This window comes from Lygodium microphyllum, chromosome 11 (genome assembly GCF_053477565.2).
Source record: "Lygodium microphyllum isolate KBCC chromosome 11, Lygodium_microphyllum_v1.1.10, whole genome shotgun sequence".
Taxonomy (NCBI): Eukaryota; Viridiplantae; Streptophyta; class Polypodiopsida; order Schizaeales; family Lygodiaceae; genus Lygodium; species Lygodium microphyllum.
This window is the reverse complement of record NC_141145.1, coordinates 145,931,099-146,075,277: the sequence shown is the minus strand read 5'-3', so window position 1 is coordinate 146,075,277 and position 144,179 is coordinate 145,931,099. Positions and strand designations below refer to the sequence as shown.

The 144,179-nt window shown below is 39.8% G+C and overlaps 1 protein-coding gene across 1 annotated transcript; it reads left to right on the top strand.

Moving 5' to 3' along the window:
- Positions 1–49,846: 49,846 nt before the first annotated feature.
- LOC148029484 (uncharacterized) lies at positions 49,847–117,112 on the top strand. The gene is made up of 15 exons (XM_087688323.1): positions 49,847–50,003; positions 50,725–51,386; positions 51,480–51,792; positions 80,981–81,127; positions 81,205–81,293; positions 81,382–81,474; positions 81,597–81,723; positions 81,820–81,884; positions 94,284–94,458; positions 94,540–94,737; positions 94,864–94,911; positions 95,584–95,721; positions 115,578–115,660; positions 116,184–116,299; positions 116,397–117,112. The coding sequence occupies exons 2-15, from the start codon at positions 50,785–50,787 to the stop codon at positions 116,474–116,476; spliced, it is 2,274 nt and encodes a 757-aa protein (XP_087544449.1). The 5' UTR covers positions 49,847–50,003; positions 50,725–50,784; the 3' UTR covers positions 116,477–117,112.
- The last annotated feature ends 27,067 nt before the right edge of the window (positions 117,113–144,179 follow it).

Genomic DNA, 144,179 nt, shown 5'->3' with positions numbered 1-144,179 from the left:
ACCGTTTGCCCTTATTCTTGGTTTTACACTTCTTTCATATGAACGGTCCGGACCCTACATTCACCAGAATCCCAATTCAACCTTACAGCCCTATTCATCCCTTTGAATTACATATTTTTCCTTTTTGCCAACCCCTGTTCCGATAGACGGTTCTTCAATTATTAATTTTTGAAACAATTCCCATAAATGGGACGATTTTCCATGTGAATGCGTCTTTATTGCTTTGGAACCCTGATCTGATGTGTCAAGCCTATCCTACCCCTTCCCGCTGACATTTTTCATTTTTACTCCCTGTCATTCCGATACATGGTTCATCCGTTATTAATTTTTATGGGTTTTGGGATTTTTTTGTGCATATTTTTCACATTTTTCCATATGAATTTGCCCTATTTTCACCAGAATTCTAGTTTAATTTGACAGCCATGTCCTGCAGCCTTTCCCCCACTTTTTCTTTTTTCCTCTCCCCTCTTTCGACTGCCAAATTTTTAGTTATTAATTTTTCCAGCGTTTTCGGACGTATTTTTCATGTTTTTTCCACATTAACCCCTCCTAATTTCCCCCCAAGTGAGTTTTGATGTGCCAGCCCTATGAATCCCTTTCTTTTGAACATTTTTCCTTTTGATGTACGATTTTTCCCGTATTAGTTTCTCTGATTTTGCCCCGAAACCCGTGTTGCATGTTTCCAACATTTTCCACTCGTCTCCTGGCACATTTTTCCTTTTTACGGATTTTTGATCCGGCGAACGGTTTGGCTTTTATTAATTTTTCTTCCTTTTTTCTGTGTGATCGTGTTTCTCATATCGCGTGTGAACGCCCCTGTTTTTGGTTTTACACACCTCGGGACGCCCTGTGGTGTCCATGGCTTGTGCGTCACCGTCCCTGCCCGTTTGATCTCGTCAATGCAAATTTTTCTACCCTTGCCCGCGCATGCGTACGAGCCGGGAGTATGTTTATATATTACACACACACACACACACACACACACACACACAAAAGAATTTTTTTTAAAAAAAGAAAAATTTTAAAATCTGAAAATTCGTTCAAAATTACATGAAAAATGAGTAAATTTCATTTAAAAGTAGTAAAATTTCAAAAATAAATGTAGAAAAAACCAAAAAATTTCCATAAACCCCTTTTGCCTCTTTTTTCACTAAATTCTCAATTAAAAAAATATTTTCATAAAGGGAAAAAATATTATTTGAGGCCAAAAACCCTAATTTGAATATTACACTTCATAAAAATTCATTTTAAATCCTAAAAATCAGCTGAAAATCATGGCTAAATTAATATACATTGTGGACACTTGCTAGATATCTGAAAATTCATTCTTACACTTCATAACATATCCATGTGTTATATATCTTGATTTAATTATTTAAAAAATAAAACACAAAAAAAACCAAACCAAATAATATATATAAAACAAACACACTTAAAATACAAAACAAACAAAATATAAAATAAAAGAAATAAAAATAAAACAAAAACACTAAGGTGCTTTATTTTTTTCAATCACTGGTCTTTGTTTTTGTTTAACTGGATTCATTACTTTTGGGGAACTACTCCGTGTGCCTTCAGTCCATTGCATACACACCCCTACCAGGTATTTATTTTGTGAGCTTTATTCATTTTCATTATCCCCTTAACCACAATTAAATGCTAAAATAAAATTTATTTACCCACTTTTTCGCGCATTCGCGCTAAACACACAGTTTCTAATAATAAAAATCAACCAGCCGTTCACTTTGCACGCGCTACATGCGCTTAAGAGGCACCTTAATTTGTAATAAAAATGAATCAACCGTCACAAAAAAGCACACGCTGATAAAAAAGTACTCCACATCACCATTAATTTCTAATTAATGAATTTGCATTTAGAGACCCAGTCTGGGAATTGTAGTCCGAGTTTCGATAAAGCACCATTTCATCTTAATAAATTGTAATTAAAATTTTGAGAAGGAATCGCCGTTTTCTTATTAAGGTTTATAACCTAATAAAATGTCACCCATTATTAATAATTTCTTAAAATGAACCCTTCATTAAAACAATTTCCCCTCCCTTTTTTAATAAACACGCTTCGTGGGATAGGTGCGTAAAGTCTTCTAAGTTGAAACTAATGGTCAAGGTTATGGGCCTGTCTTAAGGTACATTTTAATGGTATTATGGTTTGTCTATGTGTTACTATTACGTGAACAGTGTGTAGTTCTTTCTTTTTTGCCTGATACAGGGATTTGGATGCTTGTTTGTTGCATCGCATGAAGTTTTTGGTCACATATGTGTAGAGGTCATGCCGAATTTTTTCTAGGATGTGGATTGTTCGGGATGGTAAATGGTTTAGTTACGTCTATGTATATGTGTCCTTCTTTGGATTGGTTTCTTTTTTATAGCCCTTTGGTTGTTTTGAAGGCATTCTTTGTGATTGTTTATGTTGTGGTGTGTGTGTCTTCCATCTGAATGGCGCCTCACGCTCCTCCTCCTATCCAGTATGTCCCGCTGGTCAGTAGGGATTATTCTTCCCTACTGGCTTTTGAGCCTATAGCGAAAGCAGGACTTGCAACTTTCGTGGCTGCTTCATTCCCCTTGATTCTAGATGATCCATCCTTGTGTGATGAGTTCCTTGCCTCATACAGCAAGAAGTCGGGACTGGTTCATGGTGCTTCCATGACATTGACACCCTGAGGGTTAGGGAAGGCTCTGCCTCTTCCCTACAAAGGAGAGCCCTTTGTTATAGCTAGACAATTATTCTCCAATGATGAGATTTTCAAGCTGTTACATAAGCAGACCAAGGAAATTCTCGATGTCAAAAAAGTGATCAACACTTCAGGAGTCTCTTTTTCCATGGTCACTGATCCTGTGTGGAAGTTGGTCTGCCAGTTTCTCCAAGACAGGTTTATGCCTGCCAAAAAACCATCCTATTACTTGTCCAAAGAGCTCTTTACAACTTCCAGTATGGTGTTAAAAGGAGTGGCCATTGATTGGAGCACTTACCTACTTACAAAGATGGATCAACATTTCGTCAAAGTAACCAAGGGGAATGTTACAAACGTCACATATGGATCCTACCCGTATGCTTTCTTGACATACTCAAGCTTAAAGAACGGCGTGCTACCACCTCCTCCATCTGATCCAGTACCTCCTTCTCCACCTTCAGAAGAGTCAAAACCTATTGATATAGAGGATCTTGATTCTCCTCCTCCACTGGTCATTCAACGAAAACGCTTGAAGCATGTGGCAAATAAAGCTCCTTCAATTCTTCCTTCAGTCACAATTCCTGCTACCTCTGGCAGTGACCTCCCTGCTTACCTCACATGTAATAATTTGTTCAGAGCACATAGAGAGGGTTCCTTGGACATATCAGTCCCTTCATTGAACAGTCTAGTGTCGAGAGATACCATTCCATTCCTCTGTAAAGATATCCAAAGTTTGATTGAACTTTCAGTGACAGCCTGTGTTCAACAGCTGTATGCTTCCTTTTACGAAGAACTGATGCAGTCCAAAGACCAGTTGCATAAGGCAAATCAGAGTTAGCCTTTGCTAAAGACACACTTGCAGATCTCTTTAAGAAGATGGAGTAACAAACCCAAATGATTGAGGCTCAGAGAGAAGAGATATCTTCTTTGAAGATTCAGTTAATAGAAGCTCAGTTAGAGATACCTTGTGTCCATTACCCATATAAAGTGGAAAGATTGTAGTCCAGGATGGATTTGTTATGGTCGACATTTGAGCATTTCCAGGAATATGTTCCTCCAGACCATTCTTTCCTTGTCCACTATCAATTGCAAAAGTTGGCCTTTTACATGAAGCTTTCAACGATGGATCTTCCTCTTCCATAGGATAGTTGGAGTGGGGCTTGGTCTCCTAAGTTACTGACAGAAGTGGTCCGTATGGTGTTTGAAGATTCTGTGATGATGGATACCATGTTGCTATCTTACATGTATCTACGAGGTGATCTGTTGATTCCAGATAAAGTAGATATGGCCTGGTATGTGGGGGATGTGGCTTTACAAGCTGTCTTGTATGTCAACTATTTGGAGTTGCGGATAGATGACATGTTCCAGTGTTACTCCTCAAAAGTGGCTACTTGCCTTGATAATTCCTGGCACTCAAAGATTGATTCTGTGGTCCTGAATCAACGTCAGAATATAGCTTCTACCTATGTACAGAGCACTAACCAACTGAGGGTGGATCTCTTAGCTCACCTTTCCAAAAACCATCCATTTGATTCAACCTTTTTTGACGCCTACCAAAGAAGATCTGTCTTAGGTCCCTCTGTTTCTAGCTTATTGTACTACCAACAAATGGCTCATCGCTATGATACCTATTTTTCCCTTTATCGAACCAATTCAACAGCAATCTTATCCCTTTTCCAACCTCAATCTTTTCCTCAAATTTCCATATTTACATATTGCTCTTTTATCGAAGATAGAGTATTTTCCCCTTCTCCACCATGCCCTTCTCCGTCCATCCATATACCTTTTACTTTTCCCATTTATCAATTAATACTCTTCCTAACTTACTCCCTAAAATTTTCAGCCACTCCTTCTTTAACTTATTTCTCCTTTTATGATTTTTCCTACCCATCTCTTTATCCTCTTTTACTTATTCCACTTCCATCTCCTACCACTTCTATTTCTCAACCCCCTCAGTTGGTTAGTGAATACGAAGGGTTTGATCAGCAGATTCCCAGAAGAAGAGGATGGAGCTTGACTGATTCTCTTACAGGACCTCAAATAAACTAGTCAAGTATACTAGAACTACCTTCATTTTGCTCACCAATATTCACAATCTCTAGATCCTTCAGTGAGATTGATAGCTCGTTTTGCTTGGTATCTAGTATACATGCATAGGCATTCCCATAATGATCAAAAGGCCATTCGAAAACTTTGTATGAATGTCAATGTGAACATTGACTCCCACCAATTGGATGTCCTATATTTTCATGCCCTATGTCTACCTAGTAGATACCTTGTTTTGCTAGAAAGGATGTGCTACCTGCAGTTCTCTCAAAATCCTAAGACATTTGTAGATGAATCCTTCTCCATAGATCGTTTTCGAAACCACCAAGCCTTCAAAAGGGATCATCTTCATTGATGCCTTTGTAATGTATTTTGGATGATTCTTAATTATATATATATCTCTTTTTGGAGGTGTCATTCAGATGGTTGTTTTAATGCTTGTGTATGTGTTGTAATAATTGTATGTGATGAGATCATGCTGATTGAGAATAATTTGTTCCAGAGCTCTTTTCAAACGATTGATGGTGGATGAAAGCCTATGGTGGAAAGCTGAAGACAAACCTCTCATATTCTTTACAAATTTGTTATGAATTTTTAAATGATTAATCAGATGAGTTAATAAATAACAAAGTTTTCCTTTAGTAGTATTTTTCTATCAGATATAGGTTATAAGTTGGGGTCGTGGTTTGGAAAGATTATTGAAGATCCGATGGAAGATCAAAATTGAGCTCTTTAGTGAACTTATATTCTTCTTTTCCTTAGGTCGCGAGGACGCTTCCTTTTATATTCTTCTTTTCCTTAGGTCGCGAGGACACTTCCTTTCTAAGTGTGGGGATATGTTGAGAGTGGAAAAAGACTGAATTTTTGACTGATTTTTGTTGATTTTGAGGTCTGAATGATTGATTTTTGATGGATTTAGAGTGATGTATGGTTGTTAATGGAAGTGTTTGAGAGTGTTTTGGATGATATTGATTATGTTTTGGAAGTTCGTGATGATTCTCAGTGGAGATATGAAGCTCTATGATGTTCTGTTAAGGTTTTGATTGGTTATGTATACCTTCTGTATAGCTTCTGTTTTGTTCTGATTGTCTTCTGTATGAAGCATGGATTGATGATTGATGAAGATTGAGATCTTTTGGAAGCCTATTGAATAATTTTTGATAGTATGGAATGGTTTGAGTATGAGTTATGAGGTTTTGATGACCTTCTGTAACCCTCTATACACCTTCTATAGAGCCTCTGTCTCTGTGCTGTAACTGTACTGTAGCTACTCTAGTGCTGTACTGTAACTATTCTGTAGACCTTCTGTAAGTGTTCTGTAGAATGTATGTGTGACTTTGGTGGGAAAGTTTTCTAACCTTTGAAAAGGATGAATCTAAGTTCAAAAGAGCTAAAACAAATGGAAGAAGCAGCTGTGACAGTGACAGTAGTGAACTGTGAAAAGACAACGTAGTGGCTCTGGTGACTCTTCATATCAGACATACCTCTTGGGAGGTGCATCCACGACCTAAGAAGGATTATTGAGAGTTATTATGAGAGTATTGTAGTGAGGAGATGATGTACTATTGAGAGAGAGAGAGAGAGAGAGAGAGAGAGAGAGAGAGAGAGAGAGAGAGAGTCAAATCTATCAAAACAATGTAACTATATATGAGAGATTGAGAGAGAGAACTATGAAGACATTGAAGATGAATAATATGTGATTGATTTTCATTCAAAAATGGTGTATTCTTTTTTGTTCATTGTTCTATTGGTGGATTCTATGAAGATGTTGAAGATTATGGTTAATTCTATCAAATCCATAAGAGATATCTACTATGATGCTGCGTGAAGAATTGCTGTTTTCTTTGTTTTGGTTATCAAAAGAATGAAATAAAAGCTTGTTGATGTTACAAGATGGATTTTCTTGCAAGAGAATTCCCTTTTCCTTGGTGTTCCTCTTGGGGCTCCAATATCCTATTTGCATGTAGTGGTAAGCTAAATCAATTTGACTTGGAATGATACTTCAATCTATTGGATTCCTATCTTGTGGGCAAACTCAACACTAGCATATGTGTTTGGTAAATCTTATTGTTTCAGAGTCTAGATTCCAATGCTTTTAGGATCAAAGGGAAGGAAGTTTGCTAAAAATGGTAGGTCTTCTCTTGTTTCTTTGAGCTTTTTTTGCTATGTACATGTTTGAGCCTTTTGATATCCTTGCTGATTGTAAGCACAAAATGCATCTAGGGACAACGTTGTTGGTGAAGTAGCAAGGATCTGCATTTCATAAAAAAGGAAGGGAGGCTTAGGAAGAGCTAACAAGACTTAATGTTTTTAATGGTGGAGCAGATCCAAAGAGGATGACAACTCTAGACCTACCTTAGGTGCTGTAGAACATGGTGAAGTAGAGAGAATATAGTATTCAAGACAAAACTTTTTTAGTGGATTCAATCACAATTCTATTGCTAATAATACAACATTGTGAAAAAATCATGATTAGTTTTCTTAACATGATATATTAGTGTGATAATAGCTTGTATTAATGGTTCCGACTAGTTTTCTTGTATAGGAAAATTTTACTATATCTATGATTTCAACTACTTTTCTTATCTAGGAATATTTTACTAGATCATCAACTAGGAATTTCAAAAATGTTCTATATAGAAATATTTTACTAGATCATTAACTTGTAAAGTCTTCCACTTTTACTAGTTGAGACTTTTTCTAGATACTTTGATAAGTATCTAGAAAATCTCTCTTTTTTTACCATATGGAAAAGTGTTTAAAGTTCCTTCTACTGCAGCTTGCATGCATGTGAAGATGCTGAAGCATCTAGAAGTGCTAGAGATTTCCATCGTCGCCCATGGGTATCTAGAACTTGGTCTTGAAGGAACTCTATGTATCGTATAGCTTCACCGAGGCTCTGTCAGTATGTAGATGGGTACCAAAGAATAATAGGACAAGCTAGTGAAGCATAATTAGATAGATATGTATGCTTCTGGCCAGGCAGATCATTATCAGGATAGAATCGTGACTCATTTGATATAATTATGCAATAAAATTGGACCTTGCCAAATGGAGATACAAGCTATTGCAACGTTGCAATGTGATCCCTTACCTTCTCTTTGCATACAGTTTGATGGGACAAGTATAAGAAGAATATGCAAAGTAGTAGAAATTCGTAGATGGCATAGATCAATCATTGGTTATCATTAAGATGATGTTGATGCCAACTTAATTCTCTAACAATAAAGCTGTTGTTCTATGAGGAATAATATGATGATGATGAAATAAGATCATTGTCAAACAACATAAAGCAGATTATGAAGATGAGAGAATGCTCATTGTCAAATAAAATCATGCAGATTATGTAGATGATGATGAGATAATGATTATCATACCAAATAATGCAGATTATGATGATGAGATAATGATCATTGTAAGAGCAAATCATGTAGATTGTGATAATGATGATAATGAGATAATGATCATTGTCAGGTAAAATCATGCAGAATGTGCAAAATATTGATAATTATGGGTCAGTACCTTAAATGGGCCTGAATTTGGTGCTGATCTAGCAGGTGCTTGATGTGGGTGATGATCACCTGCAGTACAAGCTGGCGATGTCTTTTCAGCTGCTGGGTGTATACTACATTGCTGCCTTGCAATTCAACAACATGATGATGATGATGATGAGTACTCTCATCAAAATTAGCCATAGTTGCTCCTGCGGTGATGTGAGTGTTACTACGAGCCTTATGATCTTGAAGATCTGATGTTACAGCATGTACAGCAGTTCACCATCACAAATATTAATCGACCAAGGTCCCTACCATCACAAGGTCTCTAATATTTTCCCATGTGGGAAAAGGGGCTCTTTTCCCTTGTCTTTCCTTATAGTGTTCAATATCATGAGATTCTTCTCAAGAGGCACTACACACCTAGCTAGGTGTTTTTGGGGGCAGGGGACTGCTGGCTTTCACCTCAGGTTGACCTATGGTCCCTCCCTTGTAGAAGCTTATGATATTGTAGTAATTCACAATGTGGGAATTATAGTGGGAATTTGTCTAAAACTCCATGTGCATCAGATAGTGTATACATTATAGAGATCCTTACTCCAAGCCAATTATTGCCTTCATGTATATGAACTACTACACATAGAACTAACCTTCTGAGAGTCAAGGTGATGCATCAAGCCTACAGTGACACGATGATCAAGAGGAGTACATGATCATTGCTTGTGGCCTATAGATTGCTTCAATTGCACGATTTGATGTTTCCTTATCATCTGAGCTTGCTTCAAATTGCTGTTAATTAAACTTATCTGATCAACCAGGTGCTGCAACTGCCTTAATGTGGTAGCAGCTAGTCCAGCTCCAACTGATCTCACATTGTGATTTTGATGCATTGTGAAGACTCATTTGATATAATTATGCTTCTAGCCAGTCTGTGATCACTAAGAGCACTGATATTCATCAATGGATTCAGAGGATTATGCATCTTGATTTGATGTTGATCAAGCTTTGGAGGTCACAATGTACCACTTTTTTTTGGACCTCAGAGTTCAACCATATCCCTGTACCCTGTTGAAGTATATTCCCTGCCATAACCAAGAAGTACCAATTAGGATAATCATCACTTAGTTATCCAAAGATTGTGCTAAGTGATACAATAGGTGTTGGTTAAAAACAGTCACATTACTTAGTTATTGAAGATTGTGCTAATTGATGCATGCCAAACACTTCTCCATTACTTTAGACCATTAGTATGTACATCTATAACGTATGAACACATTATGATATCAGATGGAAGTGTCTATACATCTTGAAAAAGTAATTCAAACATTTCATACTTGACTTTATGCTTGCCATAGTCTCCACCAAAATAGATAATGCCGTTGGCTTTCTTGACTTTATGCAAGTTGGTCTTCATGTATTATGATACATATCTGTGAGTCCCCTTTTCCCCAAGCATTCCTTCTTACACACAAGTCTAAACCAATATATCCTCTACTTTCTTAAAATTGATGTCTACTAATAACACCTCTCTCTCACATTCTATGGAGTTGACATTTGCACCCTAGATAAAGGTCAATAACCAAGATTTTTCAAGGTCATCTCCAGCAGTAGAAAACCCACGTAGGGAGATGACCACGTAGTCCTAGTTGCATGCAACACAATTGTACCAAGCTCATATATTATAGTATCATTTATTGCCATGCCAAAGATAATTCAAAAGTAGCCAGTTTCTATAGTTCTATTGCCATGCTAGAGTTAATTCAACATCTACATTCTAGATCATCTATCTATAGTAGGTTTTATAGCAACAACATAGTAGAAGAAGGAATACCTATTCAGATTTGAAGCTCTTGAAAATCTACATTCTGGATCATCTATCTCTAGTAGATTACTATCCAAAGAGAGTCCACCAATACATGGACAAGACATGTCTAATCCTAGGCATGAGAATCTACGTCAAAAATGCACAAAGGTAGAGATTTAGTTGAAAAAGCGGGTAGGTAGGTTGGTCTAACTTGGGGTCAATTATGAGGAGGTAGTTGTACTTTTCTACCCAACTACCCAAAGTTTTTATTTGCCTTTTATGGGAGAGGACTATCACCAATACCCTCAACCTCTTCTACACCATAGGAGAAATATCCAAGCACGCCTCACCTCTATAAGCACGCTCATCATCACCAAATCTGCCTACATTGAAGTGTTCATATGTGTTGTTGCGTGCGATTCTTATAATTCATTTAGCTTTGATGATCATTGGTGGACCAATACAAACATGAAGTCAATTCACATAAGCATACTAACAAATGATAAGGCTCATCTAGCTAATGATAATTTATCTTGTGTATGATTTACTTGCTAAATTTAGCTCAAAATCCACCAGTCTCTCCTTGTTCATCCTTGTATTCAGGAGCATTGGTCTTCATGATTTTGAGGGAGAGCAAGACCTCGCGTCAAACAATTGGGAATGTTGTCGAAGGCATGGTTGCTAGATTTTGGAAGCGTATTCCTTGGTGGGGGGGGACTTGTTGCGATCAAGAAGCCTTCAAGTCAGAGACCATGCTACTACAAAGGCCCACCCCAGACAGACAATAGACGACTGCCCTTCAAGAAAGACGATAGGTGGAAGAAGACGGATGGCTACCCTTCAAAAGGGTGTTACCATTAGCGAATTTTTCGTAAGGGTTTTTAAAGATATTTTGGCCCATGTAGTTTCATTTTTTCTACTGTTTGGTCATCCTATGGGAATCCTTTGGAAATGAGCCCATGATGGGCTTCCTTCTCCATGCTCATGATCATAGCAGATGCCATGGCACGGATGTTAAGCATGATGCATGAGCATATTTTTCCCAAATTTCATGGTAGATTTAAAAAAGTGATAAATAAAGATTGTAGAGATGTCTACCTAAAATGCAAATTTTGAAGCATTTTCAACTAAAAGTATTTAAGATTTCTAATCTTGAATTTCTACTTTTAAGTATAGAGAACATCTTTTTGTCTAACCCCTCCAAGGATTATAATACAATTTGATTTAAATTTTTTATAATAGTGATTTATGACAAGTGCAATTATTTTGAACTTATCACATAACATTTCTCTTGACCATTTTGGAAACAATCGTTTCCAACATTAACATTACAGATAAAACATCTACTCACAAAATTGAATGATGATTGTGTGAATTATAGATGGGGTTGTTGATACATGGAAGAGTTCTGATGACTTTAATTTCTTGTAAATCATGGCTGATGGGTAAATTAAAGGGCCACATTAATGACATCTATCCCCCACCCCCCCCCCCCCCCTCCACCCCCCTCCAATCTCACTTTCTTGGATGCTATATTGAACACTTGTGAACTAACGAGACCCAATGACTTAGCTAGTGGATAATGTCCTAGAATTGGAGAGATGCTTAACTCCTTGCCCACTTGAGAGCTTTGGCATCAAAATTTTCCCATTGGCACCACTGCTAACCCTACTACATTTGAGAAAAAGACAGTACAAAGTGAGAAACTGTCCCTTGTTTGGAGATAACAAGGAAAGTAAAGGCCCCATGAAAAATACACATAAAATAGTTTTCCAAAAGTGTCATTGGTGCTCATGTGAATCCATCAATTGAAGAATTCCATAAGTCATGAGGAATGATTGCAAACATGTCCATATGATGCATAAAATAATTAAGGCTTATATTGATTTAGTTTTAGTTCTTTTAATATGATATGATGATATAGAGATTTGATATATTCTATCCTCATTTACTACTCTTGTAAATATGGTCATCCTAAACCCGTGCTTTAATGATAGAAGTATTAGAATTTGTAAGAAAATAGTAACAAAGTTAAAATATACATAGGGCCATCTCGAAGCTAAAAATTAATTCTTTTCAAGGACAATCAAGAGAGAAGGTATGTTGGGTGCATTACACATGCAACTAGTTATAAATTCTTGCACCCCTAAACACATGAAAGCATTGCTATGTCCAGTTGGCAATGTCTCCAATGAAAACGAATGTCATTGAGAAATATATAGAAATGTGTTTGCATCCATGAATAGATCAAGGCTTTGGGAAGCTTTGAAAGGAAAAATTTCAGAAGAGTGTACCATCTTCGTAGGGGACTAGAACAAGATGCCAACTGAGGTTGACCACTTCCATGGAAATAGTATCATGATTGCATGTGAGAAGGAAAAATGGCATGACTTGAAGAGTATGTATGATTTGGTAGATGTTTCCCCATGATTATGGATGGAGATGCTCGCATCTTCACTTGGCACAACAAGCATAAAGACTAGTCTTGGCTAGCTATAAGATTAGAGAAGACCTATACCAATCACCGAGAAAGTGGTGGGTTGTACCATAGTTGGGACTCAAGTCTTGGATTCAAGATAAACCAAACATATTAAGGCCCCTCACATTCTAAATGTAATCTACAAAATCATTGCAAAGGTGAAAGCATGAAAAGTGAAGTTCATACAACCAAAGATGCTACATAAGTCTCAATATGGATTCCTCTATGGAAGGGAAATGCATGACACAATCCTCAATTTAGTGGTTGGCATTGAATATCAAAGTGAGAGAAAGAGAGTGTGCACAAGAGAGGGGGATAGAGAGCTCAAGTGCAAGAAGAGAATCTTGCATGATGAGTTGTTTTCAAGTACAACTGGTACACTCTTCTCTACATTGAGAGTGACCTCTAGGCTATCTAAATAGCCTCTGGATGGCTAGGGGACATTTACTAGTAATATAACCTATCTTCTTACATTTTTTGCACTTCATTTTGTTAGAATATTTTTTCCAATAGTTACTGACAAGATGTCCCTTCTTATTGCAAAAGGAGCATTTAATAAAGATAGTATGAACCAACAATTTCTCAAGGGCTCTTAAAGTAGATCCCTGTCTTCTTCTCTCCTCATCTAAACAAGACTGGATGGTGCTTTCCAAGATTGAATTAGGGATATTGGTAAAAGTTGTTGCAAGGTTTGGGAATACCTTCTTTATAGATTTCAAGAGAATTGCAATGGCATCTTCATCATGAATTGAAGCTTGAGCTGAGGATAGATCTGCCATTAGCCCCTTCATGTGAGAAATGAACTTACCTAGGTCTTCTCCTTGCTCATACTTCAGACTAAAAATTTTGATCTTAAGGAAAATTTTAGAGTTCTTTCCTGTAGCACCATAAAGCTTTTCAAGCTCATCCCATTTCTCCTTGATAGTGGAGAGTTGGTCAATGTCATGAATTAGGGATTCATCTACATGAAGCATGATTATGGCTTGGTTTCTTTCATCATCTTCTACATCAAGTGGGTTTGATGGATCAATAACTTTGGCCCCTTTGATGAAGGACTAGTTGCCTCGTTCCAATCATTTTTTATACTTCACTAGTACCTACCATGGATGAAAGTATTTTCCATCAAACTTACAGATTTGAGGTCTAACATCAGCATAAGCAATGGCCATGATAGGAAGGTCTTACTAATTGCTTTAGGCAATGGCAGTGTCTAGTCCTTTACACAATGAACAATAAGTGTGAAAGAAAAAAGAGATGATTAATACATAGCATGCTTAAATTTAATGTGTTACAAGATGAGGTGTTATAATGGTCAATATGTTTATACTAGATTTAACAAATATACAACAAGCAAGTGATTAGAAGGTTAATTAATAGCATTTAGAAACACCAATGTCAAGCTTAGTGAGATGCTTGAGTGAAGACCGGTTGAAAGTCACCTATTCTGTGTCTATTGCCCGCGTAGTTCACTATATGTATACCCTCTATATCACACGTGTTCAAGGTCTATTTATGAATATCCTTATTTGTGAAAATTTTATCAATAAAAGATAACCCTTTTCTATTCAATTTTTAAGTAACCCATTTATATGGGACCCTTTTCTATGTGAAAAATGTGTTAAATTTGTATTTTTAAAATCCCTTATGTTGAACCCACGTGATATATACATATATTTATGACTGACTTCCCCGGGGTCTATTGCAATGCCAGCATGATATGCCTCCAATGTCCAGGTTTGACTCAACAGAAGTTCCCATAAGAAATCAAGAGCTGATACGGCTTCCTTTGCTCACACCAACTCCTCCAATGGAGGTAGGTGTTAGCTAGCTATGGAGGTTGAAAGACCAAGATGGGGAAATGAAGCTTTTCTTGTGCACTTAGGTTGAGATGAGGTTTGGGGAACTTAAAGGGATTAGAGATGGCTCTGATACCATGTTGAAATATCATAGTGAGAGCAAGAGAGTGTGCACAAGAGGGATAGAGAGAGAGCTCAAGTATAAGAAGAAGATATTGCTTAATGAGTTGTTCACAAGTACAACTAATACACTCTCCTCTACATTGAGACACTGCAAGATATAGGCCTTATATCGACGTTAAAAGTGACGAAAATGTTCATAAAGAAATTTGCCCCCGTCGTCACAAAAAGCTTCGTTATTGGTGACGCCATAGAACAATCGGTATCTACGTTGTTATTTGCATTGGTATTTGTGATGCTGATACCGATGCAAATAGCGACGCTGATAACGACGCTTTGTGATGCTAATAGTGACGCCTGCAGTAAATTTGTGACGCTAATAGCGACGGTAACATGGATTTTTTTTTGGGTGCTAGGGTAGCGTGCTTTATTTGGGCCATATAAAATAGTTTCAAAAATGTGTACTATGCTCGTGTAAATAAAGGCAAAGTGTACTTAAATCATAACACTGATACATGAAATAAATACATGATCGCATAATGAAAGTGATCGGTACAATCATGGCAAGATACTACTACTACATAGAAAATGTCTACATAGATCACGTGACCAAAAAAGAAGGGTGTGTGAGCTCCAGGGATCCAAGGGCAAGCTATAGATCATCGCCATCCGAAACCTCATCCCGACACAAAGGAGCATCAAACGGACTCTGCAAAAAAAGAAACAACTACACATCAGTCCACCATACAATAATGCATTCTAATTAAACATGGTAACTACAGACAAGAAATATGAGTGACTTACAGGGTCGCCACATCCATACAATCGGTCGATCAATGCAATGAGACCATGCCTCTTTGCATATCGAGTCTGAAGGCAGACGGGATCGCGATTTGTAATGGAGTGCTGCAAAGAAAACAAAATACAAATGTTAGAAACACGATAGTCAATACAAAGGATAATGCAAAAAAATAAGCAAGCAAAACAAAAGAAAAACTTACAAAGTTCTCCAGATATATCATGTGGCCGCCACTCCCAAGATGATGAACCACTCCGGCCTCTAGTCGTGCCCTCGCCACCTCCGCTGCTGTCTCCAACATCCTGGAGAATCTGTAGCCTCCTCCCTGAGTCGGCACCAATCATTCGCGTCTAGCCACTCAGGCTTTGAAGCCCCACTCTTGAGTACCTTGCATGCGTCCAATTGTCTGTGTGACATATATGCACGCATGTACTTCATCATCCAGCCCGTAGAAAACCTATTGGCTATGGCTGGTACCTAAAACTCCTCATGTAAGGATGCTACTATGTATTCCTTGCTTCCCTCTAATATGTTCTTCCAATGATCCAAGACGTTGTGCTGAAAGACTTATTGGTACAACTCTCTCATGCGAGCCATCACCCTCCTTCCCTCATCATTCGTGATGATGGCTCCTAACCTATAATCTACAAGGTAGGCATACACCTCTGGGGTATGCCTAAGATGGGTCCTCTCCCACTTGTGATGACCACACTCCTGGGCATATCCAAGAGACCCCTATACATCTGGTGTACCTACCAGGGTAGTATCTATAAGAGTAGCACCCATAGGGATGCCCCCTGTGGACGACTAAGCAAAAGCCGGAGTGAGTGGAGTAGACGTCTCCACAGGTGTGACAAATCCCAGAGGTGACGCAACTCCAGCAAAATGACGAGACGGAGACACCGCGTCCGTGCCTCCATAGCAACCACTTGAGCCACGCTCTCCCAAACCACCATGAGAGCGAGGAGTAGCACCTGTATCCTGAGCTGACCGCGGGCTCACTGCATCCAGATCTCTACAGCATCCCCTTGAACCACTCCCTCCATCTAGCCTAAGTCTGGAGCGTCAACCTCGTCTGCTAGAAAGTGAACATCAGATCCACAAATTTCACCTACATAGACAAAAAATGATGTTAGCATAATCAATATAAATCATACAAAGCATGGTAATATAAATCTTTAAAAATGATCTTACTTAAAATGCATATCTTATGTACCTGATAAGTAATTCGTCAGCGAATTGAGTAGGTGGATGCTCCAAGTATGAAGTATCCTATGGTCCCATGTCGATCTCCTGACACAACTCCACATACACTGCAAGGTCGATAGACATGTCACCACAAAAGAATGAGTCCACCTCATTCTCAATTCCTATATTTCCATCATTGTTACCCGATGTTGGCTCCTCTACATGCTCCAAGCTTTTGGTGGCCTCCACCCCTTGCAATATCGACCCCTCTATTTGCATATTGTCCTCATCTATGCTCGGAACATTACTTTGATCATATACTCTCGCACTTCGGAAAGCTGAAGGTATAACATACCACCATCGAGGTTGTCGGGGGTTTGGATAGAAAATTACTTGTTCACAATCACGTACAAGAGAGATTTAACTATTGTGACATGTACCATGTCATAATACAATTAAAAAATACATGAGTTCATGCACTTATTCACAATGGGCCGGCAACACAAATGTGTCGCGCAAATCCGTCCATTTTTTTGGTATCTATTTCAAGAAATCTAGATAGACCTCGTCGAACTGTTGCTCCAGCTCCTTCAAGTACCACTTTGAACCACTGCACATCGAATAGGATCATGGAGAAGCTACAGTAATCCACCGTGACAATAATTTGCAAGTTTCCAAAATACTCCATCTCATCTATAACCATGTTTGGATCTATTGATCGTCGTCGGCTCTCTTGCTGGAACCTTGCCATGATACTGCAATCTGTTGTGAAGTGTATTTTGTCAATACGCTCCACACGAAAATGCCGTCCGTGTGACCACGTTGCACTATATATTTTGTACTGTACATTGAAACACTCAATTAGTTGTCGCATATAAAATATAGATATGACAAATCCTAAACATGTCACCACCTTTGGACTACATCCCCTCAAGAATTCCCACTCCTCGGTTGAGACCTCCTCCCCTTCGCGAGACGCTGCGGTCAAAGCTCCATGCAACCATCGTGTTGACATAAACCACAGCATCTCCTCCATGCCCTCGGGATATCGAATTGGTCGATGGTGCATACTACATCAAAATTCAGATCGCGCTTCATCTCAATCTTTCCTAGCTTATTGGTACCTAGTGAGCCACGTCTCCATAGAGGCATTGTGCAACATACAAAAGCGATTCATTTTCTCCTCCATTGCAACATCCATTCTTTTTTCTACCCCATTTTCAATGACCACATCTTCGGTCAGTCTATCATTGTCCTTCAGCGAGCATAGCATACTGTTGTCTGAATCCATTATTCATAGCCATTGTGAAATATGAACTAGCGCCTCAGACACCAACCAACCTTCAGCCATGCTACCTTCTGGCTGAGCTCATTATCGCACAAAGCCTTTCAAGGTTTTCATGAAGTGCTCCAAGAAGAATATCCATCGTGTATGGACAGGTCTAGCAATCTCCACTTCATCCACAAGATGCACAAGAAGGTGGATCTGTATCATGAGCATGCTAGTAGGCAGGTATTTCTCAAAGAGACAGATCGTCTCCACTGCTTCCCACCTTGCGGATTCAATAGAGGATGTCTTCATCTCCTTGTATGAGATCCATTGCACTAAAGTTGACAACTTGTAAATTTCCTTGCGTATTTTTGGAGTAATGCATCCTGCGATCACGATCGATAGTACAAACTACCACAAATGAGAAAGCATTATGAACAACGACTACACTCCAAATAGCAAAATACCCAGGCCACTTACAATCCATTTGTAGTACAAACCTGACATATCTTATGCCAATCATGGGATTTTAGCCCTAATAATTGGTCATCTTTAGAAAATGCAGACCTGAGAGAACGCATCATACCCATCAGAGTGCAGATAGACTTGACTATTTGCTTCACAATGCGCTCTTCTTTAGTGGAAAAAACCCAAGGAGTGCGAGGTAGCTACAAGTGACCATCAACACATGACTAGGGCCAAAGTGCCTCCATCTTGCCTATCTCCTTCAAATCCATTCGTGCCTTTATAATGTCTCTCTTTCCTGTGTTGTGGTCCCATAGCAAGCTGCCCACGTTCTTGAAAATATGCATGGGATCCAACAAGTGGTTGATTTGTAAGTGAGTTCAATATGGCAACTCGTAGAAAACTGAGAACCGTCGCATTCCATTTGGATGTGACTCCGTGTGGACCATTTTTAGCTCGTACTAGCTTTGGGCATTCATACGTGTTGGAGGTCGTCCAAGAAAACCTTCCCTGAGTTCATGACCCTCTGGCAAGAAAGCGGGGTGTCCTTGATATACTATCTTCTTCATGGTTCGTGACCTTTGGGGGTCTAACTGTGGCTCGCACAATGGACATGCATGATAACTTGAGGTAACCAGACCTATCTCAACACCTCTATCCAGTGAATACAAACTTGAATGAGCTATGATAGATATTACCAACGAGAATGGAAGCCTACTAACCTGAGCACTCTTCGAATCCTGAAAAGTCATGCATCGTCCACATGAGAATGGCTCTAATATTGGCAACCACGCTTGCTCATATCTTGTACGGTGACCCCCTCCTTCCACAAAATCTTAAGCTCATTGACTAATGGACGAAGATACACGTCCATATTTTTGACTTTGTAGTGGCTGAGAATGAGTAAGCTAAGGATGAGATATCCTTTCTTCGTAGAAAGCCATGGAGGGATATTGTAGTTGATAAGGACTATAGGCCACATACTGTAAGAAGTTGAGCGCAGACCAAATGGGTTTACGCCATCCATTGCAAGACCGAGTCGAAGATTCCTTGGCTCTCGAGCAAAGCGTGGGAAGGTAGAGTCAATGTGGCTCCATGCATATGAATCCACTGATATTCGTTGAACTCCATCTGTGGACCTATTCTGCACCGAAACATTGTCAAGCTCGCCATGTCGGACGTACAAAACATGTGGTTTATGTGGGGGATAATCGAAAATTGTCTAAGAACTTTTTGAGGGACGGTTTGCCCTTGCAAGTCCTGTCGATACTTGTGAGCACCACACTTTGGACATGTCTCCATAGTCTCGTATTCTCCTCGAAACAGTATGCAATCGTTGATACATGCATGGATGTTGTTGTTGTCCATGCCAAGCTTTCGTAAAACATGTCATGCATCATCACGATACTTATGCCTGGTATTTGTAAGTGATAATATATGATACTTTAGTAACCTGAAAAAAATCATAAAACACCTTGAAGAAGCACAAATGTTTTTAATGATAGTCCCGAAAAGAAATCAACAAAGTGTATGTACAAGGTACCTGATCAACTCGGTCACACTCACATTGCTCCACCTGTATTTTTCTTGCACACTTAGGAGTGCAAGCAGTGTCTTTAGGCGAGATACTCGACACCCATCATATAATGGTATGGATGCTTCCTCTCTAAGCGGATCAGAAGTCTCGACATCCATGGGCATCAATGCATCAATCATTGCCTCCATCTCAGGCTCTAAGATTATAGGTAAGTCTCGAAGGTTGCCTGTCTCCTCTGGTATTGACGGTATAGATTGGGTAGTACTTTCCAAGTGGTGGATTGGCTCAGGCACTTCATCCATCGCACGCCCATGAACTCTTCTAACTGGCCGCAAAGGGTGCACTCCTCCTTGGATGAGACATCATCTCCTTGGATAGAAAATTTGACAGCCATACCCAATCTTTTTGTATATGGTATTCAATTAGCTTGCAAATACAATGCATGATTGATATAAACTTTTCTTACCATTTGCTCAAAATCTAAGATCGCTTGATTAATGATCTCAGATTGAAACTCGTCAAAGCGTCATACGTGTTCTATAGATAATCGACGTTTTCGTCTAATTGCCAGCTTACATTGAGAGCAAGGACATGGGACACGTTGATTAAGATACGCCTCGCGATCTTGAACATCACAACCTTCATCGTTTTCCATTTTGTCTATGTTACGACAAACAATTTGTTTTTGTTATCATTCTTTTTTTCTTTCTTAAATTGTTTGAGAAGGGATTTCTTCTCTTGTAACTCAGTAAAAATTACCGTATATAAAGTCTCCACCCACCTACAAATTAACGTATATCGGAGTGTTTCCCGTCTCGTGGTATTGCATCGGACCTCACCGGACCTTGCCACCACTCTCTCTTTGTTTTTAATCCATTCATTCTCTCCTCTCCTTCCATCTCTCTCTCTTTTTCTCTTTCTTTATTATGCTATATGTTTATTCCCTCTCTCTCGTTCCTTCTACCTTTTTCTCTTCCTCCCCCTCTCTCATTTCCTTTAATGAAACATATATCTCTCTCTACTAAAAATTTCCTTTAACAAAACATATATATATATCTCTCTCTCTATCACTACCACTACCACTACAATAAATAAGAAAAGAAGAAGAAGAAAAAAAAAAACAACAACAACAAACAAGAAAACTAAACAACAAGAAACAAGAAAAGAAAAAAAACTATACTACTACAACAACAACAAACAAGAAAACTACTATTACTACTACTAGTACTACTACTACAATCACGACTACGACGATTACGACCACGACTATGACTACCACAACAACAACAAACTAGAAGAGAAGAAATTAAACAACAACTACTACTATCACTACCACTACCACTACTACTACTATGACTACCACAACAACAACAAACAAGAAAATAAGAAATTAAACAACTACCATTACTGCTATCGCTACCCCTACCACTACCACTACCACTACCACTACCACTACCACTACCACTACCTCTACTACCACTATGACAACCACAAAAACAACAAACAAGAAAATAAGAAATTAAACAACAACTACCACTACCGCTACCGCTACGACTACCACTACTACGACTACCACAACAACAACAAACAATAAAAAAAGAAAAGAAGAAATAAAACAACAACAATAATAGCAACAACCTCTTCCTCCTTCTCTCTCTCTCTCTCCCTCTTCCTCTCTTTCTCTCTTTTCCTATTATGTTTAATGTTTTCTCCTTCTCTCTCTTGTTCCTTCTTTCTTTTTCTCTCTTCCTCTCCCTCTCTCAATTCCTCTCCCTCCCTCAATACACATGATTTTTAACAAAAACAAGCAAAAGAAAAAGAGAAAAAACAAAAACAAAGCAAGAAGGAACAATGTACTCACCGTAAAGACTTGAGGATGGATTTGGCGGCTCCTCTTCGCGACAGCGGCTCCTCTTCACCCTCCGTACATTTCCTCCTCTTCTTCGTGAACGACAGCGACGGTGGTGAGAAGATTTCCTTCTCCCTCTTTCTCTCTTTCTCTCCCTCTCTCTCTCAAATGCAAGATGGAGTTCGCTCTCCCTTTTGCTCTCTTTTGTTTATTCGCGCAAAATAATGCGCTCGGGTTTTGGCCCGTGTTTTTTCGTCTGAGCATTGTCGCTATGCCTCCGTATCCTTGTAGTGAGAGTGACCTCTTGGCTATTTAAATAGGCTCTAGATGGCTAGGGTTAGGATTTCCCCTTGCCCTCTAGTTCATTCACACCTAGCTACCCTTGTCCACCCTTGCATACATAGGGTTCATATGCCTATGTCTCAACAGTTAGTTCCACAGCTCCTTGGACATTATATATAAAGATAGACATCATAGATATTGTCTATCATAAACATAATGAGCTATTATGTCCCTAGCCAAACATGAGTGACTCGAGCTAATGTCCTTGGCCACAAACATAAGTGATTGAGGAAAAATAGATCACTAGAAGCTAGCAAGGAGAAATTTTCTCTACTCTATTCTAAAGCTACCATAATTAGGATGGTGATAGAGGATTTGCTTCTCAATTTAAAGAAAAATATAATTATTTATTGGTATATCAAATCCAAATAACACAATAAATTTTTTTAAATTCTAAAAATCTTATCGAAGATTCTCAAAACATGGCAAGTTTTGAGACTCGACAGGGGTTGAAAAATACAAGATGAAACTGATTTTGAGATTTTATAAGAGCAGATGGAAATTTGATTGCTAGGTAAAGAATTACGATAAATTCAATTAGACATCTAAATGGAGAATCATTCTGAGTTGAATATACAAGTGGCCTATGCATCATTAAAAACATTTGTACTTTTGTATTTATAGCATTTTAAACAAAGTTTTTTCCCTTACTTTGAGAAAATAGATTGATGTCTTTGATACGCTCACTTTGATATTCTCACTGAAGGTTGCACTATGAATGAAGCTTCTTCGTTCAAGAAAAACTGTTGCTTCAATTGCAGGATGCATGGAAGATCAATTTGTATTGTGTGTGTGAGAGTTTGTTGAGAGATGCCAGGTATTTGGGTAGTCATGACAAGGTTGTGTTGTGTTTTGTTGGATCATGAGACTGACAAAGTAGCTTTCTTGGGAAACATTGGTTCCCACCACACCAACATTTCCCCCACACTAAGATGGAGCTTCTTATTTTAATGTATTTCTTTTTCTAATACTTAGTAAATCTTTATAAAACCAATACCTTTGCAAACCTTTGGTTTTTTCTTTTTTTGAATCGCAAACAAATGTAATGGTGTGCCCGAAACTAAATGAAAGGGATCCAAAGCTATCCAATAGTAAACTCCTGGCCATTCGTGATGCACCAATACACAGTTGCCATCAGTTTAATAAAATTTAAAAATAATTTGTTCAGCAAGTATCTTGTTTTATATTCATCTCATGACGTTAGTTATTTTAAAGAAAAATATTTACCTTTTAAGTATTTTTTTCTTTCAGATTTCCTTATATATGACAAATTGTTGATTATAAAATAAAAGTGATTGTTCTATTTAGTCATTTTATTGTTTTTTCTAGATCATGTATGTAAATTTTTGCTTACATATTACTCGGGCATTTAGAAGAAAGAGGAATATCTAGGGATTTGACAAAACTTTAGTGTGAATTCACACTTCCAATGGCAAATGACTATTGCATCACTATCTTAATATGTTGTTGGATAAGATGCATTAATTTAAAAAAAAGGAAAACAAACTATGGTGCAGAGGCATAGAAGTCTCATATGTTGACTAAAAGGAAAACATCATGGAAAGCACACAAATCCACATAGCTCTTGAAAGAAGATTCATGGACAAGAATAGAACCACTCTTTGTGCATACATCAATGTTATCATCTTTGTCAGCTTAAAGGGAGGCTCTAAACTTATCCTCATGAATAGCAAAGTATTAGCACATAAGGATACCCATTAATGCCATCATATATAGCCTTGGATGAGTGTTAAACAATAGCATTTGAGTCTCTATCTTTATAAAGCTACCTACCTTTGTTGCCAACCCAATGTGTTGTCCACCAGAGCTTGAATCTGAAAATGCTAGACAACTTAGTGTATCTTGGTTTTCCCAAAGGTATGAGATAGCTACTATTAGCATTCTTCACTAGAAAAAAAGGGTTAGGGCATTTTATACGTCAAATTTCCACATCCTTATGAGGGCTTATGGCATTCGTTTAAGGAAAAAGTGGTTATAATCCAAATAGTTTGCATGCTACAAATAGATATGTGTGCCCCTTGTTTGTAAGGGGCCCAAATAACTATTGATTTTGCTCGTGCTCATGTTGATGTATGCTTTAGAGCCATTTTAATCCGAATAGTTTGTATGATGTCAATAGATAGGGACATTTTAAGATTTAGAGACATTGAATTGAATTGGAACTTGTGCAGGGTCTATGGGAATTGAAATTAATCCAAATGCTCATGAAAGAGGCATGAAGTGTATCTTAACTTACATGTGCATTTCAAACATATACATGCATATCCATAATGTCTTTTTTGAAATTGCTCTACATGGATTATGGCTAGGCCTATCCATTATGATGTGTGTTACGTAATTACATAAACATGACTATGTTAGATGTTATACAAAAATTTGTTCTCGCTTGCTATGTACAATTATTTTGCCAGCTATAGTAAGTTTTGTTAATCTACTAAACATGGCTATATTAGATGTTATACAGAAAATCTTCTCACTTTACCATATAGACATGGATTTCACTAGTTATAACTTCATGCTTATCTAGTAAAACTAAAAACCTAGTTTCAACTAAAAATTTCCTAAGTACTAGCTAGAAAAATTTGTGCATTTACTAGATATGGGTGTATTTGCTATCTAGTTTTGTGTCCAAAGGTCCTTGTGTAGGTTGAAGTATCCGCATCCTCGGAATCTTTCTTTTGCACAAATCTTGCCCGCTATAATTATCGGCTACTGCTCTGGGGAAAGAACACTGACAACAGTTGGTCCTTGCCACATAGCAGCTGCAGGTCCCAAGATGTGGTGCACCATGGCCAATAAATGCTGTTGCAGACACAGCCAGCCTCGTCGACTATTTAGCCTTCTTGAGTCTAAGTATGGATTTTCAATTGTAGCTTTTTGTCTTGCTTCATCTCTCATGATATTCCATTGTAGTAGCTGATTAGTGTGGCCTAGGGTTCAGGAAAAGATGGGTTCGCTTCAACCTAGAACTTGTTCACCTTGACAAAAATCCTTCTCAATTCTTTGGAAGAAGGAAATAAATCCTCTTCAAATTTCTCAAAATATAGTTATATTTGTTAAATATATATATAAGATATCGTCTCAATGGGGATACTTCCTTCTTAGATGATAATGAAAAGAATTTACTTCCTCTTCCTAAAAAATTATTTCCCGAACCCTGGTGTGGCCCTTTTAAATGCTTGTGTTTGCAGACACGCCAATTGTGCACAATCGTGCTGTGCAGTCGTTCCTGCTCCGGCCAGGTACTACTTTGGAACTCCACTCTCCTCTCATGATTCTTAATAAAAGTCTATGTTCGTTATCTACATGAAGTGAAGGCTTGTCTCTTAATCAATGCTTGATCATGCTAACTACATGCTCTTGCACATAATGGTGTTCGTTAATTTAATTGCACTTCTCACCATTCAAATTACATGGTTCGACACTATTGACGATGCTCATTTTTGGTAATCTCTTGTTTTCTTGCAATTGATTGAATTGCAGTTTGCGCATGCAGAGCTGGGCATGTTTCACGACAAGTCTGCTTTTTTTTTTTGTTGGGCATTGTCATGGAAGGGTTTCAGAGTGTCGTACATGCATAAACAATGAAATATAATAATTGCATTTGATATCTAGTGGATGTTACAGCTGCATGCTTTCTATTTTCGCAAAAAGGTGGAAATTAGAATTAGGAATCAACATTCAGTTTGCATGAAATTATCAAGTTGTCCTTTTAGTGCACTAAACCTTGAACTAGGTTATTCTTTTAGTGCGCATCAATTAACCATGCATATCTTGTTATAAGTACATGAGAAAGTTTCTATGAAGTACCCTAATTTCCGTGCTAGTTGATATTAAGTACATGGGATAAATGTTTGTGAGTACACGACAACCTGCATGCACATTTGAAGTCCATAGGCATCCCATTAGGTGTTCCATGTTGCATGATAAGTAGCCTAGCTCCTAAGTTTTAAGATCATGGATCCTCAACAATAACACATTGCAACATGGTGGATTCTCTTATTTTGTAGGGTCCTAGCATAAGTAGATATTTATTTGTTTCTTGGGCACTTGTTGGATTCTATGAGGCATCTTTTCATCGAAGAGTTTCAATGTTTGATTTGTTATTCACACTCAGTTGTTAGCATGTTGAATCATTTGCTTTGAATGTTATAATTAACATGGCTGCATCAAAGTGTTAGCATAGAAAACAAATTCTAAGAATGGCATTATCTCTTCTTTTGTAAAGTTTCTATGAGGCATATTTTCATTGAAGAGTTCCAATGTTTGATTTGCTATTCACTCTAAGTTGTTAGCATGTTGAATTGTTTGTTATAAGTGTTACAATTAACACAAGCACATCAAAGTGTTAGCATCAAAAACGAATTCCAAATAGATGAATTACATGTTCTCTCCCTTGTTCTCTCCTAGTGAGCAGGATTGTTTTGTTCCTGTCCAATGTAAGGCACCTCATTCAACTCGGGCACAACGAGCCCATTTTCCACCTCAATCCCATAATCGAGGCCAATGTTGTGAAGTATGCAACACGCAACAATTAAATTGGTCAAAAAAACTTGTTGGCTTTCTTGATAGGGCCATACAAAATCGACCAAGTTTGCTTTAGTCTTCCAAAGCCTCTCATTTGAATTAGCCAAGTTTGCTTTAGTCTTCTAAAACCTCTCGTAGCATGGATCCCAACTTGAAATTGAAGTCCTTTCTTTATGCATCCTTGGGAGAAGGAAATGGGGTGACTAACCATGGAAGGCCAATGTAACTAGCATTTGCACTAATGCACTCTTGAATTCCCAAAATTTTTCAATTAAGTATGGGTGGACCATTCAAGATTTCATCATTCTCAGCTTGTGCAAAGATGGACAATTGCATAGAATGTGCATATCAATATTGTTTCCTCTCCACCTAGCATAGATATTCAAAAACTGTAGGTTGGTGCCAATGATGCCTTGCATACACATTTATTTATGATTCTTATCTCTCCAAGAAGTTTGTGACTTGTTGATAGGTAGCTCTATCTCAATGTGGCAATTATCCAATGCACCACAATAGTTTGGAAAACCTCCAAGTGCCCCTAACCCATTCTTAATTCCTTGGAGTTTTTCGGGGGTGCGAGGCCAAAAAATGAAATGAATGCATCCACAAACTAATGTACAATTTTGGAGACTATGGGAGGAGCCACACCATACAATTTTGATATATCAAATAGCCTCATGTTAGAGACAAGGCGCTAAAAAGAATTAGCCACCTTCATGTCAACAGGAATGACACATGTGGGCATGGTGTTGAAGCCTTGTGGAATGGGTTTCTGTTGGAGTTGTGGGCAGAGTAGGTCACATAGAAAGAAGTATAGGCCATGAGGTATTCTAATGCCTTGAACTTGAGGTCATCATCTTTCATGTAACTCAAGAAGGTGTGCCAATGATGCAAGGACTTGGGCTTGATGTACCATTTGCCAATAGCCGATAGATTGTGCAAGTCCATGTTGCACATAACATCTTTAAGGGCTAACAAAATAAGCATAAGATAATAGTGGTTTGTATTGTCCTCCTCTTGCATGGAGTGAAAAGGTGTAGAGAAGTCATGCAAAAAATGTGGCATGGAATGATTGATGGGGTAATCAAATGAATCACAAATGCAAAAGAGCAATGCTTGATCATCCATCTCCTCATTCTCTACGAACTGCCATATCGCAATGGCAACATATGTCATGATATCAGCAAATATGGTGGATGTTTGGGTGTCTTATAACACAACATCCGTGATTAACCTAAAAATCATCACAATAACAAATCAAACAAGATTCACAAACAAAAGTTGCAAGAATGCATGCAATTACCATGAAGTCAGTGCACAACAAAAACATGTGGAAATGTTGAATGAAATCAAATCATAGAGATTATTATGTGACGACTCATCACACTAGCCCTTGCAAGGTGGAGGACCAATGGTAGCAAGAAGCCATTGCAAGAGAACTGAGCTGCAGTGATAAGTGGCATGTTGAGAAGCCTAAAAATCATGTAGCATTGACACATGTACTACTTGTCACAAGAGGTGGTAGCACAAAGCTAGAAGCCTAGACTTGAAATAGGTAGAGATAGCACGTGGCTTGGACAATAGCACTTGTGCTAAAATGGTCAAGAAATAGCTCTAGGAAAAGCAGCAGTGCCTTGGTGGGGATTGGCAAAAGGTGCCCTATAGGTGCAAAAAAGAAAAAAGTTTAAAATTAAACATTATGGAATGGTGTGATGTTCTAGTAAAGAATGGATACTTTTTATACTTCAAGCAATCCACACATTCCAAGCACGAATTTAATAAAAACTTTTCTTCAAGTACAAGTTCCCTTTATTCATAATTTTTTGCTTTTGAATCTTTTTTGGTTTGAAGTTCTAAAGTTCAAGTCACGATTTCTTTTCCACCATACCCCCCATGCAGGAGTGATGAAAATCCTTCCTAGGATTGGAGGATGAAGGGTTAAGGGCATTGAGCGCATGCTTGCTGTGCTTTACTTCATTATGAGCCAATCATAGAAATTTAGGTTATACTCCAAGTGGGCGTGACGGTCCATGTCATGAGGTCTAATGCCTACGTGTAATGTAGGTCAAGACATTGATTGAGAAGTCTCCAGAGTTCATCCTATTAGCAACACATAGTTCTTTCTTAGTCAAGAGAGCTGATCCAAATAGGGATGGTCCATGGCATGTTCCTTTTAGTTTGTTTGTGCGTGATAGCCAAGACTTTGAATGGGATAGGAGCCACATAGGTAGGGTCATACTCAATGGTTTTGATTCCACATATCTACTCAGCATTGGCCATAATTTGACAACCCTCTACGTATTTGCAAAGGTTGCATTGGTTGACTATTTGTCTCACCACTCCTTCTTTGTTTAGTCGATCCCATGTCCTTCATCTCAAATTTTTTCTTAAGTTAACCTTTCAAGGCATCCAACTCATGATAAGTGCTCCCAATAATCAACATATCATCCACACAAAGTATCAAAATCATAAGGCTACCATCATGGACCTTCTTTATATATAAACACAAATCCATATCACTATGGGTATATCCTTGTGAATATATGAAAGCATGGAACTCGTGACACCATTCCCTAGGTGCCTACTTAAGGCCATAAAGGCTCTTTCTCAACTTGTACACGAAGTGTTCTCTATCTTTTTCCTCAAAGCCCTTAGGCTACTACATATAAACCTCATCCTGAAGGCCCCCATATAAGGAAGCCATCTTGACATCCATTTGATAAAGATCCAAATCTAACTACGCAATGAAAGCCAGTACTAAGCATAGGATAGCCATCTTGACCACAGGATAAAGGACCTCATCAAAGGCAACCCCGTGCTTCTACTTAAAACCCGTTGCAACCAATTTGGCCTTATATATTGCCTTGGGGTTTCTAGGGATACTTTTTAACTTGCACATCCATATGCATGGCAAAGCACACTTTCCATTAGGCAAATGAACCAAATCCATGTATGATTCTTCTATAATGAGACATACTCTAATTGCATGGCCCTCTCCCAAGAGTGAAAATCACCTTTGCGCATGGCCTCATCATAGGTAAGAGGCTCACAAATATTTGTCACCATAACATAGTCTATGCAAGGCACAAATTGATCAAGCTTGCATCTATCTCTAGTAAACTACCACAAAACAAGCTGTGGAGCATATACCTCATGTTTAATATCATGATCCTAGGGCATGGAGTATCAATTGTTATTGTAGGCTATCTAGCTAGCTATATGGTAACACGAGGCTCCTCTTGAAATATCACATTGCGTACCTCAACAACCTGCTCGAGCTGCTTATACATTTTTTCTCATGAAAAATAGTATCATGGCTCTGAATGACTTCCAAGCCTACTGATCCTGTAGGCAATAACCCATCTCACCTGCATCCCCATAACCAAGAAAGATGCATTTCATGAACTTAGGATCCATCTTTTTGTACTTGTCCTTAGGAACATGGCAAAAAGCCTCACAACCAAAGACACACAAATGAGCATATGATGGAGGTTTCCTAGACTATACCTCCTTTGCAACATGATAGTCAAGAGTAATGCATGGGAATAAATTAATCAAACGTATGACAATAGTAACTACCTCAGCCCAAAAGTGATGCAGCAAGTCTACTCAACTAAGCATACTATGGACTCACTCCTAAAGCATCATATTCTTGTCCTCAGCCATACCATTTTGGGTGGGGTATACGAGGCAATCAACTAATGCTTAATATCACTATCATCAGAAAACTTCTCAAAAGCTTAAAATGTAGCCAAGCCTTCCGATTTCTACTTTATGGATATGCCTAATCCTTATGTGAGTAATCATCAATGAAAATAAAAAAGTACTTCATGCCACCTAATGACTTGCAGGGCATAGGTCCATAACCATCAGAATGAACAAGAGCCAAAAGCTCACCCATGTACGTAATGCTAGACTTCTTATGTGAACTACGAGTCTACCAGTCATAAAGACAATGATCACAAGAATCAAAACACTTATAGTTAAGGGATGGAAGATATTGCAAATGAGTAAGCATTTTCATTCTCATGATATGTGGCCAAGGTGATGATGCCACAATGATACATATGGTACTACAACCACTGTCAAAAAATGGTCGATATACCTTGATACAAGTAAGGGATAAAGAGTGCTAGACTTGGCACCTCATACCAAGACAAGATTCCCACGGGTAAGATTACATGAGAAATTACCAAAAAATATAATATAACTTGCATCATCCAACTATCTAGCCAAAAGTAGGCTTTTAGTCAAAGTCAAACTTGCATACAACATGCAAGCATACCGCCTAAAGGAAACTATAGCAATGGATATCTCTAATACCAACAATATCCAATGCCAATTCATTACCCAATCTAACAAGTCCTATCATACTGTGATAGGAGTGGAATCACACTCAATGAGGGGTGACATGATATGAAGCCTCTGAATCAATTAGCCAACACTAAGCATGGAAGGACGAGCAACTACAAAACATTAAGAGAAGAAGTTGCAAGTATATAATCATCATCAGAATCAATCTGCATAACATTAATCTCTTCAATCTTGATGTTGGACTTGTTAAGGACAATACTATGATGATCATTCTTTTCTTGCACCTTACCCTTTCCTTTTTCTTGTCCTTGTCATCACACTTTTTATGGCATAGTGGCCAAATATGACTCTACTTTCCATAATAGTGGCAAGTCACTGTAGGCTTATAGCCATGGGACTTCTTACGAGTCTATCCATATGACTAAGAGAGAGACTTCTGAGAGTCTCTTCCATAGCGGTCACTACCACTCCTACTATTATTGCCCCTGACTATCAAAGCATGAGAGGTGTGAGAAGCATCTACATTCTTTATGTTAACCTCTTCATCCAAAAGTGCACTCTCTACATCCTACAATTTCATTCCATCAACAAGCATAATTGCATACCTAGCAATACGAAATGTGTCCCATGACTTGGACAATGTAACCAACAAGAACAAGAAAGAAAGATTGTCCTTAAATTCAATCCCCTACAAAGATAAGTTGCTCAAAATATAATGAAACTCATTTAAGTGGGCAGACATGGAAGTCCCCCTCCTTCATACAAAGATCCATGAGTTGCCTCTGTCAACACATCTAAGAGGCAAGGCTTACTTATCATAGACATTACAAATCTTATCCCACAACTGCCAAACAATCTACCCATCAAAGACAACACTATAGTAAACCCACTTACAAAGTGACAAAATGATTATAGATTTATATAGCTCATACAGTTCATCCCAATCCTCTACATCAATGCATTTAAGCTTGACATCCTCGTGTCTCAATGGCTTAATCTACAAATTTTGCACTAGAACCTACCAAATTTGTGCCTTTCAATAGCTGTAGTTGGTGCCATCCAACTTGTCAATGTTGAAGATATCGCTATCATTTAATCCACCAACCATAATGGAGTAAATAAAAGCATATTCCAAGACAAGTAGGCTACTATAAATGATAGCAAAACAACCCCAAAAATCACAACCAAATCGAGGACTAAGCAAGAGGATCTGGCAAAATGATGAGTTTTCCACAAGTTGTAATCAAGTAACTATCAAATCCAAGTGACTAACCTTAGAAAGAAAAATAAAGAACCATGAACAATTGGAACTAAAGGCTATCACAACTATAGTGTGTCAATAACTATACATGTGATAGGCATAGACATCGTGCATATAGTAGATCTTAGGGTACAAAGAAGAGAACTGCCAAATGCATAACCCACTAAGCAAAAGCTCAATACATAACCTAGAAGCATATAAATATCACTAACAACACATTGACAGACAAAAGTGCCATGTCCAAAGTAAGTGATCAAATCAACCCACTGTAGGATAACTACATCCAATACATATCATGAGAGCACATACATGGAGTAAGTGTCTTGCAATGTCAGTGAAATTAAGCTTAAGCTCAACTACGAATATCTAAAGCTCTATGTAACATCCAAAATTTTAGGAAAGCTTCCACTAGAACAAAGAGTGAATGCTAGATGAGTGAAAGAAGCTCAACACATCAAAGGTGTAGCATCCAAGATACACATGACATACATTCGAAGGCATGAGACCCAATATCTTGTTCAAGCTCTTATTGTGGCATCCAAAGGGAGTATCCAATAGCATGTAACCATAACCAAGGTGAATGTAACTAATCCCAAATCTTAGCTCAAAAGCATGCCATAACATATCAAGAAGTATACATAATAGCCAACCTAGTGGTACATCTACTAAGTATTCTGTAACACATCAATGAGCATTAGGCATAAAGTGTCTTAGGTAAAACCTTGTTGTCCAACAATAATCAGTGGTAAAATAGTGGTTAAAACTGAGGAAATACAAACTCAAAACATCCCACAAGGCATCCAATACATGTGCTAAGTATCCTACAAGTGTTTAGCATCAAATGAGCATCCTAAGAATCATGTACAAGCTTGCTACCCTCTTATTATAGCACTTAAATGATAGTAAAATCTAAGTTATTTCGTACTCAAATCAATACCAAAGCATGCCAATACAACAACATAACATCCCCCAATGATCCAACATCAATATGTGGGCACTCAAGCATCAATAGGGCTCCAAACAATGAGGTAAGGGCTATCCCTATGTGTATTACAACATACTTGTCTACAATGACCAGCAATGGTTGGCCTTGTTCAACCTAAACAGAGCTCAACGCATCCCAAGTGACATCTAAAAGCATGTCCCAAGCATCTACCAATAGCCCTAGCATCATATCATGAACATGTGAGCATAGAAGAGCTCAAACAATAGAAGAAAAGGCTATTCTTGTGTTATGACAACATGTAGCCCTACTTGAGACAGTCAATATCTAAAGCATTTGAGCTCAAAACTAATGCTCAAGGTGGATTACCAATGTTGGGGAGTGAGAAAAAAAAAGCCCAAGTGCCAAGAAGTGTTGAATGCCACACAGGAGGCAAGCGAGGGACCAAATCTGATCAATAGAGGGGCTAGATCTATGCAAAGTACACCTATTGTCCTAAAATGATTACAACAATAAGAGAACACAATAGAAGCTTAGGCAATGCTCAATAAAAGCCTTGGGGAGGTCCTCTAAAGGGTGGGATAAGTTAGGAGCAAGTAGGAATGTCAAACTTTACCTCTTCAAGCCAAAGCCATGGCTACCTTGAAATGAATGCTATAGGTATTTTCATGTTGAAGCAAAATGAAGTGAAGAGCTTCTCAATCTCAACTTTGATACTAGTTGAAGGGTTCTAGAAGACCTAAGTGGAAGCACACAAATGGAAAAAGCCTTTGTGGAAGAATCTTTGACCCATCCTTTGTAACCACCATCCACTACCTCTGCCTACTCATTATCCTCCTTGAGACCCCATGGACTTGTCTACCAAGACCGATTAGGAACGCAATAGATCATACAAAACTCTCTAGTATACTTAGGATGCTTACATTAGGATTGACCCTCTATCCATGGGGTGATTCTATCTTTAATTACCTTTTTTCACCTTCATTCTTCATTCATCTCTCAAAATATATGAATGAGAGTAGTTTCATAGCCTACTCATACCCCTTTCTACTTAAGTCACCCTTGCACAACCTATTCATGCTTCTTTGCTTGGTGGCTCCACCCCCCTCCATACACCATCTTCAAAGCCTTGTATTCTTTTTTAAAATCAAAGGAAAAAATCTCGTGCACCCATGCTCATTGCACCTAGGGGTCCTCATCTTATTAATTTTGAAAAACCTTAGTTGGCCAACTTAGTCGTTAACCCTCTAACCTTTCCCCCTGCAACTTCTCCAAGGGTAGGGCACCCTCGAACTTGCTCCAAAAACTTGACCCTTGGACATAATGTAATGCATCTCCCTTTTCCTTGATTGGGCCCTTCAGGACTATCACCTTATATAGCATTAGATCTCTCATAATTACACATGTACCCATACAACCACACATATGAGGGAGGCACACCTGCTATAGAGATTATGTTCTTGCAAGTACAAGAATCTCATCTAACCCAACAATAACCATTCATACCCTTGTCTAATTATTTCATTCCTTAGAAAACCCCTTTGTACCCTACTATGTAATGAAGGACCAATACAATCTTGCAAGGAGGTAATGCTTTATGGACATGACACTTAGAGAAGGGGTATGAATGAATAGGAAAGAGCAAAAAAGGAAGCAGCAAACAATACCAAAAATAACAAAGCAAATCAAAGATGAGAAGGACATGTGAGAAGTATTAAAAATAATAGTTATAAAATATGATAGCTACTACACCAAATGGGAGTTGGAAAATATTTAGTGCAAACTTTCAAGTCTATCATTCATAAAATTAAAATATTGCTAAAATAATTTAGATCATGTAAAAAAAACAAGAATTCATGGAAACATAAGTTGATGCAAATATAAAATATAAGAATCTAGTTCAATCTTATGCACTCTATTTATTGCCAAGAAACATTAGCATGGTGTACTTCTCTTGTCTTGACTTTCAAATCATTTTTTTTATTAAAGGAGGACCTCAATAATAGCTAATTAAGGTATCACTAACACCTCTAGCACCATCATTGCTACTTTGACCTCTTTTTACTTTTTTTTCTTTTGGCCTAATATTTCAATACAACAAATCCTTCCACATCTCTCGATATGGACTTTGCTTACAACAACTAGTGGCATGATTTCCTCCCCACCCTTAATACATCCCTCAAGACATTGGTGTATACTTCTACTATAGCATTTACCCTTGCCCTCCCTGCTCCTCTTTTACTAAGGATTGTGCCCCTAGCCCTTTTGTGGGTTTCCCCCAAATGCCAATGTGGTCTGAACACCACATCGAATGTTATTGTAGGGCTACCAACACATTTTGCTTGTGATCCAATCCATTGAATTTCCTAATTGGAGTGGTAGACCTTCCTTTAGAGAACCCTTGATTCTAGGGAGCAACTCAATAACATGGAGTTACTAATGTAATATGTTCAGCCACTTACATTGGCCAGTTGGCCCAAGCCCTAACCATGGCCTCATATATTGTGTAGGCTTATGTTCATGGTTGCTTGGGAAATCTAGTTTAGGCTAGTAGTTTTCTTGGTAGAGTCATTCAAAATATGGAATAGTTTGGAAACCATATCATATCCCTCTACAAGGAAATGAGGAAGAAATGGAATACATGGGTGAGCCATTGATGACGAGGGATTGTCACACACTTTTTCCACCCCCTATTACTTTGTTGCATTACTATGCTTCCCAGTAGGGGCTCTAGCTTTGAGCCCTCTACTTTCAACAAAGGCAAGGCCATCATGGCCAATCCTCCTTCTACCTCTACCTCATAGATCACCCCCTTCAATAAAGCAAGCCTCAATCCCTATGGTGACCACTTAATCATGCTCACGAATAATTCAAATGCTTTGTAAAACTAGGGAGTTGACCTATACTCTCAGCTTGACTTGTCTAAGAAGAGTGGAACACCCTCTCTAAGAGGCTCTATAAAAGTTAGTCACTAGAATAATAATCTCCATGGTGGTTGAAATCAAAATCTGGCTACAAATGGCTACTCAAACCCATGATCTTTTTTCACCCTTATTAACCTCTATGGTGCGTTGACACTAAATTTCTTTCTCTCTCACCATTACTATCATCATAAACAACTCCATCCTCTCATCAATATAAATTTTTTACAACCAACTAGCAATCAACTTTGATGCTGTGCATTCACTCCATTGGCTCCAAGTCATGTAGGGCCAATGCTAATCAAAACATGTTAATTTTGACTCGCCCACCTCACCCCAAATTACTATTGGGGTAAAAGGCCCTTAGGCCTGCCCGTGTACATTGACCGCCCATATTCTTTATTCATATATATGAGATAGTGCAATAAGGTTGTCACATATCATTCTTAACAGCACCTACATTGTGTGTTCTCTTCTCTCCCGCATCTTCCTTTTCTCCTTCTCCACTGCCATTACATCCCCTTCAACTGGTATCATAGCTTTGGATCAGAGCTTGATCGTGGAGCTTGGCCCGATTACTTCAACCCGAATTGAAGACCTGGAGCTTGGAGCTTCAATGCCAGCCATGGCTTCTTCCCCCTGAGGTAAGATTTCATCTCCTACCTCTCCCCAGCCCTCATAGGCTCTTAAAGTGTTCGTTGGCTTCATTGGGCACCTTGTGTGCCCCCATTTTCCCCCTTATCCTCAGGATAACCATCAAGCCCCACTGTAGCAGCTCACATTTTTTTGTGCATGTTTCAAAATCTGGCTCAAAAATCCCATTTTTTCTCATATCTCAGGCATCCGAAACCCAATTTAGGCAAGGTAAGAGTCTAACTTGGGGTCTTGGCATGCTCAAACGCAATGGCGATGCCAGATCTGCCAAATTCTAATCACAAAATTTTCTGCAATAGATCTGAGTTGATTTACAGCAAGAAAATATAATACTCTTAGCTTACGTGATGCTCCCGAGGCTTGGTATTTGATGCCTAGATGCTTTGGGGATGTTTGCCCAATGTTTTGAGATGCTTTGGGAATTGGTTTGAGCTTCCATAGCTCGATTTATGCAAGGATTTGCATAATTCTATTTGTTGACGTTCGAGTATCTTGTTGGATGTATTGATTCTTGGTCATCATGGTTTATGCCCAAATATGCTATTTGAGAGCTATTGAGCCTTGATTTGGATGCGAACACTTCATTGTTGGTTGGGATTTATGTTACCTTGGTTGATAGGTTTTTTTTACCTCCAGTTTGGTTATGCCAATGGTCTACGGGTGCTCCCGACTACTCGGGATGATATGCTAATGTATTTGGATGATGCCACTTTGATGTTTACGCTCCCGGATGCTTCTTGAGCAAAGAGTAGAGCTCAATTCTTGGTTCACTATCATTTTCTTTGTAGTTGGCATTTCACTTGACAAGGTTTATGCCCCGTGCTACCCATTATGGGACTGATGTCTAATGTGGATGCTTTTGGGTTCGCCTACAGTATGGCAGATGTTTGGGCTTGAATCAACTTGCATTTAAGAATTTTGTGGACCAGTTTGCATTTGGTCGGCTTATCACTTATGCAGCTTGGATGCTATTTGGCCCTTAATGCCCCGATTATGGATCTTGGATTTACTTGGATGTAGATACATGTTTGAGCAGTGCTTGCCCCATTGTCTTGGCAGTTGGTTATTGAGCTTTCATTGCTCATTGATGCTTGATTATTTGCGAGTTACTCCTTGATCAATGGACTTCTTGGCAATGATTGGGTTTAGCAGTTATGGCTTTGTTGCTTCTGTGTTGCCTAGCTTCTATGCTAGTTGGGTTGCTTTTGCCCATACAAGTCAGAGAGCAGTTGCTCTTGATGCTTACCCAGTTATGCACTTTGTCTACTGTCATGTACTTTATAGAGCCGCTTATTTGGATGTTGTTGTACTACAGATACTTGGGCTTTTCCTGGAGCTTGACTCTTGTAGGATTTTTTGCATCTTACTGGTCTTGGATTGACTTGGCTTTTCCCAGATGGCATTATGTATTGCAGAGCTATGTTTATGCATATGCTTATGGGCTGATTTTATGGCTGAAATCCATATGCTCTTATGATAGATGTCTTTTGCTTTATGCTACTGTGGTTGGCTATGTCATGCAGTTACCTATGAGGTTTGTTCATGTGGGAGCTTCTGCATCTTTGCTTGATACCTCTATGTTTCCTTTTCCGTCATGGATGGATGAGTCCTTGCAGCAGCATGCTTCTACAAACTGATGTACTTGCAGACGGTTGTCTTGATGAGCAGGTTTCCTCTGTTGGGACATTCCTACACTCCTTGAGATCTTCAGATGTCTTGGATAGCCCTATTGATGAGGCTTCTGATGCTTTGTCTTCTTATTCTTCTACAGATGTATGCTTCCATTGTGGGAAGCTTGTGCATGTTAAAAGAAAATGTTTCAAATGGATTAGAGAGCAACAACGAAGATAGAGACAGACTCGCCATGAGCAGATAGTCAAAGATACATGAGATGCAGCATGTGTTACCACAATTACTAGCGGTGAGGTACATGTTACCCATGATGATGCAGTTGAGCATGTCCTCTTGTCATCTTGTTTCCCTACAACTTACTTGCTCAATGATAAAGCCTATGCCTTTGATTAGCTTTTGGACTTTATGGCATCTTGTCATGTTACCCCTCATAGAGCATGGTTCTCTTCTTACATGGAGGTTGACAGATGTATTGATTTGGGCCTTGAGCAGACTTATACTATTGTTGGTACAGGGGACATACACCTAGCTTTGCCTAATGGGACTTCTCTTATGCTCAGGGATGTTCTACATGTTCCCATGCTCAGTAAGAGCTTGATTTCTATCAGTCAGTTGCATGATGCAGGTTACTCTATTTCTCTTTAGGATAGGTCATGGAAGATCTGTTGTGGTTGCTTGGTTTTGGCCAAAGGTTCTAGAGTTAGTTCTCATTACTCGGTGCATGTCTCTTATGTGGGAGATTCTATGATTGCAATTATCCAGATACCACATGCATTGTTATGGCATTATGGCCTAGGCGATATGCACCATAGAGAGATGGAGATCTTGTCTTGTTCAGACTCATTGTTGCCTCCTATGTCACATGCAGATCTTGATGCTTGCCCTGATTGTTCTCATGGTCCTTGAAGAGCCCCTTTGGCTCATGGTGATCGTGAGAGGCATGATCCTCTAGATCTTGTCCATTGTGCAGTTTATGGACCTATGCCTACCCAGTCACTTGGTGGAGCTTTGCATTTTGTGACCTTCGTGGATCATGCTACCCACCGTGTTTGAGCTTTTCCCTTGATACGGATTGGGGATGTTGCATTTATGCTTGGCACGTTTATGGATTCTTCTGGTTGTAGGCCGAGGTGCTTACAGATGGATTATGAGAGTCATGCTATCTCTCCTAGCAGATGTATCCTCCTTGGTTACGGAGATGGTGACTTTCAGGCTTACAAGTTATGGGATTTGGATGCCCATCAGGTTATACGCCGCTGTCATGCTGTCTTTTATGAGACACAGACATCTCTCAAGCCTCTTGATGCGCATTTAGTACACTTTATGGTTGATGCTATAGCCGTATGTCAGTCTTCCACTTTGCTAAGGCCACATACTATCTTGAGACTCCATCTAACATGTATCCTGACATGTGTCCGGGTTGCTGGCCCTTCTTCTATGATTGACTTTGGAGAGTAAATGTGCTCTCAGCTGTCTCCTATGTGCCACGCTGATGCTATGCACTACTCTGATCCTTATGCATTACAGCCTTGCACTCATTAGTTGTGATTGCTTCGTGAGAAGCATTCTTGGACTGCTCCATTGTATGGAGTTGCGGGATCGCTTATCTCCTGGATGTCATGGACTTGGGGATGCTTGACTCTTCTTTCATAGAGGTTCCCACTTATTGCAGAGCTCGCTTTTTGATTGGGCATTGGGTGAGATGTCATGATTCCTCACCTTGTCTCTTTTCATTTTTTCTTTGTTTTTTCACTCCCTGGCCCATTGGCCTTTTAGTGGGAGGTTGTTGGGGTAAAAGGCCCTTGGGCTTGCCCGTGTACACTGACCACCCATATTCTTTATTCATATATATGAGATAGGGCAATAAGGCTGTCACATATCATTCTTGACATCACCTACATTGTGTGTGCTCTTTTCTCCCGCATCTTCCTCTTCTCCTTCTCCACCGCCATTGCATCCCCTTCAATTACCTCCCTCTAAAATCATGTTGTTGCTTGAAGAGTCCAAACTCACATGGACCTCCATCCCCAAATGAGGCTAGCCCATCAACCTAGACTTTCACATCTATAGAACCTATAGTGGGCTTGATAGTTCTAATCAATGAAGAAAACATGCATCAAAATGGATTCATACAAGAACAAGTGTTGCGTAACAAAAATCCCTTGTCACCAAATAGATTATGAATTTCACCTCCATCATGCATATTCAATGTCCATAAATCCAAGTACCTCTGCTAAAAAGTTTAATATATGGTAGCATTCTTAACAAATAACTGAAGATGTTGGGCATGTGGATGGCCCAATCGCCCCATCCTCTTAAGGACAAGTGGACCCAATTAATCAGGTGGCTTACTATTGAAAGTGAGAATCTTAATCATGCCTACTATTGAGCTAAGCCACTTTTAGCAAGTAATCAACAATGACATTCTTCAAAAGGAAGAGTTAGAGGCTTTGCTAAAGAACCAAGGGTGCATTATCTCACATAAGAGCATTGCCCTTTTCTGAGAGAGAGAGAGAGAGAGAGAGAGAGAGAGAGAGAGAGAGAGAGAGAGAGAGAGAGAGAGAGAGAGAGAGAGAGAGAGAGAGAGAGAGAGAGAGAGAGAGGGTGTGTGTGTGTGCATGAGCACCCATTTTCTTTAATTTTCTAGAATAAACTCTTATTTCTTGAAAAGCAAGATATCCACACATTTCAAGGCTAAGTGGACCACTTAACCAATGTTAATGGCCGGCAAATATTTTGGAACCTACACCACCTTGTCACCACACCATTATATAAGCATATGCCCTAAACAACAACAACCATGAGTAAAGACACAACTAACCAAATAGGAACATAAATAACTTATTGAGCCCTTTCATGATATGACATACTATTGATTATATATATGGAAATAAGCCTACAAACCGAGCCCAAAAAGTAGTCTCTTTACAATCCATCCAAAGCTCCCAATGAAGAATATAAACTAGCTATACATCATCTCAAAAGGGAGCATTCTTATTAAGAATTTGTCATGTATTGTTTAAGAAAAGTGAACCACCTTGAATAGTCATTTTCATAATAGAAGAAGCCCTCAATTGTTATTAGCCATCTGAGAATATGACTGACCCTATAAGTTGAGCAAAAACAATTGTGGATTCAACTAAAGAAACCTTAGTGAAAACATTGTTATATTGAAATGACATTTAGTATGTGTCATGGATTAACTTAGTTACATCAATATGAATCTTTCTATTACTACATTTTCTTACTTGGAATATGAAAACTTTAATAATAGTTAAGCTCAAGACCACTACTCTCATAACGAGATGTTCAGGAGTTATCATCATATGAGTTAAGGAAGATGGTTGTCGATAATTAAACCTTTTCAATTCAAGAGTTGTGATCCCCAAGTAGATGTATTTGGGTTTAAAAAAAACATGACATTATGCATTGTGGATTCTTTGTGGAATATATAATGTCTTTCTCTTTTTGTTTCCTAAGTGATTGTTTTCTATAATAAAGTTTTAGATGATACTATTAATACATGTGCATCAGGATTTCAAGATTTTAGGTGTGCAGTTTTGTTTCCTCAGCACATGATGTCTTCTGTGCAACATATTTTGTGTGGTAAATAACACCATTGCACCCAAAGATCCTATACGCTTATCATGGAAAAACCATCCAATTCAGGCGATCCCTATACTTTTTGGGTAAGAGAAAGGTGGCCTTTTCCATGCAAACACAAGGGGCGTGGCATTCAAATTTGTAATCAAGCGCCACATTCCTTCAATGTATGATAGATGAGAACTTACTCATTACTAGAGTATTGACTAAAGCCATAACAAGAGCATTATGAGAATTGGAGGAGAGAGCACATTAGGAATTTCAAGATGTCTTTTCAAATCATAAAAGTATTGGTACATTTGAGATAAAGAGAAATCACATTGTGTACAACTAATGAGATCCTTCTAAATCAAAAGTGCAGACCTATTATAACTCAATTTAATTGGGTACCTCAGGTTGAGGATGATGAGGAGTAGTAATTTTTGCAAGCCAATCCCACAGTGATTCCAATCTTCAAAATAGATGTGGAAGGTATTATTCAAGGATATGGTGTTCAAACATTAAGAGATGTAGTTTTACCAAATTCAAGAGTTCAGAAGTCTGGAGGTAAAGGCGAGAGTTGAAGAGGTTAGGTACTTATAAATGAGTTGAACAATGCAGAGAAGCAATAAATTCAAGACAAAGTGATGCAATCAAGAATTTAAGAGGTACTTTTGTGACAAAATAAGTGCTAAAATAGGACGATATATACAAGGAGGTGAGGAAGCAAGCTATAATTCAAGTAGTGAACAATGGTATAAGCACATAATGAATCATTTGGCAATGGTGTTTGAAGATGAGATTAAAGAGGCTAAACTCGATATTCAATGGTATCCAGGTTAGTCTTCATGTGGCTAAATTATTTGAGCACAAGCGAGTGGAATTATGTAAGAAATTGCATGATATTTTTGTTTGGGAATACACTTATATGAGGGGATTTGACCCTTTGATCTATCAACATCAAATTAATATACAAAGAAGAATGTAAAGCTAATCATGCAAATGAGGTATCAAATTGATCCAATTTGTGCAAATCAAGTTAATTAGAAGATTGCTAAATTATTAAGAGTGGGCTTTATCGAACTAGTTAATGAGGTGGCATGGCTATCATTGATTGTGGTGGTGAGAATGGTAAGATTAGGGTTTCTGTGGATTATATGAAACTTAATGCAGCTACCATCATAGATTCGTTGCCTTTCCCTTGTATGGCTTTGTTACTAGATGGTGTGGTTGGACATCAAATGTATAGTTTTTTGGATGGGTTTTTAGATTATAATTAGATAAGACTGGCTCTAAATGAGCTTGATAAAACAACATTGATAATGGAATGTGGATATTTTTTCAATATGGTTATGAACTTTGAATTGAAGAATGGACTACTAGAAATCCATGGAGAAGCACAAAATACCTTTGACCCATACTTGACTAGATTCATGAGAGTATTTTTAGATGACTTTTGTGTCATTAGTCTTGTTGTTAAGAGAGGAGTAATGTTGAGACATATGATACCAGAGAAAGGGATAACTATTGATCCAAGAAAGATCATTGCTACTCAGAAGGTCAAAGTAGCAAATAATGTTGATGAAGTAATGAGGATTGTGGGGTATATTAAGTGGCATGGTCAATATCTCAGGTACTTGTCTTACATTTGTGTACCTTTGATTACCTTGACAAAGAAGAGTATGCATTTTACATTGATAGATGATCTCATTAAAGCTTATGTAATGCTGAAAAAGATGTTGGTAGTAACCCCAATATTGCAACCCCCCATAGTGGGACTTGCCATTCCATGTTTTTGAGTATGCCTCATATGAGAGGCTTTGGGCATGGTATATGCTTTACAAAAGTTTGTGCATTATTTAATGTGAAATCAGGTTGTCTTCCATGTGGATCATTAGGCCTTATTATACTTGGTCAATAAGCCTCATTGTGCCAAAAGGCTAGCCTGAGGCATGTTACTTCTATAAGACTTTGCTTATAAGGTTGTTCATACACTAGGAAAGAAGCATGAAACAACATATTTTTTTCCTAAGTAGGCTAAAAGAAGGAGATTCTAGGGAATCTATCAATGATCATCCACTGTGAGGTTGAATTATTTGAGGCCCAAGTTATTGATGCAGACTCTTATTATGCTCAAATGTTACAATTTCTTATGGATAGAGTGATGCTCAATTATCTCACTAAAGATCAGTGCAAGAAGCTAGCCTTGCAAAGTGGGTCTTATCAAATGATATATGGAGTGTTGTATAAGAAAGAAACATATTAAAATACTCAAGAGATGCATACCTTAATTTGAGTCAACAATTCTACAAGAAGCACATGCAAGAAGTTCAAGAGGACACATTTAATGGGACATCACAAGTTATACTTCAACCTACTTTATGATGGCCAACAATGCTAAAGGATGCACATGAATATGCTAAGCTTTGTGTGATATGCTTAAAGGAGGGTCAATTGCAGGAAGATCACCTAGTGTTAGCTTTGGAACCATTTTAGAAATGGGGGATCGATTCAGTAGGACCAATCAAGCTAGCTACTCATAAGCACACAAAGAATAGGTACATTTTGATATGCATCGACTATTGCACCAAGTGGGTGGACACTCGTGCACTATTGGAGAATACAACAAGGAGTATGACTTTTTGAACCATGTGATAGAGGTATTAACAAATACACACATGATCTTACATAAGAAGCCAACTCTATACCACCCTCAAGATAATGGGCAAGTTGAAAGTTCTAGTAGGATCTTATAAAGATTGTGTATAGGGAGAATTGTGATGTTAAATTTGAATCACCACTTCGGGCTTTCAAGACAACCCACAAGGTAACTATACACTTTATTCATTTTAGGTTGGTGTATGGGTCGAAAGCAATAGTTTCAATGAAATTTGTGGTTTTGAGTCTTGAGATAGTAGTGGAGCAAAAATATCTGGAGGATTCCCTTCCAAGTAGGTTTGAGTAGTTGATGCAATTTGAGGCGGATTGTACTATGGCTTCACATTTTTAAGGTATAATTTACAACAAAAGGAATGCTTAGAGGCAATGACATATTAAGAGAAGAGTCTTTGAGGAAGGAGATTTGGTGGTCATGTATAACTTAGAGCTTGGTAAGCATCGAGTCAAACTTAAAATCAAGTATGCACGTCCATATTGGATTATAATAGATATTGGGCATGGAAGCTTTTTATTAGAAGACCTACATAAAGTACCACTCAAGAAGGTAGTAAATGGTTTTAGACTTAAGAAAGTCCTTGAGGATTTGAAGGAGTCTATAAATATACTAATGGTATGTCCTACCAAGGTTGGAGAGGGGAATGATGTGATGGGAAGTAGTCATCATGAGTATAACAAAGGGCTTATTTGTGTGAAAGGTCATATCACAGCAAGTTTCATGATTGATCAAAGCCCTTTTTTTCACTACCTTTACCACTTTCTTGTTTGAACCACCAAGAATAACTCTTGGTTACCATGACAAGGACTATGATTGCTACTTGAAAGCTTTTGATACATCACCACTCTCAAAGAGATTTCCAATTGAAAGACAAAAATGGAGTCAAATTTTCCCTCTATGAAAAGGTCGCTATATTGGTGGAGGCTCTAATGATTCCATTGCCTTCAAAAAAGGGTATGCCATTTCAAGACTCTCATTTAGTTAACCTCGAAAATGTAGAGGGTAAAGCATGGCTTTAGAAACTAGGCATCTAGGAGTTTGTAGGTTTCCCTTTGCACTTGTGAATGGATAATTTATACTCTGGCATGCAACTCAATCTCCTACACTAGTTTGGGAGACATGTTGCAAGTAGGATGGAGCTGGAGCTATCAACCATCTTTTGGCAAAGGTACTTTGGGTACTCTTAAATTATTGGCCAATACATTGGAAATGCAAAGAAAAGGAGATGACAAAGGAGTTTAGTGAATCAATGGTCCATGCAACAACTATATCCTTAAAAATCTACCTTTGCATAGGAAAAACAAGCTATGATGGTATGTGGAAAAGGTGATGCTCTAGTTGGCTAAGCATATAAGCATGCCAATTTGTGCAAGCATCTCATGCAATTGTCTCGTAGCACGGATGTTTGTCACTAGTACTTGGAAATATGGATAGAACTATAGGGCGAAGCCTATGTTGGTTGCTTTGTACCAGCAAGTTAATCTAATCTACATTGATGTGTTTGCCATCTACTCCACAATCCAAACCAGAGGTTGAGCAAAATATTGAGAAGAAGAGAAAATAATGAGAGGTTGTATAAGAAAAATAGGAGGATTTATTACAAGCCTTTGAAGAAGATACCTCAAAGAGGGAAAGCATACTTGTCTTTTTTATCACTCGATTTTGGCACGAGAAGGCTTTGCAAGTAACAAGGGCATCTGAGAGCCATTAGAACATGCTCAATATATTATCCCAAGGTATGCTAGAAAAGGTAGGAAATATTGGAAACACTCATCAAATAAATCAAATTAGAACATGCTCGATATATTATCCCAAGGTATGCTAGAAAAGGTAGGCAATATTGGAACTCATCAAATAAATCAAATTAAGATTGGGAATGCTGAGTTGTCACACAAGAATTGAAGTGTTGAGAAATTAGAGGTGAGGGTCAATGAATGGGGAATTGTGCATGAGGAAATTATGGAAACTAATTGAAAGAAGTATTGGGAATTGCATAGCTCAGTAAATGCTTGGGAGCTTGTTGAGATTTGTCAAAGATCTATAGTGACAAGGCTGTGTTAAATTAGAGGTTGTACATGACCTACAAGAGAAAATATTGGAGCAAAAGTCAAAATTGATAACTCTGAGAAGGTAGTCCAAGTTAAGGCCTAAGAGTTGCACAATTGTGGGGGAAGGTGGATAGGCTATAACAAGATAACACAAAAGTCAATGTGTTAGCTAGGTTGTTTAAGAATGGATAGAGGTTATATCTAACACAATGACAAAAGAAATGGAAATTGTTCTAGAGCAATTGTGTTGTTGAGGGTTGAAAATGAGAAGAAGAAGAAGCATTTGAATCCATTGCTACAAATTGAAGATTAGGTTTGGTAGGACATGGATATAGAAATCGATGGAGCAATCATCATGGATGTCTGATTGAAAAAGCAAAGTGAGAGCCAAAGGATGTGTGCACAAGAGGGAGAGAGAGCTCAAGTATGAGAAGAAATCTTGCTTAATGAGTTGCCCACAAGTACAATTGGTACACCCTTTCTACCTTTGAGGGTGACCTCGAGGCTGTTTATATAGTCTTGATGTGGGCTAGGGTTAGGGTTAGAAATGTTAGTCATTAGGTGTTTTTGAGATATAGTTGGCCTCCAATTCTTTGGGAACTTAAGGAGAGTTGGAACATTTGCTAGTGATATGCCCTGTTTATTTACATTTGTTACATTTCATCTTGTTGGGATATTTTTTCCAACAGTTGCTTACAATATGTCCTTTTTATTACAAAAGGAACATTTAGTCACAGTATAGACTAAGAGTTGGTTTGTCAAGGTAGATGTTGAGCTAGTGTTGCCTTCTGTTTGGTTTCTTTTCTCCTCATCCAAACAAGATTGAATGACACCTTCAAGTGTAGGATTTGGTACATTTGTTAGGGTAGTGACAAAAGTTGAAAATACTTTTCTTATAGCTTTCAAGAGTATTGCAATGGCATCTTCTTCAACAACAATTGGACCTTCAACTGAAGCTAATTGAGCCATCAGCCCCTTCATGGGGAAAATGAACTTTCCCAAGTCTTATCCTTGCTTGTATTCCAAGGTGAAGAACTCTATTTTGAGGAAGTTTTTGGAATTCTTCCCTCTTGCACCATACAATTTCTCAAGCTTATCCCATTTCTCTTTTGCATTTGCACATTGGTAAATATGGTGAATTAAATATTCATCTAGGTGCAACATCATTATGGCTTGGGCTCTTTCATCATCTTCAACATCAATAGGATTGGATGGATCAATGGGTTTTGTCCCTTTGATGAATGGCCAATAACATCTCTCTAGCATTTTATATTTTACTAGCATTTGCCATGGGTGGAAGTCTTTCCCATCAAACTTGCAAATTTGAGGCTTCAGATCAACATAGGCCATGATAGGAAGGTCTTATTGATTGCACAATGGCAATGGTAGTGTCTACTCCTTTATAGATTTGCCACTATAAGCGGAAGCAACAATTGATATGAACTTAGATAAATAGATTAGATGAAGAGAAGAAAATGGCCTATGTGTTTATACTTGACATATAGCATTACAAGGGTCAATAAGAATAATGACAATTGAGCACTTTAATGAATATGCTTAAGGTAAAAACTAATCTTCTTAAGACTGAGATTTAGTATAAAACATATTCCACATACAAATTGGAAACAAGATCATGACAGAGAAATATAGCATCAGTGCTTACAAGCACTCATCTCATACTGTATGTTAGCTTTTTGATGAACTTAATAATATCCACCAAGATTCTTCAACCTTGAGATGTAACTTTTACATTTGCAATAATGAGCTCAAGAGAAGGTTAATCAATGATTAAAATCATTGTTAGAGTTGGAACAATGATTGGGTTTAGGAAAACCCTAGAGCTTGCAATGAAGCTTTCATGGCTACTAGGACCCATAGTTAGTGTTTGGCTCAGTGTGAGCAATAGGGATGGAATTTCCAAAAACCCACTGAGGTGGAGATAGCTCGTTTGGGGGGAAAACAAATGCCCTATGGTGGCTTGGATGTTTGTACCCCTTGTAGCCCAGTGAACCTTGCTGATCTTTGCATTGTTAAAATTGCACCTATTTTTGCATTTCTTATATGTCGGCCTTTGTTGTGGACAATGTCTGGCTTTATCATGTTATATTGGTGCATCCTAAGTAGGAGAAAATATTTCAAAAGAAACCAAGTAGAAATATTACCTCATTTCCTCTCCCCAGGTCCTCCACTGACTAGTGGTTAAGGCTAGCTATGGTGGAGAAGAAGGTAAAGTGAGAAGAATGAGGTCTTCTTGTGCACTTAGGTCAGGATGGAGCTTGTTGGATGAAAGATAGCTCTAATACCATGTTGAAAAAGCATAGTGAGAGTGAAAGGATGTGTGCACAAGAGGGAGAGAGAGCTCAAGTACGAGAAGAAATATTGCTTGATGAGTTGCTCACAAGTACAACTGGTACACTCTCTCTACCTTTGAGAGTAACATTCAAGCTATTTATATAGCCTCAATGTGGGCTACTCTTCAGCTCATTCACACCTTACCTTTCCTTGTGCACCCTTGCTTCCTTAGGGTTCCTATGCTACACTTCCAACATTTCAGAGTGGAAGAAATGAAGCACATGTTGCTTCAAGAAGTGCGTGGTCTAACGTGACAGTTTGGTTGGCCACAATGGTTCAACGCTCTTATGAAATCTTACAAGGCTCTTTTGTCATAAACAATGTGAAGGTTACATTGTAGGACAAGGGTGAAATGGAATTGGAATTGCAAAATAGGCAAGAATATCTAGACTTGGAGAATCAACTATTGTAGATAGTTGAAATGTAGAAAGAGAGGGTGAAGATTGTGAAACTAAAGTGGCGTTGGAATAAAGTACACGTATTGCTGTAGAGGAAGCTGCAAAAATTGTGGATAAGATGTTGCATCAATGTGCAAGAATTCAAACTCTAAAGGTATCACAATTGCAGGAGATGCAAGATGCAAGTAGGTGGACAACAATTAGAAGATTCAATATGCAAGGATTTAGGAATGCAGGTTGTAAAGAAGAGCATTAATTTTGCAAAAGGTGCATCTCACTTATCATGGGCCTTAGTGCCATAGCAAGGTCCCATTCTTCTTTAAGTCTACTATGTCTTTTCATACTTTCAATAATCTGTGTATCATCGTAGTTCCCTACTTCTTCTTGTATTAAGAGGATTGAAGGTGCTCTTGGCATTGCTTTGCTTTCGACTACTCAACATGGCTCATCAACACATTTGTGATTCCCTTTTTGTAGTGCAATTTATTGGCCTTGCACGTTAGAGGATATGCCACTACAATACTAACGATGATAAGGTTATTCCTATTTGAAATATGATCCCTAATTAACTTGGGTTAAATGGCCTACGCTTAAGGCCTTGGGTTCAAACCCGCCGGTCAGGCGCCTCTTAACGTGCCCTTGTGAAGTTTTGACTCTAACGCGCCCGTGTGAATTTTCGCGTTTCAGTAAGCCTCTCCTCGCAGGAAAAGAGACCTTCAAAACCCCAAGAGAGGGACAAGCTCGCTGGAAGTCGTCTCGGATCGTCTGACTGCCTCCGAGGCTTACTTGACGAAGAGGTATCCAGAACACACACACACACACACACACACACACACACACACACACACGAGAAAGGAGAGAGGGAGAGAGGAAGGGAGGGACGGAGGTCTGAATACTGCTGCTTAATCGTACGCATCGAACGTTGGCTGCTGTCGATACAGCATGCCAGCTTATTCACGTGTCCACCATGTAATGAGATTGCTTTGCAAATTAGGATGCCATTTATAATTGTACACGATTGCTGCAGGATTCTTTTTATTAGGTTCATTATTGTACAGTCGGGAGGTTTGATTGTAGGCTGATGTTATCATCTTGTAGCTGTTCAAAGTAGGATGGGATTTAGTATTGTGAGGGTTTAAATGTAGGGTGATGGCTTCATTTTGAATCAAGGGCTGTTTTGAGTCTATAACGAAAACCTTGTCATTAATTTTTGCTCTCTTCAAGGTCCATCACGTCTCATGAAGAGTGCACATGCAAAAAAATGTGTTTATGGCTGTTTAAAGTATGATGCGGTTTGGTATTGTGCATAATTGTTGCAGGGGGTTTCTTGTAGATTCATTATTGTGCAGTCTTAGGGGGGTTCACGGTAGGCTGATGGCCTTATTCGAATCAAGGATGACTCTGAAGACATTGTCATGATTTCTGGCTATCTTTAAGGTCCACCACATCATTGTTTATGAGGGCACTTACAAAGCGTAGATATGTTTCATTGCTGACATTGATTGCTTCCATTTTCAGGTTCCTGAAAGTAGCTGCTTAGGAAAGGGTGATGGTTAAATTTTCATTTGACTTTCAATAATGGCACACCAACACCTTGCAGTTGTTAGAAGGAGGATTTCCAGGCACCTTGCAAAAGGATATTTTGGCAATTCTTGCGAAGGCTTTCATATTTCTGCCAGCTATGCCTTACCAGCACAGGAGAATGAGGCTGCAGGAAAGATTAACAGGTTTAATGCAGGTTTCAGAGGTCACAACGATCAAAGGAACTGTATAGTTCAGGGAACCACGATCTGGAGAGGGCTGCTTCCAGGTGATCACCAGCCTTTGGTTCCAAGAATTTCCAAATCCGGGGCCCAGGGCCAACCAGATCACAGATTCGGCACAGTTTCATATACAGAATGTGGAGTATTTTATCGTCAGTTATCAACAGCAGCTCCTTCTGCATCATCGGCTGTCCATTACCAGGATGATGATACAGATCATAAAGAGGAGAAAGGAGTGAAAAAGCCCGAACCATCTCCAGAAGAATGTGATCAGGCAGTAGTAGGGCTGAGCTCCGCTAAAGCAAAGGCAAAACGAGTTCAAGAGATGCAAAATAAAGGAGTAAGCTTATTGAAGAAACTGTGGAGTTCATTGCTAGGAATTGGGCCTGCTTTGAGAGCTGTTGCTTCTATGAGCAGGTACAAATCTCTTTGCATGTTAGTTTTTGTGAATTTTTTCCTTGTATTATCCTGTGCTGATGCAATTTTTGTCCATGCTTTCCACTCTTTTAGAGAGGACTGGGCCAAAAAGCTAACACACTGGAAGGAGGAGTTCAGAGATATGCTTAAGCATTATTGGTTGGGAACCAAGCTTCTATGGGCAGATATAAGGATCTCTTCTAGACTGCTGCTTAAGCTGGCAGGTGGAAAGAGTCTTACTAGGAGGGAAAGACAACAACTCACCCGGACGACTGCAGACATCTTTCGACTTGTTCCCTTTGCGGTGTTTGTGATTGTTCCATTCATGGAATTCTTACTTCCAGTGGCTCTAAAGCTGTTTCCCAACATGCTGCCTTCAACCTTCCAAGACAAAATGAAGGAACAGGCAAGCTTTAATTTTCTCTTCGTTTTTGGGATTACCAAAACTACCATTTATTGATGTTTATCACTTTACAAATTTCTGATGTAATCAAATGAAGTAGTCTGCTTGGATTGTGCAGGCAACTGAAGCTTAACCTTGAATTTCTTGACCTCAAGTATATAGGATGAAAAAGAATATCATATATAAATGACTAATGTGTGGGTTAGCTTAATGAGCATGACCTTGTAACCTAAGGGTCTATAAATTAGTTTTAGGAGGTTGACTCAATCTTAGGTGAACCTTTTGGTCACTTCGATGAGTTATCTCATAGTTTCTATAAACATGGCATGGCTCGGAAGTACACTAAGCAATTGGTCCACTATAAGATCCTATTCCTAGTTTGGGTGGGCAAGTGAACAATTTCCCTATGAGGACACTTCTCAAGTGGTACCATTGTATTGTGCATGACATTTTGTTTCAACATAACACTCATGTTTAAAATGCTCCCAAGTTGTTGATGCCTTGCCTTGCATAGAAAAGGATGTCCACCATTAAAGTGCATTCCCATTTAGGAAAGTGGTTGCCTTGCGCACTTTTGAATGCTAAAAAAACTGTCCTTAGAATCTGTTGCACCAAATTGCTAAATAAAGGTCAAAGTCTTCAATATATTCCGCACATGATTGAAAGTTTCAATTTGATCATTGCCCTATTTTCTTTGTAGTCTTTGACTTTACACAAAGGTGCTAAGTATATGTTGGTGTCTGCAAAAATGGTGGCCTGGGTGAAGCCATTTTTGCATTTGCATTTAACATATGCCCATAAGGATCCCCCAATTGACCAAGCATTCTGGTTTACATTTTGGTTGCATGCCAATGTTACAACTTACCACACATGCCGTTGTATATTTTGTGCTACAATTCTCCATGATAAATCCCTTGAACATCTAGCATAGATGGCTGAAAACTAGTTGCATATTGCATGACATTGGTGGATGCAGTGGTATTCAGAGCTTGAAAAACTGATCCACCCCCAAAATAACTTGTATGCACAGATGACTTAAGGAATTGTTTGCAGTCCATAAGAGACATGTTGCACATGATTCCCTAATGAATGAACATGTTGTTGAACCAAAGTTCCTTGTACATTTGGTATTATAGGTACTACTATATGCAATACTTTTGATTGAAATATTACACATGAGCCAGTCTTACTTGGCTCTCTAGAATGGGAAATAAACTTCCCCCCTCTTAATTTCGGGAACTCATTGCATAAGCTTAATAAATTGATGTCATGGAATCAAGTGCTCCAAGTTTATAATATCACTCGCCAATTGTGCTCTAAACACTGTATCTACTTCTTGAGCATCTAGTACTTGTGGAATTTATATGTGATTTGAGTTGCATGCTCACCAATCACATTCAATGCTTGCTGTCCTAAAGTGTTTTCAACATTTGTTGGCTCAAAACCATGTACTGAGTGCCTTTCATGAGAGATTCTTGTTCCTTATCCTTGTTACCACTGTTGTGTGACCCCTTGTTGTATGTATTTTTTAGAGTAGAACTCTTTGCAGCATTCTCTCTCTTTTTCTTTGGCCATTTTTCAGCTTTGCTTCAAGTTTTATATCAATCCTACCATTAGAGGTGGAGATTTTGGTGGATCTCTATTGTAAACCCTAATTTACGGCAAATAACCAAAATTTGTAGCAGAAATTAGGGTTTGACAGCCACCTTAGGAAGCGTGCCTGGATTTGAAGGCTTTAGACTTGAATTTTTAGAGCGGAAATTAGTGTATTTCAAGAGGATTCAAGAGACTAGCCAAGGAAGCTTGCCTATATTTGAAAGATTCAAACTTGAATTTGTAGAGCTGAAATGAATGTATTTTAAGAGGATTCAAGAGACCAGCTAGCCAACATTGAATTTGGGGCTAATTTGTTTCCCAAGGAGCATGGGTGAAGGCCAATCCCCTAGCAAATAAAGGGGCAAAGTGATTTGAAAGCTTGCTGGTCATTTATGATAGCAAGAGGCAGTTGGACTTGTGGAGGAGGTTAAAGAATCTTAGATATACTCCATCCATTTGCAATACTAGTCAAAGAAATACTGCACGGGGTGTCAAAATTTGGGCCAACAGGTTGCCCAATGTCCAAGATCAAGTGGTAACATTTGCATTTTTAGTTTATTGAATTTTATACTTGTCGTTTTAATTAGTGCTAAATCAGGTTATTTACTACCTTATCCAAGAAGAAAGATTGGTTTCATAGTTCCATCGTTAGGATAGCATCAAATCCCTTGACTTTGTGAGTTTGAGGCATGCGATTGAAGGTCAAAAGGTTTGCTCAAGTGCTGAAATTGTGTTTGGCTGAGCATTTACAGCAAGTATGTCATCTTATAGTGAGACAGATCAAGTAATGATGATGCAACTCATTTTGAAAATGCACATAATGAAGGGGAAAATGCACATAGTGAAAACTCATTTATAGCAAGTATGCCATCTTATAGTGAGATGGGATTAAGCAGTGATGATGCAACTCATTCTGAAAATGCACATAATGAAGGGGAAAATGCAATGCTTAATCTTGGAACAAGCTTATAGTATGGATAGCAAAGAGAAAATGTGGTTGTTGAATAAGTAGCGGGTCCTTCAAGGCTACAAGATGCAAATGATCGGTAGGAAGATGAAGAATATGATACAACCAGTGCAAGGCCTGGTTAAAGGCAATAGTTGACATCTTTGTTTAATTGGCCAAAGATCGAGAGTTTGAGAGGCACAATGGAGAGAATTAAGAGCTACAAATAAATACTTTGTTTATGAATAGGAGGGTCACATGGCTAAGGACGGCCGCCCCATGCTTCAATAGGTAGGAAGCTGGAAAATAAAAAAATCAAGGAGATCTCAAGGGTAAGAAGCCCAAATCATTAATTAAATTGATGCCGAATGTTCTTAGTGATTAGTCAATGATGATGCTACAAAATTATGTCGAGCATAGAATAAAATCATATACCAATATGCTCAGATTTTCTTTGATAATGGAGTGTGACCCAATTTTATCTCTACGAACTTGGTAGCTTGTCTAGGCATCAAAGATGATGAGAAGGGACCCATGGGAGAAGTTGATATGGCAGCAAGGGCCATGCAAAGCCTGTCACACTGCTCATGGGAAAGCTTTGTTTACACATTCAGGGATATGTGGACAACGAAGAGTTCTTTATTGTTCCTCTTGAGGGTTGTGATGTCTTGGTATACCTTGGTGCCATCATGTGCATATAACGATTGATTTGCATGCTAAAGTGATTACTATTTAGCACAAGGGCAAGAGCCATGCTTTGGACGTAAAGTTGAAAGGGAAATTTGTCCTTGTTGTATCCGCTGCTTCCATTTTCAAAGTAATGAAAAATCGCCTTTCAATGTATTTGGTTTTTAGTAAGGATAAGGTTTATAATGAAAATGTTGCAAATATGTCAAAGTTGGAGAAGGGTTGCATTTCATTTGTGAAAATATATATTGATTGTTTCTCTCAGTCTCTCAAGGTAGCTACCGCTTTTTAAAAGGCTAGAAGATCATGGCATAAATCTTATACTTGGAAGTAGCTAACCTAATAAGTCACATGTTATATCCCTAGACATTCAGATGGGTGCTAGCAATATTGGTCATGGTGGTTATGAAGTGACTTAGTATGAATGCACTTAGGACACTTTGGGATTAGGGTAGCCAAGTCCTATAAATAGGACTCAAGGCCCTATTGTGCACATGCATTGTGTGACTATCACTCTTGGACTCATGGCCTATTGGTGGACGCATCTGTACACTGGGATAGTGTGGGCTGGTGGCATGGAACACCAATCCTTGGGATGTGGTTGGGGCTCGGAGTGTTGCTAGCTCCTAGGCTTGGGGGTGAGCCCATTTGGCTCTATGGTTGGGAGGTAAGTCTGATGCCTAGTTTGTTGTATATTGAGTTTGACTTGCAATGTTTTTCATGTGTAAGTTGGATCCTTGGGGGGACGTTTCATCACCCTACTAGGTAAGTGCAACATAGGAGGAGGAGATAATGAGTCAGGTGAATGAGTTGTGTTGAAAAAAGGGCTAATTTAGTCTAGCTCATCTCCCTTTTGTTCTCTAGTGCTTTTGGTACAGAAAAAGGATGGTTCATGGCATATGTGTATTGACTATTGTGCTTTGAATAAAATCACAATAAGGAATATGTTTTTGATTTCTTGGATTGATGATGTTATGGATAAATTGTAGAGAGAAATCATATTCAGCCGTATAGATTTGAAAAGTGGGTAGTGTCAGATTTGCATTAGAGTGGAGGACGTGGCTAAGAGAGCTTTTGGGATATCTTTTGGGTTGTACGAGTTTCTTGTCAAGCCTTTCGGACTTACGAATGCTCTTGCCACATTTAATTAGATGATGGATTGCATCTTTAGGCCACAAGGGATTTGTGGGCACCTTCTTTGATGACATGATTGTCTATTTGAAGAATGAGGCAAAGCACAGAAAGCATTTGGACATTTTGTTCAATGAGTTGCATAAGCATAGGCGTGTCATTAATGATGAGAAGAGTGGATTTTTTTTGCATGAGATTCACGTTTTGGGACACATACTATTAGCTGGTAGTATTTATATAGACCTTGCAAATGTTGAGGCAATATGTTTGTGGCCACCTTTGAGTCATGTACATGAGATCCATAGCTTTTTAGTTCTACGCTTCGATTATAGGAAGTATGTATGCAATTTTGCTGAAATTGCATCTTCACTTCATGCCTTATAAAAGAAGGGTGTGCCTTTTAAGTGGATAGTAGTGGAAGTTTTAGCATTTGAGAAGTTAAAGGAAAAAACTTCAGATCCAGTGCTTGTGTTGTGAGATCTAAGGAAGTTATTTGTTGTTTAGTGTGATGCATGTGGAAATAACATATGGTCTGTTTCAATGTGAGATGGTGGACTCCAGAGTTGTGGTATATGAGAGTCATGTTTTCCATGGTGTAGAAAAGAATTTGTAGGTTTATGAGATAGAATTGCTTGCTATTTTAATGCACTTTTGACATGGTAACACTATCTTTTAGGGATTGATTTCACAATGTAGACCAATCATTAGATTTTACACACTTTCTTGACTTAGGCTAAGTTGTTTGAGATACATACGGGATGGGTGAACTTGATATCTATGTTTCACTTTTAGATTGTGCACATAAATGAGAAAAGTATGTGGTTGTTGATGCATTGTCACGTAAGCCTCAAATTTTGACTGTTACTATGGTATGTCACACTGAGTTGAAAGATTAGTATGCTGTTGATTTAGACTTTGCGAATGTATACGATGAGCTTTGCAATGGCCAAAGGCATGAGCACTTTGTGCATGGATGATTGTGTGTCACAAATCAATTGAGGCCCAAAGTGATCACCGTGAGTCATGCTCCTCCTTAGGCATGACTTAGAGGGATTGATGCTACAGTTAGAGCAATGGAGCATTTCTTATATTGGCCTTCTTTTAGACACGATGTTAAGGAGTTTGTTAAGACATGCATCGTATGTCAGAAAAAGTGAAGTATGATAGGCAAAAGATGTTGGGTTTATTGCAACCCTTGTTTATTTTAGATAGGCCTTGGTAGAGCATTGCTATGGACTTTACATTGAATAATGGGATATTGACAATTATTTGTAAGTTTAGTAAGCAAGCCCATTTCATTCTGGTGAGAAAGAAGATAAAGGATGATCATATAGCACGGTTATTTTTGCAGCATGTGTTTAAGTATCATGGCATGTTAGGGTCGATCATGAGCGATTGAGACCCTCGGATGACCAGTTTATTTTGGAAGGGGCTGTTAGAAAATATGGGTACTACATTGAAATTCTCTTTACCCTTCCATCCGTAAATAGATGGCTAGTCAAAAGAGGCAATTCTACAGTGCTTGATCTCTTGAGGTTCTATGTATCCGAGCATAAGTCACAGTGGGAGCAATATTTGCCTTTGGTAGAGTTTGCATATACTAATATAGTGCATAGTTGCATTGGCAAAGCTCTATTTGTGGTTGTGGAATGTGGCAAGAAAGTGTCCACTATTTTGCACACGAAGAAAAGATATTTGAAGCTGATTGGTATGTAGAAAACATGGATGTAGCCTATGCAAAGGTTAAATATATTCTTTAGAGGTCTAAAAGAGATGAAAGATAGAGAGAGGTTGTATCCAACTCTGAGTATCAAATACTATGGGTCCTTTTAGGTGTTAGAGAGGATCAACGATGTTGCTTATAGGCTGAAATTGCCTCCATATTGCTAGGGAGATAATGCTTTTCATGTGTGCTTGTTGAGGCTTTTTCATGATGATGTGCCTGAGGATATATTTACTGAAATTTGGCTCGAGGTTTAAGAGTTGGATGATATTTTGGTACCTGAGCAAGTTTTGGTATACAAAGATGGAAAAATCAGAGGTAAAGTTTCTAGAAGGTATTTGGTGAAGTTTAAGAACTATCACCAATGGATACTAAGTGGATGGAAGATGATGACTTGGCAGACTGCCTTATGTTGCTATAGCTTTACCTCCAGGCTTTTTAGTTAGAGTTGACTTTGGATTAGGCTTAGTTAGATTTAGTAGAGCAACGGTCCAGAGCATTACTTGATACTCAATGGGGAGGTAGCGCTTCCACTTCTCTAGTGATGGACAACTCTCGTATATAGTGGATCTTGGATATATTCAACATGTATTTAGGTAATTGTGTTGATAGTATGTGTGCCACGAGGTCACTATTTAGTGTACTATTGACTGTAGCTGCTATGTAGATGGGTATGGTTTTCACTGCAGCTCTGAAGCTATACATTTGCATCGGTATGCATGAATATACATTAGTTTGCATCAGTTTATGATCATCAAAGATTGATTATCGGTTGCGGGTTTTTAGTGATGTTCATCAGTTTTCAGTGGTATTCAGCTAGTTTTATGGACAACAACATGTTTTATGAATGCCATTGACAGTATAGCCATGGTTTGTGCTCAAATTATGCTTTGCTATTGTTGTTTGGCCAGAATAGTTAAGATATGCTAATGGAAAATGCAGTCTATGGGTTTTTGGTAGTAGTATTGGATTCTTTATGGCTCTTATGTTTTATTTATGCTGGCTGGAAATTTTCAGCAAGTCTTCGATATTAGCATGGCTAAGTAGCAGTCGCGAATGTTGTTTTTACTCTGATGCCGTTTGGGAAATTCTAGTACAGTATGTGTGGCTTAGGCACATTGAAGTGCAATCGAGGATGATTGCAAGGATTTCAAGGGGGTGGTTTGTCATAAGGATGTGAAATTTTATTGCTTTGCTTAGCATTTGATCAAAAGTTAATCAAATGTGCAAATGTGACTTGCACATGTGAGGTGCACGTGAATTATTTTATAGTATGGAACCCAAGACCCTTGGATACTAGTTGGTGTCAAAAGCAAAAGTTGTAATAAGTTGTGGTTGACAAATACTAGATGGTACGGAGTGTCAACTTGACTTGGAACATTTAATTAGCCATTAGTGTCAGTTGTGATGCTATGAAATTGACATTAATGAAATTAATTAATGCCAATTTCAGGCTAATTAGTACTTAAGATCACTTGGGTGAAAAGTTACCATGCAAGTTGATGAATCCTCTCGACAAATCTTTGAATTTTCTCTCTCTATAATATTCTCTCTTTCTTCACCATCAAGTTTTAGGGCCAACAAGTTGCTCAATGTCCAAGATGAAGTGGTAACATTTGCATTTTTAGTTTATGTGAATTTTATACTTGCTGTAATTAGTGCTAAATAAGGTTATTTACCACCCTATCTGAGAAAGAAGGCTAGTTTCAACAATAGTTGATAACTTTGCTCGATTGGCTAAGGATCTTTGGTTTATGTAATTTTTGAGCTCCCTAAGGGCAGAGAAAAAATGCTAGTTTCAACAACAATTGATATCTTTGCCCAGACTAGGAGTGGGACGCGGGAGGGAATGACATAAGTAGCATTTGAAAATGTATGCATGTGATGTGGTGGATGGATGTGTGGGCATAGTAATAGATGATGTCCATTTGGAGCTTCCTGTCCCAGTTTCATCCCCATGTTAGAGCCCTCTCTCATGGTAACAGGGGATGGCAATTTATTATTCTTGTCTCCGTGGGCCCGTCTCTATTTCCTTCTCTATCCCCAAAACTGGTCCCATGTTACCGTGTGTGTGTGGGTGAATGTACACTACCAAAGAATATATAAAAAAACCATCCCCTAAAAGACATCCACTCCAAAAAGAAAAGAAAAGAAAAGAGTAAAAAATGTTCCCTAATAGGGGGCGTGACAAGGGGACGGGGTAGGGGACGGCCGGGACGGGAGGATAGGTGTTGGGGACGGACAGGGGACGTTCCCATCTCATTTTGGCGTCCCCATTCGGCTCATCCATTCAAGATGGCGTTTCCGCGTTTTGGGGCCTCGAGATGGCCGTTCCCTATTACTATGTTCTAGGGTCTCCATTACTAATGATTGACTCTGGCATGCCATGATACATAAACACATGTTGCAAAAATAACTGTGCCTTATTATAAACCTTTTATCTTTTTCCTCACCGGATGTCACAACTCAATAGAAACAGAATTTGTATCATTTTTCATTAATTTGTCTATATAATGATTTATTAAATTTATTTCCTTTGCACTAATTAGATATAAAGAAAAGTGCATTGGAGCTGGCCACTGATGAGTGGTCACAGGTTATGGTGGACCCACGCGGTGGGTTAGAGAAAAGATAGTTCACACTTCCACCTATATGGTCCGATTGGGCGCATGTGACTAGAACTCACGCATATCAGGGTTAGACTCGCACACAGAAAAGATTGATGCCTTGAAGTGTGGGCTAGATCCACCAGAACAGACAGTTACAATCAACAAGATGGCATGATCATGAAATGCTTGTATAATGTGCATGTGTGGGCTGAAAGCTTGAAATACACATTTCTTTGCATAGGAAAGTCACATGAAGATTCTAATACCGTTTTTGTGATGTACACGGAAAAAGCTTTCATATGACACTCATATTGGGGGGGTCCCTAAATTTTAGGAGGTTTCTAAATTTTAGGAGCCTCGAATTAGCCTAAAAATGCTAGTCCTAAAAAATAGAGATGTCATTCTAAAAATAGTAAGTTTTGTACTCTGACTGTGCTCACTAAATTTGGTTGTTTCTATTCTTGACAGTATTCAGTCCAAAAAGGAAGGCCATAGAGAAGAGACAAGTGTCAAGACACTTATCACACAAGTTTCCAAGTGTCCCACCACTTGTCACATCTCATGACATGTGGCTGGACACTTGTCTTGTGCTACTCCACTTTCCCCTTTTGTACTAGCTCTTCCCTCTTCTATAAATAAGAGCTCGTTTTTTTTCATTCAGCATCATTTTTCTTTGTTGTAAACTCATGTACAGCACCCCCAGATAGCCAGAAACTGGCCCCATCCATCCCCATCATCATTCCCCACTTCTCCATTATAAAATTCCTCCATATTCCCTTTCTATCACTCCTGTTTTACAAGACAGCAAGCCTGTAAATTCATTACAGTACCTCCTTCTCAAGCTCTTTCTTCCATTGTAGCAACAAGAAGCAAGCACTATCCATGTACTACTATTCAACGATGGAGAAAGGCTGATTTCCCCTCTTTCTTGTCTCATACTGTAAAGAAATTCAGTTCTTATCATTGCATAATAGATAATGCATGTGTGTTTGTACATCTTTGCATGATCTTGTGAGAGTGAGAATTACTTCTCCTCACTCTCAGGTTGATTGTAATTGAGCTCTTCCCTAAGGGACTTGGGTTGAGCAGAAATACATTCCTTTGGGGGGGGGGTTGCCCATCTTCAACCCTCAATCTTGTCTCCATTACTTTTACATTTTCATAGCTGTAATTTTGTGAGTAATTTTCATTTTCAGCTTTAAGTGTTCATTCTCTTTTATATTAAATCTCGAAAACAAGCGAATATCATAATTGTTAAGCATACTACGTTGTTCGGGGCGTTTACAGTGGTATCAGAGCTTTGGCTCGATCTTCACCCCAACACTGGTAGTGCTTACAATTATAAGTTTGTTTGTTTTCAGCCCTTGCATTAAGTGCTTGAGCATATTTTTTTCTTAAAAAGTCTTAATGGATCAGTCGAGTGCTATCCTTCAAGCCATTCAAAGTCTTAGAGAGGAGAATCAGCAAATTCGTGACCAACTTCTCAAACTAGAAAAAGTTGAGAATCCCAAAGAATTCAAGGAAAGAAGCCCATCTGCTTCAAGGAGACAAAGCCATACCAATGAAAGGAGCCGATCAAGAAGTCCAACTACTTCTAAGAGGTAGTCTCATTCTACTTCAAGACAAAGAAAGAGATCGCGTTGAAGCTCATCCTCTTCTTTAAAGTCATCTGGCGCCTACCCTGATGGACCCTTTTCTAGTGATGAAGAGTCACACCCTTCTCGTGGAAGATCTCATCATTGTCAAAGGTGTCGACATTCTTCACGCTCGTCTTCATCTTCATCTCCATCAAGCACTTCATCATCTTCAACCTCAAGATCCGGGCATGGACGAAGGCATAAGAAGAAGAAGAAGACCAAGTCACTATCTCAACTTGAAAAGAAGATCAAGTTCAGTATGTATGATGGTTTCCGAAATCCTGATCTTCTTCTGAAGTTTATTCGTCAATTTCAAATTTTGTATGGTCGTGACAAGTATAAAGAAAAAGAAAAGATTAAGTTTGCAGCTTTACATTTAACCGACTTAGCCTATACTTGGTGGACGGGGTTGGAATATGATCATGCTGCCCCAAAATCATGGCGGTTCTTTGTTCGCATGATACAAAGCCAATTTCTTCCTGTTCATTTCAAAAGAGATGTAAAAATGGAATGGGATCGGCTTTGGCAAGGAAAAATGAGTCACTTGGTGACTATACCAAGAGATTTTGGGAGCTACTTTTGAAGGTCCAACATTTGAAGAAGATCAGCAGTTCGGAAAAGCTTAGGAAGTTTCAAGGAGGTTTGCATTTTAAACTTCGTACTGCTCTTAATCATTATCATTGTTCTAGTCTCAGGGAACTCATTGACCATGTTGAGACATGGGAAATGGAGCACAATGGCAACAAATCATTCCAAAAGAATGATAAGAAGAGAGTAGCTGATGATGAGGAGTATTCAGCCCCAAATGAAGGACAAAAACAGCAGCAAAAGCAACCATAAATCAAAAGAAGATGAAGCCCTATGCACCTCCTAATGCTCCTCAATTTCGCTCCAATCTATACCCACAAGCAAAGCAACTTTCTGAAGAAGAAAAGCAACGCTTCATGAAAGAAGGGAAGTGCTTTAAATGTGGACAAACAGGCCACATAGCAAAGCAATGTCCAAACAAGGGACAAAGCAAGGTTTCTGACAACATGCCTAAGTTGCCAGTGAAAATCAATGCTATCAGTGATGTAGTTGCAAACACAACTCACACTCCAGAGATACACAAATTATTAAAAGCTTGGGGACAGTTGCAAGGTAAGCAAGCACTATTCTTGATAGATCTTGGGGCGAATGAAAATATCATTTCCTTGCAATTAGCTAAAGAGCTTGGATTAAAGAATGAAGAGATGGACACTGCGGCAGAAGTTCGCCAAGCTTTAAATGCTGATGAAGGTGACACAGTGAAGACTGTGACACCTTACATTGGCAAGCTCAAGTTTCAAATTCAAGGCTACAATGACAAAGATACCTTGTGTATCGGAGACCTTGATGGTTGCGATGTGATTCTTGGCATGCCCTGGAATCATAGAGTAGATTCAACCATCTTCTCTCAGAAAAAGAAGGTAGAATTCACCAACAAAGGCAAGAAATACGAGATCCAAGCTGGAGTTTCTGGAGACACCATACCTATGGTAAGCCATATGCAAGTCTCTAGAGCAATTAAGGATTGTGTTCAATGTTGTTTGCTTTATGTCACTGATGTAAAAGATAATATGAATGCTGAAAACCAAGAGCGACTTCAGATCTTGGAAAAGTATAAAGATTGTTTTTCGGAAGATCTTCCTTATCAGCTTCCCCTAGAAAGGCCAGAAGATCATCATATTGATATTATCCTGGGCAGTTCTCCGCCTAATATAGCACCATATCGTGTGAGCCGTCCTCAACAAGAAGAAATCAGAAAGCAAGTCAAAGACCTACTCAACCTTGGGCTAATTAGGCCAAGTAGCTCACCATTTTGTTCAGCGGTTCTTCTTGTTCAAAAGAAAGATGGCACATTCAGGATGTGTATTGATTATCGAGCTCTTAACAAAATCACTGTGAAGAATTGGTTTCCTATTCCCAGAGTTGACGACATTTTGGATCGTCTAGGAGGCTCAAAGGTTTTCAGCCGCATTGATCTAAAGAGTGGTTATCATCAAATTAGGGTAATACCACAAGATGTACATAAAAATGCTTTCCGCACTTCATACGGTCATTATGAATTCTTGGTGGTTCCTTTTGGATTAACCAATGCACCAGCCACCTTTAATCAAATGATGGAGCGCATCTTTAGAGAGCATCGACAATATGTCGATACTTTCTTTGATGATATTCTTGTCTTTAGCAAGAATGAAGAGGAGCATCATCAACACTTGGAAATTGTTCTATAATTACTTCAACAAAATCGACTCTTGGTAAATGGTAAAAAGAGTGAATTTTTCATGCATAAAATAAATTACCTTGGGTATGTCATCTCTTCTGAAGGGTTTCAGATGGATCCTGAAAAGATGAGGATAATCCAAGAATGGCCTCATTTTCATGATGTACATGAGGTGCATTCGTTTCTTGGCTTATGCTCTTATTACTGCCGCTTCATCAAGCATTTTGCACATATGGCTTCTCCACTTCATGACCTTACAAAGAAGAAGATCTCTTTCCAATGGAAGGAAAAAGAGAAGACAGCCTTCACAAGGCTGAAAACAACTCTTACTTCTGGACCTGTTCTTATCATTCCAGATCTGGTAAAACCATTTGTGGTGGAAGTAGATACTTGCGATGATTGTATTGGTGCAGTGCTAAATCAAGAAGGCCATGCCGTAGCCTTTGAAAGTTGCCGTCTAAATGATGTGGAGAAAAGGTATGACATTTATGAAAATGAGCTCTTAGCAATGGTTTATGCTTTAAAGATATGGAAACATTATCTTTTAGGCAATGAATTCCTTATTAAAATTGATCAGCAAAGCTTGAAGTATTTCAAGACTCAAAAGCATTTGCAGGAAAAACATGCAAGATGGGAAAATTTCTTGTCTATGTTTCATTTTCAAATTATGTACACTCCAGGGAAACAAAAAGTAGTTGTTGATGTACTTTCTAGAGTGCCTCGTATTGCAATTATTACAGTGGCTCATCATGAAAATTTTCAAACGATGAAGAATACTTATGATGAAGATACTGATTTTGCAGCAATTTGGTCAAATTTACAGCAAGGAGGTTCTCATCCAGATTATTCCATCAAAGACGGTTACCTTCTCATGAACAATCGCCTTTGTATCACTCTTCTTGTTCGACAAAAGGTGCTTAAAGAAAGTCATGAACCTCCTTATACAGGGCATAGAGGGAGGGCAGCCACTCTAAGTGCAATTGAGCGCTACTTTTATTGGCCAACATTACAAAGAGATACACATAACTTCATTGAGGCTTGTCTGGTATGCCAAAAATCCAAGTATGATAGGCAGAAGATTCTAGGATTGTTGGAACCTCTTCCAGTGCCCAAAGATCCATGGGAATCTATCACAATGGATTTCATCTCAGGTATTCCAAGAACACCTCAAGGTCATGATATAATTTGGGTCATAATTGATAGATTCAGCAAACAATCACATTTTATTCCATGTTATAAAACATTGAAATTCGCACAAGCTGCAAGACTTTTCATTCAACATATCTTCAGATTACATGGTATGCCTTCTGAGATCATTTCAGATAGAGACTCCAAATTCACAAGTAACTTTTGGCGTGCTTTATTTGAGAATTTGGGAACCACTTTAAAGTTCTCCTCAGCTTTTCATCCTCAAACTGACGGCCAAACAGAGGTGATGAATCTTACTCTTTTGGATATGTTGAAAGCTTATGTTAGTGAACATAAGTCACAATGGGAGAAATATCTTCAATTATTGGAGTTTGCTTACAACAATACAGTGCACTCATCCACTGGAAAAGCTCCAAATAAAATAGTACAGGGTAAAGTGATTCCTCCTCCAATTATTCGCACTAAAGATAAGATTTTTGTTGCTGATGAGTTTGCTTCAGATTTAAAAACCACAATGGATCAAGTTCGAGCCACTATCAAAGTTGCCCAAGAGCGACAAAAGAAGCAAGCAGATAAACGAAGAAGACCTTTGGCTTTTGAAAAAGGTCAATATGTCTTGCTAAAGTTTGATAAAAGCAGGCTCAAACAAGGTTCTGGTCAAAATTCATCTTTTCCAAAGCTCTCTAGTAGATACTTTGGACCCTTCAAAGCGATTGAGAAAATAAATGAAGTTTCTTCTCGACTTGAGCTTCCTACTCATTGGAAAATACACAATGCTTTTCATGTAAGTTTGCTAAAACCTTACATAGGACCAGAACCAAAGGAACCCATTATTGAAGATTCCCCAGAAGTTGAAGAAACAGAGCAACTGTTGGAACCTGAACAGATTTTGTTTCACAAGGATCGAACCACGAGAAGTGGCCTTGTGACACGAAAATTCTTACTAAAATTCAAGAATCTACCCACAACAGATGCACAGTGGGTAGATGAAAAATTCATGAAGGATTACCCAAACATTCTTCAGCCATATCAAGAAGCTTTTCAGCTAAGGACAGCTGAATAAAAGCCAGAGGGCTGTCACAACTCTTTAGAAACATAATTTGTATCCTTTTTCATTAATTTGTCTATATAATGATTTATTAAATTCATTTCCTTTGCACTAATTAGATATAAAGAAAAGTGCATTGGAGCTGGCCATTGATGAGTGGTCACAGGTTATGGTGGATCCACGCGGTGGGTTAGAGAAAAGATAGTTTACACTTTCATCTATATGGCCCGATTGGGCGCCTGTGACCAGAACTCACGCATATTAGGGTTAGACTCGCACACAGAAAAGATTGATGCCTTGAAGTGTGCGCTAGATCCACTAGAACATACAATTACAATCAACAAGATGGCATGATCATGAAATGCTTGTATAATGTGCATGTGTGGGCTGAAAGCTTGAAATGCAAATTTCTTTGCATAGGAAAGTCACATGAAGATTCTAATACCGTTTTTGCGATGTACACGGAAAAAGCTTTCATATGACACCCATATTGGGAGGGGGGGGTCCCTAAATTTTAGGAGGTCTCTAAATTTTAGGAGTCTCGAATTAGCCTAAAAATACTAGTCCTAAAAAATAGGGATGTCATTCTAAAAATAGTAAGTTTTGTACTCCGACTGTGCTTACTAAATTTGGTTGTTTCTATTCTTGATAGTATTCAGTCCAAAAAGGAAGGCCATAGAGAAGAGACAAGTGTCAAGACACTTGTCACACAAGTTTCCAAGTGTCCCACCACTTGTCACATCTCATGACATGTGGTTGGACACTTGTGTTGTGCTACTCCACTTTCCCCTTTTGTACTAGCTCTTCCCTCTCCTATAAATAAGAGCTCGTTTTTCTTCATTTAGCATCATTTTTCTTTGCTATAGACTCACGTACAGCACCCGCAAATAGCCAGAAATTGGCCCCATCCATCCCCATCATCATTCCCCACTTCTCCATTATCAAATTCCTCCATATTCCCTCTTCTATCACTGTTGTTTTACAGGACAGCAAGCCTGTAAATTCATTATAGCACCTCCTTCTCAAGCTCTTTCTTCCATTGTAGCAACAAGAAGCAAGCACTATCCATGTACTACTATTCAACGATGGAGAAAGGCTGATTTCCCCTCTTTCTTGTCTCATACTGTAAAGAAATTCAGTTCTTATCATTGCATAATAGATAATGCATGTGTGTTTGTACATCTTTGCATGATCTTGTGAGAGTGAGAATTACTTCTCCTCACTCTCAGGTTGATTGTAATTGAGCTCTTCCCTAAGGGACTTGGGTTGAGCAGAAATACATTCCTTTGGGGGGGGGTTGCCCATCTTCAACCCTCAATCTTGTCTCCATTACTTTTACATTTTCATGGCTGTAATTTTGTGAGTAATTTTCATTTTCAGCTTTAAGTGTTCATTCTCTTTTATATTAAATCTCGAAAACAAGCAAATATCATAATTGTTAAGTATACTACGTTGTTCGGGGCGTTTACACCGGAATGAAATGGGCTTGCTTACTGAATGTGCAAATAATTATCCATATTCCATCATATAGTGTAGGTATCCTAGGAAGCTCAAAGATAAAGTTCATACCAATCTCTGCCAAGGCCTATCTGGAATAGACAAGGGTTACAATAAACCCGATATCTTTTGCCTATCATACTTCACTTTTTGAAATATGATGCATATCTTAATAAATGGCCCAATGTCGTGTCTCAAAGAAGGCTAATAAAAGAAATGCTACACTGTTCTAACTGTAGCATCAATTTTATGTCCTGCATAAGGAGAATTATAAATTGGGGTGATCACTTTAGGCCTCAATTGCTTTGTGACACACAATCGTCCATGCATTATCAGATGATTTTTCATTACTTTGGAAATGGCAACAATCGATATAATAGGGGTAGATTTTCCTTTCAACTTTACATCCAAAGTGCGGGCCTTGCCCTTGTGTTGAATAATGATCACTTTAGCATGTGAATCAATTAGTGTATGAATACGATGACACCAAGGCATACCAACAAGATATCACAATCCTCAAGCGAAGCAATAAAGAACTCCTTGCTGTCTACATATCCTTGAATGTGTAAACAAAGTTTTCCAATGAGCGGTGTGGCAGGCTTTGCATGACCCTTGCATGCCATACTAACTTCTCCCATGGGTCCCATCTCATTTTCTTTGATGCCTAGACGGGTTGCTAGAGATAAAATTGGCTCGTGCTCCATTATCAAAGAAAATCAAAGTATGGTGATGTCTAATTTTACCCCATGCTTTGCATAACTTAGTAACATCATCATTGGGCTGATCACTAATAATATCTAGCATCAATCCAACTAATGCTTTGGGTTTCTTATCCTTCGGATCTTCTTGATCTTTTGATTTTCCGGCTTGTTGCCTGTTGGGACAGTCCTTAGCCATGCGACCCTCATATTCACAAACAAAGCATTTATTTGTAGCCCTTAATTTCCTACATTGCGCAAGTAATTTCTAGCTCTTTCCTTATTGTTTTGACCTCTTTTCAGGCTCATTATCAGATCTTCTCCTTTTCTTAACCTTTGACAACTTCTTATTTAGCTTTTTTCCACTTTCTTGGAAGCTCGAATCTTTTCCATGCATCAATGCATCAGTTGTAGCAGTAGTCTCTATGGGCTAAGACATGCTAGATATGGTGGATTTAATGCAAGATCCCTTGATTCCCTTAGGTAGCCCACATACATAGTTTTCCACTTGCTCATGAAGAGGAACTTGATGATGAGTTGTTACTGAAAGTAAGGTGTCCCAAAAATTCTTATTATATTGTTCCAAGTTCTTACAATGCGTTGCATCAAGCTTGTTCCAAGCTATCATGATGTCCACCTCAAATGTACTAGTCAACCAATTCGATGCAAACATTTGCTTGAATTGTACCCATGTTGATGGTGCTCTACCTTGCGTTAAGAGCGTGGACCACCATTGTAATGCATTCCCCTTTAAGAAAGTGGTTGCCTTTCAAATCTTTAAGAATTTGATGAAGTTTTCTCCAAATAGGTTGCATCAAATTGCTAAATAAAAGGTTAAGGCTTTCAACCTATCTTGTGCATCACTAAAGGACTCAAACTTCACTCCTTTTCCACCATCATCATAGTCTTTTGCCGTCCCTTTGCGAGTCAAGTTGTTATACATTGGTTGCTGCAAAAAGGGTGCATTTGTTGTATTTGAATCATGACCAACACCAAAAGAAGGATTTGCATGACCAATACTTGTTCCTGGAGTCCCATAAGAATTTGGCAGTGTAGATGTATTAGCAAACATGTCACTTTGTGCCCAAGGCAGCATCCCAATGTTGCCAATGTCAGGAGCATGTGAATTTTATTTCTTTGCTTTACATTTGATTAAGAGCTAATCAAATGCACAAATATGACTTGCAAATGTGAGGTGCAAGTTGATTATTTCATAATGTGGAACTTAGGATCCCTAAATATGAGTTGATGCAAAATGCAAAAGTTGTAATTAGTTATGTTTGACAGATACGAGGTGGTACCCGATGTTAGATTTTGGCCTAGGTCAATTTATTGGCCACTAATGTTAGTGGCTATTTTAGAGACTAGGCATTACTTAATTAATACTGGTCTAAGGGCTAATAAGTGCTAAGGGATAGTTGGAAGACAAATTGATCTAGCTAATTTAATTATTGCTAATTTAATTATTGGTTGGTGGAATTATTTTTTTGGACACTAGAATAATTATCAAATTAATTTTTTGAATTTATATTCTAAAAATTATTTTAATAAGATGTATAATATTGGAAAATGAGATTCATAGGTTGCCACTTAGTCAAGCTTGTCCATGCGAGTGGGAAAATCGTTTTTAGGGGTTGGTGGAAGTTTTTCCTAGTCATTGTGAGAGGAGATTGTTAGAGAGCAAGGAGATGTTGATGTGATTTGTAGCCACCAGGAACTAGTCCTACAGGAAGTGACATCAATTTGGAGCCCTTTAGATGCAGGTGATAGTAGCTCAAGGTCCTTTGGGTGCAGGTGATAGCATACAAGGGGCAACAGTCTTTTTGGTTGTCCTAAGCTACAAGTGACAGCTTTCATGGTTGTTTGAGTAGGGCAGCCGCAAATTTTCAGCCTTTCTTGTGATGAAACTTTGAAATTTCTCTCTCTATAGTATTGTTTCTCATCCTACAGCCCTCTCTTAAGTCATCTTAGCAAAATCCAGCCATTTGAGTCATCAGAGGAAAAGATTTCGGTCAATCTTTGCTATAAACCTTAATTTATAGCAGAAATTAGGGTTTTGATAGCTGCCTTGAGATGTGTGCTAAGAATTGAGGGCTTAGGATTTGAATTCCAGTAGTTGAAATTAAAGAATTTTAGGGAGATTTAAGAAGCCAGCTAGCCAATGCTAACTTGGGGCTAAATTTGTTTCGCAAGGCTAAGGGTGAAGGCCAATCCCTAAATAAACCAAGGAGCAAATTGGTTTGGAGGCTTGTTGGTAAGTTTTGATAGCAAGAGGCACTTGGACTAGTAAACGAGATTAGAGAATCTTTGTTATACTTAATCCATTTGCAATAAAAGCTAAAGAAATACTGCAAGGGACGCCAATTTTGGAACCAAGAAGTTGTTCATTGTCCAAGATTAAGTGGTAAAGCGTACACTTTAATTTTTGAATAAATTACTTGCTGTAATTATGCTCAATCAAGTTATTTACCACCCTATTCGAAGAGAAAGACTAGTTTGAGCCGTACATAGGGTTATGCATATTACTAGTCATACTTGGATACGTTGGGCTTGGCGCACCATGTGTTGGCTGTTGTATACAAAAAAGAGTTACATAATACATTCCCGTATGCGGTCTTTGACCCACCATAGCAAGAAAAATAGTGCCACCACTAAAGTATCCTAGCTGCCCCATCATTGCATACATGCTTGGTTGTCCAAAATCCAATGGATTGTTACTACCTAGATGGCCTTGCATTTGGGTATCCAATTCCACTAATACCATTTGCTTTTGCTTATCCCCAACCTTGGGTGCATCTTTAGGCTGTAGTGGGGTGGTGGTCCTTTAGAAGCTTTTTGTTGCCCAAAGGCCTTGAAGATGGCATCTTCTTCTTGCTCTTGTTGTTCTTTTTGGGTGAATTAAAAAATTTCTCAACTTGTGGATCTTTGCCAATTGAACAAAGATGTTAGTTGCTGCCTTCAATCAAGTCTTGAATTGGTTATCATATTCTTTATCTCCTTGCTCGTCATTTGCATCTTGTGGCCTTGAAGGATCCACTTCTTGGTCAACAACCACATTTTCCCTTTGCTATCCATGCTGTAAGCTTGTTTCAAGATTAGGCAGCATTTTCCCCTTCATTATTTTATTTGCTTTTTTCAGAATGAGATGTTGTTAGCAATCATGTTTGTCATGCCTTGTCATTTCGTGCCTATGAGTCTTAGTTTGAGTTAGATGAGGACTTTAGGATTTTTGACCTATCATTGTTTTGACGAAGGAGGTAGCTCATTCTAGAGCACTCAGTTTATTGAATTTCAATGCATTTTCTCTTCCAATTGGAATTTTATGTGCTTTTCTCGGGCAATTTTTGCATTCTTTAGTTTGCCTCACCTGTCGGACATTGTCCACTCTTTTCAAGATATTTTTGAGCATTTTTGGTATTTTCACTAGCATTAAATGCTTGTTGGCCATATTTTTGGCCCTAGATTTTAGGTCGGTCAATTTTTGAAATATTTGGCTATTTATAGCCATTTCCCACTTGGTTGTCATATATATCATCATCTTCCCTCCTTCCTTGGTAGATGTACTCTTCGACTTTGTCATTGTTCTCGGTCTCCCATGTTGTCGTCATAATTAGCCGAATTTGGTCTCCTCACTGACGCTGTGGGCTACGTGTAGGGACTGATGAGTCCTCTTCTTGTATTCAGCATTTGTTCCTTGTTCGGTGTAGGTTTGTTTTCTTGGTTTCTTGCAAATTCTCTCTCTTCCTTTGTGTTCAGGTTCCTTCTTTAGTTGCGCACTCTTACATGGTATCAGAGGATGGTATCATTGCCTAAGAGAGACACAAAGCTGACTTCTCGCGGAGGAGATCACCTAGACTGCCAGCGGCCTTGCCATATCAACGCTTTGCTGAAAATGCAGCTTTTTGCGTGGAGGTGTCCGTTTTTCTTGTGCCAGGTACGTGTTTTGTTGCCCACCTTCTTTCCTGTTGGAGGCGACAGGTTTCCTTAGTTAGGCAATAGTCTTTTGCTGCAAGTGCAATGTTCCTTGTGTAGGCGACAGTCTATCTTCCCCAGGCGGACCCTCTACATCAACTTCCTTGTGATCTTGTAGTCATTTTCTCCTATTTTGAGGCTCTCTACTACCAAAACACAGATTTTTTGTGGGTGTCTTGTAGGGTATCAAAGATGTCTTATCACCAATTTTTTGTTGACTTAGAGGATGAGGTCTCTATTCCTTTCTCTAAGAGACAGAGAGATTTTGGTGCTAGTTTATGCGACAACCGAAGGTCACCTAGCCCATTTTATGGGATCCCTCAACTCCTCGTTCACTCCATGTTTCACAAAAGGCCTGTTTTGTTGGCCTTTATATGCCTTTCATGACACCCTCTATATAGATGTTTGTACTTCCTTCTTTGCCCAAAGAAGACCGGCTTGATGGTTCCAACTACTCGCTTTGGTCATGTAAGGTGGAGTGTATCCTTGATACCTTTGATCTTTGGGAGTTTGTTACCCACCTTATTCCGTGTCCAATGGAGGATCCCACCATTGGATCATCGATGGATCGTGCGCCCTTATGGGATCAGCTCAACTCTAGAGCTTGATCTTTTCTCTTTATGAGCTTATAGGATTCTATCTTAGTGCATGTGCATAGCTTGTGGAAAACAACGCAAGTGTGGACAAAGCTTGCTTCTTTGTACCATCCAAAGACATTTTCCCACGGAATTACTCTCAAGAAGAAATTACGGATGCTCGGTGTTGATGGTTCTTCTTCCATGAAGGATCATATCAACAGGTTGGACGATATGAGGAATGAGCGTGCGTCCCTTGGTAGGATGATCTCTTTAGAGGATATGGCTATGATTCTTTTGACTTAGTTGCTATCTCCCCGATTTGATGTCTTCTACACTAGCCTTCTTACATGGAGGACCCGTGAGAAGCTTCTATGGGAGGAGCTTTCCTTGCTTGTTTTGGAGTATGACGAGTGCACCAAAGAGGCAGATAGTGGATCCACCTCCATCAAAGCTTTTGTTGTAGGTTTGGGAGGGGGGACAAAGAAGAAAGGGAAGTCAAAGGCTAAAAGATATGAGAGTTCTTTAGGCTCAGACTTAGACTTGGAGAAGCCTAAATGTCCATACTCTGGGAAGGAGACACATCTAGAGGAGAGATGTTGGAAGTATCCTCACCTTTGTCTAGGAATGAAGGATGGAGCTAACACATCTGAGCCTTCTACCTCTATTCTAGTGGTTACCCATGAGTCAGTGTTCATGTTGTTGAGGAGCCTTCTTCAGTGGTTGCCTCATCTTTTGAGAGGCCTTGGTTGGTTGATAGTGGAGCTTCTAGTCATATGACTCCACAAGGTGATTTGTTGCAAAATCTATACCCTTTCGAGGGTTCAGTCACTGTTGGTGATATTGTTTCGGTGCCTATTTGTGTTGTTGGCACTTTGCCTTTATTTTCCGATTGCGCGTCAAGCTGCCTTTCATGCGCCCTTTATATTCTGAACTTGGGCTTTCCACTCCTCTCAGTTTATGGCCTTACTAGGCTTGGTACTTGGGTTGTCTTCACGGAGCAGGCCGTTTGTATTGAGGATTCTACTTCAGGGGTTGTTATCATGACAGGTTGGTAGGAGAGCGGGTTTTATAGGCTTCATTCCCCTTCTCTTATGCAGGGTTCTCTGAGGCAGTTGTTTATTGCTACACCTGTTTCTGCTTGTGTACCATCTTTTCCACAAGTTTCTTCCCATCCCCCACCCTCTCCTCTGGTGGTTCCCTCGTACCCCCCATCCCTTTTAGAGGGGGACGATCTCGGTGATGCTACTGTAGATTCCTTGGCCCCTAGTGTTTCAGAGGGGGTTTTCCAAGATTGTGAGGAGCTTCTTCATCGGCAGTCTTCATTGGCAAACTTCATTGACATTGGCATTTCTCTTGCTACCCTGGGACCTGTTTCTCCCTTGGCCTTTCGACACATCTAGGATCTGAGAGGGGGTGTTAGCAGTCATGTTTGTCATGCCTTGTCATCTCCTGCTTGTGAGCCTCAATTTGAGTTAGACAAGGACCTTAGGAGCTCTAACCTATCTATCACTTGTTTTGATGGAGGAGAGAGCTCATTCTAGAGTACTTAATTTATTGCATTTTAGTACATTTTCTCCTCCAGTTAGGATTTTATGTGCTTTTCCCGAGCAATTTTTGCATTCTTCAACCTACCTCACTTGCCAGACATTGTCTATCCTTTTCGATATTTTTCTAAGCATTTTTGGCATTTTACCAACATTAAATGCTAGTTGACCATATTTTTGACCTAAGATTTCAGGTCGGTCAGTTTTTGGGATATTTGGCTATTTGTAGCCATTTCCCACTTGGAAGTCATATATATCATATTCTTCCCTCCTTCCTTGGTAGGTGCACTCTCCCACCTTGTTATCTTTCTCTGTCTCTAGTGCTACCATCATCATGAGCCTGATCTAATGTCCTCATTGATGCTATGGGCTGCATGCAAGGACCGATCAGTCCTTGTATTCAGCTTTTGTTCCTTGTTCAATGCATGTTTCTTTTCTTCTTTTCTTGTAGATTGTCTCTCTTCCTCTGTGTTCGAGTTCCTTCTTTTGTTGTGCACTCTCACAGATGCATCATCGCTACTCGATCCCATCTCATTGTAAGACAATATACTTGCTCTAATTGCTCACGTGAACACAGTTTCAGCACTTGAGCAAAACTTTTGACCTTTAATCAAGTGCCTCAGCCTACCAAGTCAAGGGATTTAATGGTATCTCAATGATGGAACCATGAAACCAGCCTTCCTTCTCGGACAGGTGGTAAATAACCTAATTTAACACTAGTTACAAGTAGTATAAAATTCACATAAACTGAAAATGCAAATGTTACCACTTAATCTTGGACACTGGACAACATATTGGCCCCAAAACTTGGCGCCATTTGTTTAACTAATATTAAGAATGGATGGAGTACATCTAAGATTCTTCAACCTCCTCCACTAATCCAAGTGCCTCTTGTTGTCATAAATGACCAACAAGCCTTCAAATCAATGCACATTTTTGGAATGAGATGCATAGTCATTGCTTGATCCCATCTCACTGTAAGATGACATACTTGCTGTAAATGCTCAGCTGAACACAATTTCCGTGCTTGAGCAAAACTTTTGACCTTCAATCACGTGCCTCGAGCTTACCAAGTCAAGGCCCTTGATAGTATCTTGGTGATGGAACCATTAAACTAGCCTTTCTTCTCGGATGGGGTGGTAAATAACCGGATGTAGCACTAATTATAGCAAGTATAAAATTCAATAAATTGAAAATGCGAATGTTACCATTTAATCTTGGACATAGGATAGCATGTTAGCCCCAAAACTTAGTGCCTCGTGCAATATTTCTTTAACTACTATTACCAATGGATGGAGTATATCTGAGATTCTTTAAACTCTTCCACTAATCCAAGTGCCTCTGTTGAGCTAAAACACGTTTTTCAGCTGATTAGCATTCTTAAATAGCCCCAAAACACACTTAATTAATGAAAAACCCTAAAATTTCAGCCATCAATCTACCTTCATGTGGCTGTCCGGCCTTCGCGACTACTGTCATCTCTCCGTTAGCCCTTGTAGTGCCTTGATGCCTTCCTCCAGGCTGTTGCCCACTGTCTGGCGCCATCTTCCAGGCCGCATTTGGCATCATCCACTTACCATTGCCATCATCTCCACCATCTCGTGGTGCTTGCATTTGACCCACATCAGCCAAGCGACAATCTCTACACCCTCCAACTGCTTGCGTTTGGGCTCCCCCTGCCTGGCGACGGTGTGGCTGCTTCCCTCTCCATCAGGCGACATCCTTCAACTTGCGTTTGTACCCTTCTAGAGCTGCTTGGCATCATCTCTCTCTTCTGCAGCTGTCATCTGAGTCTCTTGAGCCTTCTAGCATTAGCGTTTTGTAGATTTCTCACTCCACACTCCGATTGGTAGTCACAAACTTGGGATTCGTCTTTGGTGGATGTCACTCTCCGATACTTTGCTCTGCCCTTGAGTATCTGTACACTCTTACATTCATTTATAGTATTCATTCACTCCAGAGTTGTGTTCTTCTCTCCCTTCCGCGTGTGTTTGAGTTTTGAGTTTTGCGTTAAGGGTTTGAGTTTTACTTTTTGTGTTTCTGTCGTGGTTGTACACTCTCTGTTTTCTTAGTATAAACCCTAGCAGTTTTCTTCACAGCCTCTTGTTGCATAAATGACCCTTGATTTGCCGGGGGATTGTCCTTCATCCGCCCTTCTTGGGAAATAAATTAGCCCCAAATTCAATGCTGGTTGATTGGCCTATTGAATTCTCTTGAAATACACTGATTTCAGGTGTGAAAATTCAAGTTTGAAGCCTTCAAATCTGGGCATGCTTCTTGATGTGGTTGTTAGACTCTAACATTTGCTGTAAACCGGGGTTTACAATAGAGATTCATCAAAATCTCCATCTCCAATGGTTGGATTGCTGTAAAACTTGGAGCAATGCTAGGAAATGGCTTGAGAAAGAGAGAGAATACTGTAGAGAGAAAATTTAGAGATTTATTGTGAGAATTTGGTGAAATTGAGCTACTTACCTAGTTTTTGGTCCCAAATGGATTCACTAATAGAAAAGGGAGCATAAGAGATTGTAATGTCTAGGAAAATGTGCATTAACCACATGCACTAGCTTCCCTTGGTGAGGAATATGCAATCGCCTTCACCAAAATGATCTCCAATGGTTGAGAAATGGTCTTGGAATTTTTGTGCTATCTCATGTCTTGATATGTGAATTCCATTTCTGTGGCATCTTTTTATTACTAAGTTTTTTCTGTGGTGTTCTTCTCTTTGTTGTGTTTCTCTTTTCTCTTTTCTTGTGTTATGTAGTCTATTCTAGCAGTTTTCTATGCCTCCATTGCTGCATCCACATTTGACACAACGATAGGTCTAATGACCAGTTTTGAAGTAGAAGGGACGAGAGAGAGAGAGAGAGAGAGAGAGAGAGAGAGAGAGAGAGAGAGAGAGAGAGAGAGAGAGAGGTGTTGTTGCAAGGCATGAGTTGACAATTATGCTTGGTGGGATTAGCTTGTGGTGGGATGTGGTGGTGGTTTGGCTATTTAGCCTTGATGCCCAGGAACTCTTGATTGGCCATCACAAGACAGGAACGAGGTGCAATCAATTTGGTGGCCTTTGGCAGGTGTGGAGTAGGTGATGTGCAGGGTAGACAAATAGGTTGGCCTACATTGTGGAGTAGTGGCAGACAGGTTTTTGTGACATGTGGATGCAACAATTAGGAGGAGGGAGGGAAAATAAGTTTAGATGGTACATTTTGGAATATTCGTCTAGTTTTTCCTTCTCTCTAACCTTTGATTTTATGAAAGTTGTCCCTCTAATTTTTCAATAAAGAGAGAGAGAAAAAAAGAAAACTCATGCTTGCAGGTTTGTAGTAGAAGTAGAGTGTTTTCCCTCCACTTTGCACTTAATTTGAACAACAATCTGTCACATTTCTCTTCTTGAATGCTTCACTCTTCCACCCAATAGAATTAATCTCCCTTCCTTTCCTTCTTTTCCTTCGCTCTTTACAGTCCTTTTGCCTATTGACATGCGACTTCTCATAGTGTTTTCCTCTTGATGCACCTTCTCCAACTGAAACCTCAACACATGGAGGATGCTCGATTGGCATCTCTTGAACCCGATCACATGCATAGGTATTGTCCCAAAGGCTTTTTGTATGAAATTTGAAGTAGATTCGTTCCTCGTGGTTGTTTTGCAAGTGCAAATTAAGGACATGAAATGACAATTGATTGAGCTACGCGCTTCCATTTCCCATTTGTGCCCGTGGCCATAAGGATGTTGCCTTTGTATTTTGAGCTTGATCCGTTCAAAGGAAAGGAGGAATGTGACGAGACCAACATTGCAATATTCATGGTTGGCCAAGTTTACAGCATATTTCGATTTGTATCAGCTCGACGAGGCTAAGTGTATCAAATAGATACAAATCATGTTATAGGGGAAGGTGTACATTTGGTGGGTGGGGCTACATGCCAAGTTGGAGACACGGGCAAATTTTCAATCCGTTTTTTGATAGCAGTTTGTAATTGATGATTGGATTGAAATTTTTTGCGAATTGTTTGAGCTTGACATGGCGAAGAAGACCTTGGAGTGTATTCATAGGAATTTAAATATCTTAAAATGAAGGCTTTAGATGACCCACATGCGTTACTTTATATGCAACATCTCTTTAGGTTGTTGGCAAACTACTAGAATGAGTTGCTCCACAATCCTTTACATTCCCTAGAGGATGTCTATAGGTACATCGAAAACTTTGATAATACTTTGTTTGCAAGTAGGGGCAGCCAATTTCGATTGGTGGGTCCCATCAAGTGGCTTCCACTTTCAAGCCAAAGAAAATGTCTACCCCAGCACCAACCTGTTAGTCACCTTAGGAGTTGCGTAAGAAGAAAGATGGTAAATGCAAGGTGACTTATAGTGAAGATCGTTCTAAAGATCATTGTTTTGCATGCCATTAGACTAGGCAGTTTTGTGGGGATAGAGAGCATTCTTAGAACAAGAAGGCGAAATTTATTTCAAAGGCATTCATAAATATGATAGAAGCTCCTAGTGTTTCTCCTAAATTTTTAGTAGAAGAGTGCTTTGTTAATATGAGTAGCTATAATGGTTGTTCCATAAATAAACTGTGTTTGGCTTGCATGGCCATTTAAAGGCCATTGGTTATATTGACGGCCCAACAGTTACAATTTTGTTTGACAATGGCTCTACTCACAATTTTCTCCTTCTCGATTGGTGTACAAACTTCAGCTCCACACAGTATCCATTGATTGGGGATAGTGTGTCCATTACGTGGAGGGGCCCATTATGGATCGCTAGGATTGGATGGTTCCAAGGCTGGATCTCATGTGACAAAAGAGTCATGATCATATCCTCAGATTGAATGGTCTTCTCAAGGATGCAAGTTCATCATGAATCCCTTCTATCTTGTTGGCGCGGCCCTTTATGGTGGTTGAATCTCCAACAGAGAGTTATTGAAGCTTCATCTCAAGAGTCGTTTGATGAGCGAATGTCTTGACCTAGTACAAAGAAGATAGCTAGGTCCAGATCTTCACAATGGTATGCATATGTCAAATGTGAACAAGGATTGCATTTGTGCAACTGAGAAAGGGCAAGGAACACGTTTGAGAGTTACACCTATCCGAGAGGGCTGCTGAGTTTGTAGATGTACTTGAACAAGGATTCATAGTAGGTTGGTGATGAGGGACAATGACAAATTTTTCAAGGTCAAAGGTGTCGAGGATGGCTTTGATTTTGGGCAGAGCACAACTATATAGGATAATTTGTCCCATGCAGATTTTGGTCAAGCATGAAGGTTGGAAGAATGGACCATCAACATGAAGGCTGAGATTCCATGAGTGAGAGCTGAAGTATAGATTTCTCTGATAAAGAGGCAGAGGGAAACATGGATAGATGGGGAATGGAGGGACGCTAGTCATGGTCTGCATCTTGATCCACATCACGATCATGTTGGTCTTTGTGTTGATCCTCGCGATCTTAGTGGTCTACATGACGATGCTCATGGTCCTGTTGGTATTCAGTGTTCACACATGGTCCCAATTGAGCTCACAATCCACCTGATCATGCCAATCATAGTGGCCCAAACGTTGAATCCTTAAACCTGCAAGGAACACTACAAATGATGATGACATCTGCTGCCAGGTTGTGTTTTTATGTTGACACAACCTCCTGTTGATAATGGCCTGCAACCGGGCTGCATGTGAAACAGAATCGAGGTGTTATATTAAAAAATGTTCTAATTACAGAATCATGACTTAGAAATTTCTGGTTATATGTCTAAGTTGTTTGTGAAAATGGACGTTTGTGTTAAAAGCCAAGTTTCAGTGTGAAACAGTAGATTGATCCTTAAAACTGACCAAACTTGTATAACTTAGGTTGGTTTTTATGCTGAATTCAAATTGTCCATGGGCTTCGCATACTAGCTTCATCAACTAGCAATGCATTCCCATTCATGTGTTTTTGGCCAATGTTGAAGAAGGCAATTCATGATCATGAAGGATCTGAGCTTTAAAAGAAACGTAACTGGCAGTTTTGAAATCTAGAGTCACCACTAAAAGGGCTTACTTTTATTCCTGCAACAAGAGATCTAGAACAGCATAATGAGTTTTTTCCTTTAGAAAGGAGGCACACTGTTAATCGAATGCACTAACTTGCCACTTTCCAGGAAGCACTTAAGCGGAGGTTGAATGCAAGAATAGAATATGCCAAGTTTTTACAAGACACTGTCAAAGAGATGGCCAAGGAGATAAAGACAACAAGAAGTGGAGAAGTGCAGAGAACTGCTGAAGATCTTGATGAATTTATGAACAAGGTTGTCATTTTAACAGGCTTTTTAAGACTTGGATCTGTTTCTTTGCTGTGTTGATTTTCCCTATTTATGTGTTGCAGGTTCGGCATGGAGAGAGAGTTTCAAATGATGAGATCTTGGGTTTTGCCAAGTTGTTTAACGATGAGCTCACATTGGACAACATAAGCAGGTATGTATCATATGACTTTGGAGGGTATTGGTGAGGACTGCTTTGAATGCTCACATGCTCACTCTCATCATACTGGTGGAATTGACAGGCCAAGGCTGGTCAGCATGTGCAAATACATGGGGATTAAGCCCTATGGAACTGATGCTTATCTTCGTTATATGCTTCGTTCAAAGCTGGGATGGTACATATTAGCATTAATTACAAGCACTTTTTATATTTAAGCATTATTGACTGATGAGATGACCTGATTGGCATAACATGAGTTTTGAAGTTCTACTGAAGATAACATTTTATTTGTCACAGGATCAAGCATGATGATAGAATGATCCAAACTGAAGGTGTAGAGTCTCTTTCAGAAGCAGAGCTAAGAGCTGCTTGCAGGGAACGAGGAATGCTGGGTCTCCTTTCTGTGGAGCAAATGAGACAGCAGGTGACAATTTCAACTGATATCTTCTGATGTTGATTGCAGCTGTTAGTTAGTCCTAACATGAATGTTTTATTGTGTGTTGTTGGTTGGCTTTTCCAGTTGAAGGATTGGCTTGATCTTTCATTGAACCATTCTGTTCCATCATCCCTACTGATTCTTTCCAGGTGTGTATAGAGAATTAAGTAGTAGACTCATATTTGACGAGAAATACAGATGTACAAATATATGTTTTGCTTCAAAGTATGTGATGCAAAAGTATGTTTGTTTTTTTTCTATGTGGTGAAAACGAGAGCTTAATATTAACTGTAATAAAAAATATCATCACTAGTACCCGATTTTTACACATGATGAAATGCCATGAGAGTCACAAAGGCATAGGTCTCTTCACACACTTCACTTTCTTGAGAAGCTTCAACCTTACAATCTTGATAAGTATTTCTCATTTTTGAATCCGAAACAGCTAACCAGTGAGTCCTTTTCCCTCTACAAACACTTTTTCTAAACACATGGATTGAGATGCTTAATAAATAAGGCATAGATGAGTTTAAGCTATATTTTGTGTTTATCACTTCACTTAATTTTTACTGGCATAGATGGGAATAAAAGTTCATGAAAATTTATTGAAGTTGGTCAAGTTTCATGTCATTTGAAGAGGTTAATAAGGCATAGATGAGTTTGAGCTATGCTTAATGTTATCACTTCACTTGATTTTTACTAAGGCATAGACGAGTTTAAGCTATGTTTTATGTTATCACTTCATTGGTTTTTACTGGCATAGATGAGAATAAAAGTTAATGAAAATTTCTTGAAGTTGGTCAAGTTTCATGCTCATTTTGAAGGGGACACTATAAGTAAGCGCTCAGATGTGCGTTTGGAAGACTTTCAAGCATTGTCAAGTTCGATAAAATATGTAGATCTGGGGATTGTTGGGTGAAGAGAGTTTGTAAATGTGTGGTGGGTATCCTCTTGTTGCTTTTGTGCCTTTTTGTAATTTGAATTGGAAGTGATCAGGTAAACTTCTAGGAAGTATGTTAAAATCTGTGATGGGTGCACTACTATGTGGTTTGTTTCTCCTTGGTTCTTGATTTGGGGTATTATGAATATGTGTGCTCGAATATTTGACTAAGAGTTATGTTTTGCCAAGTAAATCCCCATGGGAAGTGCTTGTTATTCTTACAAAAAAAAAAAGATGGCATAATTCTCTTTTGTGTTGATTACAAAGGTCTTAATAAGGTGACCATCAATAATAAATATTTGTTGTTGACAAAAATCAATTGAAGGTCATGTCTTTGGGATTGACCAATGCTCTCATAACTTTTTAACAAATGATGAATGATTTATTTTGTTTATACATTGGAAAGTGAATAGTCATTTTTCTCGATGACATCCTTATTTATAATAAGTCATTGAAGAAACATGCGAAATACTTGTATGTCATCTTATGTCTCTTAAGATAAGAGCAATTGTTTGCTAAATAGTAAACTATCCGAGTGCAAATTCTTTTGTATGGAGCTGTTATATCTTGATCATGACATTTTGATTGATGACTTTTAAATTAATCCCAAAAAGGTACGAGCAATGCTTGATTGGCCTATTCTAGGGACCATTTTTAGGTTTTATTAGTTTTGTTCCGAAAAATTCATGGACAATGCTCATATTATTGAACCCTTAGTATGTTTGCTCAAGGGTATTTGAAGCAAAAAGAAACACGTTAGTCTGTCCATTGTTAGGACTAGTGAGCTCGTTAAACATTTTTAAATATTGGAATAGCTTGCTAATACCACACTGATGTTGCGGATTATCGATTGACTTTTGAGTTTTATACAGATGTGAGCAATTATGCTTTAGGTGCTATTTTTTATTTACATGACTGACCTATATCGCATTTAAGAGTTATAAGCTTGCTGATGCCCAAACATGTTATACTATCCAAGAGAAGAAATTGTTGGTAGTCATCCATGTGCTTAACGTATAGTGTCTTTATTTGTACGACGTTGGTTTATGGATGGAGCACCACTCACATTGAAATACCTATGTGATTAGCTTGATCTTTGTGGCCACAAGGCAAGATGTGCGAAGCTTCTACAAGAGTTTGACTTCAAAATTCGCTATAAGAAGGACACAACTAATATGGTTGTTGATGCTCTTAGTCGAATTTCTGAAGTCTGCTTTATCATTCTCCAAAATTTCGACAGATTTCTATCTTTCTCTCAAAGGGCATTGTCAAAACGATATTTACTTTGATAAGATCTGACAACTAGTTCAAGAGGAACGGAGTAGCCCAGGAAGCTGAGGCAGTCTGGACACTCAAAAGGCTAGCTATTGAGAGAAAGATAATGGAAAAATATTTCATTTGGAATGGATTTCTTTTTAAACAAGACAAAGTGTGTGTGTCCGATGATTAGAATATCTTCAAAATATTTTTATACAAGTGTCATGATGTGCTGAGTGCTAGACACCTTGGTATACATTGTACTTTGGCCTTGGTTAATTGTTATTTTTGTTGGTTGTATATTAAGACTATGGTTAAGTCTTATGTGCGTGAGTGACCGCAGTATCAACTTAACAAAGCGGAATGACACAGATAGGTGAGGATGTTGTATGCTTTATAAGTCCCTGATAGGAAATGGAGTAGCATTTCTATGGATTTTGTAGTAGGATTGCCACGCACAAATTGAGGTCATGATGCAATCTAGGTTGTGGTCCACCGATTGAGAAAAATGACTTGATTCATTTTTACAAAGACAATTGTGAAAAGCCATGAGTTGGCTGGTTTCTTTGTCAAATATCTTTATAGACTTTATGGTTTGCTCGATGTAATAGTCAATGATTGGGATCCTAAGTTCACTAGCTATTTTTGGCAAAGTCTTCTGAAAACTCAGAACTTAATTGTCCATGTTATCCTTGGAATATCCCAAAAGCAATAGGTAGACCAAACGGATGAATCAAATCATGGAGGATATGCTTTGTGTATATGTCTCTCGTAGACAATTTGATTGGGAGTGTTATCTTCTTGAGATTGAGTTTGTTTATAACATTGCTAAGGATTCAGCTATTGGTTATAGCCCATTTATACTTATGTACGGTTATGATCCGAAACCACTGATTGCCATAGAGCTTGGGGGGTGAAAATGTAGTCCGTAGTCGACTTTTCGTATAATATGAAGGAGATGTTGACAATTACTAGGGAAAATATTAAAACTACCTAGGATCGTGCCACATTTTATGCTAACTAACATTGTACTTCCAGAGAGCTCGAGGAAGGCATGTGGGTTTACCTTGAAGAGTCCCAAAGGACTCTAATTCAATGCCTAGTGGCAAGTGCTATAACTTTGTCTTCAAGGTATTGCAGTCCTTTTCAAATTACCAAGAAGAGCGTATCTTATGAATTGGACTTATCTTCGAAAATCCAAGTTCACTCTGTGTTCCATGTAAGTTCTTTGAAAGAAGGATCGAGATGATGAGCAGATTGTTCTGATTGAGGAAGTCTCGTAGCTTGAGGATACTGCTCGTTATATTCTATGAGAACCCGAATTAGTTCTTGATATTAGGACTAAGCAATTCAATCAGACTATTTATCTTGAGTATCTGGTCAAGTGGAAAAACCACCTGGAGGCGGAGGCTACTTGGGAATTGGTACGCTCATTGAATAGTTGTTTTCCTCACTTTGTCCCTAAAGGTTATTGGTGAGGACAACAATCATTTATAGGTGAGAAGTATTATGTCCCTAGCATGGTAACTGCGAAACACTTTTTTGTTGACATGAAAGGATTTGCTTTATATGAAAATATAAGTTTCAACTCATTGTTTATAAATAAAACTATCTCATATATATTATTTAACAGTTTCTTTCACTTGACGTTTCGCTTGGGACTTGCTCAAAGCTGAAACATTTCGGGGTGAAACACAATGTTTCAAGGGTGAAACGTTTGGGGGTGAAACGTTTCATGGTTACCTTGGTCATTGGACATGTAGATGGGCGCTAGTAGCATTGGTCATAGTGGTCATGAAGTGACGAATGTACTAAGGACACTTTGGGGTAAGGGTAGCTGAGTCCTATAAATAGGACACAAGGCCCTATTGTGCACATGTATTGTGTGATCACCACGCTTGTACTTGTGGTCCGTTGGCTGACGCATTCATACATCGGGATGGTGTGGGTTGGTGGGACACTAACCCTTGGGATGAGGTCATGGCGCAGAGTGTTGCTAGCTCCCAGGCTTGGGGGTGAGCTCGTTTGGCCCTATGGCTGGGAGGTGAGTTTGATGTCCAATCCCTTTTATGTTGCATTTGGCTTGTGTTGTGTCTCGTGTGTAGGTTGGATCCTAGGGGGACGTGTCAAGGGCAGTATGGATCTTGGATATTAGGTAGTTGTCTATGTGACACCAAGGAGTCCACTTCACTTGCTTGGTGTTTGCAACTAGTAAATCCATCTTGTTGCAGCAATTGATATATGTCAGCTTATTTTTGTCTAGTGAATCATTTTGATATTTATGGAGAAACATTTGAAGGTGTTGTGATCATACGTGTGTCCTATAATATGCGTCTTGGGGGTTTAGGGGTGCATGACTAACAAGACACATCATATGTGTGATGCGTAGGTCATTTAAAACATAGGGATTCGGTCATTTAATGCATGTGCAAAGGGGCTGGAGCCAAGTGAGTGGGTGATATGGTAGGCATGGATGTTGTCTGGATATGTTGTACTGTCCTTATGCAGCTGAGATTTACGTAGAAAAGATGAAAGCCAAGTGTTCACAGGTTTTGTATTTTGGAACATTTCATTTTTGTAACTTTCCATATTTTAATTGATGAAATACCGGGAGTGGCGCCGGTTTTTGGGGCCAATCTGGTGTTGAGCGAGGGAGTGAGGTCTCTATTTGTGTGTATGTGAAAAGACCAAGCATTAATTGAAGGGACTACCGCTTTATGTGAGTCATAGACCAGTTTCAGTAGCCATTGCCATTGAACCCTTGCTTGGGCGGCTGCTCCTAAAGTCATTGCCATTGTGCTTACTTTCATTGCCATTGATGAGCGTTGATTGACGGTTGCATGTCACTATTCCAGCCATTGTTACCACCACTCTAACTCTTCGTGCCATATCTTCTTTGCTCAAACTCCTTGGTCATTGTCGACAAGTTTTTCTAACTTGTCATTTGTGTTTTGTTTGCCTGTTGATGAATTGTTGACTAAAGCGTAGAAGCTGCCACACTAACATTGGGACCTAATGATTGTCACACATTGCCCTATTGCTTGACATGTCACACCACATTGTGTTTGTCTCGCCTTTGCTCGGGATACTACCTGAACGTGTCACCTCTTACCAGTTGACATGACCATCACGTCCCTTGCCTCTCGTCCTTGCTGTGTTGATCCGGGTGCCACCGCTTGACGACACAACCACTGACATGAGTCAACTTGGTTGATCATCATCGACATGAGTCTGCTTGTTACGCTGCTACCTCAAAGCTCACTTGCTTTGCACTAGTCTGCTGACGTTGATTGGTCGCCTCATAGCTAAGAAACATTGACATGTTGCCATCAGGCATTGCTGCCTGTGTTGACATGCAACTGCCTTACGTTCGAGAGCTCGACATTAAAAGAATATATCAACACGCCCTTGTTGCTCCACCACTACTCCTTTTAAGCACGATTTAGGGCCCAATTTCAGGTTTTTATGACACTCATCTAATTTGGTCCAATTTTCAACAAACTTTGGGGATTCTCTTTTAGTTTCACCAAATTCTTCATCGATTCAAAGAAATTTGGAAGTTTCATCTTTGATTTTGGGGCCTTTCAATAAATTGATCGAATTTTTTTTCAATTTTGTCGCCAAATTTGGGGCTTTTCAAGAATTCGTCATTCTTCATTGTCATTGAGGCTAGTTCATCACTGGATGCAAGATTCAACATCTTCTAGGTAAAAATTCTACCAAAATTGTCAAAATTCTCTCAATTTCTTGGTAAAATTAGGGTCTTTTGTCATTCGAGCCCAATTTCACCCCATTTTCTTTGGAAAATTTGGGGCTTCTCTGAAATTCATGAATATCAAGGTTCAATTCACCTTCCGGTGTGGCATTCGGCATTAATTGGGTAAAATTTTTATTCAAAATTTTCAAATTCTTTTCATTTTTTGGGTAAATTTTGGGGCTTTTGCCCAATTCCACCATTGAGTTGCCCAAAATTTGGGGCTTTTGCCTCAATTCATTTTCTTGACCCCCAATATACTCCAAAATTATTTTATTTGGCTGCTGGTCCTATTCTTTCCTGGCATTAAGACAAATGAGATTATTTGGGTATATTATTGGGCAAATTTTCAGTATATTCGATTGCTATGCACGTTATTGGAGCATTTCCAGCCATTAATCTCTAAATTCAGCATATTGGTGGTCACTGCCTTGATTGGGCAATATTTTTGAAAATAATTATTTTTTGCATATTTTTCTTTCTCGTCAGAAGAAAAATTGCAAGAGAAATTATTATTCTCCATATTATTCGACTTGATTGAGGTAGACAACAATTCTTCTATCAGTGACTTATTACTATTTGGGCATCTATTTTCTCTCTCTTCACTTTTATTGTTGATCATGACTTATGACCAGCAATAATAATGATTTGTTGGGCATGCTTGGTGCCGACAACAAGCTCGATAGCACCAATCACCCAATGTGAGCTTAGATGATGTGACATATTCTTGTCACGAAGAATCTATGGCATATAGCCAATGGCACCAAGCAAAGACCAACTTCTCCAGCACCGGCACCATCTCCCACTTCCACATCGTGAGGTGGCTCTCATGATGCCGAATCATCTTTTTGTTTGACAACACCTCCCATTGAAGATCATATTCGATGGGATGGCTGTGATGCCCAATGCATACCCTAATTGCTTTATTCGTGAATAGAGCCATCATTCTAGACATGTGAATCGTGATGTTGCAAGACATTTAAGGATGCATGGCAAAAAGCTTGTATCATTATATCTAGTTCGCAATGAAGCGCGTGTTACTTACTTGTGTAAGTAGTTCTCATGGAAGGAGAAGGTAATATGGATGCTTATCTCACTGGCATGAAAGATCTTATTGAGCAGTTATTAAATATTGATGAAGAAGTTCATGAGAACCAGCTTGTTTCCATCACTTTTAATGGCCTACTAGAGTCATATCAAGGTTTTGCTACCACTGTGCGGTTGGTGACTATGGGCAACCAAGTTACCTATAGCTTCGACTAGCTTGTCTCTCTTTTTTGTTACTTGAGGAGCAGAGTTGTCTCAACCACAATGCTACCATGGCAATCAAACATGCCTTTTCTGCCCATCATCATGGAAAACCCAAACTCAAGGGAAAAAATAAGGTTATTGGTCAAAGAACATCAAACTTTCATGCTAGTCATTCTTCTTTCTCCACCCCTTTTACATTGAAGATAGTCTTCAGTGTGCTGGTTCATGGTCTTTCAATCCTTTCAAGGGTCTAGTCAACAAAGCTAAGAGGTGTAATTATTGTCGAAAGACAGGGCATGACATAAGTGAATGTTGTAAGCGCATTGCATCAGAAAAGGAGTCGTTTGGTATTGTTCTTACATACGAGACCACTAACTATTCTCAGTTTTCATTCAATGTCAATATAATCCTTCTATTTATGCTACTTATTTTTCTATTATTGATGCGACTTCTACTTGGTACTTCGATAGTTGTGCATCTAAGCACATCACCTCTTGCCAAACATTGTTTTCATCTCTCTTTGATGTACCTAAGGGGGGTATAGTTATGTGTTAGCAATGCCTCTTATGTAGTTAAAGCAATTGAACGTGTAGGTTGTCTCCGTCTTGGGTACTTCTTTGACATTGCATGATGTTCTCTATATGCCCGGCATCAAGAAGAATCTTATCTTCATTTCAGCCATTGCTACTTTAGGGTTTTGTTTCATCTTTGATGGCTCTTGATGTGTCGTATACGATGATCAAATTTCTTCTTCTATTGTCTTGATATGCACCCTCACTAAAGGTCTCTATTGTCTTGATACTTATGATCATCAACTCGTTGAAAATCATAATGACAGTGCCTTATTAATAAAATAATCTTTTCATTATACACATTTATGGCATTAGAGGCTTGGTCACATTAACCATTGAGCATCGATGAAGCTCTCGTCACATGATATGCCTTCCAGTAAGCGTGCAATAGGTACCAAATGATAGATACAAAGTCCGCCTTGTTGGGAAGGGCTATGCCCGATAGCAAGGAATCGACTTTGAGGAGACTTTTGCCTCTACCTCTCGCATTACGACTATCAGGAGTATTATTGCCCTTCTTGCCCACTTTCATTGGGAGGTACATTAGCTGGACATTAAGACAACATTTCTTGATGTATCTCTCACTAAAGAGGTATATGTTTCTCAGCCTTGGGATTTGTAGGCTTTGAGCACAAAGTCCATTGTCTCAAGAAGGCTTTATATGGTCTAAAGCATGCTCCATAGGTTTACTATGCCCACATTTTCATCTATAAATTTATATGACGGGTCCTATATCAAGCTGCATAGCGGTCAGTCAAGTGTACCAATCATTCTGACGCTAAGTCAAAATGTTAAAGCTGAGAATGAAACTCAGGCAATAAGCTGTGCATCAGGTCAACAATAGCGGAAGCATTCCTAGCCTTCATGAGTGGACAACCTCGTATGGAACAAGCGCGGAATTAAATTGGGATTCCAATCCCTGCTTAAGATCCCATAGGTTCTGGGAGTCAAGGACATGTCTCATCAAGTTCGACCAAATGGTAAAGTTTGAGCTGTTAAAACGAGTCTTATCATTGAAAGCATGCTTGGCAGAAGATAAGCCGGAACCATGAGGTGTCGAGAAAGTGGGATAAGATGGAGGTGGAGGGTAAGATGATGGTGGTGGGTTTGTCTGATAGGAAGAATGAGGGGGAAAAGGTGGGTAGGTAGAAATAGATTGGGAGTGTCCAATGAGTACCAATTGATGCGGAGGCACTGGAACATGAATGTTTCCATAAGGTGCCGATGGAGATGGAGATACTGGGATATAAAAGCCCTGTCCAAAGCTTGGATGGGCTACAATAGCTTGACCAGAATGTCCACTGGGTAATGCAATAGAGGCAAGCTGTGGTACCAACTGATCCACACTTGGGAGAGACTGGGGGGGATACCCAAGTTGCAATGATCCCGAAAGTGTGTGAGAAGAAGATGAAACACCACCCGACGGAGGAAGGGATGAGGTCCTAAAGGCGGCGCCTATGTTTTCATAACCCCCCAGTGTGGTGTGATGTGCAACATGAGGTGTTTGATAGGGGAATGTAAATGGTGTGAAGAAAAGTGGGAAAGCAACGGAAGAATGTGGTGGGATGGGTGGGTTTTGAATTTTTGGTGTAAAAGATGCAGATGCATTTTGTTTATTTTTATCATTTAATGATCGAAAATAAATCGATAATGATGATAATGCACCATGCAATGTAGAAGTATCAAATTCATTCTGATTTTGAGAAGTAAATTGAAAAAAAGGAAGGTTAGAAGAAAAAGTACCTAGCTTTTTCTTATAATCCCCACGACGTGTATTAACATACAAGAATTGGTCCTTAAGAGAACCTTTCTTGTAGTCAACGGATTGTACTATATCTTCATCACGATTTCTACCAATATATTGCAAAGTAGAAGAGGTAAAAGATGAAGGAACAAAAGATGAATCTAAAGTACCTTGCACTGGAGTGGATGGAAGAGGATGAAAGAATGGAACATACTTTGGATCTCTTTCTCCGACAGGAGGGCCCATCCTTGAGGGAGGTCTTGACGGTCCTGCAATATCATCAGATTTATTATGCGCAACATTTGAAGAGAGAAGTTCATGCATACCTTCATTGAGTAGCTTCTCTTGAAGAGCAATCTTTCGATCGAGCTCCTTAATCTCCTTTCATCTAAAGTCTATGATCACATGATATTCTTTAGTGGAAAGCTTGTATAGCCTTTCTTCCGTGTTGTCAGAAGTGTCTTCCACCATGTTGGAACTTTGTGGAGCAAGCCGTTCAGCCCACTCTTGCTCGGTTCTCGGCATAGGTTGTTATGGAGACTAAATTGGTGTTGATGTGTTCAAAGTCATTTGAACCTATTTTTGTTTTTGCTTCTTGCGAAGAGCTTTTAGATCAAAGGCATAGGTTTCTTAGAGAGTACCAGGCTCTGATACCATATAAATAAATACTCTAACACAGAATCACAAATAACAATTGTACGACAAAGCACAGATCGATAAAAGAACAGAGTTACGGTTAGGGTAACTCAAAGACAATGAACACAGAAAATAACTGAAGTGATATAACTGCTGAATATACAATGCTCATGTAGCAAACACACTATGCAGTGAATGAATACTGAACCTCGAACTCCTATATCTCAAGGATCAGGGTAGGGGTAATGAGCTGGAGAGTGTCGTACTTGGAAGGGATCCTAAATTGTAGCAAGGCAACCTCCGGATGTCGAACACCAGGAAACACAGCAATGAGAAGCTGGATCTGATGTAGACAGGAGTGAGGAGAGAGAAAGACTAAAAACGTAGGCAAGACAACTTGCAGGAGAGAGAAAACTGCCAAATGTAGGCTAGACAGCGTGGCAATAGCCTGTAGAAGCTGGGCGACAGTTGGATGAGAGAGAGAACTGCTAGACGCAGGTTGTAGATGATGTGGCAGGCAGTATGGCAGTAGGTCTGTGCAAAAACAGCAGTCACCTGGCTGGGATCAACTCCAAACTGCGAGAAGAGGGCTGGAAATCAGGTGCGAACTGATGTAGATAGCAATGGACAGCTTCGGTTGAGATGTACCCTGTGAACGGTGTGTGGGTAGCAAGCTGAAACACCTGAAATCTGCAAAAACGAGATTGAGGACTGAATGGAGGGCAGCGTACCTATTTATAGAAAGTTTGGGCCCTCCCAAGTGAGTTTGTGCCTATGGGACACAGAAAATCTCTAGGATCGTGATTCTTTTAAATAAATAAGGTTTCTTCATTAATTAAGCAAGTTTTGGGGCTGTTTAAGTAAAGCCAATGCATTTTTAGCTCAACACCTTTTACAGCACTTGGCATTAAACAAGAGTCAAAGGGTTAGTTGATGTATAAAAGATTGGGTACATTGGAAGTCCCAGCATCCTTACGCTTTTGTAGTTTTGTATGCCCTTTGTATTATCTTGACTCTTCACTCATATCAGCCTTGCCTTGTACTTCCCCACCTGCATATGCAGATTGTGTACATGACCAATCACTACTGCATAGAGAACATTGAAATATCAATTGAATTTTTTTGTAATCTCTTGCATTTTGAAGTTTCGATTTCTTTGGGCATGTTTGTTTGAGGGATGCGATGGATTTTGGAGGATCATTTCCCCAAGCAATTGAAAATGAGGAAGTCCATATAGATGATCAGATCATACATGAAGACTACAAGAGATGCAAGTGATTGGACCTTGCATGACCCTTGTATTTCCTGCTGCACATAAGAGTATACACATGACCAATCAGCACTCATGTATGTAACATTAAGATATTAAACCATATGTTTGTTCCATAATTTTGGATTGGAATATTGGATGAGTTTGGTCACATTCTTATGTGGAACGTGTTGGACATGACTTGAATGTTTTACTCAGAAAGAGTTAATACACATGACCAATCAGCACTCATGTATGTAACATTAAGATGTTAAACCATATGTTTGTTCCATTATTTTTGGATTGGAAAATTGGATGAGTTTGGTCACATTCTTATGTGGAATGTGTTGGACATGACTTGAATGTTTTACTCAGAAAGAGTTCAATGAGGGTTCTAGCATCAATGTTTTTAACTGAAATGAGCATGCTGCTTATAGGAAAGCCAATGGCTTAAAAGATTGCCTGTCTCTCAAAATTAACGTGAGGAATTCCAACAGGATTCCTACAGTAAGTTTTTGATCAAGTGGACAGGTAGACTTGAGAGTAAAGAGAGAATATTTAAAATTTTTCAATTCATTTTGTCATTGGCTTTGGGGACGGCAAGCTGGTGAAGCTTTGACAACTTTAGGTGCAACGTATGTTTTTCCACTGGCAAGGGAATCTGGAAGTCACAATAAAATTACAATCTGGTAAGTATCCTTCTGGTTGAGAGACACTGGATTAATACCATGTGCCAGATTTCCAGGACCAGCCATTTGGTAAGGTAAGTACTGTGCCTAGTCAACTGACCATGCAAATCTGTACATAATCTTCCTTGAAATGTTTGACAGTGAAGATGTGGTCTTTTACCTTAACACTTTATCCCTGTGCTGTTAGGACTGTGGTGTTCCTGGATGCTTCGTTTTTTAATACAGTTTCACTGAGTATGGGAGAGTTCTCTCGAACAGAAATCTTCATTAAAGTTTCATTGATGATCCCCTTCAGTGTAGATGAGCTAGTTGCAGTTTGGGAGGGCTAGAGGGTTATAAAGCATAGAATTCTTATTATTTTGGGTAGGCTGGATGGTCAGTGTGACCAATTCAGCTATAATACATCCCTTATTGCTAAGTAGGTTGGTTCATTTGTTATGGGTGTGCTGTGTGCAGAGCATTTAACGTCTCAGGGAAAATAAAGCCTGAAGAAGCTGTTCAAGCAACTCTATCATCACTTCCTGATGAGGTGGTAGAGTCTGTTGGCTTCACTTCACTTCCAAGTGAAGATGCTCTGGCAGAACGCCTACGTAAACTAGAGTACATAAAAATGCAGGATGAGCTGATAAAGGTAGCTATTCTTTCATAAATTTGAACAATACTACTACTGCTTCAGTCTTTGACTGTGACACTCTTTATGCTGCGCTTGTAGCAAGAGGCAGAAAAGGAGATGCAGCAAGAACGCTTAAAATCTGGTGGAGAATCTAGTCAAACAGATCAAGCATTGGAGGAAATGAAAATAGCTACTGCACAAGAAGCAGCACAAAAACTAGCTTTTCAGAAAGCAACTGAAAAGCAGGAGCAACTTTGCAAGTTCAGCAATGCACTGGCAGTTTTGGCATCAGCTTCAGTTAGACAACTTACTTGCTGTGTCTCAACAGTTTATTTTACTGAAGTTTACTTGCTGCCAGAATTGATGGAATATTCTTCAGTTCCTCAACCAACTAATCGGTTACCATTTGTGATTTAACTGTAGTGTGTTGGCAAGGAGCGAGCAGAGTTCTTAAGGCTTGTGAATCAAGAGGTATGGCATGTGCAGTAATGGAGGTATAATTGAGTATAGCCTTGATATGGCAAGTTCTATGTCTAAGCACATTGTTGTTTGTGTCTTTTTCCCTTCACGTCTTGAACTACATTTTTGTATCAAGCAAGTGAAGCAAGCTTTGTGCTTTCTGAATAGCTTAGACGTGAAAGTGGCCTTTTCTTGCACTATCTTAGGTGAAAAAATTTCTGACAGTATGCAATTGTCACTGCGTGGGAGGGAGAGGAAGGAGGGGGATTTGATTTCATATTTTACTTCTGAAAAACTTGTTAAACTGTGTCCTATTCTCGAAGCCGTATTCTAAGGAGAAGGAAGCCAACATGGATAGCTGAATGCCACATAACACACAGAGTCTTCTTTTGGGTACTGATGATTGCTGTATGCTCTTTTGAAGAGAGCCTCATAATTATATCTTTAAACAATCTCCTATCAAACAACGATTAAATCTAGTATAGTTAACTATTATTTTCAGTTCAACACTTGTTGATTATTAATCTGGTGATTTAAATAAATCATTGTGAAGTTCAAATGATATATTTGACTGTCACACTTCTGTGGGCATGTGAGCACAAGTCTTTCTGGTGCGGGATTAGAACTATTTTCTCTGTTTTTAGGACTTTCTTTCCCTGATGTCTTTTATATTTGCATTTGTAGATTGCACTCTATAATGAGATGGTAGAAAAAGAAGGAATTCAAGGTGCAATGGAGGCAAGGAAAGCGTACCATGCTGCACATGAGAATAGAGAACGTGACAAAGAAGGGGATTCAATATCAAATGCTCTGAGGGAGAAGGTCTTTCAGTGTCTCTATTACTCTGTTTATTGGTGTTTCTCCTTTTCTAGCATTAGATTGTTCAATTTTGTTGTTCCTTGTGTTCTTGGTAGCTAAGTATTAGATATGATCTTCTTTTTGTATATGGGTGTGGGTGTCTTGTATATTAATCTATTTGAGTAGTTTCAGAAAGAAAGAGTGTTTGTCTCTTGTTAGCTTGTGATCTACAAACCGTTCTGTTTAGAGGATTATTGAATTTGCACCTTTAGGTAGCAGATCATGTTAATTGTCTCTGTTGCTACAATAAAAATGGATTGCCACTGAAATTGGTTCGGCCTAGGTTACAGAGACACTTAGATGTGACTGTGAATTTGAAGTGGTCATATGCTAGGTGTGGGACTTTTAACTGCAGAGTTGGATGTACTTACTTTCTCAAGATAGCAGTGCAGTCAAGGATGAAGATGATAGAAAATGGGAGAGGATTCAGCACCAATGCTCAGTGCATTGAGCTGAAATAGATATAAAAGACTGTATAAATCCTATTTTATTACTTGTTTGGAAGCTGTTTATTGACCTCACATAGTGGTCCACCATTGTCTTAGTACCCTGGCTGCAGCCAGCCAGCCAACTGGTCTGAAGTTCTCATGAAGGAGAAACCCTAACCTTAGCACTCTTGGTGCTCATCAGGCTGTAGACGGGGAAGCCAAAAGAGAGAGAGGAGCAATAATGTGCCCCAAAACAAGAACCCTAACCTTAGGCACTCTTTATACTCATCGAGCTGTAGTGGGCTTAGAGATGTCTAGGGACTCCGAAAGCTTTCAAAAGACCAATACCCCTTGGTCAGGAGCCAAAAAAGGAGAGATGAACAAGAGGACTGATGCTGAGAAGTTTGTGCCTCACTGGAAAAAAGACAGCAGTGCAGCGCTTTCCCCTTAGGGTGGCCTGATGGAAAGTCAACTTCAACAGCTGTAATTTCTAGTACTATATGAAGTACTTCAAACCTGGAACTACCTGAAGTGTATTAAATCTCGATTTGCAAATGGTATGGTTATGAAGCAAGAAAATCTATTGTGCCTGCTTTGCTGATCCGAGAGGATCATGGACTTCTCGACTTGAGCTTTGGGGATTGCTTAGTGAATCCAGGTCAGCAAGTTTTTGATCATGCAATTATTGCAGAGAGAGACTTCATCTCTGGTATGGTCATTCATGAGCTTCGGCTTTGTGTATATTTTGTCACCATTTTTGGGTGTACATATATATATCTCTTAATTCTTTGTATGGACTAGACTCTGGACCTGTGCGCAATATAGCACACAATTCTAATAATTTTTTGCCTGTTCTTTCAGCTCTTCTCTTCTGCACATCTTTGCAATAATTGTTCTACTATCAAAAAGTTTGTCTTGGTGATTTAGATAATTTGACATTGGGTTTGCTTGGAGATGTTGATGTTCCACACTCTGTGTTTATAATACCTCTGTTGTGCTAGCCTACTTGGCAGCATCACTGTTTACTTGGTCTGTATTTTGGTGTTTTTTCCCTTTAAAATAAGTACGTGCACTAAATTGTGAAGCCATGAGCGCAAAAGCTTGTGGTGCGCATTTGTCGGACCTCACAATGAGTGTATTGAGTAGAATGTGGCCTGTTGTGGCTTGCTGCCTGGTGCTGTTTCTGAATCTGCTCCTAGACTTAAGGGAATGAATTTGTATATTCCAACATTTAGAGCATCAGGTTGCTCTCTCAGATAGAGGTGTGTATGTTTATCAAGGACTAGAGGCAATGCTCCTTGTGGATGAATGAAAGATTGTGTCTACTTTGTGAAAGCAGCTCTTACTATTGAATTTGATTCACTATTCATGAATCTACCCATTGAGGGCTAGATGTGTGTCACGAGTCACTAGGTGGCGATACTTTTTGCAGTTGCTTTCCTTATTTACTTATATAAATATTTTATTTTTCTTTTCTTTAGTTGCTATTGCTTTTTACCCCCAGAGTTCTCTGTTGCTTTTTACTCCCGGAGTTCTCTTGGATTTAGACAGGATCTTTGCATAGCTAGAAGAGGCAGCCATTGGGACAAATTGGACTAATGGTGGTTGAGCCTTGGGACTGATTCCATATTGAACGGGCACTGAAGAATAGAATGCTAGTGGTTTGGGATTGTGTGCTTAGCCACTGGAGATGGTGCAGGACACTGAGTGTGGCCAAGACAGAAGATGCACATGTGAGAATGCCCATGGAATAAAAGTCACCATAACTAAGCCACATTACACTTTTTGATGTGGTTGCAATGATAAAAGTTGCCGAGAACAACTTGAGGAATGCAGGGGTCACCATCCCTAAAATTTAGGGAGTTAGTATTTTTGGATCTCAGAATCAGTTCGTGTCATTATCTTCGGTTTTGCATGAGGATTAATTCTCTGGTCTGTGCCGAGATTAAAATTTGCACCAATCATGGAAAATTTTAGTTTGGAAGATTTAAACGGGAAAATTGTTACATGTATGCCATGTGTCACAATTTGGGCACAAATAAGAGAGAGAGAGAGAGAGAGAGAGAGAGAGAGAGAGAGAGAGCATTAAAAAAAAAGTAATAGGCAGGAGGGGTAGATCTGAGAGTGAAGTTTTCAGGGGCTGAGGGCAGATTGCTGCAAGTACATCAGCTATGGAGAGTTCTTCGTCGTCTCTGACTCATGTACAGAGGTGGAGCTTACTCCCTCTGGTCAACTCTCTCTCTATTCTAAGAGAAAATGCCTTGCATGACGGGCTGATTCGATTGAATGTACAGTTTTGTGTTTTCTTTGCACTTTTACTGAGGCAAAAGCTTCACTATTCAAATTCAGGAGTAGCTGATTGTTTCTCCAATGCAAGAATTAAAGAAAGTGATGACTACGCCACATAGGAACAATGTTTTCAGTTTTGATTTAGTGCTGTTTGTTGGACTGTTTTACTGTTGGAATGATGCCAGGGTCAAAGGATTTGTAGTCCAACTAGTATGGAATAAATCTGGAATGGAATAAGGCTGAGAATATGTCAAGAAATAGATAAAAATAGTAAATACAGAGTTTTGTAGACTGCAATTATGCACTTGAATTATTGAGTTATGGTCACAAAAAGTGTTTTCCTACTTGGGATATTGTTTTGGATATATTGGACAGTAAAAACAGTAAATACAGAGTTTTGCAGACTGCAATTTTGCACTTGAATTATTGACTTTTCTTAATTGAGATGTTGTTATGGATATATTGTATTGTCCTTATGCAGCTGAAATTTGCTTAGAAAAGATAGAAGATAACTGCTCACAAGTTTTGTACTTTGGAACATTTCATTTTTGTAAATTTTTATCTTTTAATTGAAAAAGAAATACTGAAAGGGGCGTTGGACTTTGGGGCCAATCTGGTGTTGAGCGAGGGAGTGAGGTCTCTGTTTGTGTGTGTATGTGAAAAGACCAGGTATTAATTGAAGGGACTACTGCTTTATGTGAGTCATAGACCGGTTACATGGCTCTATTCTCGGGATTTGAATTCTTTTCTGTAAGAATTTAAGCTTGGACATTTTTGAGTGAAAAGGCCATACACAGGTTTTTTTAGAGATTACAGGTGAGAAAGACTACAAGATTTTTCTTGGTTACAGTATTTGTTCGATACAGGAGTAGAGAGATGGCAGACATGGACAAATGCAAAGGAAAAACTCCCTCATGAAGAAGAGAGTTTTTCTTCTGCTCATAGGCACTGAACAAAGAGTATTGGTGCACAAGTATCAACACCTTCTAGAACCGAGATTGAACCACAGGATGAGCAAGAACAAGAGGACTTGTTTATGACACAACTCCTTAGTATGGTTGGTTCTTTTGAATAGCTTGTAAAGAATCCTCGGATGCAAAAATGTTTGAAGTCACATAATGAGGATTCTCAGGTTGAGTCATCACATCATACTATGGAGCCCTAAAAAAGACAAATCTCTAATGTGCTTGAGCATGTGGAAAAGACACCAAACATGGAGAGGGGTCCAGTGCAACAAGAAGCACAAGCACAGGATCAGGGAGGGAATGGCCAAGGTAGTAATGCACAAGTGGCACGACAGACTATTCCTCCTCAATTTGCTACCTATCCTGGTTACTTTGTTGGTGGGTTAGTTTTTCAAGCAATGGTTGGATTATCCACTGGTTATCAGGGATACTTATCCAAAGGGCCACTATGAATGATGCCTATTGAGGCTGTGAACCCACTTTATGCTAATATTGGTCTACAGCCCGGTTATCAAACTTTGCGGAGTCCTTATTTGATGCTTGGAGTACAGAATGTAGCAGCTGTTTTTTTTCAGCCTAGTGGGTGTTGTGCTAAGAAATGCACTTAGCGACTTACACAGTCCCAAAACATGCTTATTTTAGGCTTATTTTAGCCAAAACCCTAAAACGGGGAGTGGATTGAGAAAGTTAAGTGGGAGAGGATCTAGAATCCTAATTTTCTATAAACTGGCAGCTAGCTCTCGACTCCTTTATAATCTCGTTTTTGCAGGTTTCAGGTGTTACTAGCTTACTGCCACACCCCATGTCACGGAGGACATCTCAGCCCTTGTTGTCCATCACTGTTCATTACAGTCTGGCGCCTGTTTCCAGCCCTCCACATGCTAATTACTGTGGTTTTTGCCTGGCGACTGACTGCTGTTCATCTGCATTGCTGTCGTACAACCTGCCACGCCAAAAAATTGTTGCGTTTGTAGGCTCCAGCTGCTGCCCTGATAGTTCTCTCTCTTGTCTGCAGTTGCTGCAGTCTTTCTCTCTCCTGCAGGCTATCTTGCCTGCGTTTTCAGTCTTTTTCTCTTTTGCAGGCTCCGTTTTTAGTCTTTCTCTCGCTCGCAGGCTGTCCTGCTTGTGTTTTCAGTCTCTCTCTCTCCTGCAGACTCCGTTTTTAGTCAGGTTGTCATGCTTGCGTTTTTAGTCTTTCTCTCGTGTGCAGGCTCCTTTTTTAGTCTTTCTCTCTCCTCACTGCTGTCTGCATCAGATCCAGCTTCTCACTGCTGCGTTTGCTAGTGTTCGATATCCGGAGGTTGCCTTGCTGCGATTCGGGATCCGTTCGGAGTACAACACACTCTCCAGCTCAATACCCCTGCCTTGATCCTAGAGATACAAGAGTTCGAGGTTCAGTATTCATTCACTGCATAGTGTGTTTGCTGCATGAGCATCGTATTATTAGTAGTCTTATCATTTCATTTATTCACTGTGTTCATTGTCTCTGAGTTACTCTAATCCTAATCCTAATTGTGTTCTTTTTATTATTCTGTGCTTTGTCGTACGGTTTTTGTTTATGTTTCTGTGTTAGGATATTTTTTCTTTACATGGTATCAGAGCTTGGTACTCTCTGAGAAACCTAGGATTTTGATTTGAAAGCTTTTCGCAAGAAGCAAGAACAACAATAGGTTCATCTTCACAGTTTCATTTTCAGTCTTTAAATGATAAAAATGAACAAAAAAAATGTGCATCTCATACATCTCACTTTCAAAACCCACCCATCTCACCACATTTTTCCACTGCTTCACCACTTTCATTTACACTATTAATATTTCCATTTCAGACACTTGATATCGCACCGCACATCACTTCGAGGGGTTATGGAAACATATGCATATCCTTTAGGACCTCATGCTTCTCTTAGTCGGGTGGTGTTCCATCTGCCTCATACACACTTTTGAGATCATTGCAGCCTGGGTATCCCACTCAGTCTCTCCCGAGTGTGGATCAGTTGTCTCCACAGTTTGCCTTCATGGCATTGCCTAGTGGACCTTCTGGTCATAATATTGTGTCCCAGCCTTACTTTGGATAAGGCTACTGTTTCCGAGTGTCTTCACCTACACCGGCATCTTATGGAAACATTCATGTTCTAGTGTCTCCGCATCAATCGGTACTCATTGGACACTCACAGCCTACTTCTGCCTAGCCGTCTCTTCCCCCTCATTCTTACTCTTATCAAATACTCTCACCTCCATCATCTTTCCCACCATCATCTTACTCCACTCACTCGACACCTGATGGTTTTAGCTCATCTTCTGCCAAGAATGCATTTAATGACGAGACTCGTTTTAATGGGTCAAACTTTACTACTTGGTTGAATTTGATGAGACATGTTTTTGATTCACAAAACCTATGGAATCTAGTGTAGGGGTTGGAACTCCAATCCGATCTGGTATTTCTTCCATACGAGGTCGTCTGCTCATGGAAGGCTAGGAATGCCTCCGCTATTGTCGAGCTGATGCAGGGCTTATTGTCAGAGTTTCATTCTTAGCTTCAGCATTTTAACTTAGCGTCAGAGCGATGGACACACATGACTGACCGTTGTGCGGCTCAAGATAAGACTCGTCGTATTAATCTTGACCATGAGCTTCAACTTTTCAAAATCACTGACCGGGATGATTTGAAAGTCAAGTTGACTGAGTATCGACGTCTCCTCGCTGAATTCTCCACTACAGGGACTCCCAAGTCCTCTGACGATCAAGTCACATTGTTCCTAAATAAACTCCCCAAGAAATACTTTAATTTTGTGGAAGGAATAGTTTCAAAGCCTACCATGCCTACATTCTATAAATTTGAGTGTTAGCTGTTGCGTTACGTACGGTTGTTCGATCAGTTTTATATGAATTCCTCTTCAGAGGGGGCTCTTGTTGCTCATTCTCAGAAAGGTCAATAAGGAAAGGACAAACCAAACCAAACCTCCACTCAAAATCAAAATCAAACTCAAAAGCTAAATCAATCTGGGGATTCTCAAGGAAACTCCCAGTCACAACTCAAACTTGGGTGGCAGAATGTACCTAAAAAGAATAGGTATTGCCAACAATGTCAAAAGGCTGGCCATTTTGACGACGAGTGTCGATCAAAGGCACGAGGCACAACACCAAAACCTAAGTCTCAGACCCCGGCCCCTCAATCGGACAACCCCCAGAGCAAGGGAGGCAAGGTGATGACAAGGGGCAGTTTAAAGGTGAGACTCACACTGCCACAGTACAGTCATCTCAATCGACAACGTTCTCAACTCCAGAGGGCTTGTTTGATTGGTTTGTAGAGGACCATATCGTCTCCATAGAGACATCAGATGCGAGTCTCGTTCAAATCTGTGAGTTGCCTCTCTACGAGGTTACTGCAAAGGCCCACACGTCACAACCAAGCACTTCAGCTCTAGTTTGGATTGTGGACAGTGGAGCTACACATCACATGACTCCTATAGAGGACATTTTCCGTACCCGAGCCCCTGCAACCGGGCGGGTCCGTGTAGGAAATAAATCCTCGGTCAAGATTCAGACTCAAGGTTGCATCAGTTTTGCCACTAACAAGGATACGGATCTGGCTTCGCTGGACAATGTATATCATGTCCCTTAGCTTGGGGTGAACTTGTTATGTGTTCAGTAGCTTTGTCGGTTGGGGTGAGCAGTTTTCTTTACAGCTATCACAGTCGAGGTTCTTGACTCTCTGACTGGTTTAGCGAGTGCTCGCTGTGAGGCACAGCGTAATGGCCTGTACCACATGATACACTTTCTGACCGAGCTGATTGCCGAATGCTCCGTGTTTCATAGCTTCCACGCCTTAGCCACATCTCGAGAGCCTATGCATAATGAGCGTCTTTAGCATTTTCGCTTAGGGCATCTTGGTTATGACTCACTTTATGAGTTGTCACGCCGTGAGCTAGTTGAGGGCCTTCCACGCTTAAAGCTAGCTCGAGATGTCTATAAAGCCTGTCAGCTAGCAGCACCGTATCCCATTTCCTCAGCAGTCTACACATAGAGCTGAGGAGCCTCTTAGATTGATTCATGTTGATCTTTGTGGGCCAACATCCACTGCTGCTTTGAACGGGGCACTGTACTTCTTTTTGATAGTGGATGATTATTCTTGATACATGTGGGTGTACATCCTCAAGCATAAGTCAGATGCTTTTACATATTTTTTTGCTTACGTGCTGTTGGTTCATAACCAGACTGGTTGTCGTGTTGGGTGCATGAAGAGTGATAGCGGTGGTGAGTTTGTCTCCCACGAGTTTTTCGAGTTTCTACAGAAGCATGGCATTTCTCGCGAGCTCACCTCTACCAACTTTCCCTCCCAGAATGGAGTCGTAGAGCGTAGGAACTGCACAGTCATGGAAATGACACGCTCTATGTTGTTCGCGGCAGAGTTTCCTGAGCGCCTTTGGGTTGAGGTTGTTAAGACTTCGGTGTACATCCTCAACCGGTGCTCGACTGTGGCTCTTCCTCAGAAGACCTCTTATGAGGCATTTTTTGGCTCTCAGCCTGTTATTTGCCACTTCAGAGTCTTCGGGTGTCGTGCGTACACACACACACGCTCGATGACAAGATAGGTAAGCTTACCACTTCGGATCAGACACGGCTAGTGGCTATGCCTCTTGATTCTACTGTCCACTTGTCGAAGGATACCCTAGGACAGCCCTTCGATGCACACACCTATCATTCTGTTGTAGGAAAACTTCTTTGGTTAATTCATACTAGGTTTGATTTAGCTTACTCAGTTAGGATACTCAGTCAGTATTTCACAGTACCTAGGATGCCACATTGGATTGCATGACTTCGTGTGTTGCGTTATTTGCGGTGTGCTTTTTCTTATGGCTTGACATATAGTTCTGGTTTATGTTTGCAGGGGTACACTGATTTTGATTGGGCAGGAGATCTTGATACGCGGTGTTCCCATGGGGGCTACCTCTTCACCTTGGGCACGGCTCCCATTTTTTGGTCCAGTCGTAAGCAAGAGGCAGTGGCGACTTCCATGGCCGAGGCTGAGTATTGGACTCTCTTCGATAGCACCACCGAGGCCATCTATTTGAGAAGTTTATTAGTGGCGCTTCATTTTCCATGTGACTCTTCCACAGTTGTCTACTACGACAACCAGAGTGCCATTGCCCTTGCGGGCAATCCGATCATTACACCACAGACACGGCATGTGGGAGTCCACTTTGACTTTTCTAGAAAGTAGGTTGAGCTAGGCACTATTCGCCTAGAGTTTGTGCCTTCATCAGATAATTTTGCAGATATCTTGACCAAAGCGGTCAACTGGCCAGTTCTTCAGTACCTGCTACCTAGGATCGGCTTGGGTACACCCTCCCCTACTTCTTTAGTTTGACGGGGAGAGGGTGCTTTTCTCTTGCTTTCCCTTCCAGTTTGAGAGGGGGCGGCTCCTACTCTTGATCGTGACAGTGATGATGCTTACAGGTTTTTAGACATTACATTCACTTATTCTTTTGTATTGTATTATGGGCATTTGTAACTTCATCCGCACTATTAAGATGACTTGATTGTAAAAGGGCACTTGGACAAGTGAATACTTCCCCTGCGAGGGCACTGTCCCAGTGGCACCGTTGCATAGTATATTGCATGAGCATGACATCTTGCATCTCCCTTTGCATTAGCCTATGCATTGGCATTTTGTTCATGTCAACATGCAACTGTGCGCATTTATCCCTTTTTGATCTTTTGAAGTGGTTGCCTCTAGGATCCACCATATTCGTAGCATAACACATGGCAGTTCTCCTAAAGGCAGTTTTTCTACCCTTGCTTGCTAAGGCCATCGGTTTTTTTTTTTTTTTTTTGGCCTTACATATTCAACACATACACTCACTTTTATCATCCTTAGGCACTTATCCTCGTCAGTGCGAGGGATTGACTTGCTAGTTTTGTGAATAACTTGGGTTTAAAACTCTCTTTATCTTTTCCTATCTGCGACTTAATCGGCCGTTGCTCCTATGTTACTTATGTATTTTCAAAACACTTTATAAAAAGAAAAGAAAAGAAAAGAAAACAAACAAGTCCATTGTTGATTCCATCCGCCTTTGTAGGCCTTGGTAGGCCCTTGGGCAGCCGACGAGCACCCTTGGTCCGATACCCTGACTTCTCTGGGGTGATTACTTGGGCTCCCTTAGTAAGATATCCATTGCCTCTGTAGTTTGGGTAGGCCACTGGGCAGCCGACGTGTATCTTTTGTCCAATGCCCTGTTTGCTTTGGGATGGGACGCCTTGGGGTAAATCAAAATTTAGGTTGGTCTACTTTTCTCGCCTTATTTTGGGCCTGAGAGGGGGTGTTGTGCTAAGAAATGCACTTAGTCACTTAAACAGTCCCAAAACATGCTTATTTTAGGCTTATTTTAGCCAAAACCCTAAAACGGGAAGTGGATCGAGAAAGTTAAGTGGGAGAGGATCTAGAACCCTAATTTTCTATAAATTGGCAGCTAGCTCTCCACTCTTTCACAATCTCGTTTTTGCAAGTTTTAGGTGCTACTAGCTTGCTGCCCACACCCAGTCACGGAGGGCATCTCAGCCCTTGTTGTCCATCAGTGTTCCTTACAATCTGGCGCCTGTTTCCAGCCCTCCACACGTTGATTACTGCGGTTTCTGCCTGGCGACTGACTGCTGTTCATCTGATTGCTGTCGTACAACTTGCTACGCCAAAAAACTGTTGCGTTTGTAGGCTCCAGCTGCTGCCTTGACAGTTCTCTCTCCTATCTGCAGTCGCTGCAGTCTTTCTCTCTCCTGCAGGCTATCTTGCCTGCGTTTTCAGCCTTTCTCTCTCCTATAGGCTCCGTTTTTAGTCTTTCTCTCTCTTGCAGGCTGTCTTGCTTGCGTTTTCAGTCTTTCTCTCTCATGCAAGCTCCGTTTTTAGTCTTTCTCTCTCCTGCAAGCTGTCATGCTTGCGTTTTCAGTCTTTCTCTCTCTTGCAGACTCCGTTTTTAGTCTTTCTCTCTTCTCATTGCTGTCTGCATCATATCCAGCTTCTCACTGTTGCGTTTGCTGGTGTTCGACATCCGGAGGTTGCCTTGTTACGATTCGGGATCTGTTCGGAGTACGACATACTCTCCGGCTCATCACCCCTACCCTGATCCTAGAGTTACAGGAGTTCGAGGTTCAATATTTATTCACTACATAGTGTGTTTGCTGCATGAGCATTGTATTATTAGTAGTCATATCATTTCATTTATTCACTGTGTTCATTGTCTCTAAATTACTCTAATCCTAACCTTAACTGTGTTCTTTTTATCAGTATGTGCTTTGTTGTACGGTTTCTGTTTATGTTTCTGTGTTAGGGTATTTTTTCTTTACAGTGGGTATATGGTAGCTAAGATAGGTGAAATTAATGTTGATAATGTGCCTAAGGGACTCCCCTTTTTACAACCACCTATCTATGACAACTTGCACCAAAAAGTGCAAAGCCTAAAGACTATAAAGAGGGTGGTCAGACATTAAAGTTTGAAACCTTCAGTGATATGCAAGATAAGGTGAAAGCTTTGACATATATAGAGCAGTTTGATGCAGCTTAGACTGGAGGGAATTTTACTAAGATTTCTAAGGTGTGGAAGGTTGTAAATTTTTTGAAAGGTAATGCTTTGCAGTGGTGGAATATATTGTTGATGCAAGGATATGCACCTGCCACTTGGGCCCATTTTAAACAATTGTTTGCAGCTTCATCGTTAACTAACACGTTTGAAGTAGATGTCATGACTGCATGGCATAAATTGGAGGCGGAAAATTGTGTAGATTTAGATGAGTACAAAAAGAAATTTTGGGAAGCACTTTTGTCCATGAGTTCTTATAGGATAGTGCCCTTGTTAGAACAAATTGAGAAGTACTGTTGTGGTTTGCTCGAAGCCATTAGGGATTATTGTACCAAGACCAGGGTTACAAATATGGTACAATTAATTGAAAATGCTGGTGTGGCAAATGTTTTGTTGAAAGGAACTTTAAAGACATTGAAAAGAAGGATTCTCAGTGTAAGCAGGATCATGGCAAGAAGAAGAAGCAATTTCTAGAAAAGACCAGCTTTACAAAGAAGTATTTTTGGAAGAAAGGTTTTCAGTTTTGCAGCCTCAGACTTCTTTTAAACAGAGCAAAGGATAGAAGAGGCCACTTTTTGGCAAGTCATTTGAAGAAAGAAAGGCTTTAATGATGGCTGGAAAATGTTTTATATGTGAATAGAAAGGCCATATTGCTTCTAAGTGCCCATAGTAATCTTCTAAAGATGCAAAGGATAAAGATGCGCCAAATAAAAAGAAGCCCAACATTGGCTTAGTGCCTGATATGGTGGGAGATCAATCAGTTGATGATGCTACAGAATTCTGCAGAGCTTGGGGAAAGATCAGAGATTCCACAGTGCTTATTTTCTTTGATCTTGGAGCTCGTGCAAACTTTATTTTACCGGCATTGGCAGCTAAGCTGGGTATACGTGCCGAGGAAATGAGACTAGTTGGACATGCTAATTTGGCATGCCCAGGACATACTAAACGTGTCACCCCCATTCTTGGCAAACTCCGTATGCACATTCAGAGCTATGTGGATACAGAGGAGTTTTATATTATACCTTTAGAGGGTTGTGATGTTCTATTGGGTATTTCATAGTGCCACAGGAAGCATGCTATCTTGGATACTTACAACAGAACGATTACTTTTGTACATAGGGGCAAGAGTCATGTGTTAGATGTGAAGCTTAAAGAAGAGTTTGTCCTAGTTGTTTCTGCTTCTGCAATTACTTCTGTAATGAAAAATCATATTTCTGTGTACTTGGTTTTTGCAAAGCAAGTTATGAAGTTAACAGTAATGTGTTTGTACTAGATGAAAGTAGATGGGTTTTTTTGGATAATTTTAGTGATTGTTTCTCAAATTCGTTACCAGGAGAGTTATCCCTTGAGAGGTCTGAAGATCATACCATAGATTTTATTCCAGGGACTAGTTCTCCCAATAGGCCACTGTACAGGGTCAGTGCAGCACAGTAGAAAGAGATTATGACACATGTTAATGAGCTTTTAGAGAAGGGACTAATTCAGCCCAGCAGTTCTCCGTTTTGTTCACTTAGTGTTGCTAGTTAAAAAAAAAGATGACTCTTGGTGAATGTGTATTGACTATAGAGCCTTGAATAAGAACACAATCAAGAATAGGTTTCCGATTCCGAGGATAGATGACATTCTTGATCAATTACAGGGAGCAAGAATGTTTAGCAAGATAGATTTGAAAAGTGGGTACCATTAGATTAGAATCAGGCTAGAGGATATCCATAAGGTTGCTTTTAGAACGACATTTGGTCTCTATGAATTTTTAGTCATGCCGTTTGGATTAACCAATGCTCTTGCCATGTTTAACACGATGATGGATAGAATTTTCTGCCCTTATCGAAGTTTCTTTGGCACATTCTTTGATGATATGATTATCTTTCCAAAGAATGAGGAGCATAGAAAACATTAGTTACAATCTTTAATGAGCTTAAGCGTAATGCAAAGATAGAAGCAATTGTCTCTTGGCCAGACTTGAAAACTGTTCATGATGTCCGCAGTTTTCTTGGCCTATGCTCTTACTACAGAAGATTTGTAAGACACTTTGCAGAGATTGCTTCTCCTTTACATGCGCTTGAAAAGAAGGATGTCAAATGGCAATGGACTGACAAAGAGAAATCAACATTTAGATGTTTGAAGGGGAAAATGACTACAGATCCAGTACTTATTTTGCCAGATTTGTCTAAGCCATTTGTAGTGTAGTGTGATGCATGTGGAAACATCATTGGTGCTGTATTAATGCATAATGACCGAGTTTTGGCATACAAGAGTAGAGTACTCTCTATCGTTGAAAGGACTTACCAGATTTATGAGAAAGAGTTATTGGTTGTGATCCATGCACTTTCTAGTTGGAAGCACTCTTTGCTTGGTGCTGATTTTGTAGTGCAAAGGGATCATCAAACACTTAGATACTTTCTCGCACAGGCTAAATTGTTAGAGAAACACATGCGTTGGGCAAATTTCCTATCTATGTTTCATTTTCAGATAGTGCATGTGGAAGGCAAGAAGAATGTAGTTGTAGATGCTTCATCTCGCAAACCACAAGTGTCAGCTGTTTCAATTTCTTATCACCATGAATTGGATGATATGAAAGAGCAGTATGTTGATGACGAAGATTTCTCTGAAATCTATGAACAATTGATCAATGGCCAACATCATGATCATTATGTGTTCAAAGAAGGCTTTATCATGATGCATGAAAGACTATGTGTTACAAAATAGCTAAGGTCAAAACTTTTGTTAGAAAGTCATGCTTCACCGTATGCCGGACATCATGGTATAGATGCTACAGTCAAAGCGGTAGAGACTTTCTTCTATTGGCCAGCCTTGAGATCTAATGTTGATGCATATGTCAGATCTTGCCTTGTATGCCAAAAGGTCAAATTTGTTAGACAAAAGGGACCAGGGTTATTGCAACCACTGTCTATTCTAGAAAGGCCATGGGAAAGTATTGCCATAGATTTCATTTTTGATCTTCCAAGAACTTCTTCAGGGAATGATGGAATCTGGACTATCATTTGTAGATTTAGCAAACATGCACATTTCATTCCTGTAGGGAAAAAGGTTAAGTTAGAACACATGGTAAATATATTTATGCATAATATCTTTAAGTACCATGGAATGCTACGGTCAATTGCTAGTGATAGAGATCCAAGAATGACTAGCTTGTTTTGGAAAGCATTGTTTGAAAACATGGGCACTATGCTGAAATTTTCATCTTCTTTCTATTCACAAACTGATGGACAGTCTAAAGAAGCAAATTCGACTGTTTTAGATCTACTGAAGTGTTATGTTTTAGACCATAAGACTTCTTGGAAACACTACTTGCCATTGGATGAGTATGTATATAATAATACAGTGCACTCATCTATTGGCAAAGCACCTTTTGAGATAGTGGAAGGTAGAAAGAAACTGCCTCCCATTTTGCAGACAAAAGATAAACATTTTTGAAGTAGATTGTTATGTAAAAGACGGGGAAGAAGCATATAAAAAAGTCAAGTATGCCTTAGAAAAGTCACAAGCTAAACAGAAAAGAGCTGTGGATAGTCATTGTCGGGAACTCTTGTTCAAGAAGGATGATTGGGTCTTATTGCATTTTAAAAAGGCACATTTGAGAAAATAGAAGGGTAAGGAATGTTTGTTTCCAAAGCTGAGTATGTGCTACTATGGCCCTTTTCAAGTCTCAGAGAAGATCAATGACGTGGCATATAGGCTGAAATTGCTATAGAATTGAAAAATTCATAATGCATTCAATGTGAGCCTATTGAGGTCTTTTATTGGTGAAGTGCTAGAAGATATTGTCAAGAGGAACAGCTTGAAGTAGAGGAATTAGATGAGATTCTAGTTTTTGAGCAGATCCTGGCACATAAGGATAGGAAAGTGAAAGGTAGAGTTATAAGAAGATTTTTGGTGAAGTTCAAGAATTATTTACCAATGGATGCCAAATGGATGGAAGAGGCTGAATTGACAGATTCGCCTCAGTTATTGCAATTTTACCAAGAAGCTTTCTTGTTGGAATCTACAGTGACTTAGAATGCTTTTTGAAGCAATGTACATTCTCTATTGTACAGTTGAATACTGCATCTCATTGAATAATGCACAATGTATGGTTTACACTTAGTATTAAGATGTGTATCATTGAATGAAATCTCAGTGCTTTGAAGTTGTATTTGTTACACTTCAGTTGAATAATTATACATGTTGTGACACTAATAGTTCGCGGATACGTGCTATCGCCTTGTGTTCCATTCGGAAACATGTATATTAAAAAGGTTCCTAGTACCATAGTTGGATACATGATGTGATCCTCCCCCATATGAGACTTGAACTTGCAATGGCACAAATGGTCGTGGGAAAACTCCTACCATCGCCTTGTGTCATCTGTTAGCAAGTGATACATGCGATGGCACTAATAACATGGAGAATCTTGTTATCGTCTTATGTCATTTAGTTAGTATGTGTAGCATGCAATCGAGCTCGCTTGCTTCTTTCAAAAGGGGGGTATGTCATCAGGTGGTGATACTTTTTGCAGTTGCTTTTCTTATTTACTTATATAAATATTTTATTTTTCTTTTCTTTAGTTGTTGTTGCTTTTTACCCCCAGAGTTCTCTTGGATTTAGACGGGATCTTTGCATGGCCAGAAGAGGTAGCCATTGGGACAAATTGGAGTAATGGTTTGTTTGAGCCTTGAGACCGGTTCCATATTGAATGGTAACTAAAGAATAGAATGCTAGTGGTTTGGGACTGTGTGCGGAACATCAGACAACCAACAGAGAAAAAACTCGAGGATTCTTTCACTGACAGCAATCCTAAAGGATATGCAGCCAAATCGTAGTGGCAGACATAAATCAACAGAGGACAGACTTATGGATTCTTTGAATATGCAGCCAAGTCACAGTTCGACTGTACCTAAATGTAGAACATTAGACAACAAAGTAAAAACTCAAGGATTCTTTCACTGACAGCAACTTTAAAGAATATGCACCAAATCACAGTGGCCACATTACACTTTTTGATGTGGTTGCAATGATAAAAGTTGCTGAGAACAACTTGAGAAATGCAGAGGTCACCATTCCTAAAATTTAGGGAGTTACTATTTTTGGACACCAGAATTTGTTCACGTCATTATCTTTGGTTTTGCACGAGGATTAATTCTCTGGTTTGTACCGAGGTCAAATTTTGCACCGATTATGGATAAATTTAGACCGGAAGGTTTAAACGAGAAAATTGTTACATGTATGCCACGTGTCACAATTTGGGCACAAATTTCCAAAAGAGAGAGAGAGAGAGAGAGCATTAAAAAAAACGTAATAGGCAGGAGGGGCAAATCTGAGAGTGAGGTTTTCAAGGGCTAAGGGCAGATTGCCGCAAGTACATGAACTATGGAGAGTACTTCGTCGTCTCTGACTCATGTACGGAGTTGCAAAGACTTGCTTATCTTCCTTGGCTTCTCCTTGTGCAAAGGTTATTGTTAACCCTTCTGGGGCCTTGGACAATTTGAGCCCATGTTTAGGTTCACAATTTGGGGTGATGGAGTTGTGGGTGGCTCTTATGTCTACCACTCACTCTACCTTTGAGGTATAAGTGTTGGACTGCTACTATGCAAGCCTCCATGCATTAGGGACGAGCACTAATTGTCCCCACCCTTGGGTGGTCTAGGCTCTCATTGCTTCCATTGGGGATTTCTAAGATACGTAGGAGTTGCGGCTTCTCTCCTCCATACGCACTAGTGGCTGCCACTCTAAATCCGCTTGATGAGGTTGTATCATTCACGGAGCATTGGTTTTGATAGTGGGATCCTTGGCACTTAAAACATCTAATCCTTGTGGTCAAGCCTTGGGGTCTCCACCATGATGTATTTGATCCCGTAGACCCATATGATGCACTTGGAGTTGGTCTGTAGTGGCTGTTCCCCCATCGGCCAATTGCTTCTCTTAGCACTAAGGCGGATTGTGATGCGGCCGTGTTTATGCCTGAGACTTGACCCTGCATCTCCCGGAAGGGGCCTCTAGGGGTATTGGGTCTCGGGGTCCAAGAGTTGTTGGTTGGTATTGAATCTAGTCTGGCTCCCTTGGGTTGTCCTTCTCCCTTCTAGGTCAACTAGCCTTTCAACTATCCTCATGGCCTGAGCTAAACTGGTTGGCTCCGGTCTCTCCACATCTCTTCTTTCCCATTCTTACATGCCGAATAGGAATCCATGTAGCTTAGTGTCGGTGTCCATGTTGGGTAGCTGTAGTATTAGCTACCTATATTTGCTAATATACTTTATCTTCCCTTGTGTTTGCTCGAGATTTCTCCATTCATCTCAAACTTTCAATTTCTCCATCTTTGGGATGAAATAGTCCTTGAGTTCCTCTTGTAGTTCTTCCCATGAAAAAATCGTGCGTCCTTGCTCCTGTTCCAATAGGTATCAACTAGCAATGTCTTCCTCTAAGTAGATGGTTGCCACTTTTCCCTTCCTGTCTTTAGTGATATTGGCATACTTTAAGTATCTGCCTACTTCTATGATCCACTTCTTCAAAATCAAGTCGTCTCTCTCTCCCTTGTACTCGGTGGGTTGGGGCATTTTGAACTTGTCGTAGTCGTCTTGTGAATTGTCAGTCTTCTCCTCTTTCCTATGGTTGTGTCTTTTGTCTTTTTTTTTTTCCTTCTTCTTGTTGCCTGCTTCAACTACCTTCTCCTTGTCTTTCCTTGTATCTTGAGCTCTCCTAGAAGTCTCTCTCTACCTAACCTATCCATCTCCTCTTGCAATCTGTCTCTTTTCTCCTCTTCCTATTGCTGTATCACCCACTCTCTGTAACCTTGCTCCACTTATAGTTTTCTTTTCCTTTCCTCTTCTTCCTCCATTTGTATGTTCCTCTGGATTGAGTTCAATAGGCCTGACATGCCCTCCAACTACCTCTCTAGGATGGCTACTTTCTCCTCTTGAGCTACTTTCCATTCTTGACCTCAGCTCTTTTTCCTCTTTTCCATTGTTGGGATGGGTGCATTCTGTCTGTCGTCCTCCATGTAGTTGTGTGAAGCCGCGCCTTAGCTTTTGGTGTTGTCAACTTGGGGAAGCCGCGTTTCACCTTCGGATGGTGGTCATGCCACGTGGAAGCTGTGTCACGTCTTCAGATGTTGACTGGTGTCAGGGTCGTCGTGCCGGAGGTTGATGCGACGGGGGTTGATGTGACGTGGGGCAACACGACGTGGGTCGTCTTGACACAATTTCTTTGGGGCACTAGATCTCCTCTCTTGCTTCTGTGAGCACTCCACTCCGAGCAAGAGTTGCTTTGATACCAACAAGTGTGATGCACTTGCTCTCATTCACTCACTCAACATGGCACAAAAAGGTTACACGATGTGTTAGAGCAAGATAGGCACATCCCAGGACTACACCCTCGTGACGTTGCACATATGAGGGTTCACCATTGGGTATAGGAATCACACGTAGAGTGGAAACCAAGCAAGGCTCAAAGTCACTACTTTTGGTAGCAATGCCATGGTATAGCTACAAAGCCCTTCCCAAACACCCACCACCCCCGCCCCCTCTTGAAGATTCTTGAAGAAATATCAAGTTTGTAACATCTGTTTTCGAATATTTGATATTCTTTTGGGTTTATCTTGTAGAATTGCATTATTGATTATGCAGATAATGAATAAATAGGGCTATATCTTTGAATATTACATGTTTGCAGCTTCTAGGACGTATGTTTTTTGCTATATTTTAAGAAATGGTTTCCAGGTGATTCCTCAAAATTAATATTAGGGGGAACTGGTTTGAGACCTTGCTGTCACTTCTGGCTACTTTGGTCAGTAGGAAGTAGATTGTCTTGGCAGTGTACCATTGTTTGGATTACTAGCTAGTCGTTTTTGAGGGGCTGCAGTACACCCAGAGTTGTGATCGACACTTGTGCACAAAAAGTGATCTGGTGCATCCTTATTTGGGCAGCCGAATGGATGATCTATGTGACCATAATGCAAACTTCCTGTATGAACAGAAATTGAGTTTGCATATATGTTATTGAATTGAAAACCAGAACCAAGTTTTTTTCACCTTTTCTTCTCAACAAAACAGCTGATGTACAGATGGACTGTGTTGATACTCACTCTGATGTAGACAAAGAGGTGCAACAAGAGGTTTTCACCATAATAGACTACAAAATATTCATATTTTCTGTGTGCAGACTCGTGACTTCTGGATACAGTAGTTCTTGGGAGAGAGGACTGCTGCCATTGATAACCTAAATCCATCGGTTTGTTAGCCAGAAGCTCTCCTTTGACCTGGAATTGTTCCGAATGCTTTTGGGTATAGTTATTAGAAGTGGCCACTAGAACAAGGACTTGGTTATTCTGTGACAAGTTTCTTTCAGTCTCCGTGTGAAACACAAGCATAATGCTTTCCTTCTAGGGATTCTTGTGATAAAGAAAAGTCTATTCAAGCTTGTATAGATGTCAGCTTGCTTCGTGGCTTGTGCATTGCATCATCCATTAATTTGTCTTTCCCCAGTCGGTAGGAATCTGGTGAGTTTGAACTAGTATTAATTGTTATATGACTTTGTGGGCGAAGCCTATCTAACTTTGGGGTGTCTATATAGGTTGATTCTTTGCTGCATAACTTGGAAAAGGAGCTTGATGATGTTGATGCTACAATTGGAGATAAATTCAAGCTTCTTGACAAGTAAATTCAATAAAATTGGTTTTCTTATTTGGTATTGTCTTCATCATATCAAGCATTTGGTATGTGATGCATATGTAAGCATGCTGTGTGTGCTTGGACACATACACAGACCGACCTTTGTGTGTGTGTGTGCGTTTTTGTTTTTTTTTTTTTGGGAGGGGGGCGGTGTGTGCAGCGGGTGGGTGGTTCAAAGACAGACGACCAGCTGGGGGAATGCTTACAGAATCAAGTTGAAACCAATTTACTGGAGCATGTGTACACACATACACACGACCCCACCAATTTACTACAGTGCACACGCATGCACACACACACCCCCTCCCTCTCACCGCAAAAAAATAAAAAATAAAAATCGTGTGTGAATTGTGTGTGTGTGTGTAGAGAGAGAGTGTGTGTGTCTGTGCACATACATGTGCCTTGTGTGCGTGCTCCATAGATTGGAAATTATGAAGCCATGCACACAGTGAAACATTACGCTTAATGGGAAAACTGATCTATTGTTGACTTTATGCATTGATTTCAGGGATCGAGATGGTAAGATTACACCTGAGGAACTTGCTGCTGCAACGATGTTCCTTAAAGACAGCCTGAATCAGGAATCCCTTCAGGAACTTATCAGCAATCTTGCTAAAGATAAAGGTACAAGTTTATATGCTACACAAAATTCTTTCCACGAGCATGTTTGTTATAAATCACGAGTCATTCCTGTACTTAATCTGAGTATTCTTGTTCGCAGATGGGAAAATTCTGGTTGAAGACATTGTGAAATTGGGAACTGCCACACCTTCAGAAGAGGCTAGTCAAACTGCTGCATGAGGCGAACATTATAACATCACCTCGACGTTTAGAATCGTGCAACCTGGTCAAGGCTTGCTCAACAGAGCTTGTTTAAGCTTTTGGGATATCGTTTCTGTAAGAGGAGGCTGGCTGTTGCTAGCAAGTATACAGGGACATTTCTTAGATTTTAGAAATCTGAAGGAATGAGGCCAGGCGATGGTTTGAGGGCCGGGGAAGGGGGGGGGGGGGGGGGGAGGGATTGTTTTCCGAGGGACATGGTGGCCAGTCTTGAAGTTTTGATGATCAAACTGTCTTGAAGTTTTGATGATCAAACTGAGTGGTCACATGGCACGAGTGGATTGATCTGTAAGGTTTAACAGGCATGGACTGCAACATGAACAGGGAGAACAAAAGTCCAAAAACATGGACTGTTGCTGTGTCGAGGAAGCAAATCTGCGAGGGTAGTACAGGGGTCATTTCGAATACCGTTGCTCTGTCGCAGATTTGCACTAAATTTGCCTACATGGCGGCCAATACGCGTATTTTTGCATTTATTCTTGCTGCAAGCCACATTTCAACATTTATGCAGTGCAAATTCAAGCTGCTAGATTTGGACTATTGGCCATGATGTTTTCGGACAGTCCTTAATTAAAAGAATGAGAATTCTCATTGCAATATTATTTCCTGAGGTCGAGACATAGCAACTGCTGTAGATATCTAACGAGCAGAATTACTCTCAGGCATTGGCCTTGTGTGAAATGTTCAGTTTTGTCAATGTTATATAGAGATGTTGATGAATTGAGCCGAGGGCTTCTTCACTCGTCTAGACTACTGCTCATATAAGAAATACACATATTGTGTTTTGGGTTGTCTGTCTATCTTCACGCAAATGCGGGTGTGTAATCATTATGGTTCTGACTGCCGCTGATTGGCATCACGTGCATTTCTTAATACACGCAGTTCATAAGCTTCGAAAACGAACGGAACATGTAAACCCATCCGGATACTATGATAATTTTCCGACCCAGTTTTGGTCGCAGGTCTCGATAATTATTCACAGTTTCGTGCTACGAAGTTTCGCTGTTCGCCAGAGTTGTTTGCTAAATCTTGTGGGATGTAATGCCCAAAGGCATTGGCTTATATTCCATTTTAACATGCCTATCCTAATCTTATGTCGCCAACATATTTATCTAGCCAATATGATGGAAGGCATACAAATTATAGATATAGTGGGAGTGGGTGGGGGAAGGTAAGATCAAACCTTGGAGATAATGTGCGGGAGGGGTGGATGATTTAGTCACTGCTACTGGAATGCTTACCTGATTGGAGACTTTACCAGTTGGCAGACATGTCTTGGGACTAGCTATATTTTCAAGCAGAGAAACATGTTATTGATATTTTCCGTACTTCCATAAAACCATTCCTATTCTAAACGTAGGTCGTTTAATGAACTAATGATTTGAATGAAGCCTAGGACTAGTGTTTCTCATTTGCAAGTGGAGGTCGAAAAGTAGATTTCTATTTCATACATTATAAAATGTACGTGCGTTGAGACGAACGAAGGCACTGAATTATTCATCTCACTGGATTTTGGTAGAGCTTTAAACTAGAAGAAAGTTGCAAGGATACATACAGGTGGTTCATTGTGTATGATGGCAAATTTGATTTGGGGATCTATGGTTGGCAATTTATCCAAAATTTTTATGTGGATATATCAGTTTCATTTTTGTTGGACAACTACCTTGAGAAACCATGCATTTGTAAATTTGTTTGTGCTTCTCTTTGTTAGTGGAAGAGACATGAAAAGCAGATGGTGTTTGTGTAATCATCATTTATTTGCCACTAGAGGCTAGTAACCAGCTAGCTTACGGGGGAGGGTACCATAAATTTATTGTGAATCACATGGATAGGATACAATCGCTTGTAGTTCCTTTCATGTATACGATTTTCCTTTAATAAGCTTAGGTTCTCTATTTTTACTTGTGATGCCTTGTGTTTTCTATGACCATTTCAGAATATAATGACATAGTAAGGATAATCTAGTTGGTAGTACATTCAACTTCAAGGTTTAGTTGTATCAAAGTGGTTCTCATTGCTTTGACACTTGATGTTAAAGACAATCTTAGGAGAAATCTAAATACAACCAGTCAAGGTATGCCATAAGCCCCAAGCTTGACTAGTTGTGTTTAGATTGAAGTATATTATTGGTACTCACAAGCTTGTTTAGATGGGCTTATGGCTCACTTGCCACTCAAGCTCATGTACTATTCCCAACCTATGAGTTGAGATGGGGGTTTCAAATCATTGTAGTGGTTTGACATTATTAACTCACGTACTATTGCCAACCTATGAGTTAAGAGTTAGGTTCTAGATCATTGTTGTGGTTCCACATTATTAGTTCATGTACAATTGTGAGTGAATGAGTTCATCATTCTCATTTCATGGTGATTGAAGGTAGGTCGGTTAGGGAATTCTAGTGTGCAAAAACTAAATATGCTAAAAGGAATCCATGCTTTGCGATTCAAATATATTATTGGTGGTTACAAGCTTGGTAATCCTATCGGTTTATGGAAGTATCTTACATGTGTACTGTTGCACCTTATATGTTGTCTAAATGATGTTCTATTGGGAGAGAGGTTTGTTGGTTATTACAGTAGCTTCAAAGAGTGCTTTTAAATGCATTTTTTTGAAATTTGATGCGAGTATGTAGTTGACCTTTTATATGACATGGGGTAGCAATATCCTAGAATATTTTGCATTGTTGTGATCTTGCACTATATTGGTTAGGAATCTATATGCATACGACAATCCTTGTTTGAAGTGGCTTTAAGTTGATGCAAAACCTAACTAAAGTCACATAACTGACGACTAATATCGTATCCTTTAAAAGTTTTTTACAAATAGGTGGCTATGTATAAATGTTACTAGCTCATCTTTTTTGACAAAATGGTGGCTATGTATAAATGTTACTAGCTCATCTTAATAGCATTCACATGTGTTCACTTTCCCAAGATGGTGATCACAGGTTGATTAGATTGGCCTAATAACTTGTTAGAAGCCTACCATGCTTATGAATGACCTCATTGGGGTCTACTAAGGCTTATGGCATACCTTAGCTAGAGGCTAGGACTAAACAATATATCCAACCATTCATCTTGTCATAGAATTGACTACGATGCTCACGATTATTTTCATCCTTCGGCTCTCCTCCTTGGGGAGGCCCATATATCTTATATGATCACTATTATCTTTCTAATGGGACACAATCTCATTTGTAAATTTCCATACCTATATCATAAGACTAGTAATTTTAAAAAGTAAAGGGGACACTTGTACTGCAGTTGCTGCAGGGACTGGCTCTTGAGATTGATAGCTGTTGCTCAGCATGGAGATGATCTCTTTGGGCTATGAGTTGTGCATTGTAAAGCTATTGCACTTACTACCTTTGATGTTCTTGAAGAATTTGTTGCCGCCCTTGTTCTAGATGAAGTTGCTGATTCTTGAAGAGCTTGTGCTGCAAATGAGCAATCTGGTGCTGCTGTTGTAATACAGAAGGGAAATTGAAAATGCAGCCTTAGAAGATATTTGGAGGATCCTTACACAAAGCGTAGCCTACTGATGCCATCGAAGCTTGAGGAGATAGGCGTTTCTATGCATCCTTGTAGCTGGTAGATCATCTAGGGGCAGGGCGGAAGTTTTTTGCAAGTTGAGTCCTTGGAGCTTGCTGTTTCAGAAAAGGTAGATAATTTACCACCTTTAATGGAGTCTACCATCAAGCTTGAAGCAGTGCTGTGATTGATGACATTTTGTTGACAAAAGATGCAGCAGTACCAGATTGCAAGGCTGATGGACAATTAGATTCTCTTTGAATATAGATTGCGTAAATCTGAAGCCTTCATAGTTGCATCACAATGTTTCTTTGTAATCTGTTTGGAGAATGGGAGTTTTGGAGGCTTTGGCTTCAGTGATAATGTTTCCGCTTGTGAGACAATAGACTATGTACAGGAAGGTGAAAAGCCTTCTACATAGTGATTTTCTAGAAGAGAGCAATTGACAAACCATTGTGCTAAGAATGTGATACTAGGCCAAGACTTATCCCCAAACTCTAAATCAATAATTGAAGTTAAAATATTGCCTAAAATTTTTCAAAAGGCTAAGCAAGTAAAAATAAGTCTAATGGCTCACAACTCAAAATTTTCCATTCCTTCTCTGACTACAAAACCCATCTCTTGAGGCCTAAATGATATGTATGCATATTGGAATTTAAACAATACTTTTGGACTAGGAAAAACATTTAAAGGCTCAATTCTCAATTAACAAGAAAATGTAATGGTTATTAAGAATTTAATGGTAACACCATCACCATCACCACCACCACTATTACTTCCCCCACCAATAACTACAAATGCACCAATAGGTTCAATGATTTTAAGTAAGCAATTTTCTTTACATCTCCAAGATTGGTCGGACTCACCTACAATAACACATATTGGAGAGTAAAATGATAATGAATTGAGGTTCTTGTTAATGTTAAAAATCTTTAATTAAGAAATAAGAAAAAATATTCATCGCAATGTTTCTTAGGAAGGGGTTCTACTTTTCAATTGACAACCCTTGTAAGGCTTTTTGAAGCCTTAACAGCTTTTAAGATCTAAGACTTAAGGATTTTAAGCCTTGTCAAAATATTATATTATAACCTTAAAAAGCTAAGGCCCTCATATTTGGGAAAAGAAGAGCCCAACATCTTTTTGCAAAAATTCAAAGATTTGCATCTTGGTGCACATGAACACACATGCACGAGAGAGAGAGAGAGAGAGAGAGAGAGAGAGAGAGAGAGAGAGAGAGAGAGAGAGAGAGAGAGAGAGAGAGAGAGAGAGAGAGAGAGAGAGAGAGAGAGAGAGAGGTTAATGCCAAAATATGCTTCTTTTATGAATATGGAAATAAAATTTAATAAGTAACAATATGAGAAACACAAGAGATTAGTAAAAACCATTAAATGAAATAGGAGGTGAACAAGAAGAAAAAAGGCACATATACATTCAAGAGCACTCAATGGTTGTCACATGTAAAAGTAACTATTGCATCCATTCCTATTAAATTTTGAATTGGAAAGTGAGTGCTTAATAGACAAAAACAACAATGGCAAATGGTCTACATATTCTAAGGACTCAAATATAAGCCAAACCCTAAGTGCCACAAGAGTCATAACTTCAAATCAAGTTTGTAGTCGGTGACTTTGGCTCATTTAGAGGCATATAGTGCATGCATCTTCAATTTTTAGCAAGGAGGATTTGAAGGATTATTTTGCATGGGGTATCCTATCACAAATTTTGGATGGGTGAAAACCAAAGGTACATCTATGTAAGCATAACATGTATATACACTTTTAAAAAATGAGTTGTTGCTACTCTAATGAGGAGGAGTTTGTATTAAGAATTCTACAAAGGTACAAAGCATTTTTTATTTATGTTTTATAAAAATTCATGTGTACTCTATAACACGTTCCCACTTAATAAAATTATTAAGAAATTATTATCATGAGGTACACATTGTAGTATCATTGACTTATGATAAAAAGTTCAAAATGTAGGATAATAAGAACAAACAATAGGATCTTACAGAGCTTTCCATCCCATTGTATATTGTTTATATCTCTCCTATACTCCAAATAATGCCAATATAAGTTACATGTAATGTACCCCCTAGCTACTCCACTTAGATACTGTCTTACAAAGTAGAGAAGTCATACTATAGGCCCTTAATTGAGACCAACTGTAGATAATTATTAACCAATCATAGGGAGGCTTATGCTATTAAGATGAAACTTCCATCCTTCCGAGGACTAAAATAACTAAGGATCTACTTAGGCTAAATAAATATGGTTGTTATTATTTTCTTTACTACTAGACATGATTTTCACCCTACAATTCAGGGTACACCCTCTTGCCTTCATACAAAACCAAAGCTTAAAGGGGCTACCCACTAACCAATCTTGAATGTGATGATAGTTTAAATAAATATTATTTACATACAATGCAAGTAGCAAATATCTTTTCATATTCTAACACATTACTTAATTATAGCTATCAAACTATATGGCAAGTTAGAATACATGCATAAACAAGTTTCATTAATTAATTAGTGTGTTTTGTAGGAGATACTAAATTCCTTGTTGTTGTTGTTGTTGTTGTTGTTGTTGTTGTTTTTTTTTTTTTGCTTTTACACCAAATCAAAATCACTTGTTGGAAGAAATCACCATAGCTTTGCCAAAAATTGAAGAAAATCATGGAGAACTCATTGCCAAAGAGTAGAGTTGAGAGAGAAGAGTGCACAAGAGACCAATTGGGTACAATCATTTCCCCATGCATGGATGAGCATATCCCTCATGCATATTTTATTTAATTGTACTTTCTTGGTGCTCAAAATCTTTTCCTTGCACAACTAATCTTTTCCAATTCTATTCTCCAATGTTGCTTGTTTTTCTTAAAGGTAAGATCTAAAATATCAATCACAATCTAATCAAAATATAGATCCATACAATAATAATTTCAAGATTTTATAATTATTTTGCAAATAATCATTGGTGCTTGTGCGCATACAATCATCATGCTAAAGAGAGTGTATCCATAAAATAATTTCATGCTTCTCGAGTGCCTAATAAATATACCTTGCACACCGTAAGCGCTCTCCGATAAAGTAATATCTAATGCACCAAACACAAATTACATTAGTCCTTTACATTTAACTACCAAGAATGAGCAACCAGTGTCATACACAGGCCTACACATGATAAGTTGTGATCATGTCGCAATTGGATAATATATTGAAATTCCACAAATATAAATTTAATCATCCTCTTATTTTTCCATAATTATTCATGCAATTTTGATAACATGCAAAGGGGTTAAGAAGCAAGTGTCCTCATTTGAATAAGATAATTTACAAATAAATGCATGAGTGGCCAACCACATGCAAGTGCTATCTTAATGCGGCGAATCTACACTAGAACAATAATAAGAAAAAAATATTTATTTACCACCTCAATGCAAAAAATATCTATTATATATCCCCAAAGGAAAATAAAGTAGCCATGGATTCTCATAGGTCATTGCCTCAATGCGGCAAATATGTGACCTTTGGACTCTTAATGTAATTGGGCATGGTAAGCATTCGTTGAGGAATAATAAGTAGGGGATAAGGATTATTTTTTAATCCAATGGGATTCCTCAAGAGAATTGTTTTTATATTTAACTAAATATTGATAATACTAATTACCATTCCTTGTAGTGGTCAAGTCACGGTTTATTATATTTTCAAGAACTAAAATCACAGTATCCTCATCTAACAAAGATGGATCCTCAACGAGAGAAGGGACAAGAGATGTACCTCAAAAGGGTTTCAATAAATTGACGCGAAAGGAGTTATGGATTTACCAATGTGGAGGTATACCAAGATAGAACACATTATCATTAATCTTGTGTATAATGCAAAATGGGTTGTAATAGTGAGGAGCCAATTTGATCTTGAGATGATAGTGAATATATTTTAATTGGCATTTTTTTGTGCGCAACCATAGCAAATCATTTTCATTAAATCTTATGGGTCAACGTTTCATATTACTTGAATAGTGTAGTGCGATGAGATTATTTAATATGTTTAGTGGCATCCTCTAAAATTCCCTTATGGTTACGCACCAAAGCATCAGCAATAGGAATACCAAAAGTGATAGTGGTCATAGGATTGGGCAATTTCTTGCCATAGAAAATCTCAAAAGGTGCTCAACTAGTAGTAGAGTGGTGTATATTATTATAAGCAAATTCTAAGATAGGCAGATGTTGCTCCCAATCATTAAGTTGCTTGACAATGTAAGATCAAAGGAGATCTAGAATGGTGCTATTAGGATACTTGGTCTAATAGTTTCTTTCAAGATGGAAAGCAAAGGAAAATCCATTTTAGAACCTAAATTCTCGAATAAAGCAAAAACAAAAATGATTGCAAATTTGGCATTTGTAGTGGAATAGAAGAATTTGGGAAAAACCATGATGTGCAAAGATCTTGCTAATTAAAAGCTTGGTGGGTTCAAGGGCAATTAAAGTCCTTTTACATGGAATAAAATAAGCTTGTTTGCTAAACCTATAAACAAATGTCGAAATCATATAACTATGGATTGAAGTAATTGGCAATCTAGTGTGATGAAACCCATGGAAATCTATTCCCATGGGGCAATAGGAATAGATAAAGGCATGAGTAAACCAAATGTTTTAACATGATGGCAACTTACTATTTGATAGATAAGACATTTAAATATGAATTGAGCCATATTATGCTTTAAATTAAGCCAATAGAAAAAATCTTTGTGAGTAGTTAAAGTAGATTGAATACCTCATGGTCCATATAGAGTGGTGCTTGAATTTCAGTCATAGCCATGACTCTAATTGCTACAAATACACACAATTTCTTTTGGAAGTACAAAATTCCATTTACGAATTAATAATTGAAAATAAAAATGTTAGAGTCGTGCATATGAGGCCATACATCACAGAAATCAGGATTAAAAGAGTAATTAGAAATCATAGAATAAAAAGTTTGAATTGCTATTGAAGACACATGATTTAATACGTAAACATTTTTTATCTTATTAAACCAATAATATGATGAGTAGAAACATGATCATGAGGACAACGACTAAGAGCATTGATTGTAACATTAGCATGTGTTAATTGATATTGAATCATAGGGTGAAATTTTGAATAAAGGAAGCACATTTAATATGTTTATTATAAATTAGTGACTAAGATAAAATATAATTTATTGCTTAATGATTAGTATTTGTTAAGGCTTTTGAACCCATAAGGTAACGCTTCCAAGTTCTTTATCAGAGGTACTATAATTTTGCTTAGAGGATTTCAATTTGCGGCTCTCATAGAAAATGGAATGGTCATTCTGCATGAGTATAGTACATATTTTTGATCCACTAGCATCAATAACAACCAAAAAGAAAGGTTGGTTAAAATCAAGTAATTGCAAGACAGGAGCATCAATCAAGAAGTCTTTTAAAGAGTCAAAAGGTTTTTGTTGACTAACATCCAATGCAAAACAAGGTAGAGGAAAGCAATCAAATAAACTTTACACACAAACTTCCTATAAAAACAAACTAAGCCAAGAAAAGAAGGAACTTCATGCACATTTCAAGGAACAGGTCATTCGTTTATAATACGTACTTACTTTGGATCAACATTGATGTCTTGGGTAGAAACAATATGACCTAGATATTCAATTTGAGCTTAAAAGAAAATGCTTTTGAGAGGGTTAACACACAAGTGATTTTCTTTTTTGGAAAATAAAAAACTATTTTCTAATGTTTCTTATATTCACTTTTTGATTGATCAAAAACCAAATTATCATAAAAAGACACAATAATAAAATATTGATAATCAATCAAAATTTTATATTCATAAGCCTAGCAAAAGTTGTAGGTAAATTGTTAACCCAAAAGACATAACCACAAATTCATAATGTCCAAATTGCGTATTGAAAGAAAATTTAACAATGTCAACAATGTTCATTCTAATTTGATGGTATGGAGACTATAAATCAAAAAGAGATTGAAGCTCCCTCTAATTTATCTAGCAAATCATCAACTGGAGCCCCAAGAGGAACACCAAGGAAAAGGGAATTCTCTTGCAAGAAAATCTATCTTGTAACATCAACAAGCTTTTTTATTAGGGTTTATATGATCACAATGAAGAAAAGAACACCAAGCACAACAAATCTTCATGCAGTATCATGTAGATTTCCCACGGATTTGATAGAATCAACTATATTCTTCAATATCTTCACAAAATCCATCAATAGAACAAAGAAAGCAAAGGAATACACCATCTTTGAATGGAAATACATCACATAGTATTCATCTTCAATATCTTCATAGTCTTCTCTCTCAATCTCTCATATACAATCACTTCGTTTTAGTAGAATTGACTATCTCTGACTCTCTCTCTCTCTCTCTCTCTCTCCATCAATAATATATCATATCCTCACTACAATGCTCAATAATCCTTCTTAGGTCGTGGATACCCCTCCCAAGAGGTATGTCTGATATGAAGAGGCACCAGAGCCACTACAGTGTCCTTTCGTAGCTCACCACTGTCACTTCACTCCAGTCTTTACTTGAGTCTTTAGCAACTACTTCTTTCACTTCTTTTAGCTCTTTTGCACTTGTATTCACCTCTTTCCAAGGCTAGAAAACTTTCCCAAGCTACACTCTCATCCATCAGAACACATACAGAAGGTCTACAAAGGCTCATCAGAAGCTCACCAGAGAGTTACAGAAGGTCAACAAAAAGCATCAAAACCACATAACTCATACCAAAACCATTCCAAACCATCAAAAATCACTCAATAAGCTTTCAAACAATCTCAAACCCTATCAATTAATACTCCATCCCTCCTTACAGAGGAAAAACAGAACAAAACAGAAGCTCATCAGAACCAATCAGAACATCTTCAGAACTTCACATCTCTACTAATAAACATCATGAGCTTCATAAAACTATTCCAACCTATCCAAAACACTCTTAAACCACTTCCAAACCAATCAACCATCTCATAAATCAACCATTCAACTCTCAAAAACAACAAAAATCAGCCAAAAAATAGGTCATTTCAACACTCAACATATCCCCACACTTAATAAGGAAGCGTCCTCGCGACCCAGGAAAAAGGGAATACAAGTTCATTCAAAAGCTCAACTTTGATCTTCAATAAATCTGCAAAAACAGTCCATCCAACCACGACCCCAACGTATCACCTGTATCTGATATAAAAATACAACGAAAGGAAAACCCTTTATACATTAACACTTCTTATCAAACTGGAAATCACAACAAACTTATAAAGGATATAAGAGGTTTCTTCTTCTTCTGCATAAGCATCTTCAACTATCCAACCAGCAACACCATCACCACAATTGTCCAAAAATGTAGCTCGCACGAAAGCCAATCGAATAGGCAACCACCACGATCTTATTACATAAATTAACCCACAACACAAACACTACACACAACATAACCATCTGAATGACTCCTCCAAAAAGAGAGTTTTATCATTAAAAATCATCCACCATACATGGCAAAGGTATCAATGAAGATGATCCCTCTTGAAAGATTGGTGATTTTGAAAACGATCCATAGACAAGGATTCATCTACAAATGTCTTGGGAGGATTCTGAAAAAACTGAAGGCAGCACATCCTTTCCAACAAGACAAGGTATCTGCTAGGCAAACAGAGGGCATGAAAGTACAATACATCCAATTGCTGGGAATCAATGCTCACATTGACATTCATGCACAACTTTGGAATAGGCTCTGAATCATTATGAGAATGCCTATGCATATGCGCCAGGTACCAAGTAAAATGAGGAGTTCAGCGCATAGAAGGATCTGCAGACTGAGAATACTGCTAAGCAAAATGCAGATAATTCTGATAAGCCTGACTAGCACTTATCCATTCTCCTGGGATCAATGGCCAATTAATTTGAGGTCCAGTAAGGGAATCATTTGAACTCCAGCCTCTTCTTCGAAGAATCTTCTGATCAAAACCTGGATACCCACTAACCAACTGAGGAGGATTAAGAATAGAAGTGTTAGGAGACGGAAGAGGGACTAATGAAAGAGGATGAAGTGATGGATAGGCAAAATCATAAAATGAAGAATGGATTAAAGATGGATTGGCTGAAAATTGAGAAGATTCTGTTAAGAAAGGCGTTAAAAGATAAGCAGGAAAAGTTGATAGAATATCAGGGCATGGGGAAGGACAAGGATCAGGAGGTAGAAAAACTCGATCTTCAATAAAAGAACAATGGGTAAAAATAGGAATTTGAGGAGATCCTTGAGGTTGGAAAAGAAGGGGTAAAATGACTTTTGGGTTAGATTGAAAAAGGGAAATATAAGCATCATACCTATGATCCATTTATTGATAATGAGTTAGGCATGGTAAGGATGGACCTAAAGCTGATCTACAATGATAGGCTTCAAAGAAAGAAGTATCAAATGGAGGTTGATTAGAGAGATAGGCTAAAAAGATCCACCCTCAGTTGGTTAGTGTTCTGAGCATGAGCTGAACCTTTGACCTGATGGTGATTCAAAATGACAGCATCAACCATAGGGTGCTATGAAAACTCAGGACACTCAGTCACCTTGGAAAAATATCCCTGGAACATCTCATCAATCCTCAACTCCAAATGTCGGACATACAAAGAAGCTTGCAATACCACATCTCCGACATACCAAGCCAGATCTTCATCATCTGGAATCAGTAAATCACCCCTCAAATACATATAGGACAGAAGCATTGTATCTGGAGTGACAAAGTCTTCAAAAACCATCCTCACGACTTCGATCAGCAAATCAGATGACCAGGCCCCACTCCATCCATTCTCTGGAATAGGTAAATCCATCATGGAAAGGTTGATATAGAAGGCCAACTTCTGTTGTTGATAATGGATAAAAAAGGAATGATCTGGTGGAATATATTCTTGATACTGCTCAAAAGAAGACCATAACAAATCCATATGAGATTGCAATCTTTCCACCTTGGCCGGAAATAAGGGACATAAGGTAGCATGTCTTTGAAGAGCTGCCAAGTTTGCAGGGGATAAAAGAGAAACTGGTTGCACAGGACTTTGTGTATTAGACCGAGACTGAGCCAACTGATCTTTGAGTTGCTGGATTTGAGCATTGCTCTGATCTAAAATAGCTGTGGTGGATTTCAACTTCTCTGCTTGGGTAGCTATCACCTCCTTCATCTCTTGACTCTCCTTTTGTAACTTATCCCTCTCCTCTGTCACAGCAACCACTTGAGACCTAACTTTTGCCAACTCAGCTTTCAACTTAGAAATTTCAGCTTTCTGAGTATCTACAAGCTTAGTCTGCTGCTCCATTTGTGTACAAAGGTCAGAGAATTTTTCCTGAGCAGAGGTTAACTCAGTATTGGCCTTATTCAGTTCCTCCTAAGACTGCTGAACTTCATCATAAAATGAAGAATATAATTGCTGGATATAGGCAGTCATCGAAAGTTCAATAGAACTCTGGATATCCTTGCACAGGAACGGAAAAGCATCTCCTCTTACCAGGCGGTGAACAGAAGGAATAGTAAGGTCGAGCATCCCATCTCGATGGGCTCTGAAAAGATTTGGTGTCTGAAGGAAAGCAGGCAAGTTGCTGCAAGACTGGGCAGGAATTGTCACTGGAACTGGAGGAATAAGCACTGAATCAACCACCCTCTTGAGGCGTTTTCTCTGAATGACCAGGGGAGGAGGAGAATCATCATCCTCAATTATCACTTCATCATCTTCATTATGAGACAGAGGAGGAACTCCTGGAGGATCAACTGGAGGTAAAGGAACTTCCTTTGTAGGGGTAGCATGTAGCAAGAAGACATAGAGGAAGGACCTAAATGTAACATTAGTCACATTTCCTCGAGTAGCTCGGATAAAATGGTGATCCATCTTGGAGAGGAGGTAGGTACTCCAATCAATGGTTATGCCTTTCAAAATCATTCGTGAAGCTGTAAACAACTCCTTGGAAAGATAATGAGATGGGGATTTTGCAGGCATGAACCTGTCCTAAAGGAATTGGCATATCTGTTTCCATAAGGGATTGGAAATCATGAAGACACCCGCTCCTGACGTGGTAATGACCTTCTTTGGATCAAGAACATCTTGAGTCTGCTTCTGCAACAGCTTCAAAATATCATCATTGGTAAACAATTGTCTAGCAGCAGGGACAGACTCCCCATGATATGGCAGACCAAGAGCCTTGCCTAGACTCTTCGGTGTCAGAAAAACAGAAGTGCCACGGACTAGACCAGACCTCTTACTGTAAAAGGTTAGAAACTCGTCACAAAGGGAGGGATCATCTGGAACCAAGGGGAAAGAAATGCTGACGAACTTGGACAAGCCCGCTTTAGCGACAACGTCCGAATCCAGTAACAAAGAATAATCATGGACAGCCAAAGGAACATACTGAATCAGGGGAGGAGTACGAGAGGGTGCCATTCAGATGGTTACACACACACCACAAACACAGACAAACAAAGAGAATGCCTGCAAAGCAACATACAAAAACCAAGGATAATATATTAACCAAGGCGGTAAAACGTGACTCGACCAACTATCCCCAAGCAAACCACAGCCTAGAAAAAATTCGACATGACCTCTAGACATATGCAACCGAAAGCTTCATGCTATGCAACATGAAAACACCCAAATCCCTGTATCAGGCAATAAAGAAAAAAAACTACACACCGTACCCTTAACCGTAACAAAGAAATTAAACCAAAACATAACAACAACCCACACATATCATGACCACAACTTTGATAATCAGGTTTGACCATGGAGATAACTCCGAAGACCTCGCGTACCCATCCCACGAAACGAGTTCATTAAAAAGGGAAAATAAGTGCAGTGAGAGGGAATTAATTTAATGAAAGGTTCATTTTAGTAAATTATTAAGAAATGGGTGAATTTTTATTAAGTGATAAACCTTATCAAGAAAACGACGGTTCCTTCTTAAAATTTTAATTACCAATTATTAGGTTGGAGCGGTGAATTAATCCGAATCCCAGACTTCGATACCCAGATTGGGTCTCTAAATGCAAATTCATTTATTAAAAATTAAGGTGATGTGGAGCACTTTTTTGCCAGCGCGTGCTCTTGTGACTGTTGGTTCATTTTAATTAAAAATATTAAAGTGCCTCTTAAACGCACTTAGCGCGTGCTAAGTGAACAACGGGTTCATTTTTATTATAAAATTGTGTTTAGCGTGAGCGCGTGTGCCATGGTGGTGTTTAGGGTTCATGTTAAAAATTAAACGTGAATTTTGGGGTAGCGAAAAAAAAATAAAAAAAATAAAAGAAAAAAATACATGGTAGTGGGTGTATGTGTATGCAATGAATGCGCACTTCTCAATCCCAAAATATACGTTAGTAATCCAAAAAGAACCAAGGTATCTGAATTTTTCTAGAATTTTCAGTTTTTGTTTTGAATTAAAGAGGATTTTGTATGAATTTAGCATTTAATGAAGTGTTTTTACCATAAAATAATCATAAAATAAAATGACACATCATTTTCAGCTTAGAAAATCTTCCAAAAATAAGTAAAAAAGTTAATGGAAATTTTAGGAAATTTTTTGAAATTAAATTGGAAATTTTATAATTTTAATGATTTTTTAAAATTTTGTGGTTATTTTGAAAATAATATTTAATTTTAAAGTGGTCTGAAATTTTTTCCTGAAATTTTCACTTCAAAAAAATATTGCAATTTACTGCAGAAATATTGGAAAATTTTCAAGATTTTTCTGTAAATTTTTTTGAATTTTAAGTGTTTTTTAATGATTTTTGTTTAATTTTTCAATGTATTTTTAAGGTTTTTGGGTATTGGAATTTAAAATCTGGGAATATACCAAGGAATAGACTACGTGTCAGCTGCATGTGAATAGCCGGCTACACACCACCTCACGGACTAGCTAACGCACGTCCCCGCGCGTGAACATCCGCGAACGGACTCCCGCACACGAACATGAACAACCACAATCACACGAATAGCCACGCGTTCGTGTGTCAAGGGGCTGAGAAAAGGTGCCTGCGGGTTTCTACGTAGTTCATGAATTTCTGCTGGTGTTGCGGGTTTCGGTGGGTGAAAGGGGGGCTTATGGGGGTTTTCTGCTGTGGTGGGTTTTTGCGGGGGGGGGGGGGGGGGGGGGACATGGGCTTATGAGGAGATTTCTGCGGGTGTCTGCATGGGACTGGGGACGGATGTGGTGGGTTTTGGCGGGTGGGACGGGTTTGGTAGGTGGGACGAGTTTGGTGGGCCCGGGGGGGGGGGGGGGGGGCTTGCAGGGGGTGGAATGGGATTATGTGACTGTGGGGGGGGGGGGGGGGGGGGGAAGGGGGGCTTACAGGGGGGTGGGAGTGTATTGTGCACGTGGCAGGTGAACAGGCAGGGGCTCGTGGTGGGGCAACGAAGGCAGGACGAAGGCGGTGGCGAGCAAGGGACCACGGCGTCGTCAGATGCGTACAGGGCGGCGGCATGCCACGAATGGTGTCACGGGGCCAGCGGAAGAGCATAGGGTGGCGTCCAGAGATGCTCGGTGGCGCAACGAGGAGGGGTGACGGGGCGGTGGACAAAGGACGAAGGAGGGGGCAGCGGGCGCAGACGGCGTCACCACAGGCGAGGGCGGCAGGGATAGGCGGCGTCACCACAGGAGGGGGTGGAAGGGTTCCGTGGAGGAGAGGAGGGAGGAGAAGAACAGGGCGTCGTGGAGGAGAGGAGGGAGGAGAAGAGGAGAAGGAGGGGAAGGAGAGGAGGAGTAGGGGAGGGTGAAGATGGAGGGGGGAAGAAGGCACGCAGGGGGAGGGAGATGGAGAGAGGGAGGGAGGTGGTTGGGGGGGAAGGGGTCGGGGAGAGAGAAAGGTGGGGTTGGGGGGGATAGGGAAGGGTGTGGGGGGGTGCCCAGGCATGTGGGTGGCGGTGCCCATGGGGGTGGGGGTGGGGGTAGGGGGAAAGGGTGTGGGGGGGCGCCCATGGGGGTGGGGGTGGGGGTAGGGTGAAAGGGTGTGGGGGGGTGCCCATGGGAAAGAATGGGCGGGGGGGGGGTCCATGGGGGAAGGGTAGGGGTAGGGGGATCATAGGGTGCCCATGGGTGGGAATGGGCGGGGTGCGCCCATGGGAGGGGTGAAAGGGTGTGGGGGGTTGCCCATGGGGGTGCCTATGGGAAAGGGGTGCCTACCATAAAAGAAAGGTGCGCCCCCATCCCGCCCCGCGCACGTAAAAAAATTTGCCGTGATGGGATCGAAATAGCGCAGGGATGGCGGTAGGGGGCACGCGGACGCGACCGGGGCGTGTGGAGACACGTGAAATAAAAAACGGGCGCGTTCACGCGCTGAACGAGTCGCGCGAAAAGACAAAAAAATAAAGAAAAATGAATATCTCCCAATCTGGGTGTCAAAACGAAATGTCATAAAAACAAAAAGTGGGCAGGACGACAGGGGGAAGACAGGGAAAATGTGCAACAGGGGTTCCGGGACAGACAGGGCATTCACATGTAAAAAACGCAAAAAACGGGTCTAAAAACGCAAATGAAAATTAATATCGAAAGATCCGTGCATCAGAACGAGGTGTAGGAAAAATGAAAAATGTGCAGAAAGACGTGCCCGACAATTCTATCACGTCAAAACATAGTTTCGACTGAGATAAAACGTGTTCACGTGGGAAAAACCCAAAAAACAGACTCGAAAATGGGATCGGAAATTAATATTGGACGAACCGCTTGTCGAAATGACATGCAGTAAAAAGGAAAAATGTTCGCAGGAAGGGGGGGTACAGGGTTGTCATATCAAAATGTAGTTTCGGCGAAAGTAAGAGGGGTTCACATGCGAAAAACACCAAAAATACACGCAAAAACACATTTAAAAATTAATAATGAAAAATCCAGAAGGCGAAAGAGTATGGAGGAAAAATGAAAAAGGTGGGGGAAGGCAGGAGAAACATGGCTATCAAATCAAACTGGAATTCTGATGGAAAGAGGGTAGGTTCACATGGAAAAATGTCAAAAAGACGCACGAAAAAATCTTAAAAAACCACAAAATTAATATTGGACAAACTGTGCATCAAAATGACACGGAGTAAAAAGGAAAAATGTCAGGGAGAAAATGGTTGTCAGGGCTATGGCGTCAGATCACGGTTCCGAAGCAAGAAAAGCACGTGCACATGGAAAACCGGCTAATGTGCGCAAAATACTTCAAAAATTAATAACTCGAAAACTGTGCACTGGAACAGGGGTAGATAAAAAGGAAAAATGGTCAGTTCAAAGGGAGGAATAGGTTTAGAAAGTTAGATTGGAAGTCTGCTGAACGTAGGGTGTGTTTACATAAAAACACAGCAAAATAAGAGAAAAAGAGAAATGGAGGAGGAACAGCCCCAAGGGAGGGGGGACAGTGGATGGGTGGGTGGGGAAGAGACCCCATCAGGGTAAAAGCAAGTCATGGCAGAGATGCATTAGCATGTTGAGGTATATGCAAAGGGGTATGCAATGTAGACGCGCAGGGACGCGTCCCCACACTTAAAACCTTAATGGATAGGGTGAACCGAGCAACAGAGACATAGGACCACGCAACAGACCATCCACTAACGTCCCCACACTTAAAAAATGAATGTCACTGAGAAACAGAAGGTGTAGGGTTCGAAAAACTTGGTCCATATTGTAGAGAATCAAGGTTGATTGTCGATGGCACGTCCACTGTCGTTGTCGGTTGCAGGAGGTACCAAGGTATCTTCACAGCACACGTCCTTCATGGCAGGGACCATGCAGCAGCATCCAGGGAGGTAGCTGGTTGAAGGAATCGTAGGAAATTTGTCGCTGGCGAGGGATATTACACTCAACTCACAATCACTCATATGGAATGAAAGAACAGTCACTCGCCCCATTACTAATATCACTCGAGGAAGAATGATTGAAACCCATATCTCGTACCCGGTTTAGAAATCGATAAGGGGGATGGTGCAGAGGGAGTATGCCAGGGTGCACAGTTGATGGTGCATTAGTGCGTCCAACCCATCTGGCATAAGTGCAAGGAGGAAGGCAAGGGAGCCTGACAGTGCAGTGTACAGAACAGGGTGACGTATCGTGTGATGACGGTAGAGACCCATCCTGTGGACGCATAGGGAAACGGGAACATACCTGACTCCAAGTGTCGTAACGTCCCTCAATCTCTCCTCTCGGTAAATGATTGAAGAAACTCCAGTCACAGTCAACCCTCCCTTTGTCTCACGCTCTGTTGATAGATACAGGAGGGCAACCATGTCCTGAAACCCATTGATGTAATCCTCACGGTCACTTGTGCAAATGTTGTATGCCTTGTGCGCATTTGATGGTGCAACTGTGCATCCCACCCTGTGCCGGCATACGGTGTGAGAAGAAAAGCCAGAGAGCCTTATGGTGCAGTGCACAAAAACAAATTGTGCTTTGTGTATTGAGAGGCCCATCCCGTGCGTGCAACACTTCATTCACACGTCGCACCTCTCATTTGATTTGAAGGGAAAAGACTGGTCACTCGCTCCACCCTCTGTCTCACACTCTGTTGATAGTTACAGAGGGCAACCCATACTCACTTTCCCATCCGCTTAGGATGAAAGCTCGCATCACTCGATTGTTTATCGATGAAGATCGCATTGTCAGTTGTTGAAGAGGCATACCCAGGGAGGTAGCCATCAAATCGAACGTTGTGTTACATAGGACATGTCGTTTGCTAGAGGACAGTTAAACACTCTGCAAAGAGACCCAGGACACAGCGTACCAAGGGAGGTAGCTTCGGAATTGGATCCTGGGGATATCAATTGATGAATCCACTTTCTGGACTGCTGGGTGTTGCCACCTTTTCCACAGCCAGCTTCTCGCCCAAGGGTGTTGACCACCTTTTCTTGGAACGAGGCCTGCTATGACAGGGAATTTTTTCATTTTCTCCCATAACATTTTTTTTTTCGTTTTTCTTATCTTGTTTTTTTTTTCTTCTCGTTTTTTTTTCCTTGTTTTCCCCTATTCCCGAGGGTGTCTCCACCTTTTCTCAAAGAGTAGGTCGGCATGATAGGGACCGAAGTCCTTTTCTCCCATGACCGATATGTATTTTTTTCTCTTTTTTTAATAAAAAAATTAGGAAAGGAATGATAGAAAGACCATATGTCAGAACCAACCTCGCCACTGCCGCTGGTGGAAAATAGAGGATAAGAGATCAAAGCTAGAAGGTGGGGCTGAGGGGACAGAGGGTTGCGTCCACCTCATCAGGAGTGGCTGAAGAACGGCTATTAGAAGTAGCATCATAAGAGTGATAGTGCCACGCCAATGAGGGAAAGGATCAGGTGACCGTGATTGTCAAGATCCCCAAGGAGGAAAGTACTTCTTCAGGCGATATCCATTGATCAGGAAGGGATCATCAAAGGCATCAACGGTCTGCACTTGGACAGAGCCATTAGGGTTGACAGCAAGTACCTTATATGGGCCCATCCACCACTGTTGAAGCTTGCCAGGAAACTTGCCAAATCGTGAATCATAGGCTAGGACCAAATCACCTTTTTTGAACTCCTTGTGCTTGATGAAGCTGTCATGGTAAGCCTTGCGTCGAGCTTGCATGGCTTCCATGCACTGTAGAGCCATCCTGCGAGTTTCATCCAAACATTCCAGGTGTAGGAGACGGCGTTGCAGTGAATCATCGTCCCCCAAACGCTCTTTGATAGCCACTCTCAAAGAGGGTAATTCCAGCTCAACAAGGAAAACAACTTCTGTACCATACACCAGCTGGAAGGGTGTTTGTCCTGTTGCTGCTGTATGGGAGGTTTTGTATGCCCAGAGGGCCTCTGTAAGTCGATCATCCCAATCATGACGATGTGCGGCAATTGTTCTTGTCAGGATCGAGCAGAGGATGCGATTGGTGACTTCGACTTGGCCATTGGCTTTGGGGTAATAAGGAGTGGACTTGCAATGGCGGATCTTATACAGCTCTGTTAATTCTTCCATGACTTTATTAATGAAATGAGTGCCTCTATCACTTACCAGCTCTAGGGGACTGCCAAAACGGGTGATGATATTCTCGTACATGAATAGGGCCACGCTGTTACCATCGTCCCGCTTTAGGGCTTTAGCTTCACACCACTTTGTGACATAATCCGTATATACCAGGATGTATCTGTTTTGTTTCCTTCTGGTGGGAGGATCGATCGGACCTACGAAGTCGATGCCCCACTTCTCAAAACGCTTCAAAGGAAGGATAGGTTGTAGTGGCATGGCACTGGTCTTGGTGGGTTTCCCCATTTGCTGATTGACAAGCATCATATTTTTTACAGTAATTATAGGCATCCTTATGAATGGTAGGCCACCAGTATCCTGCTAGTAGAGCCTTCCTAGCTGTGGCTTCTCCTGTAAAGTGGCCTCCACATGGCTCATCATGGCAAGCCTTCAGAACAATCCCAATCTCATCTCCTGCAACACATCTTCTCAGCACTTCATCTTTGCCTTTCTTGTACAGTGCGCCGCCTACCAGGGTGTAGGGGACTGATTCTAACATAAGCTTCTTCCTTTCCCAACTAGAAATACCAGGAGAGTACTGTTGGGTTGCCAGCAGATTGGCAATGTCTGCATACCAGGGAGTTACAGTTTCTACCAGGAATAGGGAAGCATCAGGGAGGTCTGGATCATCCTGCTCCTCGTCTGCAATTTGTGGGATACACGACAGATGATCAGCCAGAACATGGGAACGACCACGTTTGGTAATTACCTCAAAGTCAAAGTCCTAGAATAGAAGGAGCCATCTCATCATTCATCCTTTCACATCTGCTTTGTTCATCAGGAAGGATAGGGCCTCGTGATCCACATAAAATTTAAAGTGGGTAGATAGGAGGTAGTGGCGAAACTTTTCTAGGGCAAACACCATTGCCAAGCACTCCAGCTCTGTCATTATATAGTTCCATTCCCTATCAGTGACTTTTTGGCTTGCATAATAGATGGGTTGATCCAGTTTCGAGGAGCCCTTCTGGCAGAGAACTGCATCTAAGCCTTCAATGGGTGCATCAGTGTGTACATGAAACTCCTTCGTCCAATCAGGAGGTTGCAGAATGGGTGCCTCAATCAGACACTGCTTTAGAGTGTTGAAGGCTTTGTCGCATGCTTCTATCCAAGTAAACTTTGTATCTTTCCTCAGAAGCTTGTGCAAGGAGGTTGCCTTTGTTGCAAAATGAGCTATGAACCTTCTATAGTAACCCACATGGCCTAGGAATCCCCTCAACTGTTTGAGGTTGGTGGGTGCTGTCAGAGCTGCGATATTTTTGATCTTTGCAGGGTCTATTGATATCCCTTGTGCAGAGACAATGTGGCCCAACAGAACTCTAGAAGAGACCCCAAATATGCATTTGTCGGGGTTGAGGGAAATCCCATACTCCTGGCATCGATCAAAGCATTGTTCCAGGTATCCCCAGTGTTCCCGGATCAAACTATAGACACAGAATTCATCCAAATATACCTCAATAAAGTCATACAGATGATTTTGGAATGCGGCCATCATGACTCGTTGGAAAGTAGCAGGGGCATTGCAGAGCCCAAATGGCATCAGTCGATAATCGTAGGTTCCCCATTCTATGGTGAAGGTTGTTTTGGATTGGTCTTCTTCTGCTATCTGCACTTGGTTGTATCCATTGAATCCATCCAGAAGGGAATAAAGCTCATGTCCTGCCACTGTGTCCAACAGTTGGTCTGTGAAAGGGATAGGAAAGTGATCATTCTTCGTCTTGGAATTCAACTTGCGGAAATCCACACATATACGAAGCTTGCCATTCTTCTTGGGTACCACCACGATGGGTGAAACCCATTCACTATTTGCCACTGGATAGATGAACTTAGCTTCCAGAAGCTTCAACAGCTCTGCTTTCACAATGTGGAATAATTTGGGTTCATTCGCCTCTGTCGTTGCTGTACTTGCTTGGCATCAGGCTCAAAGTCAATATGATGCTGACATATTGTGGGATCAATCCCCTTTAGGTCTTTGTAGGACCACACAAACACGTTCAAATTCTCTTTCAACAAGTTGTACAAAGTTGACAACTCCTCTTCTGGTAGGTTGCTACCCACCTTCAAGTGGCGTTCAGTGCCATCTGCATCCACAAAAGTTAACTGCCTTTCACCTTCTACTTCATGGATAAAGGTCCCATGGACTACTTCTGGATACAAATCCGACTCCTTCAAGGGAGTGGTGTCCTCATTTGATGTCCTACTAGAACCAACTTCTTCTCTTGGTGGAGACTTAGGTTGCTCCTTGAGATGTTGAAATGGGATTAGAGCCGTTTCGGGTTTGGTTTCAAGATTAGTTACCTCTTGGCTTGAAGACTCATCTTCTGATGACACGTCCAGGAACGTCACATAACAGGGACCCTCTGATGCCTGTTGGAATCGTGAGACTGGTGCTTGTTGGCACGGTGCATCATCATCATCTTTTCTTGGCAAAGGTAGGTGAGGGCGGCATGAGCCACTGCTGAAAGATGGCTTGGTCTTCTTAATCCATTTCTTATAAAGATTTTGCATATGAGAAGATCCATTTACTAGACCAAATGGTACCATCGCCATCCTGTCCCACAGCATGAGCTCGTCTGCTTCTGATGCTTCTGGAACTTCTTCTTCATATGTATCCTCTTTGGGTGGGATAGATTCTTCCATCTCGCTTTCATAACCTTCTTTTTCCATATCATCTCCTTCCTCTCCTGTCTCTGTCTCTGTCTTTGTCTCTGTAGGAGCTCTGTAAGAGAATAACAGGTTCTCTGTTTCATCTTCTGCCTCTGTCTCTGGCTCTGCTATGGCCATGTAACAGGGAAAATAGTACATCCATGCTTCTATCTCAGTGTCAGAAGTGATTTCGAAAATCGTTCTTGGTTCATGCAGGAAGTATTCTCCCATTGACAGGGACTTTGCATTGTTTGAGAGTCGGCTTACAGTATCCACTGTTAAGGAACGTGCCACTATTTTCTTGGGAAGGATCTGTTTGACAGCATCTTCATCTGTTGATATTCCATATGTAGCCTCATTAGGGGAGTTAGAAGATAATTCCAAGAAGGTGGATCCATGCCCTTTTTGAGCACCATATAGCTTCAACACCACTTTATTGGGTTCTCTACCCAAGGTCAAGGTTCCTTTGAACCAATCCATCCTTGCTCTGGCTTCAAAAAGCCATGGTCTACCCATTAACAGAGGGTAGGATGTACCATAAGAGTTTGGCTTCACCACCAAATAGGTTAGCCAATAATCTTTTCTAGCCATTGTAGTCTTCACATATGGGAGAATGCCCAAAGGCTTGATTCTGCTCTGATCCGCCAGTCTGATGAGCCATTGGGTTGGTTGCACACCTTGTAGGCCTAGATCCTTCATTGTCACATCCGTCATAATGTTCACTGATGAACCTCCATTAATCAGTGCATTTACAATGAAGCATCCTTCTATCCACACGCCAGTCTTTGGGGTACCCGGATCTAGGAAGGCGTTAGCCACATCCACTTCTTTTACAGGCTCTGGAGCTTTGTTGGACTTTGTTGCTATTGAGGGAGCAATCCTTAATCCACGTCTTCTTGTCAGTATACTTTTGAACCTTTTTCGGCAACTGGGAGACAACATCAATAATTGTCGGAATGTGAGGTTTGGTTTAAAGGTATCTAGATCTCTGACCAGATCGTATTTCTTAATAGGATCCACTGGCTTCTCTAACTAGTTAGGGAATGTGGCAACACCCATTTTCATTTTCCTTGTTTCTTCCAACAGAGGCATCATGGGGACTTCTTCTGCCACTTGTGGTACCTCCTCCTCTTCTATCTCCTGGACCTCTGGTCCTGTCTTTGGAACAGTCTCTGTAACTCTCTGTGGCACTGTGGTGCTCTGTACGGCACTGTCAGGATCTATTCTATTCTGTTCTTCTGGTGGAAGATTGAACTTCATTGTTCTGGCACGAGGATTATTTTGGTTCTGGATAGGTGGTTCCTTCTTCTTTGCACGCGTGATGGCAGCAACTTCTAATTCCACTAAATTGGAGGTAGGCTCTTGGGCCTTGGCCAGACTATTAGTAGCACTGTTTTTCACTGGGGCTGGGCTTGGACAGTCTTTTGCGGTGTGGCCTTCTCCTTTGCATCGACTGCATAAGGGCTTATAATCCACTGACCTTCTGGGATTTGGACAAGGTGAAATGTGTCCCTTTTCTCCGCATTTGTAACACTCTACTTCTGATCTCTGACCACCGCCTGTCTTCCTCTGTAACTTTCTGAGGGAAACCTCCTTGGACTGAAATTAGGACCAAACTCCCTAGGCTTGGGTCAAATATCCTGTGTTGTCATTTTGGATTCCAGCAAGTTGAATCTTGCGTCCTCTTCCTTCTTTCTCCTATCATGTATCTCCTTCAGAGAGCAAATATCCTCTGTATGGTTCTTCCGCAAACAGTAGGAACAGAAAGCTCCAAGGATGGTTGGATTTCGTATACATTTAGTGGCTAAATGGCCTGCTTGATGACACTTACCACACCAAGTATTTGACCGCATCACATCTCTTCCTGCTCCTGCAACGTTGGATATGCTAGCGGTATTCACTTTCAGCGCCTGTAACTGCTCTATAATCACATCCATCAACTCCTTTTTGATATTTGCAACTGAGTTGGATAAATAATCCTTTAAGCTTTCTCCTCCTGAGGTACTAGCAATAGGGTTTTGAGGAGTCTCTGTAATCACTGCATAAATAGATTGGGCTGGCGCAGAGGGGTCTCTGTTCTGATTTTGATTCAGAGCTCCTGTTTGAAGTGTTGGTTGTTGGCTCCAGTTGGTAGGGTTCCACTGTTGCTGCTGATTTGGCATTGAGGAAATTGGTTGGGACCATTGTTGTTGTGGTTGAACCATCATTTGAGGCATTGATTGTGGCCATTGTGGATTTGGTGCACTGTACTGTGATACTGGGGGCATCTGTTGGTAGGGGTAAGAGACTGTCCCTAGGACTGCATTTGGTGGGTACATCATTCTTGGCATGAGAGGAGATAGGACTCCTCTTCCTAGATTCATCGCCAATCTAGCTTCCACTTCATCGTACAATCTTGCACCTTCTGTTGCAGCTTGTAGTGTGGCTGGTCTTTGCAGCTCCACAAACTTACGGACTTCTGGTTGTAATCCTCTGAGAAACACCCCCTTCTGAATGCCATCATCTAGATTATGGTTAGTCCATCTCTTCAGGATGGATTCCATTCGTGAGACATAAGATTCTACTCTTTCTCTAGAGGACTAACTTAGGTTCATAAATTCCTCTTGCATCCGCTCTTCAAAACCTTCACGCCTGAATTTAGTGAGGAAGGCCAACTTCAGGTCCGTCCCATGTGCCAAACGTTCCTGCTGCTTGTCTCTCATACCACTGAAACACCGCACCCTTGAAAGTGGTGGGGAATATTGCTAACCAATGCTCAGGGGTTTTGGCATTGTTAGCCACACATGCTACCATAAACTCTGCTCCATGAAGATCGGGGTCTTCATTGTACTCTCCCTTAAAAATTGGCAATGGAACTACATTCGCTGGCCTGTCATCAATATTTCCAGGACGGATCTGGCTTGGAAGTGGACCTCTAGCAGGAGGAGGAAGGGCTTGATGTGCCATTAGGACTTCTGTAAAGAGTTCTGTAAGGGCATCAAAGTCGGATTTTGCTGCGAGCTCGTTCTCAGCTTTGATTTTTGCTTTCTCTCTTCTCACGTACCTTTGGACTCGTTCTAACCCTTGCCTCTTTATTGTGTCATTCATCAGGGGGTTGGCTCCACTATGTCGTTAGTGCTCCATAGAGGGATAACAGAAGGCTTTAGTCTCTGGAGGACTCTCTTGCCAACATTTCTTCTACTTCTTCCTTTTCAACGTCCCTAAATTCTGCTTTCATGCCACTGCACAGAGGAAGATATTCGGTTCTGAAGGTGTCAAAATGCATATGTCTAAGCATTGTGGTGGTGCCATCATCATAGTAATGCCAGCTTCTGATGGTTTCAACAATGTATGTTGTGAAAAACACTCTGTCTACCAACTTCCAGTGGATTGCTAATTGGACAAACAGAAGATTATCAGAACACCAAGCATCCCACGTATCTTGCTGTTGAGCATCCACGAACAAATTCCAACTCTTTTCCTTCTTGTCTTTGTGAACCTCCACAGACCAAGACTCCTGAAGCTTCTTCACAATCTCCCACTTGATGATGTCTGGAAACTTCTCAATGAATGCCAAATCTTCCATGGATGGTCATTTTCTCTGTTTCTACTCTTCAATTTGTTCCCAAATAGTTTGCCACCAAGATGCAAGTTTCTGCTACTTCAACAAGAAGAGGAAACTATCCACCACATAGAGCATGCATCATGATGGTGATGTGTTTCCGCCATTGTGGGATGAACTTCTTGTGGAAAGTGGCTTTAATTATGAGAAATTCCAAATCTTCAGTGGAAGAAGGAACTTTACAAACATCCATTGAATTCTTCTCTTCTTGGCAATGCCATTTCCTTCATTTTCAGCATCTTCTGGTACTTGTTGATGGCAAGCTTCCCCGACTGCACACCAAAAACATGGAGCCCCAAGAGGAACACCAAGGAAAAGGAAATTATCTTGCAAGAAAATCTATCTTGTAACATCAACAAGCTTTTTTATTAGGGTTTATATGATCACAATGAAGAAAAGAACACCAGGCACAACAAATCTTCATGCAACATCATGTAGATCTCCCACGGATTTGATAGAATCAACCATATTCTTCAATATCTTCACAAAATCCATCAATAGAACAAAGAAAGCAAAGGAATACACCATCTTTGAATGGAAATACATCACATAGTATTCATCTTCAATATCTTCATAGTCTTCTCTCTCAATCTCTCATATACAATCACTCTGTTTTAGTAGAATTGGCTATCTCTGACTCTCTCTCTCTCTCTCCATCAATAATACATCATATCCTCACTACAATGCTCAATAATCACTCTCAATAATCCTTCTTAGGCCGTGGTTACCCCTCCCAAGAGGTATGTCTGATATGAAGAGGCACCAGAGCCACTACAGTGTCCTTTCGTAGCTCACCACTGTCACTTCACTCCAGTCTTTACTTGAGTCTTCAGCAGTTACTTCTTTCACTTCTTTTAGCTCTTTTTCACTAGTATTCACC

Excerpts from the sequence above, each read along its gene's own strand:
- LOC148029484 (XM_087688323.1), top strand. The coding sequence starts at position 50,785 with ATGGCACACCAACACCTTGCAGTTGTTAGAAGGAGGATTTCCAGGCAC. Across the intron at positions 81,128-81,204 it reads TTGATGAATTTATGAACAAG|GTTCGGCATGGAGAGAGAGT; the intron begins GTTGTCATTTTA and ends TATGTGTTGCAG. Across the intron at positions 81,724-81,819 it reads TGGAGCAAATGAGACAGCAG|TTGAAGGATTGGCTTGATCT; the intron begins GTGACAATTTCA and ends TGGCTTTTCCAG.